Below are 143288 nucleotides of genomic sequence, written 5' to 3' on the forward strand. Positions count from 1 at the left end.
ACAATACTTAAGTAATGCTTACTACCTCAGAAAAAAGGTCAAATACAGCAGTACGAGTCAATTTCTCTTATTGTGACTCCGTTCAAGCGCCCAGGAGGTGTCTTCCAGTTTCAAACCGCTTCAAATTCCACGTCCCATGTTTTAAAGCTGCTTGTGTTGGTTCTGAAGTGACCCGGCTCCTCTTCATGATTCAGGGCCTGTCGCTGGGATGTCGGGGAGGGTGACGAGGACGGGAGCTAGACAGGGCAGACAGGCCCAATGTGGCTCCTGAGGAGTTCAAGCGCCAAGAAAATAAACAAGCCTTTTGATCACAAAGGGCCCATTCACTCTCTCTCTCTCTCTCTCTCTCTCACTCACTCTCTTTCTTTCTTTCTCTCCCCCTCCCCCTCTACTGATCCCCGGTAGATTCTCCTCAGCTCTCCTCTCCTGACCTCTGTCTTTCCCTTCTTTTAAAAAACCTCTCCACGTGTCTCTTCCCACCGTTTTTCCATCTTCTCTGTACGTGTCCCGCTGCTTTGTGTGTCAGACAAGAGCAGCAGCGAGACAGACAGACAGGCAGACATCATCTGACCAGCCAGCGGGCAGACAGACAGACACACACACACACAAGGGCCTCCTTATTCCACAAACATAAGCTCATGGTGCAGAGCAGAGGAACACAACATGGAAAATGTCTTCATCACTCCGAAACAGGCAGAAACTTTCCCCTCCGGCCACTCGAGCGCGTTCTGCTGTCATGAACACACGAGCGACCTCGTTTTGACTCAACTGCTGTGTGTGTGTGTGTGTGTGTGTGTGTGTGTGTGTGTGTGTGTGTGTGTGTGTGTGTGTGTGTGTGTGTGTGTGTGTGTGTGTGTGCGTGTGTGAGAGAGAGAGTGCTTTCTTATGCATACAGATGGGCTGGTGTGAAAAGGCCTCTCCCATTACAGTTTTGTTGTCGAGACCGAGCGCCGCTCGCTCTGAGGTGTGGCTCGGTTTGCACCATTTGCCCCCTCGGGCCTATTTTACCATTTTAAAAACACGGCAGATTTCCTCGGATAGAAAACACTTAACCTATAGAAGGAAAGAAAACAAAGACGTGACCGTAGCTCTATTTGGGACTTTGCTAATGGGACCGAACCCCAAAAAACAAAGTAAAGGTACATTTCAGTGTTTTTTCCCCAAACACACATAAAAAGCACAGGGTCAAAATCAACAGAATTTGGGTCAACGTAATAAGGCTTTACTTTACTTTACATGGTAGAAAAACACTCACAACTATGGGTTGTAGTTGGGGTTATGTTTTTATGTTACTGCTACTAAAATACGGTATGGTTATGAAACGTTATAATCCACTCAACCTCTTTTAAAAAGCATATGCAACTATTTTTGTTACTGATTGTAAATAATATGTGTACCAATTGCCGTTTAAAATGGTATGTACACATACTTTTGTCAAAAAAAACAACTATTTTTTCAAGTTTTAAGGTAAAACTTAGTTTGGGTAAATAACCCAACAGTGACATAAAAATAATAGTGAAACTGTGTCAAAGCAGCCCATTGACATTGGGTTAAGTTAATGATCCCATCTAATGAGCAACAGCACTGAAACCAAAATACGAGCATAATCACCAAAACACCACCGGTCACACGTCTTTAAGAACATCCTCATTCATGAAGTCCTGTTTGCTGATGAGGAGCATTACCACCTCAGTAATGAACCGATGGCCACTCTGGTGACGTGTTAGTCCCAATCAGCCCACCAATTCACACGTATGTGGCCGTCAGGTCTCCCGCTGAGCTTTTGTTGCCGTTGCTTTTGTTGCCGTTGCTTTTGTTGCCGTTGCTTTCGCATGCGGCCGGGTGTCTGCATCACAGTCTGCTCGGTGACCCTCCTGTTGCATCAACAAGCTATTATTTCCACTTTTCAACCGGCCAGCGAGGACACAGCTCGACTTCAAGTCGTCTTGTTGTGAGTGAAGGAATTGGCCTCAAAACATAGGGACTTGAACGGAAGTTATTTAGCACAATATTCCCATCATCACACTTAGGGTGACTTTGTTTTCCCTCCAAATCTGTGTTCTGTTGTTTTTGGAACTGATTTGTCTTGCAGGAATACTTTCTGCAACATTTTGTTATTTATTTTTTTAGATTTTTGAAACAAAAAGGCGGTAAACACAGTGGCTCATATCTTATACATAAGACAAATACAAAAGTGCAAAATACACAAAGCAAGATACTGGTTCTAGGCAAATATATTAATGAATATGAATGTTAATTACTCGTTCATGTCCAATCATTTTAAACCAGTCTGGAACTTCTTGCTGTAATGCAGAAAAGCAACGTTCAACCAGCCACTTTAGTACCGCATCAGACTAACTCTCCTATATCGCCCCAACGTGCTGCGAAGAGTCTTTAGACATAAAGCAGTGAACATTAAAGAATCAACACTTTTATTTTATTTTAATATAAACTACTGTTTTTTGAATGCAGGTTTGGTGGGAAGATGTATTTTGGTTTATATATAATTCTCGCCTACACGTATCTGTGTCTGCAGTAAACACTAAATCTCTCTAACGAAACCAGAAATTTGCATTATATCATTATTAACTAGGAATCTTTTCTGGTAAACTGGTTGCACTTTTGATAGTCTTTCAGTTGCAGAGCAGATTAGTGAGTACCTGCTCCTCTTTGGGTGCGTTGGACGTAGAAAAGGTTTCCTAAAGCCTGGTGGATGCAAGTTTGTTGGTGGAGTTGAAACAAACTGATGTCGTCATGCTGAGCGGCAGACCAGACACGACGGGATCGTTCACACTTCACTTCCTCGAGGTGTTTGTCCCGACGTGTCCTCGGGTGGAGCAAAAGGTCAGCAGCAGAGCAGAGAGAGGAGAAAAGTGACAACCTCACGCATGTAGAGCTGAATCAATTAGTTCCTTTTCACAGCAGACATTTTGAATGTTGTAATGTCCGAAAAAAACACGAGTTAATAACATTTAGAATAGCTCTGTTCTATTCAAGTGTCCCATTCTGCACAATACCCTGAAGCTGAAGCAGCTAAATGGAATTCAGCCATTATTAATGTGTTAGCTACATGTACTATTCATACTGTGATATGTCAATGTGTCTTCTGTGATTCATCTCTGAGTTGATTTTCATTTTCAAAAGGTAAAATTCCACTTCTCGGGTGTGAATATTTGCTTGTATTCTTAGTCTGATAGTGAACTGTTTGTCCGACAAAAAAACCCAAACATTTTTAAGATGCAATTTCTTCTTTAAACAATTAAAAGGGAAGTTTGACATTTTAGGAAATACATTTATTTGATTTCTTGCAGAGAGTTAGATGAGAAGATCGATACCACTCTCATATCTGTTTGTTCAATATGAAGCCAGAGCCAGCAGCCGGTTAGCTTAGCTTTAGCTTAGCTTAGCACAAAGACTGGAAATGGGGGGAAAACCACGACGTATTAGGAAATGACAAATAACTTGTTAAATTAGTGAGCTGGTCGGCGTATTTTATTACCCGTGGACAGAGCCAGGCTAGCTGTTTCCCTCTGCTTCCAGTCTTTATGCTAAGCTAAGCTAAGCTAAACAGACGCAGCAGCTGTCGCCTCAAATTGAGGAGACAGACAGACGAGGGGCATCAATCTTCTCATCTAACTCTTAGCAAAAATAAAGCAAAACATGTCAAATGTCAAAACTATTCTGTTAATTCAACAGATGGATCATCATAAACATAACACACACACACCTGTAGATTCTTTGTCAGAGGTTTTGTGGTGAAGGTGTTAACGAATCATCATGCGGGGCAAGCAGGAGGAGAACTGCTGAGGAGAGGAGGAAGTGAGGTAGAGGAGGAGAAGATGAGAGGTGTAGGCCAAAATGAAGTAGGAGGTGATGGTTACAAAACTGAGGAGGATGAAGGATCCACGCAGAGCAGAGGAGTGAAAGAGCAGTAGGAGTGTGATATACGGGGGCAAGGAGGAGAGGAAGTGGAGGAGAGGAGGAGGCAAAGGAGTGACAGCAGAAAGAGATGTTTTTTTCTGTTGTATTTTTATTGTACCACTCTGTGTGTGTGTGTGTGTGTGTGTGTGTGTGTGTGTGTGTGTGTGTGTGTGTGTGTGTGTGTGTCAATCGCATGAAATACTTCACCCACCGGCTGGCCTTCACCTCCCACACACTGCCACTCAAAGTAAATGAGCAGAGCAGAGGATGGAGGGAGGGAGGGATGGGTGGATGGACGGGAGACAGAAACAAGTGTGATGACTGATTGGGTAAGAAAGAAAGAGTAAGGGGAAAAAGGAGCTACCTTCAATCCACACTTATTCTTCTCCACTTCACTTCCTTCCCATGCGCACTTCGGCTCAGCCCGCTCCTCGCTCTCCACTTTACGCTCTTGAGTAATTACCGCTACTTTCTTTCAACTCCACTCTCTCTCTCTCGCCCTCTCTCTCTCTTTATCTGCTGCCTCCTCAGAGCTGATGCAAGTGCTGAAGGGCCCTTCATTAGAGAGGGAGAAGGGAGTGTGGGAGAAAAGAGATGTATGTGTGTGTGTGTGTGTGTGTGTGTGATGAGCCCATAATGCTAATAAGACCTCTCATAATTATAGTCTATGCACATGGCCACCGTCCGTTCCTGCGGGATAAAGGACACCTGTTGATTGGCCCTTTCCATTCCTTCCTTCCCCGTGTGTGCATGGCGGATGGCGGCGGCTCCCTGGCCGCTTCTCCGTCGCAATTTACAGGTAAACACGGCACCTCGCGGCTGCAGCGGGTCTCCACGGCAACGCCGTGACGCGCCAACCGGGAGCGAGCGGGGCGACAAACTGGAGGCAGCGGCGACGGTAACTCCGGGCAGCAGAGCAGCGACTGGTCCTCATCGAAGATCGTCTATCAAGATGATGAGCTACTCGGAATAAAATAAAAAAAGGGATTAGTGATTTTATTTAATTAACACGCAAACATAAACCAAACTGCAGCAGACACGTGTTTGTGTCTTTACATACACAGTGTGTTTTATTCATGTTATTTATATAATTAATTGAATTAGCTTTTTATTTATTGAACTGATTGGGTCGTTATTGGCAGCATCACTGTTTGCCACTTGTTCACGCACACGATAGGCTCCCTGAAACGTTTAGTCCACAGGTGTAGTTGACCATCCTACTTCAACTAAGTCAGAAACTAATTTGCTTATCCATTAATAATTTTGAAACCATATTACATCTTATCTGTTTTTTATGGCTGAAACTTTTTTTGCAACATATACTACCATAACTTTCTAAGATTAATTGTTGCACTTTTATCTACTCCCTGATCCCCCCCCCCCCCTCCCTCCCTCCAGAAAGGAAAACTGAATCCACCATGAACATTCACACTCCATAAACGATCTTTGGCAACAAGTGGGCGTTCAGTTCCTCACCCCTTCCCTCCCTCCGTGGGTCAGCGTGGGCGGCCCCGTGTGGCAGGAGGAGAGCGAAACACGACACCCGACAGAAGAAGGGGGGGTTGAGAGAACACGAAGTGAGTGCAGTGGAAAAAGAAAAAGTCTGCCGGAGAAAGAGAGGGGCAGAGAAAGAGCGGAGTTGGTTTGGTTTTTTTGTTCCTTTCAGAAGCGCCGCTGTTGTGACTGTCGGTGAGGATGGTGATGTGGAGGAGGAATCGACCATGCGACATCGTTTCAACAGACGGGATGAACGTTTAGACTCGTCGCATTCCGCTGCTCCAGTACGACCGACGGCAGCACGACTCCTCCAAACTTCGACCTGCGCCATTCAGACCCGGGCGACTGGATCCCCCCCCCCAGAGGCTCGGGGCAACTTTTGGCATCAGACGCTGCGTACAGATATTGCGAAACAAAACTTTTTCAACAAACGCTGATGTGTCGAGATAAAACGCAGAAGCGTATGTGAAGTTAGCTGGTTTCTTTTTCAACTTAAAAACGAGCACATTGTCGGGGCAGGTTATTTTCTAACGAGCCACTTGTGAGAACAACACCGGAGGAAGGAGTGGGGTGTCACTGCTAACTCGGCTAGCTCACTTGGCTAAACGCGAGCTAAAGTTACGAGTCGACGAGCAAAGTGACCGAAGCAACGCGCCGAAGACGACAGCGAAGATGAAGACCCCGGCAGACCCCGGTGAGTTGACGGTTCACGCTTCTTGGCTTCAACTTTTTAGACGCCGCCGTTGTTCTTCAAGTGAAAACAACAGCGCCTAGCTTCAGCGGCTAGCTGGTTAGCACGCCAACCAAACTCTCCGCTCCAGGGGAAAGTGTGACAAAATGATGGCGCTAGGGTGGATCCATCCGAGCCTCATGTTATTGTTTCAGCTAAAGTTAAAACAAAATAGAGTCCAGCTCACGGGCAAGTTTATTTCCAGATAAAGCGGATCGATACAACCGTAAATGCAATTTTTAAAAGTTATTTGCACGATATTTAAGTTGAAGCTACTATGCTGAGCTATTTACAGTGAGGACATGAGAGAGTTAGCAGCATGATGTTCCGGATCAGTGGGAAGCAGTCAGAGCCGGGGCCACACTGACCCTGACTGCGATAGTGGTGCAGTTAACATTTATTTCATGTCCCACTTCAGACGACTCAGCTTTAGTTTAGCTTTTAACCAACACCACATGGAACAACTATGAGTGACTGAAAGTTGATAGTGCACATGCACAATTTATTTGTACATCTACAGGAGACAGGGAAAGAAATGGATTAAAAGAGACATGACTATAACGGATTTTTTAAAATGTAAATGTATATTGCAGGAGAAATATAAATAGTTAACTGGAAGAGTTGATAGTTGCTTTGAGAAGAGAGATATTACTTCTGTGTATGAAGTGTGTTGGCTAAGCTAATTGTAAGATATTTATTTTAAGGAATTGACACACATGATTGGTGTTCACTGTGGCGTTTTTTTATTTAGTTTTTTGCATTTTCATTATTACAAGCTGGAAACCACACTTCCATGTCTCACTACATCACAGCCCACAGTAGAAAGTGACTGGTTGATTGGATGACCGCTGATAAGCTGAGGTTGACTCTGAGGTTATCTGAGATCCTGGATAACACGCTGCCTGCATCCTTGGTGTGAGACTCTAAAATTCAATCAGGGAACTTATTGCATCCCTTTGTTTACAAAAATTCTGTGTTTTATTTGCTTTGTGAGGCACTCTGCAAGTAATCCCCTTTGACCTTTGATAGCTGCAGGAATTGTGTCCAGGCTGATGGTTTCAGTAGTTTTAACAGATTTCGACTCCAAGCTATTTCAAATTCCGCTCTTTTTTTTTTTTTAAAGCTGTTTTCATTGTCATTTAATAAATTATTACGATTTTTCCATCCGCAGCTCGTGATGTCTCCTCGATTGTGCCTTTTAGGAGCTCTTAAACTCAGTTTAGTCAGAAGTCTTGTTCGGTAATCTTGTGCTGAAGGAGACCGAATGCCCATAATGGATGTTTACATCGTAATTAGAAACCTGTAGATCTGTGCACTGCTTCAGATAACTTTTTTATTTCACAAAAACAACTGACAAAACTTTTACTCAAGCAACTTTTTCCCCTGGCTACAGGGTCTGTAGCCATGTGTGTGTGTGTGGGGGGGGGGTAAAGTGGTGAAATAAGTTTAAATGGCCAAAGTCAGCTGTTTGCTGGTGTTTTTTTGTGAGTGCCTCATGGGTGGCAAATCCCCAAAAAGTTTGAGAGTAGAACTGAGCGTCATGACCCATGGAACTACTTTTTTTATTCTTGACCCATAAAGCTCACCATGCAGAAAACTTGCACCCAATACTAGACAAAAGACATTTCTTGTGTCATAAACAACATTTCAATGGTCTGAACATTGTATTCCCTCTTAGTGACTCCCATCATCCCGAGGATCAGAACAGCAACATTATGCTGCACTTCACTTAGTTTTAAAAGTAGACCGCTTTGTTTGAGCCATGTGCCATCTAGCAGAGTACAGCTCCCTTTTGACTATTTATAAATGCTTCTCTGGTTTGGTTACACTGTTAAGCAAAAAAAAAAAAAAAAAAAAAAAACGGAGTTCAAATTGTTGTTGGTTGTGTCTGTTCAATGAAAGCCAGCACGGCTTGTGAGTTCTTTCAGTAGTTCCCATTTTAGTTGTTTTGTGATTCATACCAACTTCCTTTGATTTCTGTGGACTGAAAAGCTCTAAATTAAGCTGTGTAACTTTTGAAGTGACATCACTGTGGTGTGTGTCATTTTACTTTGACAATTTTTGTAAGAAGGCCCATGTTATCAATATAATACCAAAGGATCCCATTGGGTAACTGTGATCGACATCCACATTACATTATGCTTGGAGCTACACAGACCCTTTGTCTGTATTTCCCTTGGTGGAGCAGCCTGTTGACTATTTTATGTATATATGGGTCAACCCTCCACTCCACTCTTCCTATCAGGAAGTCAGCAGTCTGGCCCCACCAGCACCAATTTTCCACTTGTGTTACTCCTTATATCAACACAGCGCCACATGTTCGACGTCACAGCTGTAGACGGCCGGCAAGCCAGCACGCTTTGTTGCACACTGTGTGTGTGTGTGTGTGTGGAGTGAAAGGAGCCATACATGAGCAATTAGCTGGTGTTAAGTCTGGTATGGGCTAGGCTTGTGTGTGTGTGTGTGTGTGTGTGTGTGTGTGTGTGTGTGTGTGTGTGTGTACGCCCCATATGTCTTGTCAATGTGCGGCTCCACCTGACATTGATGTGGTCCCAGCAAAGCGAGTGTTTGGCTTTTACCAGCGAGACCAAATTGCCCTTTGAGGAAGACCATTTGGTTGTGGGCAAGTTGAGTCAGCCCATTGTAATTACAGGAAGAACAACAAGACATCTTTTTTTTATGCAGATTCAAATAGCTCTAATAACACCGGTTAGACCAAAAGCTAATGAACCACAGCCGCGTTTAGTTAGAAGACTGACGCTGTTAGTTTCCTTTGGGAAGGACTCTGTTGTGTTACTGTCTCACCATTAAACCGAATTATGCCGTCGGCACCAGCAGCAGAGACGGCACAATTGCGCTACAAGTCGAGGCCAAGACGTTTTTCTCGGGGGGGGGGGGGGGGAGTTTGAGAAGACGTGCTGGCAGCTTAAGTGTTCAGTGATGTGGTTGTGCAGTCTCTCTGTTTCAGGACACTCTGTCTCCTCCGTGATTCAGTGACGACGAGTAGAAAACGAGCAGGGTGCCCGGCCTGTGGTGGTGCCGCTTGCAGCTTTCTCGAGGAACCGCTCATATGAACTACTTTAACACTCTGCACAGAGATGTCTTTGGTCCTCAGCAACACACCTGCCGTGACATAGTTGCGTCACACACCCAAGTCACAGCTTCTCACAATCAGAAACAGCGGTGGAAAAACTCCAGGGGCAGACTTTACCGTTAGGCAAGGTGGGCTCCAACTGAAAGGGCCCCAAAGAGCCATAGATTAAATATGTTTAGATACAAAAAATATTGATTTGTTACTATTCTAACTCATTGCACACCCGAAATACCTTGCAAAAAGCCCGGAAAGCACTTAAAAATATGTAACTCAACTTTATACTACTTACTATGTACTTCTACTTCAGTGGACAACATTGTACTACTTCGTTTACCTGACATAAACCCGGACAATACACACGCCAAGTGTGAAGTAGATCGGATGAGCGGTTTTGAGGTATGTGAAGGACAGACAGAGACGCTGTAGTGTCCTGTGCTGCGAGTCGGCAGACATCTGTGCAGCGGTTTACTGAATGTCACTCGACATGAAAGAAGAATGGATTGTGATTGTGATGAGTTACCTTGCACTGAATCTGCTGATGTGCTTTGGAATGAGTCAAATAGATTTTATGGTGTTCTATTCTAAATTTTACTCTATTTGTGGTAAAATAAAAATGTATATTTTAAATGGGAATAACTACAACCAGATCTTGGGTCTCACTTTTGTTTAGGCCCTAAATATGATGGTGCGGACCAGGTTTCAGGTCTCCACAGCCTAAAAAAGCCCCTAAATACCATTGTTCCTCACAGGATGTACCCTTTTCCCTGGCTTTCCTCCCATTATGTGGTTACTGTCAGTGATCAGGTCAAAGCAAAAGGTCGACTCACATTCCTAAATTACTACTGAGTCGAGCCCCGGGGCAAACAGACCCTGGAAAAAGTACGGCCGCAGAGTGACGTCAGCATTTCTCCGGTGTGTTGTCAAGCGGCGGCCCAGGTCAGCGTTGCCACTGGTCACCTCTCGACGTCACGGCGGGCCTCCTTTCCTGGAAGCGTGTGTGTGTACGGTGGCTTCAGTGACCCATACCAAGCTTAGAGCTCACACGAGCTGGGACATGCTGGCCAAACAAACACTCGGGCCTCAGCACAGGAAGGCCTGCCAGTCGGTCTGGGAGGTGAGCGGTGATAGACATCCAAGCCTGCAGTTCTATACTTTTATTCCGGTACAGAAGTGGTGTAGTTTATATCGACTGAGGAGTTGTCCTTCACAACGTGGATTCATTTTTGTGCTGTTCATCAGTTTGTGTGTTGTGGGTCTCACTGATGTATAAAACACTACAGTAAATGTGAGGTGTTTTTATTTAGCAATACAATGAAAATGTCTCAAAGATGCTCCATTTTGGGGCTTTATTATTATTTTTCCAACATTCTCTATCTGGTGGATACATTTTTCACCTTATTATTTTCACATGAAATTCATGCTTGCTGTATATCCGAGCAACCTGTTCACAGTGTTTGTCATCAAACACGAGGCTTTCTTTTAACGCATGTTTCAGCAGGCATGCTGGGAGGACAAGATTTGAAGTGCCTTGCCTAAGGGCACTACGGTAGTGGTTGTGTAGCAGCTCGGATATTAAAAGCATAATCCATCTTGTAGTTTGAAACCAGTAGGAATCATCAATTTGCAATGTTATACAGTTAAAGTGGTCTTTTTCTTTTTTTTGTACACACTTTAGCTACGTGTCTCTATTGGAGGGACTGCTGATGAAATATTGCTACACTGTAGCTAACTCTGGGACAGTCAATGACTGTCCTTTGGTCCCTGTTTAATAAACAAATACATAGTTGTGCATCTACATGTTGCCAGGATAACTTTGAACAAAACACAGACTGCTTGAGCTTGTACAGTTCAGCTGTGGGGCTGTTCTCTGGTGGAGAACAAATGGTTTGTTCCCCTGATTGCAGTAGATCTGTTCCTCTCTGGGCTGTCCTTCATCATGGTGCATTGAGTCTCCTGTGATGAGTTTCTCTCTGCATGGGTTGTTGAACATCTCTGTAAAGGTTTGAGGTTGGAAGAGAAGCTCTTGCTCTTTGATTTGAGAGGCTGACATCAAAACGTGACATTTCTGTTGTTGATACTTTAGTCAGCTGAATCCTACTTTATTGTGTGGCCACATTATCTACGTTTGGCCGGTTATTAGCAGGAATGATAAAATTGTTAGCGGTGACCCAGAATAGTGGACTATTTGACGGTTCGACACCACAGTTGGATTGTCACAGCGGTGGGAAATGTAGTTATGAAACAAAGGATAATTTTATTCTGGTTATATTGGGGGACTGAATGTCTGATTTTACACGGACTTGCTTGGTTTCTCCCAATAAATCATGTTATATAGCCTCTTTGTTTAAATACCAGACTAACAATACTGTTAAATATACGTGTGCTTATAATTAATCTCCTCTGTGATTTGCGGGACCATCGTACCATCACTAAAACAACAACGCTGTTTCTAAATCAAAGAATCCATTTATTCATCAGAGCACTCGCATAACAACGTAGCGCTATCGGAGCGCTAAATATATTTAGAATTTATGAACGATTCTCTTAAAGCTGCGTAGAAACGGCCCCGTTATTCTGAGACAACGGTCACAGTCACACGTATCTCAGCCAGTAGTTTTGTTGTTTTTCCTATTTCTTTATTTATTAAAGCTTAAACAGACAAACTGGATCAGTTGACCGTAGGCAAGACACTAGCAATCAGATTGGACTGTCAATTCTTAGTCTGAATAATCAAGGAGAGGGACACACTACCAATTATTGGTAACTTTTTCCTCTTGATAGAATCTTTTTGTGCAATTGTTGCTGTGTAATTCAGTTATGAAGCTCTGAAAAAGCCCAAATACCGACACGGCTCAAAGAAAGTGCTTTTTATTTATCTCAACACGGTCACAAGTACACGCAGCGACACCTTAAGTCCAAAGAATGTCCTCATCGTCTTAAATGACCGTCCTGCTCGCTTTGGTATCTGTAGGCATTCACTATTGAGTGAATCCGTTTTGCTCTATGAAAAGGACAGAGCAGGTCAAGTGGAACTGACAACTCGCTCCAGCAGATAAGGACGGCTTCTGCAGCGGGACAGATATCACTGAAACACCTGACAGGATACTGTGTTTTCCACTAACTTAAAAATCCCTTTTCAGTAAACTTGTCCGCTTTAATCTGCCGATTAATTGATATTTACAGCTAGAGGCTTAAAAAAAGCCAGATATATTTAGTGTGATAAAATGTGGAAAAAAGCTCTGTCCTCAACCATTTTCTCACGAAAGACTGAGTGAAGCTTGTAAAGCCAGTGTTCATCAAAAAATGCAGCCAGATTTTGTGTGCCCTTGGAGCTCTTTTTGAAGGTTTTTAAATCAAACCAAAGTTGAGACAGACCGAAGGTGTGGAGGTAGGGCTGTGCTCTGTCTGTGGCTGTTGTGACTGGAGTCATCCGAACCCAAAGAGGTGCTCTGTGTGTTATGGCTGTCACCTGTGGCTCGTGAAGAATGAGTGGGTCGGCGTGGGGTAGTCTTAGCGGCCGTAAGGATTGAGGTGAGTCTGCCGTTGACGCGCTGCAGAAAGGATAAAGGGGCAGACTAGGTGTGGTCCTGTATGGCTCTGCATAATACCGCCCACATTACTCCGGTCACTGCCAGCTTTTTAGGGAGTCTGTTTTAGCTCAAGAGGAGAGCGGTGAGATGGAGTCTGCCAGGTTGTGTCAGAGAGAGCTCCAGTAGGTGGCAACATCTAGGTTATAATGTGTTTAAAATGAAACGCGCACTAGAATCCAACTGTGGCTATCGTCGGCATTCATTGAGACACCAGTGGAAAGTCTTCAGGCAGAAACAAACCTGTTGATTTAGAAAGCAGTTGTAAAACGATGTAAAATACATTGATGTGTTTTCTCTAAAAAGGGACCACCTCAAGAGCTGCTGAGGGGAGAGAAACGCTGCCAACAGGTTGCAGGCAGGAAAACAGTTTGGGTGTTTTGTGGTTGTTTGGACGGAGTTGATCCAACCCAGACTTTTCCTGCCCAGTACACTTGTTGGCGTTGCACCTGCATTTTTAAGCCCACAGTGCTCGATTGAAAACGTGAGCTGTCCAGCTTTCAGAAATACCATTTTTTTATTCATATTCTCCTAAATATGAATCTCGGTGCTCCTCTAAATAGTATTTTCTACAAAGGACACTCCATTGGACATGTTGCCACTTAAACCTTCCCGAACAGACGGGGGTAAGCCGAGCTTAGAGCATCAGTGAGACCAGACATTCATTATCAAGTGTTTCACATGCTCTGTTCTGTGTGGCGCTTTGCTGGACACGGACACGCTTAAAGGAGTTTCTCAAGAATGCACGACGACAGAGACATGAAGTGTCAATGTGGTAGCAGTCTGCAGGCTGTGAGGAAAGATCATTCCTTGTTAAAGTGCCCTTCTATTCCAAAGTCATTAAATCCAAAAGCTGAGACACCAAGACACATCTGGGTGGGCTCGAGGCATAGTTCTTCCACATGATGCAGACACTTTCCTCCAGCTCAACTTGGCAGCACCAGGACCCTGAATCCCACTTTGTGCCCCATGACAAGAGGCAGCTGCCTGTTGCCTGTAAGTTGGCCTGGCATGTGATGACTTTTCATCCCACCAATCCCACGTGTTGGTGATAAAAAATAACTGTCGGCATTAATTCCTCCTCTGGGGTTTAAAGTATTATTGGATTTACAAAAAGGTGCCCAGAGCTCATTCATGCTTTTTAAATAAGTACATTAACGGCAGATTTATACACTCACTCACCATGAATAAATATATTCAGAGATATTTTGTGAGCTGTCTAGTCATTTTCCACATTACTCAACCTGTATTATGTAATCCAAAATTTGCTTTTACACTTTTTTCTTCCCCTTCTGTGGTGACATAAGTCTAGTGTGACATTGTAAAGCAGCATGGTGGCCTGTGCAGGGCTCGACATTAACGCTTGTTCGGGCAAGTGGAAGTGAAAAAATTGATGTGATCTTTATCAAGCAAGCCCTGATTGATCGGCCATTATGCAATAAGGAGATTGGTATCGGTGCTTTCTAGTCGCAGATACCCGATCATGCTACATTGTGAACAACAAATCGGTGTTGAGCTAGTTAACGTTAGCTGCTAGCCTGCGATGGGCGACTAAGTCTTACCTCGGGCGAAGGTCATTTATAACCTTTTTATCGAGAGGGCATTATGCCCTGTTAACTTGGAATATTACTCAGCTAATATGACATCGTTACAACTACTAATGCCAGGCTCCTGTAGAAAGCTACCACAGCAGGTGATTCCACTGAGTTTTATTGTGTTATTTCAGTTTGAATGAAGTGCGTTTTACAATGGTCGGCGGGTAAAGTAGCTGTTTCTGTTTGAGTCTGGTGGCTTTGAGGACAGCATATTCATTGTGTGCTTTGTATGTTAACAAATTACTATAATTGAAAATCCCTCTTGATTTTATTTATTTTTTGATAGGCCTACGTTTGGCTGTCAAGCTAGTAAAACATGTCAGCTACTTGCCCGAAGCCCTTCTGTGGATAAAAGACACTGCCTTGTAGCAGCCTGTTGCCAGATCATTCAGTGTTGAGCTGCATGCTTTCATTTCATGCTTTTTTTTTTGTGCAGTTTAAATGCCTCAAATGAAAACAATATAAAGACAAATCATGTGTTGTTTTGACTAGAATAAGTCAAAACGAGCTGAAGAAGGAATTTTCCTTGTGTGGGACCTTCAGAGTGGAGAGAATCTGTCAGTGTGTGTGGAGGGGAAACAGTGCTCTTATCTGGTGTGTGTGTGTGTGTGTGTGTGTGTGTGTGTGTTCCAGTCACTGGTCTTTTTGGGAACCCTGGGGGTCTTTTATGGCTGTCACAACTTGTCCTGAGACTCTGTGGTTATCTGCTGCGCTGTGTGTTTTGTATTTGAAGCTACTCCGGGCTTGAGAGCGGTTCACACCTAAACTAGAAGTGAAGTTAGCTCAAGGCTAAATTGCCCTGTAACCTTTTTTTCACACCCCAAACCACACGGGCAGCATACACACTCGCATCCTCTCCTTTTCTCACTCTTGCCTTCCTCTCCTCACACACCTATGTTCAGACGAGCACAAACCCTTTTCTGCCCATAACAAATATATATTTATTGTTTCAGGCTGCAGTATGATAACATAACGGCCAGTCATCGCTCACATAACATTGTTGAACATTGTTGGTTTTGTGTGAACCTAAACCAACTGCAGTGATTGAAGTCTTATCATTTTGCCAGTCCAAACGTGCCAAGTTACATTTTATTAATTCCCAGTCACATGTCTATCAACATGCAGACAAGCACGGAAACAGAATGGGGTGCTGATGATGTAGCTTTGGGGGTCTCTGATCAAATGGATTCACTCTTCCATCGTTGAGAATGAGATCAAACAGCTGCCCAAACCTTTGGCGGGAGAGCAGGGGTTGGGCTTGTTCTTGTAGCCGCTTCAAAGGTGGGCCATAAATTACATGAGTGATAAGAAACGGCACCATTTGATCAGCACCATCAGTCGGCCATGAAGTTTCTGTTTCTCCTGGTCTGTGCCTTTCTTTTATCACTCACAGCACAAAAAGCTCTGCTGGAGTTCTTCACTATAACATCAACCTAAAGCTGAATTCTTTAAAAAGCTTTAAATGCTGTCCGTATGCGTGAGTGATATGACGAGTTAGCTGATTGAATCAAATGATCCGAATGAGAGAGTGCTGGATGGTTAACCGTTGAACAGGAGGGTCACTTCACATGTTGACTTCATTAAGTTTAAAGCTCCGCCCTGGCTCATTAGTTAACCCCATGAGGAGTAGATCTGTGACCCGCTTGCTGTCCCCGTCGGCGGTTTAAAAACCCAGTGGCAGTGACGAATGAGCCGGGTCTCTGTTTTATTGAAACGTGAAAGTCAGTTAGTCCCTTCAGACACTCACTCACTCATCTCGCCCACTCGCAGCACGCACACTTTTTATTAGGGGGGCCCCGCGGACCCCCCACATGCCACGGAAAAAAGGGCCGACGTCTGTCTCGCATTAACGCGCACCCTTAGACACACTCTTTTAATTTTCCTCACTGCCGTTAGCGAGCGTGGCTTCGTTCATTTCGGGGCTGCCATCTCCCTGCGGTGACGCCGCCGTGCCTCCGCCTTTAATGTTTTAACGCGGGGAGCGAGCCGCTCAGTCTGGAGGCTGAACCATCCAGCTTTAATGCAATAGACGGAGGAAAGGCTGACTAACGCGCCCAGACATCGCACATGTAGACAGCCCCTCGCAGGCTGTTTTACATTTGACACAGTCATCCACAGCGCAATGCTGTCACTGCGATTGTACTAACGTCAACGACATTATGAGCAGCGGTAGCTCAGAACCACAGTGTTCTGGCAGAAATGACAAATATTCATGTTTGATTTCAGAAGAAGATGAAGAGAAGGTGCTTCTATTCAGTGATAGCACATGTTCAGCAGCAGTCTGAGGTAAAACAGCTTTGGGCTACTTCCAGTTTAAATGTCCATCTAATCAAAAACAATTCCCAGCAAAGTGGAAAAGAGGTTAACCTGACATGTTTTGAAAGGTATCACTAATTGACTGTCTCAATGAATGAAGTGCCCATAACTCACCTTCAGCATCGATCTACACTTCATGTTAGATGCATTCATTTGGTCAAAGCGGGCTGTTTACTCTGTTTATGTTAGCACAGCTATCCCTGACCCACCGTTACCGTACATTAAGTTGTACCAATGACTTCCATGCAGTGAGAAGTCTGTCCTCAATATTCCTCGTGTCATTCTGTTTCTCCGTTTCGTCGCTGAGCCTCGGTTAATTCTGTCTCGGGTCAAATGTTGTACAGATTGTGAAGCCCTCTGAGGTACAAACTCCACAGTATGAATACAAATGTTTATCAGTGCACAAATATGCGCATTCCTGTCTGATATTTGCTCTTGACATACTCGGCCGACTCCGCTGGCTATGACTGAAGTTTTCTTAACTTCGGGAGAATTTAGATCCAGTTTATTTTAAATGTTAATGCAAAAGAAACGGATTTGATTATTTTTTTCCTTCCCTGTTCTGTCACATCACGGTCACATCCCCCAACGCTAGCATTGTCATGCCGGTTGTCCCGACTAGTTGCAATCAGCAGTGGAGCCTCTTTGTCTGCGTGGAAAGATGCTGAAAGGGAAAGCGGCATTCTTGGGAGGGGGGGGGGGGGAGATGAAATTTGATTGGCAGGGAGCACGAGAATGAGTCACTCACCCAGCTCCCTGGATTTTGAGTGACGGGCCTATTCCGGGCTGCGGTGACGTCCGTGTGTTTGATTGTGGTCGTGTCCGCATACGGCGAGCAAACCAGCGCTCGCATGGCTCAACCCAACAGCTGAAGTCACCAAATTCTCGTCAGTGGTCACCACACTACGAAGATGAAGGAAAATGAAAGTCGTCTGGCAACCGAACTACAACACAGAAGCCAGATTTAACGGGAGATATTTATCTTCTCTCTCTGCTCTGAAGTCTCTCTACACCATACGTTTCATAATGGCCTCATAATGGCCTCCATCAGACAACTTCTAGTCAGAATAGTTTATCTATGGTTTGCTGAATTCAGAGTTTGTCTGTCAGAATGTTCTTTTCTCAGGACACCTCCTCTGATTGTTTAGTCTTCATGTAAATACTACAGCTTTAATCTATTTCTCTGAGGGAAAGAGTTTCACTTTGGGTCATAGTTCCTCTTCCCAGATATACTGGTCTTTCCCTTTCACACGAAACAAGAGCTGTTTCCACCAAGAAGTTCCCCGTAATTGTAGTCCAGGGACTACTAAAAAAACAAAACTAAAAGACTCCTTCACCTCGTTGTTGTCTGCGTTTCCATAGTGGAGACTGACCTAAAATGGTCCAAAATCGACACTACAAGGAAGCTGTGTGTTTGACCAATCGGTGACGGTCATCCCCGCTAACCCCCCCCCCCCCCCCCCTCCCCCGACAGCTCCTTTACTGTCTGAAAGTTCACTTTCTGTGGGAGAGATATCCTCTGAATGTAATTTAGACCCTGGCTGGTTTGTTGAGCTTAACATTGCTTGACTTTGCTCTGCAGGGTGTCAACACACCTTATTTCCTGCAGACAGACAATGTTTCACAAACATGTACAGGTTAGGTGCCATTGTGTCTGTGCACATGCTGTGTGACCGATAAACCGAATCGGCACTGCCCAAGTGCACCTCTGCACGGAGATAGTAGAGTCATGTCTCACTCTCTTTCTTGTCTTTATTTCTGTCAGTCGGACGTTTGTGTGCGCGCACACACACACACACACACACACACACACACACACACACACACAGTAGTGTCTTCCAGCCAAATTCTGCCCTTACTACAGGAGAAAGAAATCCCCAGTGAGGCTGTCTGGTAGCCAGGAGCTCATTACAGCTGAATGTTTTACGGGATTGTTATTTTCTGAAAAGGAAACATGCACAGACGAGTTTCAGAGCACGTGTACGTGCACGTATGTGTGCTCCTCCCTCTCTGGGAATATAGGCCTCCAACCTGGGCTCGGGTGCTGCGGATCAGCTCTGAGATCGTCACTGATTGTTTATTTAGTTTCTCCCTTACCACAGCGATGATCCTGCACACATTGGATTTACCGCTATGGCAAACGGTCAAACTCCGTACTTTCTCCCAGGGATCAACCGATTATCAACCACGATCGTTAATCGTTATGAGTTCACACACTTCACTGATAAACCAGACAAGTGTCCAGCATCCGTCTGATTCAGCAAAAGAAATCTCTTTTGTAGCATTTGATTAAACAAAATGTTATGTTTTGTGTTGGAGTTTGTGTTCATTTTGACCCAAAGATTGTCATTTTTACTGCAAATGTAGATCACTTAGGGGCCTCCTTGATTACTGATAATCGGTATACTTTGTCTGCAGCGGTGCAGCGTCCCGAATGGCGAGGCTATGTTTAGTTTGGATCGCTCGCAGCCGTTCCCAGTGCGAGCTATTTAGAAGATGGATCACCGAGACTTGAGGCCGCACATGCCGTTGCGTTGACGGCCCAACTTGAAGCTCTAGCGGCGTTAACCAATGCTGCCAGCAAACCCAACGTTACTCATTATCGGCACAAATTGAAGGCATTAATAACGAATCATCTCTTGGCAGCTCGGCTCATAGAAAAGACTCTCCACTAGAGCAAAGTTATGTATTCGACCGCTGTTAAAATGATCATATTCACGCTTGAGCTGTTGGTATTTGGGCAGCCTTTCTCCCTGTCTCTCTCCTCACACACTTTTCAGTTCCTCATTCACACGGACCTTTCTCTCGTTCGCTTCTCTGTGAAGCTTTCTCTTTATTACTTTGGCCTCGTAGTCCTCTGTCCAATGCAAACGCACATTTCAGCCTCACACCTCTAGCATTAGGATCTTTTCTTAGCAAGAAGCTTATTTCTGCCTGTGTTTGTGTCTTCATCTCTCACCCTGTCTGTCCGTCTCTCTGTGTGAGCCTTATGTAATGGAGGGGGGGTCATGTGAGTACCGAGGTCGGGGTTCACGCCGTGCACCTGCGGCCAGCCGTCCTCCTCTCCCTTTGATCTCTGTTGGAATTCTTTTTTCTCCTTCTTCTTTTCCACCTGACTTCCTCCTCGTCCCGTCTGTTTCTCCGGCCCCTCCCTGGCTTTAAGCCACTGGCTCCTCCAATCTGAACTCTATTCTTTTGAGTGTAATTATGAGATCAGCTCAATGAGGAGCAGAGGCTTTTTTAAACAGTAGTTTGAGGCTCAGGACTCCTCATTGAAGCCGTGTATGATTGTCTGTTGTAGGCACGACGAGACTGAAAACACAGACAGGCACGATCAATAGTTCATCTCAAACTTGAAATGGACCTTCCATTATATACAGATTGTGTAAAGTTCAGGATGTCGGCAGGAATTAATGACTAATTTAGTAAGTGAAGATTTTAATTTGGAGTTCTTAACCGACTTTTGTATGCAAACGTTCAGTGAGGTTGAAGCTTATTCTTTTAAAAAACTATTACGTTCCCTTTTACATCAAAATGTATTTTGATCAAGGTTAACAATTTCCTTTGCAAGGGATGACAGCACTTATACGGTCGACTGTATTGAAGGAATTCAGTGTGAATGTATATATAAAAAATAAATAAACTTAAAACTAAATAAAATCCCTCTGTAATCTCACCATATAATACATTTTTTTTCACTGTGTAAATACTTGGTCAGCATATGGGTGTGGATCCTTTTTACGCCGTCTTATTGTTATTTCTTTCTTTGCTGCTATGTTATATATATAATATATTAAGAGGTGCATCCTTTACTACAGTGAATTACATCAAGTTTGCCCTTTTGTCAATTCAACCTGTAACACTTGGTACCACACAACAGTTCAAATCCAAACGTCATGTAACGATTGGCATTGCCAACATATATACAGATGTGTAGCCATGCCCCCCCTCCCTCCCAACACCCACATGACTGAGTTGGATTCGGGTTGGAAACTTTTCCGATCATTTTTTCCATTTGTTTTTGTATTTGTGTTTTAGACTCTGCACACGCCCAGTGGAGATTCCCCTTTTTCCTGCTCTCTACCCATTTATTTCCTGCCTCTCTGTGTTATCCCGATCCCATCCCTGATAAACCCCTCTTCAGTGGGCAGACAGCCCCCGGCCATTTACCCTGTTGCCCCCGAATCATGACCACGCAGAAAGACACGCATCGACCTTTTGCAGCGGCTAAATATAGACCCACAGAAGAATAGGAGGAAGGGAGGTAAAAAATAAACGAGGTAGGTGGGGGGGGTTAAATGGAACAGCATGTTAAAGAAAGTTGTTGAGGGGAGAGCACGTAGAGTAGGAGGCCGTTTATGTTTAGTCTTCTGGACAATACCCCGATGATTGCTATCGGGTTATTAGGAGAGCTGTTACAACTGTGGTGACGTCAGCGCCCCGAAGAAAAGCAGACCTGTGGCCGCACAGATCCTGTGTTTCTCTTGGAAAGGAGAACGCAGGTGGCTTGGGACTGCAGACTAATAGTAAATGAGTTTTCCTACCCTGCTCTTGGCTATATATAGACTCCAATGAGGCCTGAAATGGTGTGTTTCGCCTCCGCCTGACAATCAGAAACTCTTCCTGTCTGGAACAGAGCTCGCCAGATAGTACAAAGGGCTTTGGGTTTGTTTGTCGACTTCAGTTTTCCCTGACTTGTAGCGCTGCATCCAGATCTCTTGTGCTATCGATGAGTGATTAGAATTAGCAGCGAAACGAGCATTGATCAGCACTAATGCTTTGCTGGCTGCTGATAAGGACCAAGTCATTTGCACTCTAGTGTGTCAAAGCGCTGCCAGTTTTACAGGTTGGCACTATGTTTGAAAAGGACCCCAAATCCTTTTCTCTTTAACCCTCTGAGCCCCAAAACCCTAACCAGCGGGATTGAAAACCATGTTTTCTTTTAAACAATCGCCAGAACTACACAGTTTATCATCGCGCGAAGCTGTAAAAACATCATTATCGTCAGATTTTCCTCTTTCCGACGTTCCTTGAACAGCTTAAAATTGTGATATTTTAGATTTTCCCCCGAATAAACGGTTTGTTTTAGCCAGATTCTTTAAAAAAACAATAAATTCTGCACTCCTCAGCGTAATTGGGAAGCCATGACTGATTTGCCTGAGACCAGCAGTCATGTGACACAAATTCTGTGAAACGTGGACTGAACTGCAGGCTGCTGAACACAGAGAGGAGAGGTTGTAAAAATTGAATTTGTTCGATATACATCGCACGTATAGGCTCCATTGTTCTCAACATTGGTAACACTTGTGGGCACTTGGAAAAGTGTTGGATATATAGATTCCATTAATTTCAACTTTTTGTAAAATATATTATCAAAGAAATTCAACTTGCGTTTTTTGTTTTCTATGACTGATGGCATAGTAACTGTGTTATACTGCACAAAAGACATTTTTGCGTTCTCTCCTCCAGGCATGGTTGTGTTGTTTCCATAGAGGAGCAGGACGTTTATATTGCAGTGAAAAACGAGGCCGCAGAGAGAAAAATGTGACGGGATAACAACCAAAAAAAAAAAAACTGCTTGGAGTTTAGAGGGTTAAAAGATTCTGTCGGACTAAATACATTCCTCAAGTGTAAATGAAAACCGCTCCAATGCCAGTGAAATCCCATAAAAAGTTAATATATTTGTATGCTATTTTTCATGCAGACATAATACAAGAAACTAGAAGTACTAGTTAAAGCGTTCCCTAATCTCAGATTTCCTTTTGAAGCTGCAGATTTAACACAGGAGCTTCACCGCGTTTGTAAAGAACAGTTAACAAATTGATCCGACTCATTTCTGTGTGGCCTTCGGTCTCACGACGTCAAATGTTATGCAAGCTGCAGAGAATCATCCGTGAGGGAGGCTAATGTATAGAAGCTAGTAGCTGCAGATGCCCAGAGATTTCATGACAGGAGGATTTCTGCCTGAAAGTGAATGAGGGCGACTTGTGTCTGTTTGTGCAAAATAAGAAATTAATAAGAAAAAGCCACAGGTAGTGAACTGCGGGCATCGTGACATTTAGGCTGGAGTGCTTTCCTCCTCGTCTGAGAACTGACATTGTCGGTTTCTTCTAGTTTTGATAGTTCGTACACAACAACATTTATTTCTGTCTTACTGCTGTTTTCTGTCCTCGTCCCTCTCCCACTCGCTCATTGCCTTCTGTCTCACACTCCTCCTTATTTGTTAAAATCTCACATTCTACCAGCCATTAACCGCCAGCTGCAGCAGATGCACCTCAGCTGTGCATCTGTCACACCATCGGTTGTGCCGTCTGATTTTGTGCATCTGTCCCCCGCCTCTGAACGACTTTAGGAGATTGTATGGACTCCAGACGCAAAATGTTATCAATGCACAGCCTTTTTAGGGTTAAATAAATCTGGATGGTTGAGGAAACGTGCTCCACCGGTGCTTACAGGGGGGGGGGCTGTTCCTGTTTTATGTTGTAATGTGTTTACAACATGTGTGACAGCGCTGGTCAGGCCGCCTCAGACGGATCACACACCCTCACACTGCGGCGCTCTGGACTGCCGCCCGAACCCTAAACTCCTGTAGTTGTCAAGTTCCTGTAATTGAATCATATTTTGTCTTGTCCATCGTGACTCGCCCATTTATTTTTAGAGCTGAAAGCTTTTGTTGCTAGGAGACGGCGTGTCTTAGGAGAGGCTGAGCGAGGGAGGGACGGAATGAAAGAGGAGAGAAAAGAAAGAGGTGGCAGTGGTGTTGAGGGGGAGAAAGGCGGAATCTGTGAAAGCTGAACGGCGAACGTACAAAGCGATGAGTCAGCAGGGACATCTGCAAAACGCACGCGTGCGGGCGGCATGGTTGCTTTTCCTGCGTTCTTTGTCTGTGTGCTGTGCGCACCCACGCATGAACCCACTTACCTGTACTGGTGTGTGTGTGTGTGTGTGAGAGAGACGGAGATATTAGCTCGCCCACTTAGATTTAATCCACTCCTGCTGTTGTGATGCGTCAGCCTGTGTGCGCAGATATGGAAGTGTGTTTTTCTCCGACAATCACCAGTGTGCACCCCACTGTACAGCAGCGTGTTGCGTCTGTGTCACAACGCCTAAACCCGTCCCCACCGACAACAGCCTCATTGTGTGCTTCATGAGTCACATGCTCGTACCCCATCAGCAATCTGCCTTCAAATGGCTATTATCAACTGTCACAGCCAGCTTGTCCGTCTTTTGGCTCACTCTCCGAGCACCACAGGAGATCAGATAGCAGCATGTGGTTTATTAGTCCTTTTTCAGGATGGGATTGTCTCCTCGAAGCTGCTATCAGCAACTTTCTTTTTCGTGTTGGTTTTGACCAGGCAGCAGCCACCGGTTCTAAAAAATGAAGCCGATGCAGAAGTGTCTCGAAGCTACATTCTCTCTACTCTCCATCAGGGGGCGACTCCTCTGGTTGTATAGAAGTCTATGAGAAAATGACTCTACTTCTCTCTTGATTTATTACCTCAGTAAACATTGGAAACATGAGTTTATGGTCTCAATCGCTAGTTTCAAGTCTTCTTCAATACAGCATGATGTTCATTTAGAGTCAAACAGACCATAAAGCAGGGTATGCTTTAGGGCGGGGCTACATGGTTATTACTACAGTTACCAGAGCTGTATACGGCGTCTCTACGTCACTCTCCCGCAGTCCAAATATGGTCACTTCCATTTACTGGTTGCAAAAAGCCAATATGGCGACGGCAAAATGAGGAACTCAAGGCTTCAAAACGGCAGTCCACAAACCAATGGGGGACGTCACGACGACTACGTCCAGTTCTTATATACAGCCTGTAGTTTGAACAGTCCCCGTGAACAAAAGTGTTAGTATTGTCAGGCTGTTTTTGGTGCCTGTTGGACGCTAAAACGTCACAGCTGGAATCTCTTAAATCTATCCTAAGGGGGAAAACAGATTGTAGTTACTTAACTTGTGTGTCTCCATTATTTAGCCAGATGGTGACCTCCATGCAGTGTCACTCACGCAATACTTGGAGTGAGGTTGCTTGCTAAGTTTAAACTCCTCTGACAATATGGGCAGTTTTTCATGCACTAAAAACTTCAAAAATCTGAGTTCTACTTGACTTTTGTGTGTGTGTGTGTGTGTGTGTGTGTGTGTGTGTGTGTGTGTGTGTGTGTGTGTGTGTGTGTGTGTGTGTGTGTGTGTGTGTGTGTGTGTGTGTGTGTGTGTGTGTGTGTGTGTGTGTGTGTGTGGCAACACTGCATTGTAGACGCAAGGTATTACATTTGGAAGTGTGTTTTGTGGCTTCCTCTCTCTCTCTGAGTAGTGTTCTCATAGACAGTTATGTATTACTACTACAATACCTACTGCTACCTCTGCCAGTACTTCCTCTAATACTACTAAGGATTAATGACATTTGCCGACACGCAGCTGCACTTTGCACACCTGATAGTGGACTTCGGTTTCCCCGCGTCCATCCTGGTTAGTTTTTCCATGACTCGCTCCATTTACACCTGCTATTAAAATGTCATCTGTATCTGGATAAGGGAGAACACGTGTAAAGGCCCGCTGCTGTAAGTGCACGGACCAGTGTGGTCACGATCTGAACATCAGCAGAGTCGGCCATTCGTAAATGTAGTTCACCAGAATTCACACAGTGTTACTCAATTTTCTTTTTTTCTTCGAGAAAGCACCACCCATGTCGGTAGGAATGTCGTGACTCACTCTGGAGTTTTGTCGTGTCGGCGTCACAGAAAGACTGATCGTAACCACCAGTTGTCTTTAACTGATCTGCTGTGAGGGAAGCATTCTAAGCAGCTACAAACACTGTAGCAGAGAAAATGACCTGGTGGCAGTCGTGTAAAAAGACAACATCACACCTACCATTTTTGTTTCATTTGTTATACTATTTCCCAACCTATTTCTATAAAGGCATGCAGTACAGACGTTGAGAGCAAATATTTTGTAAATAGAAAAGTCTTAATTGATTTAATTACCATCTGGGCAACATATTCAGATGCAGTTCACTGTCCTCTGGGAGTTAGTTGGCAGCTGTCTTTTTTTTTTCGACTCTTATTCTCCCGTTTTTATGCAGTCTTGAGTCGCTGGTCCTCGTTGCCTCCTTCTCACAATGTGTTACGTTTATTGCAGACGAACAAGATTGTTGGAAGTTAGGTTTCATGATTTCAACTCAGATGTGGATGTTTCCATAATGATGGCAGCCTTCTATGTATATTATCTCATATATTGTTACAATGTCATGATCCTGTCACGTTTTTTGATGGGAAAAGTAGAGATAACTTAAAAAAGTCTGTTGTGCAGTACAACACAATTACAATGCCATTAATCATAAAAAAGAAAAAAAACCAAGCTGAATTTCTTTCATACTTTTATTTTACAAAAATTAGCAAACAATGGATTCTATATATACAACATTTTTCCAAGTGTTACCACTATTGGAGGAAAAAATGCCTTTTTCTGACTGTAGCACACATGATGTTCAATGACCTGCGGAAACTTGAAAATCTGACGTTACGGGCGTTTTTTACAGCTTCAGGCTGTGATAATCGGTGTAGTTTTGGCCGGTTGTTTAATTAAAGAAAACATGCTTTTCAACCGTACCGGTGGAGTTTGGGGTTCAGGGGGTTAAAAATGTTGCTTTGCACGTTGCCGATATGAATGGAATGCAATTACAGTTCCGTCAGAGATTTAAATTTAGATGCGGTGTCGTAATTAAACGTAATGTCAACCTTAATATTGATATGGCACACCGATTTAAAAAGAGCATTTAATATGATATCATATACATAAGTTGGTGTTTTTAGACCCGGATCACATGCAGAATGATACAACTTCTGCTTTGCATCGGCAAGATTGTGTCGTGTGCAGTCACTGCAACTTGGATTGAAAGGCCTCGTCGCACCAGCGTGTCTTTGTTAAAAGTTCACCGTCACTGTTCTATGGACATGGCCGACTTTGTCGAGTGTTGGAAACTGATTGTAACCCTGGTATTTAGGATACTGTGTTTCTTTACACTTACATAAACACACGCACACACAGAATTCTGCATTGTTATATTGTGCCCACATGTTTCCCACCCTTTGCTTTCTCAGCCTGATTGCCAAGACACATCTGGTCCTAACGAGGTGTGTGTGTGTGTGTGTGTGTGTGTGTGTGTGTGTGTGTGTGTGTGTGTGTGTGTGTGTGTGTGTGTGTGTGTGTGTGTGTGTGTGTGTGTGTGTGTGTGTGTGTGTGTGTGTGTGTGTGTGTGTGTGTGTGTGTGTGTGTGTGTGTGTGTGTGTGTGTGTGTGTGAGAGACACACACTATGCATTCGCTATGCAGCCTTTCAGCCCGGCGTGGTGTTGAGTCTTTTACTGCCACCCACTGCTTTACAACTCAAAGCCTATACTTTTCCATGTTGGATAATAGTGTGTGAGCGTGCGCCCTGATAGTAGTTATAAAACCATAGCTTGTGTTTTGTCTGCACATATCTCAAGGCCTGTTAATCTGTTCTAACAGCGCTGATTTCCCAGCTTTGATGGCGATAGCAGTGTAGTTTTGATGTGACTGCGGTCTCTGGGAACAGATTGAGTCGAAATGCTCACGACCAGCGTTGCTGGAGGCACTGGTTCCACTCTGCAACGAAGCCACGGACTGAAATGTAACAAGGATTGCAACGTTCGCTTTTCATCCTTGAACCTGTGATTCCCAAAATTCTCGTGTCTTGTATCTTTTCACAAATGCTCAGCCAGTGTTTTCCTCTCTTACATCTGATTTAAGTGTCTGTGGAGTCAAACCAAATTACATTTGCCTATTTGTGTGCTCCCTGCTCTCCTTTACAAGATTTCAAATAGATGGAACACAATTTTTTACAATTTTGTTTGAAGGCAGGTAGTTTAACAAGGTGAAGAGATGCACTTAAAAAAAAAATTAGATTTGAGAAATATTTCTTTTTGTTTACATCCTGGCTCCAAGTGCTTCTACCATCAAATCACTGAAGGGTAACATTGTCTTTCGTCTTTCAGATCCAGGACTTTTTATGGCAAACACATAGTACCAAGCCCTGACTATAATCTGTTAACCAGGTTAGGTTTAGCTCCACTAGAGTCAATTCAACGTTTACGGGTTTAAAGCATATTTTGTTGATTATCGGGATAATGTCGTGAATCATATATATACCATGCCTAAAAAAGACAATGAACAACTTTAGAAGGATAAAGGACAATCATAAAGATGCTCGTCCTGAAATATATTTTCCACTGACCCGGAGTCAGTGGAAATCCTAAATGTTATCCTCCTACTTTGTTATTGTAGCAGCGTTCAGGTAGTGCAGATTCAGACCGATACTGAATGAAAGCATATGGTCCTATTGTTTTGAACCTGCTACAATGTGCCTTCTGCATGTATTTTGTTTTCCCTACGGTGCCGAACCGAAACCCAAACATCAAGGTACATATCGAACTGTGTGTAGCTTTACGTTGCTAGCAGTGTGCCAACAACAAATAAGACAAAGAAAAGATGAGACAGGGTTAAAGGGCTGGAATAAGCCAGCTCTTGTTGTGTCCATCCTGTCTTTCGCCTCTGTTGATGATCATCCAGCTCTGACACCCTCCTCTCTCCTCTCTCCTTTCTCCCTCCCCCAGGGTTTGCCTTTCCGGATTGGGCCTACAAGCCCGAATCAAGCCCGGGCTCCAGACAGATCCAGCTGTGGCACTTCATCCTGGAGCTGCTGAGGAAAGAAGAGTACCACGACGTCATCGCCTGGCAGGGAGACTACGGAGAGTTTGTGATCAAGGACCCAGACGAGGTGGCCCGCCTGTGGGGGGCCAGGAAGTGTAAACCGCAGATGAACTACGACAAGCTCAGCCGTGCTCTCAGGTGAGACTGAAGGATAAAAGGAGGTGATGGAGGAGGAGGACGACAGCGTCTCCACACTTAAGCACAAATTATATTTTTCAAAGTCACATGACCACAAGTTAGTTAAATTCTACCCATGTCTGTGAGAGTCCATGTGGGCTTTACATGCCAACAAACAACACCGGAAACTAAACTACCCAACACAGTTTACTTGCCCCAGGCAAGGGCGCAAGCTTTAATGTCGAGCCCTGCTACACTACAGAAACCAACCTTGAAACTAAATCTTTTAAAACCTGATTGAACTCACATCAGGAGCAGAGCTGCAGAGCCGGGTCTGCTGACACTTGTTGATATATTGACACCAATGACAAAAACAGTCTTTTCTCGGGTCCTTGCTTCAGTCTGAAAGGTATCAGCCATCCTTGGTTAGGCTTGTCTGGACTGATGCTAATATTTATCTTCATATTGAGGTCGTGTGTCCTTGATACCAGAGGAGTCTGATAATGGCAAAGAGCCCAGACGGGTCGATCTTAAGTTACACGAGCTGGAATCGTGTTCTTTTGCACTTCAGATGAACTGGGATGAAGTCAGTGAACCATTCAAGGCGGATGTTTTTTTCTTTAAAAATCTATTTTATTTTTTGTGTAAGATAACAGTTCAGCAGCGGTTAAGGATAACTAGTATGTCCATTCTCTCTCTCACTCACACACACACACACACACACACACACACACACACACACACCAGAACTGGAACAAAACTTTGTGCTTCAACATTCTACTTCAAAGGTCTACTTTATGTTCATCTTGTTTTTATTTTTTGCAAAATAAAGATTCACAGATCACATTTTTAGGAACATTTTAAGACACTTAATCTTCCAGGCATCATCTTGTGGTCGCCGAAACTGAAAGTATGGTTGTCATTTTTAGTCGTCTCCTTTATTTTGAGGAATGAAGACACTATGAATTATAACTTGGCTGCTTTTAAAGTCCGGCCTTGTTGTGTAATGTAGGAGATTTTGACGTTGAACTTGTTTTTCTTTTTTTAAAGCTCTTATTTCTCTGATACATTTGATCTTAAGTACAACAGTGTTAATGTGTAGGGTAAAGAAAAGGGTTGATGTTTAGTCGTGAATGAGCTCCTGCGCTTCGTGCTGAAACTCGAGCGTGACGGTAGATTTAGAAACACACACCTTCACCCTCTGCGGAGCACATGTGGGATGCTACGGAGCTTTATTTAGCTGCCAGCCTGTTCTCACACACACACACACACACACACACTGCTAGTCATCAATGTCGCCTCCTGTTTTGTAGGTTGGTGTGGGTTATAGTTTGCCATGGTGATGACTAGTTACACTGCCTCATCACCACACACACACACACCCACGTTCACACACAAAGAGTTAACACCTTGTTGTATGTCAGCCCTCCTCCAGCCCATCTGTGTCTTGTTTGTTGCTTGAACCTTGTTTTGTCTTTGCTGCTGTGTTGTTTATTTGTTTCAGTTCCTTTGTAAAAGGGACAATACATTCCGTATAAACACAGGGAGAAGCCATGCAACAGGTGTAACGTGTATATAATACAACGGTTCATATGATATCCTACGAAAAAATGACTCCCTCATTATCCGTGTGTTTTCCTACCAAAGCCACCAACGACTTCTCGTTCCTGGGTGAAAGATCTGCGTTTGTAGCGGTCTTTATACGTTCACGATTACGTGCAAAACATACCAAAGCATTTCGTGGGATACCTACAAACTATTATTTTCGTAGGTATAGCTAAGAATGCTGGATGAGACTAGCCTGATATTTGCTGATGGGATGAAATGGTTAATTTCCTTTTTTCTGTAGACCTACTTTACATTAGTGTCCTATCAAAAGTTGATACAATTAATATCATTTCCTAAGCACCTTTCAAAGTAAAACACAGATGTCAAATTGACAGATTTATAATGAGGGCTCAACAAGGGCTGCAGAGCCGGAGCCGGAGCGCAGAGACGGAGACTAGAAATCCAAGTTGAAAATGGCAGGCTGTACTTTTATTCATCTGCTTCCATACAGAACACTAACGCACATGCTGAGGAATGTATTGCTTCAATCCACTACGTTTACCATCAAAGCTGATTGGACCACCACATAAAAAGGTGGCAAATTGTTCCATTGAAGAGGGAATTAATCCCATAAAGTTTTCACAGTAAATACACAGTCCATGTATTAAAGGAGCCGCTACTTTCTTTTTGGTCTCAGTAGAGTGTTTTACATCAAGGAGCTACTTTGATGCGAAAGTCTTTTCTGTGGTTTGCGAACCTTTTTAATATGAACCGAGGGCTGTTAATCCATTCTGAGGTTCTCCCTGTTAGATGTGAAGTCTTTGATTGATGCTTCTCTCCGTCTTTGTAGTGCACATGTGTGTGTTTTCATTCACGCGTACACGTCACACGTGTGTAGAGACGTATGCGCTTCTGACTTTGGATCTCAAGCACACATTTACGCACGTACACAAAACATAGAGGCCGAGTCTATACAGTGAAAAGTGCTTTCTAGTTTCTGTTTTTTTTAAGGAAGTTCAAATGGTCTTCAAAGAGCAGGAGGCCTGCAGCGAGGCCTGGGCCCGGCATGTGAGACCGGCTGTCCCATATTGACTCAGGTGTGTGTGTGTGTGTGTGTGCGTGTGCGCGCGTGCGTGTTCACTCCTCTCACATGTACGTTCTTGGCCTCTTCCACCTGGACCCGTTCAAAGTGCCATCCATCCATCCACACGTCTGTGAACATGATGTCCTTCCAGCTCTTGTTTTACGGCACACAGGCCACGGTTGTTGTTAACACCCGCTCACAAATACTTCTGTTGACTTCCTAGAGCGTGTGTGTAGTAAACTCTTGGCTTTTTTTGTGTGTTTTTCCGTGTATGCCCGCTTGCAACTTCCGTGTTAATTTCCACCTGTACAAAGTCTGCCAGAACTGAACTCCAGCGCACATTTAAGGGCTTGCCATTTTTCTTCAGTTTTTTTGCCTTTTTGTGAGACTTACCTTACATTCTTCACGTCAACTGTTTTCTTTATTTATTTATTTATTTACTTATTTATTATCATCATATCTCACTAAGAGCCCGTCAAACATGTAATATAGTATATATTAATTTAAGAAAGTATTATATGTTTGCTCAACTTCCCTCAATGATTAGAAACCCTACCCCCAATACGTTTGAGTTAAATTATTGAAATGACTAATAGTCGCTCTGATTCATTCTGTGCATGCTCGGTAGTTTTTTATCATTACTTGTTTATGTATTTTCGTGCCTACTGCATAACCGCCTGCTCCTTTTGTGTGTCTCTGTGTGTGTGTGTGTGTGTGTGTGTCTGCGTTGAACGCGAGGGTGTGGGTGTGCGTAGTAGTCGTCTCTCTCAGAAGAGGCCCTTCACTCATTGAGTCATTGAGGAGCTGGATGAGCTCCTGGTCTACGTCAAACACACTTCACTTTGTTCTGCATTGTACCAAGCTCCAGTGACTAATACTCTGACCATAGTGGAGCAGGGAGTCAGCTGGGCACGGCTTCATCAGTGTGACAAATATGATGTCCTATATTATTACTGTCACTATGAGTGTGACTGATCGTAGGAAACTAATAATTTACTGTTCTGTAAGAATCTTATCTTGTATCTTGAATTAGTTTTATCACACAAAAGGTTTACATTTTGGATTATTGAGCTTGTATGAACATTAATCCGCCTCACAGATATGTAATTCTATTCTCCATATACCATCGTATTTTATTACTATAGTTTTACATTTGCAACACTTATTTTTATATTGTGTCTGTTATATATGTAGCCTAAATTAGGGGGATGGATTTATACAGAAACATGGAGAACAGCTCTTTTGTAACTAATTAACAACAAGAGACATGTTTACAACTTAATGTTCGAGCAAATTTAACCACTGAGCTCCTCGAGCCTGACTGGAAAGGATGCATAATGCATTACAGTTCCCAGAATGAAGTGACCAGTGTCAGCTGAATGAGAGACACTGATTTATTAGTCTTTATGTACAGAAATATGAATGCGGTTTTGTTCCCCGAGGGCCATCGGTGAGTCACACGGAGCCATTTTATCTTCTGGATGAGCTGTTAGCGGCTCGCTATTCACTCCTCTCCATCGCTCTGTGTATTGACGATGACTAATCCCTTACTAATGGAGCCGCCTGGGTTTGAGCAAATCTGTTAGATCACAGTGAGATTTTGAATCCAACCGCGTGTTCACATTATGAGTAGGGGTGGGGAAAAAATCGATACAGCATAGTATCGCGATATTTTGCGTGGCGATATTGTATCGATACACGGACGCCAAGTATCGATCTTTTATTATATAAACTATTAATAAAAAGAATCAATTGCTTTTTCAGTCCACTAGATGGTGCTGAGTTGTTTTCTGGTGAGATCAGGAAAGGTCCCGGGTCAGCGTGATTGGTAGGAAGTTGGTCAAAACAAAGATAGAGACATCTGGCCTCACAATGGGGTTAAATCTGCAAACAGTAGCCAGGCTCATGGGGAGAGTGCAGCACATAACTGTCTCTCTGCCCTTGACGTCCACGCATCGCAAGTTATACTGAGTTATATAACTCTTATATCCTACTTATATAAGTTATAGTTCATATACTGAGTCCACACGTTTGCAAGTCTATGAGAAAATGACTCTACTTCTCTCTTGATTTATTACCTCAGTAAACATTGGAAACATGAGTTTATGGTCTCAATCTCTAGTTTCAAGTCTTCTTCAATACAGCATGATGTTCATTTAGTAAATGATGGTCCATTTAGAGTCAAATAGACCATAAAGCAGGGGATGCTAACGTCTGCTACATTTAACTAACGTTAGCCAAAGCGTTTACTAGCTTTGTTGATGCTTTGCTGACAAAAATCCTAGAGGAAACACAGGCAATTTATTTCATAAATAAATAAGAAATATTACGTACCAGTCTAGGAGAAAGAGGGCCAATTCAGGATCAGTTTTGAATCTCTTTGAATCCAACGATTCTCTCCATCGGTTGAATGGCCGACCACGGTTGACGTGTTTTCGCCCCGTGCTACACCACTCTCCCTTTTTTAGTTTTTTGTCAATTCTTTTCTTTTTTCTCTTTGCTGATCCTGTCCCAGTATTAGCCATAACCGCAAACTATAATGTAAAAAGTCAAATCTCAGAAGAACAATCTCCACCTGCTTCCTTTTAACTGGCTAACGTATTAAATCTTGTGGAAATGTAAACATAGGCCCATCTGGTCTGCAGGCCGCAAATCGTTTTGTCTGTCATGGAATTTAAAAGAAGTTTTGGAAAAATAAATCACCCCAGAAAGTTTGTGGGAAGTCATGGAAATTTGCTTCACAAATACCTGTATTCAAAAGCATATGTGGGTCAGTTAAGTTCGACTGGGGAAAAATTGGTTTAAAAATACTTTAACGTTCGGGCAGATCAGTTATGTCTCTTGACGTTATGTTTTTCACTGTATGGGTTAACATCAGACTTCAACCTTTTTTACTCACATTTTTATATACAGTATACACTGGAAATCTTGGAGATGTATTGGTAAAAATGTAGAATGAATCCTGTATAGAAACCCACACGTCTCGCCGAGGGTCTTGATTGCTTATGTAGGTCACACAGAGGCGTTTAATACGTTAATACGTATTAAACGGACTGTTTCATAAGCTTTCACACCTGACCCCTTTGATTCGGTCATAACAAACTCTGGTCTGTTGGTTTGGGCTGGTGTGATAGCTGTCGAACAAACCATTGTGCGGACTACTAATATAACGTTACATCGAACGCGAGTACCTAAACGCTGTGTGGGCGCATTGCTTTTGAGATAAAACAGTTTATGTATCGAGTTCTTTCCCCACCAGAGGTGGTTGATGTTATTCATTGAAGTAAAAGTTTAATTTTAACAACTACAAACCCTCTAATGACTCTCAGTATCTTTTCATTCATTTATGTTCACAACCCGTAATTGGCTCACATCAGTAGGGATACCAGAAAACGTCGATGACTTGTGACCATAAAAGCTGTGGTCAAGATTACTAAATCTCCTCATACAGTTTATTCAGGTTTGGGATAAACATTGGACTTTGGTGATTTTGGTTGATGAGCTGTGAGCTGTTTTGTTCCATGCAGGACAAATGTTACTTCAGTCCATAGTCTCAGCTGGGAAAACGTGCATGATAAATGGACTTATCCATGCTGGTGAGAACCGTGTTTACAGCTGGTAACTCTCTGGGAGATAACACTCTTGTCTGTCCTTCACTCTTTAGATACTACTACAACAAGAGGATCCTCCACAAGACCAAAGGGAAGAGGTTCACCTACAAGTTCAACTTCAACAAACTGGTGCTGGTCAACTACCCCTTCATCGACATGGGCTCCGGTACGCGCACACTCACATTTCTGTACCCGATATCCCAGGTTGGCTCACCACTCAAGGACGTGTGTAGCATCACGGTGGAGATGTTACCTTGTGTTGTGTCTAACCGTTGTCTCTTTTTTCTGCCCTGATAACATCCCATGGGAACTAAAATTCCCGGTTATTTATAGTTTTGATGAAAAGAATGAAATTACACTTGACAGAATGGAGCTGTTCAAGGAGCGTAAGCTCTCGGGCAGACGCATTGTTTTTGGCCTTCAGGTGTCTGAATTTGAGGTCCCTGTGCTTGTGTTGCTGAACTTATCTTTGAGATTGAAGCGCTAAAACACCCGCTGAACACTTGATAGTAGTGGTGCAAGGGATCATAAAACTCACGGATCGGATCAAGGAGGAAATATAACTTTTAGAGATCTCTGATCACGTTTTTTCTGCCGCTGATACTAATTGCAGATCATTGATGATCCATATTGGCAGACACAGTTCCCTTTGTTGTTTGATTAAAGCAGCTGGTCTACAAGGATCCATCCGTCCCAAAAATCATTTCAACTGCTCTGAAGTCAATAACATCAAAGATTCTCCGTGTTATCCTTTTACTTTGGGAAAGTCATTTTTTATGGGGTTTTATCTTCATAAAGACACACAATTTAAATAAGGAAATAAAAGATTGTATTTTCATTGATTAAAACAAATCTTGTCATTAGTAGTTTTAATGATGTATTATAATCTGCTTAGAGCTAGTGTAAACAGCTCATAATTCATCTCTAATATCTATTTATGTTGCTCTGAAAACAACTGGATTTATTCAAGTTTCTCACCAAAACTACATTTTACAAGATTACATCATGATAACATTATAATTTACCTCCGCCCAGTACTCATTTTCACTGAGCAGAGCCTGAATGCATCATAACGTAACCAAATTAAACCTTTCTTCGTTAGCGATGCTGCTAACGTTACTAGCTCTGTTTCCATCAATTTCAACAGGGATTGGTTGTTTACGATGTAACATTATCGGAGATCGGCGACTAGAAAAGCATAAATGATGTCCTGATCACATATTATACTGAATATTGTCGGATAATGATCGTCAGTAAAACTACGTACGGCTCGACAGTGCTCCGTTGCACCACTGCTTGTTAGCCAAGAACAGAGTTTTTCACAGAGAGCCAATCATGATCTGATATTTTGCTGTGATTTTGTTTCAAGACATTCAAATGTTATATGTGAAATTTAGTGTAGCGGGGGACCAACCAGTTAACATGCCAAGGATAAATCTTATAAGTACAGACCTGGAGCAGCTTTCTGGCCAGCCCTGGTCACCATCTACACACTGCATTTAATATAATCCAATCATATCGAGAGCTTTTTGGAGGCCAACCCAGGAGGTTAGCATCTCACTGCTTTCCGCGACAAAAAGCCAATGGACGTTTTCTATTGGATTTATGATTACTGCAGAAAATAAGCTCTCTGGCAAACACACGCTTGTGATACTTGCACGTTATGTTCATTAACATACTGTTCACGAATGAACACCACTTTTATGATTTTTGAAATGTAAACAAAATTGGTAAAAGTAAAAAGCTATAAGCGTACTGCAGACATCTTACCAAAACTTCCCATTGACTTCGAGATGAGGGAACCAGAAGGGCAAACGTGCTTAAATCATTTCCTGGTTTTATATCTCTATTCATATCAAGTATGTTAACCCCTAAGATGGCTCAATCAGATACCATCCTATAGAAGTACAAATCCTATACACAAACCCATTTTGGGTGTAGTGTGTGTGTATGTATCTTCTCAGACGTCGGTGTGCCACGTCCCAGATTATCCCTCTCCTCTCCTCCTCTCCTCCTCTCCCTCCTCTGAAGTCGTCTCCCGTTCTGGTCCCGGCCACCCAGTGTAAACAAGGCCCATATGGGAGCGTTGGATACCGGGTGACATAAGTGCGGCACGAAACTTTAATTATAGCCTCTGTGTGATGTGGCCCACACACATGACATGTTGTGATATGATGGTTTCGTACGACGGTCACCCGCACGCACATGCCCACGTCAATCTGGATTGATGAGCGAGCGCAGACGCTCACAAACATACACATCAGATAAATACACATCTTCTCTGACACACATGGCTGTGAGACACACACACACACATTCACACACACACTCAGCAGTGCTGGAAAAAGCAGAGGAACCCAACCCATGTTTGTGATGGCAGTAAGAGCGACTTTTCCAATATTTTATTCTGGCACGTGCGCGGATGCCAAGAATTTATTGCCGTGCCACAGTCTCTCTGGCAGGAGAGAGGGAGGGGGGAGGGGTTGAAAGAGAAGGGAACTTGTGGCTTTGAGTAACCCAGTGTTTTCTTTCTGTGTGCCTGTGACCCTTTGGGTAAAATAGTTTGAGTTATGGGAGACATGTGACTCACTCTCATTTGCTACTTTTCTCCTCAGTTTAAAGGGCCGGTTCGCCTGCTTTCTTCTTCCATCCTCCTTTATCTTCTTTTTGTTTTTAGATCATTTACATTACATTGTGGATTTGAATTTAATCGCCCCTCCCCTCTTTTCCTCCTCACAGGTCGTGTCCCTCAGAGTGCTCCCCCGGTGCCGACCGGCAGCAGTCACTTCCGCTTCCCCCCCTCCACGCCGTCGGATGTCCTCTCCTCCAGCGAGGAGCTGCGCAGTCCGGGCATGTTCAGCAGCGTGGCCCGGCGCATGGCCCGCGGCTCCGTGAGCGACTGCAGCGACGGCACCTCCACCAACTCGGAGCTGGAGGAGGCCATGGGGGCCGACGAGCGAGGCGTGGGGCCCGACAGGGTCTACAGGGGCCTGCTCCCTCCACGTCTGCCGCACGAGTCTTTCTTCAGGATCTACCCGAACACCGGGCTGGCCAGACATGGCCCCAGGGTCCACCCGGATTCTCTGTCTCCATTCCCCGTCTCCCCGCTGCCTGGCCCAGGGGGTCTTCTGTCCCCGGCCCTGTCCATGACCCCCACCCCGCACCTGCCCTACACCCCCTCTCCCTCCATGTCCTCCCCCATGTTGGGTTCTCACTTCTCCTTCAACCCGGAGGACATGAAGCACTACCTGCAGGCCCACACCCAGTCCGTCTACAACTACCACCTCAGCCCCCGGGCCTTCCTCCACTACCCCAGCATCATCATCCCTCAGCCCCACCGCCCCACCCTCGAGAAGCCGGCCGCCCATCACCTCCACGGCCCGCCCATGCCGCTCTCTCATTCGCTCGGCCACCAGCCAGGAGGCGGGGAGGATGGGCCGCACCACCCGTCGCCGTTCAAGTTCAAGCTGCAGCCGCCGCCGCTCGGGCGCAAGCAGAGGGATTGTGGGAGCTCATTGGCCTCTGCTTCCTCCTCCTCCAGCCAGTCCTCCTCATTCACAGGGTCTAGTCAGATAATCAACTCTGCCTTGGCTGCAGGGCCTCCTAAGATCAAGGTGAGACTGCTAACACACACACACAGGATGTGATGGTTCCACTTAGGGATGGTTCAGGGGTTTCGGAAATGCCTCTCAATCATTTCAAACATGAATAACATCTGGCTTGAGTCATAAATGAAACGTCATCCTGTAAAATATTCTTCCTCTCCAGGTGGAGCCCATATCCGACATCGAGTCAGAAGAAGAGGTGGAGGTGACTGACATCAGTGAGGAAGATGAGCTCAATCAGAACGACCGGGATGACGACGGCGACATCTTCACCCCGACAGCTCGCCACCATCACCATCAGCTCAACAACCATCACCATCAGCTCAACAACCATCACCATCAGCTCAACAACCATCACCATCAGCTCAACAACCATCACCATCAGCTCAACAACCATCACCGAGCCAGCGGGAGCGGCCTCTCCGTCCCACCGCACGGTAACCCCGACGATGACCTTGATGACGACGAGGAGGTGTTCAAGACCCCCGCCACCCCTCCCGTTGGCGTCGGCAGCAGCAGCAGCAGCAGTGGCATCGGCAGCAGCAGCAGTGGCGTCGGCAGCGACAGCAGTGGCGTCGGCAGCAGTGGCGTCGGCTTCAGCAGCAGCAGCGGCGTCAGCAGCAGCGGCGTCGGCAGCAGCGGCGTCGGCAGCAGCAGCGGTGGCGGTGGCGGCGGCGGCGGCGGCATCAGTAGCAGCCCGGTCGTCCTCCACCCGGTCAACCTGAAGAGCGAGCCGGGTCAGGCGGCTCCCATCAGCCCCGGGGGCACTCGCTGCATCCCGCTCAAGCTGCGCTTCAAGCGCCGCTGGAGTGAGGACCAGAAGATGGAGGCGGACGGAGAGCGGGACGAGGCGGAGGACAAGAAAGTAAAGGCCGAGGGAGAGGAGGAGCGGGAGGGGAGGAGAGAGGGGGCGGGCGGAAGATCGGTGGGGGAGGTGGCGACCGGGGGTGGTGGAGGAGGGGTCATTTTGGGGTTGATGCTGCCACCGCCGCCCACCCAGCGCAGAGCGAGCTCTGAGCTGCAGAGGGCCACGGCACAGCTGTCTCTAGAAAACACTGGCTGCTGAGCATCATGTGCACACACACACACACACACACACACACACACACACACACCTTCTACTTGGATACAAAACACACACCTCTCTGAGTCTCGTCTTCAAATGTTATAGTTTTAGACCATAATGCCTTGTGGCTTCTTGATGGCACTAGTGAACGTGAGCAAAGTGGAGACAGTAACTGAAAGGTGATGACGTAAACACACTTTAATGTCTGAACATGTATCATTTGTAGGAAATAATGTTTTCTGTGCAACAATTAAAGGAGTCGGGCACTTTTTGCTGACCTCGCAGCCCTGCGAGCTCCTTAAATGACTCCACACAAAACCAAATATTTCCCCGCACATGTTACAATGTTCACAAGGTAGCGAAGAACAAGATGACGCCATTATCACCGCTCCGGGTCTGTCGCCGTTGCAGTGCTGCCCCCCTTCTTTCCCACCTTCGTGCACTCCTGTGGTCAGTTCTGTCAGCAGGCTGCTACAAGACGTCACGGCTGGCGTAGAACGACAACACAGATGTGCCTGTGTGGTCTCTGATGTGCTGCAAGGCTAGACCCTTTACTCCCCATCAAACACCAACACAGCAGTATTATTTTCAGATAACCAACCCCCCCCCCCCCCCCCATGAGAACACCTCAGAGCGCCAGTTAAATCCGCAAGGGGGTCACCTCGCATCACACCTGTGCCCTCCTCACATCATCACCGCTCCCCAACAACAGACAGACAGATCCTGATGTTACTAAAAAAACAAACACTTTTAACAGCCCTGATAGAGATTACAGAAGTGCCTCTCGGTCCACGCCCGTCACCAAGCCCCATGGCGTAGTGAGGGGGAGAAAAGAAAAGAAAAAAAGAACGGTGACCTCTCTCCGATGGATCTCTCAGACTGAAGAGGGAGATTAGGAAGAGCTCTCCAATCAGCGCCTTGTCTCCAGGAAGAGGGAGATTGACCTCTGACCCGCCATGCATTAGCATTTGTTAGCCAGCAGATGGACGTGGGATCCCACTGTACAGAAAATGCCCAGGTCTCTGCGGAAAAGAGCCGGATCTTTCTCTCCTTCTCTTCGCTTGTCGAGGAAGCAGCGACTAGAAAGGCTGTAATTACAGACACACTTAATTCTGTATGCGTGTGTTTGGTGGACAAAAACCCCTCTCAGGATACAGTTGGTCCTGCACGACTTCACACACTCTGAGGGGTTTTGGAGCTTTGAGGTAGTTTTTTTTACTCCCTCTAACGTACGGATCAACAGCTCTTCTGCTAGCCCCCCCCCCCTCATTTGTTTGTTTTATTTTTTTAACTGCATTCTTTCTGTCGGGACAGTATTTTAGGGCATTTGCAGTGATCTGAGGAAGTTTCGTGCGTCGCAGATAACAGCCGACGTTCGGAGCAAACAGATTTATCTCGGGGGGGGGGGGGGGGGCGGGGAACCGCGTAGTCATGAATGCGGAGCGTCGAGGTTAAATTCAGGCAAACGTTCACTGAGATATCGAGAAAAAACTTCTTTTTAATGGCGTTTTACTCAAAGTTCAAAAAGAGGGGGAGAAAGAACACTGCGCCCGTTGTAACGAACAAGTCCACATAAGATTGTGCCTTTTTATAAGCCAACAAGAGTTTTATCACATTACCCCCAGCATGTTGTATAACACACACACACAGACACACACGCAGTACCACCATGCCTTCTGTTTTTTGTAAAAGAGAGATACAGAATAAGTAAATCTACACATATATATTTTATTCAAATATATATTGAATTCAAATATTATATTTCAATATGGTCATTTGATACAAATCAGGAAAATCCTACTATTTTTAATGGTAAAGATATGTATATATTCAAACGGGCATATGATTACCTTTGCCTTCTCACCCTTGCCTTCTCTTGACCGTTGAGCTGCAGCGACAAAGGCCTCAGAGTTTTATATTTATATTGTTCAAATTATTGTTAGTTTTTGAACCAGTTATTGTGTATTCAGGGGACGGAGGAGAAATGAGTTAGCAGAGTCTTTTGGGGTAAAATCGGTGGGCGTGTTTTAACCTCCCTGGAGTAGGCGGGGTTTGACCACGTCAGGGTCTCCCCCTCACCTGTCCCCGTGTGGTAAACCCCGCCCTCCTGCAACTGAAACACCTGACGCATTTAGGCCCCCGATCTGCTGAAACGGGGAGCCTGCGACGGACCCGCGTGTTCCGGACGATTCTGATTGGACGACAGCGGGTCTTTCCTGCTCTGCGTCGCCTCACATAAGCCAGCTGCCGACACAAACGGACTTTGGTTCGAGCGCGGACTCTGGACTCAGACGGCTTTGTGTGATCAGAGTGTGTACGGGCTGGTCTGAACCCTACACACACACACACACACACACACACACCCTGTCCTGGTTACAGTGAGGCTTTACTGTGGCTAGAATAAAGGGAAGCATGACATCACATGTGACATCAGACGCCCCCACAGTCTCTCTGGAGTAGATGGTAAACCATAGAAACTGCACACACACACACACACACACATGCACACTCGCACGCTGAGGAAATTGCATCATAAAACCTCTGAGCGGAGTGGAGAGAGAGGGACTTCCCATAGCCTGACTTGCTCATTTTGCTCGGTGTGTGTTCGTGCACTTGTGTATGTGTGGTTTCCATGGTTATGCCGTCACACACACACACACACACACACACACACACAGCTGTTCAACATAAATTAAATCTCGGCTCCAGGTTATAAAGTTCCCTTTTTTTCTCGTCCAGCTAGCTCCAGACTCGTGTGTGTCTTATTTTTAAATACTTTTTCTTCACCAGACATTTACATCCATTGTTTTTAATTGGCTTGTTTTACATTCTCAGCATTAAAAAAGTGCCAGCAAAAAATAATTAAATCCAATTTTCGGGAACTTCAGAGGACCGATGTAGCCGTTTTGAAGTGTGTGGTAAAGAAGAATACAAACAGCGAGCTGTACCTGAACCGTTGAACCGCGCTGCCTTACACACAAAACAAGAGAATAACCGTTCCCCCGCCGGGTCCATATTTTCACCCCACCGCGCCCGATTTGTCGTTGTCATTTTCTTCTGTATTTTTTCCTGACGTATTACTGTTACTCTTGTAATTCTATTATTAATATGACTGTTTTTGATTATTCTGAACCCTGCTGCCCCGTCTCTCCTCTCCATGAATTTCCTGGTTTCCTGTGAGCTTTTGTTCCAGTTTTGCACTCTTTCCCATGAACTTCAACTAGTTTGCTTCAGTGCATTTTATTTTTAATTTTAATCTTATTTTTTACTTATGTTGACTTTATAACCACGTTACCATGGACAAGAGGGTCACATAATCCCCACATGATATAACGCAGGGGGAAGAAACACTTCTTTTTTTTCTTTTTTTTCTGATGTTGTACATATATATTTTTCTTCCCCTTTTGGCGGATTCTGTAAGAAAAAAAAAAGCTTTGTACTGTTTAACCATTGTATTATTTGAAATGTGTCCCCCCCGTCCCCTCTCTCTGGTCTCGTGTCCCCCTCCACGGGGAGCTGTCACTCCAGAGGAGAGACGGACCCTTTTTTGTTTTTATCATGGAGGAACCACCTGTACTAGAGTTTCTCTTCATTTGTAATTAAACAATAATCAGGGTTCATTAAAAAAAGGTTAAAAAAAATGGATGTCTACTTTTCTTTTATTTATTTTTATTTTATTTATTTTCTTCTACTTTGTTCATTTACTCAAGTACTGCACTCCAGTAAAAGTTATACTCTATTTATAGTAGTTTGGTGAATGGCTCAAATGTAGAATTATCCATTTGCTTTAATTGATATTCTTTCATATTTTCTACCAGATTTGAACGGTTTATCTGATGTTATCTGATGAGCGCAGCAGCAGAATAGAAATGCTTCTGTTTTTACGTCGTCTATCAGTCTCGACAAGATCCCTGAGAACTCCTCTGATGCTGATTGTGTCCCGGATGACACCTCGTGCTTTCACTTCAGCAGAAATGGAAGTATTAATGACAAGACTCTCAAATCTTTTCCGTACATTATGTGGGTTTATCTTCTGCTTGACCCCCGACCCCCTCTCTGGGTGCTTGTTGGAATTTGTTTGTTTTTTAAGGCTGGTATTTAGATCTTTTAATAAAAAAACAATAATAATCTTTTACCAAAAGTACTGATGATAGCTATGATTTGATTATTTTATATCTTAATTTTTTTTTTTATAGCAGTTGCAATAAAAGCTTCTTTTCATTATTGATAAAGGCAACAAATCATTTGGTCTATAAGATGCTTTGAAGTAGTGAAACATTCCCATCACAACTTCCCAGAAGGCAAGATGTCTGAAAATAGCTTGTTTATCCAACCAACAGTAAAACCTCCAAAGACCTTTAGTTGACCACCGCAGAGGGAAACCCTACAGCAGCTCTCCACATGTTGAGAGGCCGTCACCAGAGAGTTGTAGCTTAAACATGTCTTAAATATAGATGAATCTATTGTGACACAGTTGCCAGTTCTAGCTAAAACATCACACATTTATATATAGCATATAAATAGATCTACTCCCCTAATAACAGTTCAATAAGGTTATGTATTAAGTTTACTGTGTTCCCCACTTTTCTGAGCTTTTTTTTTACCCAAATCTCGTTCATACTTCTGCAGTCACAAGGATAGATTTTGGACCTTGTCTAACTAAAGAACTTGAATAAGGCGTCTTTAAGTTGCTCTCGGAGGATGTTTTGGTACCATTCTTTATTCATGGCTGTGTTCTCAGGCAGAATTGTGAGTGAGCCCACTCCCTTGGCTGAGAAGCACCCCCACGCATGAATGCTCTCAGGATGCTTTACTGTTGGCATGACACAGGACTGATGGAAGCGCTCACCCCAAACAATCGGAAAGGGGATTCATCAGAGAAAATGACTTGACCCAGGTCCTCAGTCCAATCCCTGCACCTTTTGCAGAACATCAGTCTGTCCCTGATGTTGTTCCTGGAGAGTGGCTTCTTTGCTGCCCTTCTTGACACCAGGCCATCCTCCAAAAGTCTTCGCCTCACTGTGCGTGCAGATGCACTCACACCTGCCTGCTGCCATTCCTGAGCAAGCTCTGCACTGGTGGTGCCCCGATGATCCTGCAGCTGAATCAGCTTTAGGAGACGGTCCTGGCGCTTTGCTGGACTTGTTGGGCGCCCTGAAGCCTTCTTCACAACAATTTGAACCTCTCTCCTTGAAGTTCTTGATGATCCGATAAATGGTTGATTTAGGTGCAATCTTACTAGCAAGTCATCTGATCACTCTTCATAACATTCTGGAGTATATGCAAATTGCCATCATAAGAACTGAGGCAGCAGACTTTGTGAAGATTCATATTTGTGTCATTCTCAAAACTTTTGGCTACATGTGTACAATAATCACTAGACTGCTGAACAAAAGGCCTCATGTTGATTTCTCTCCTGGTGTCTCGCTGAAACTCTGGCTCCCCCTGCTGTCAGTTTCTAGTAGTACATGATACATCCACTACTAGAAACTAGAAACGTTCTACCGCCTGCTCTGGGAAACTCTCGCGAGAGTTGAGAGGGAATCTTGGGGATAGCGTGTGAAACCCGTGAAACCATAATGGCTCAATAATTGAGTGTTTAACTAAAGTTTGTTGACATAAAAATGCAAACGCACATTTATTATTACTGATCTGTCCAGTCTGGGAACTTGCACAGAGTGACAGCTCTCCGTTGTGGAAGGTAATGAAATGGAAATATGCCAGTGTCGTGTCTTACACTGCTTGCACTTTAGCTTAGCTCTTCGATTACCATAATAACAGTTTGGCAGGTCAACTGAGAAGATATATGATTGAAGAAATAGCACTGCTACTTGACTATTTTTTTTTTACAAACGATATTATATATATATATATAAATAATATATTAGTCATTTCTTCTCATGCCACTTTCTACTTCACTACATTTCAGAAGGAAGTATTGTAATTCTTTACTCCACTACTTTTATTTGACAACTTTCGTTGCTAGTTATTTTAAAAACTTAGATGTACTTAAGTACCTGTGTAAAAGTACTTAGTTACATTCCATCACTGGCTAAGTATTCATGTAGCAGCTATTAGACTCGTGACTGACTGCAGTATCCTCTCTCTCTGTGCCTACACTGGTCATTCTACTTTACTTTCTTTACTTTCACAGTCTCACTGTGTTCTCAAAGTCCTGCTAATCATTCCAGTGTTTGTTTCATGTCTCTCCCCTCCACCCCTCTGTCTCACCCCCTCCACCCCTCTGTCTCACCCCTCCACCCCTCTGTCTCACCCCCTGCAATCTGATTTGAAGCATTCACCGGCTGCTGATCTCAACAGGGGATGGGCCGTATTAATAGGAGGCTGATTGACGGGCTGTTTGGCCTCCAGCCGAGAGGGATTGTTGTCTGGCTGTGGGACGAGGTCAGAGGTCACAGTCCAGAGAGGCCGAGACAGAAACCAGATCACAACAGAAGGCTAATTATCATGCATTGTTGCGGGGCTCCTGCTGGGAATCCGCCTTCACTTTCAGCAGCAGGTTACGGTGAAAACTGTGGACCTCCAACATTCAAACCGTGGTGAGACACATGATCAGTGTAACGTTTCTTATTATATACCCATATTATGTGGTTGTGTATGAGTGTGAAGGGAGGGGGGGGAGTAAACAATAGATTAGTCAACATCCACTTCGCTTATGACATTATAGTAACTGATTTAAAAAAAATACATCAGATTAAATAATCTAATGAAGTAATTATCATAATCTGGTATTACAAAATACATAATTTGCTGACATCTTGTTTTGATAAATCTATTGTCAATATATTAGTATTTGGTCTGAAAAAAGCATCTGTAGCACTTCTTTAGTCAAAAAGTTTGCCTCCTATGTAATATTTAGGTTCCTCTCATTATCGTCCACGTTGAAATATGGAAAAATTATATTTTAAATCATTTATATCTCTCTCCCCTCTGTTTTCTGTCGTATTTATGAATGTGATGGGATTCACATTTTATAGAACTATTTGTTTCCGTCCCATGTTTTACTCAGAGTTGCTTTCCCTCATTGATTAGACTTCACACTCTAGCACCCACAGCTGTAAAACATGGTAATGAACCCAGTGAGGACATAGTTAATGTGGAGCTGACAGTTGATAAAATATGTGTAAATCTAAACACATAAACGTTCCGGTCAACAGTCAATCTCAAAATCAACAAAGGAACATAATGGTCCCCTGTGTCCTTATTAGCCAACAAACAAACCTCACACTGTTATAGAATTCACATCTTGATTTATAGGATTCTAGAGATACTCTTCTGTGATCAAATATATCGTTATCATAAAAGCTCCTCGAAGTTACCTCCCATTTATTTATGAGGTGCAAATTGGCTGCAAATGTAAAACTGAGCTCCCAACTTACTTTTGTGCGAAGCTGATATATGCATGTGTCCGATATATCCATATGTAACTATGTCTAATAGCTATAAGCATGAGGTCAATGTCACACGACCAATAGAAATCAGGACCATTCAAGAGCATCGGCCTACAGGTCAGTGCAGTTTAGTTTGAGGATACAGTGCCATCTACTGAGCAACGCAGACTGTTGCAGATGTAGTAGAATGAATGAAACGGAGGAACAAGACATTTTTACACACTGACCTGGTGGCACTCTTTAAAAATAAACATTGTTTTAAATCTCACCATTAATGAACTAATCCGTCTGTTGTGTACGGGCGTCTTTATTGTGGAAGTAGTTTGGTTCAGTTGTGATAACCCATACTGAGAACTGGAGACGATTACAATTGATCAAACTTTATTAGTATAACACTTTTCATACAAGTACAATATTAAGTGTTTCACACTGACTGATAAAAAAAATGATGTGCAACAGGTAGAAAAGTTCATCTTCATAAGTACAAAAATAAAATGTGGTCTTATTCTGGCTTAGATGGGAAGCTAATTATTTCTACATAGGCACACTTTTTATTTTATTTTCAAGCTGTTAATTATTGAAAGTGTCTTTTACCCACAGAGTGTGAGAGAGTTGGTGATTTCCATCTCATTAGTATTCGACTGGCCAATAGTCAGCTATCAGATCTGCTTGGAGGCCAGAAGCAAAGGCAACTGAGGAATGAGACAACTGTAAAGTCATGGCATCAGGTTCCGATAAGTGTCCGGGTTACCTTCAGAGTCCAGTGGTTACAGAGGTGTACACGACCTAAACCAGGCTATGAAAAGTCCTGCACTGTAATTTAGATTGACTCTTTTTATGGCCGTCATCAAAAATATTCACACACTTGTTGGCAACAGTAGTGTCCTTTGCACCGCCATCCAGACAACCCGCTTTAAACGTTGAATTAAAACTTCTACCAGCATCAAAATGTCTGGTTGTTGCACGCTCAGTTGTCAGACTCATCATTTCAACTGTGACTCAAGTTCTACAGAATTCCAGCAGGATCAGGACCGTTTCAGAGCAGCATGTGTTTCAGTCTAACGGGTGACCGTGTTAACTGGTGACACTCAGCCGTATGCGTCCGTGGTTGCTCGTGGTAACTTGCTATATGTTCTGCATAGATAATAAACACAGATGAGTCTGTATTTGAAATTGATTGAAGGCTTTTTACGAGGACACCTTCATGTCCTGTTTGTGTTTTCAACAGCTGCCGTAACTACAAGAGTCACCACGGTTAACACGGCCACCCATCTATGGCTGCAGGCTATTAAAACGTGTTGACTACCACTGGACTGATCAAAAGTGCTTGTGATTGTAGCGCCCGTCGTAATCTCAAAAAAGTCAAACCTCTTGAGTCTACGTCACGGTGTTTGACGTTCTGTACATGACCACAGGGCATCCAGGGATTTCTCGCTGGTACAACGTTATACGTTTCTCCAGCAAACACATGTAAATATATCTGGCCACTAAATATCGATCCACTCACTAATGTATTCTACCCACTCACTAACAGCACGCGGATCTGGAAAGTCAATTTAATTTGGTTGCATCTGCAATCTTTGGTGGTTAATGCTTGCACAGCTTTATAAGCTCTTGCAGTCTGCCATGCTTCTGCAGGCTTACTTACATCATCATGGTTTACAAACAGTGAAAGGTTTATATAATCCACGTAATTGTGAGTTAGGACGTGCAGGGCTGTCTCTTAGCTAGTCAGGTAACGTAGTATAAAGATGTCCCCGTTTTGTGGAGGTCAGGGTGAATGGAGGGGTCAAATAAACACAGGACTTTACCCAGGAGGCCGCTGTTCGTGTCCTTTATAAGTTGACTTATATTCAGGCGGCAACCTCCAGTTCTGCTGACTGAAGCCAATGCGAAAGTGTCTTTCAACTTGCATTCTCTCTACTGACCATCAGGGGGCGACTCCTCTGGTTGTATAGAAGTCTATGAGAAAATGACTCTACTTCTCTCTTGATTTATTCCCTCAGTAAACATTGTAAACATGAGGTTATGGTCTCAATCTCTAGTTTCAAGTCTTCTTCCAATGATGGTCCATTTAGAGTCAAATAGACCATAAAGCAGGTTATGCTTTAGGGCGGGCTTACTGTAATTGACAGGTCGCTGCCGCTACCAGAGCCATATGCGGCGTCTCTATGTCACTCCTCCGCATTCCAAATATTGTAACTTCTGTTCATTGGTTGCGAAAAAACCAACATGGTGACGGCCGTAGTCCCAGATGCCGACGCCAAAATAGCTGAACTCGAGGCTTCATAACGTCAGTCCACAAACCAATGGGTGACGTCACGATGACTACGTCCACTTCCTGTATACAGTCTATGCTTATAATACTTTACTTTTGTCAGGTAACTTTCACACTTAACTAACGCCGCGTGCATACGTTACATAACAAAAGCACTTCTTTTAGTAACAAACCACGAGCCGAAACAGGTTCTGCACTGCAGGCGCACTCATCTCTCGTGTTAGAGAACACGTTGACCAAAACATATGCACATGGTTTGCAGGTGTTTGATGACATTTCTCATAAAAGGGGTCATTATAGTCAGAACTTTTGAAAAGCCTAACTTTGGTCCAATGAGTGCGAGGAACAAATTTAGGTTGAATCAACCCATGTCTGCCGCAGACAGATGAGGAACCTATCAATCTCGGAATCCATCACATATCGGTCGGATGACAGATAAGCCTTTAGAGGTGAGGGGCTATATTTCTGGGGTTCTGGTGTAGCCAGATGATATCCGGGCCAAGACTTCCTTGTCAGTGCGCTGCTCATTCTCAGCAGTCCGATGAGCAACTTGAGAAGCGAGGTTGGAGTTGAGAGACGACGTGTAAGTAGCCAGTTAACAAGCTCATTTTAAACCAATAAAAAAGCGAAATTATCGGCAGACGATAGCCGGTGGGTTCCCAGATTGCATTGCGGCCAATGTGTTCCTCCTCTTTTGACTGTTTTGACCTGCATTCAACCAAAGCCTGCTCCAACGTGTTTAGTCGATACTACTCGGACTACAAACCAGAATCCAGAACACTTTCAATGCCAAAATCTTGTTCTGTCGCCTACAGATGTATGTGAATACAGAATCTGTTTATAGACGTTATTACTACTTTTACTCGAGTATAAAATCTGAGTGAGTCTTCCACCACTGCCGTATTATTCTGGAGCTCTGGACCGTATCACTCTGTCCTCATCAGTAGATTACGTTTGCTCAGTTGCCATGAAAAATGTAGAGGTTCAGACTTCCCCTGATTCGTGAGCACTTTCAGGACCTTGACTTTGAAATGTTTAGCTCGACAGTTCATTCTTGACCAGGGAAACAGAAGGTGTCACCTCAAGGTCCCCTCCTGCCTGATTTATACCATTACGGCTGTTCTGTGCGGAACCCTCTCGTGCACACCAGGCATACATATGTACCGCGGTGAAATCTGGTAGCATGGAATCCCTTTTTTGATGTGGACCTGTGGTTTTCAAGGCGATCTTTGTTTTTTGGTTGGTTTTTTTCTGATAGGCGTAATTCAATAGTACCATATAAATTTGGCCCAATGCAACTCGGTGGCAGGAAAAAAGGTTATTGTTGCTGTAACGGATGTGAGGTACGGACACAGCCTACTCATCTAACACCACCAAGATATTACATTTTTAATTTTTAATTACTGGCTATTAGTGACTCATCTCAGATTTCATTTTTGGCCGCAGGTGCAGGCTGTTAAATCCACTGCACATACACTCAACCTCGAAATGTTGGCCGGGGTGGAGACGAGTAGAGCTGGGACTCATCTGGTCCATCTCTCACTCTCCATTTGTTCTTTTTCTCTCTCTCTTTTTTTTTAAACACACACTCTTGAATTAGAGAGCGTTAAGAGTGCTGGGTCAGGTACAGAGCAGGGGTCCCTGGAGCTGTTTAGCAGTTAAGTGGCCATAATGCATTGAGTGTAAAGTGACTGGGATTGAGGGGGGGTTTAGCCGCGGCTCTCCGCCTCGTTCTTAGAAAGTGCTCAGAGGTGCTAATCCCAGCCGGATTTGTGGCACTCATTCACAAACTGGTTGACTTCTGCAGCTCTCGGTCTACTTCTCTGGCCCATTTCTCTCTGTTTCTGTCTGTCTCTCTCCATCTACCTGTCTTTCAAATCTCTACTCACCGCCTGTCTCTCGTCTGCCTTTTACCACCAAAGTCTCCCTCGCACTTTCATGTCCCCGTCTCATCCTAAAGCTCGCCCGAGGACTTCGATCTCGGGTCTCTTTTGATGTCTCTCGGCGGGCGCCTCGCGAAACCAGCCACCCCTTGAAAGTTGTGTGCTCGCCACCCTCGCCCTACATTTTACCGAATGCACGCTCGTCTGCTGTGAGTGAGCACAGTCGGTTAGAGGGGAGACAGACACTGCAGTGCTTCACTATCGGGGGTGTGGGAGATGTCTGGAGATCCCACTCACTCTGCACTTACATGTCTGCTCGTGTTTGCGGTGCATTCTCACAGATGTGTGAATCACAAGTCGCTCGTGTTACAGCCGTGAAATGTGTACAGTAAATGCAGAAATGCTGTGTGTCTGTGCATTCATGTGCAAACTAAATACTAATAATAAACCCGTACTGTACTTTGTCGTATGTGCAGCAGTGCATGTCTGTATGTTTGCATACTCAAAGAGGTTGTACAGTCTGCACGATATACACAAAAATGTGTATATATATATATGTGTGTGTGATTGCACAGGGCTGGGCGCAGTGTGTGTGTGTGTTTGTGTGTGTGCGCTCCAGCACACGCACAGCTTATGTAACGCCAAGGCATGTTATAACTCCACTGCGCCTGCTATGTGTGTGTAGGTGCTGGCTTGTACGCGTTCGCCCCGTTGTGTGTAACTATGGCAAGTGTACCCACTCGCCTGTCTGTGCGTTTGCGTGTGTGTGCGCGTGCCAGGCAGACTGCATTGCCGCAACCAGCCAGCTCTGTATCATCATTGACCAAACTCGCCATCTGTGCCTGTAAGCTATAGAAACAGCGAGTCGCACTGCTACACAGCAATCCACACACACCATTAGTGTGTTATGGAATAACAGCGGATTGCCACTGTGTTGTGTGTGTGTGTGTGTGTGTGTGTGTGTCTGTGTTTGAGCACTCATGCGTGTCTAACTCAGCCTGTTTGCATGTTTGTCTCTTGTTCTTCGTCAGTGTGTAACAGCATGTAACAGCATGTACCTGCTTGTGCACGCGCGCAATGTGTGCACGCGCGCAATGTGTGCACGCGCGCAATGTGTGCACGCGCGCAATGTGTGCACGCGCGCAATGTGTGCACGCGCAGGGAAGGCCCACAGTGTAAGTGGGTCACTCTCTTGGGACCCATAATCCCATGTTTGGACCAAATTTACTCACTGGGGTTTCACTCTTCCTGTTTGGCCAAGCTGATGGCAACAAGCATTAATGACCTCACCGCAGCATTCGGTCATTGGCCTGCAGACCCCGGGCGTCTCGGCCAATCACATGCTGCTCCGGTGACGTATAGCCAGCCAGCGGCTGTCCTGATTGGCGGGGGAAGGCGGGACTAAGGGACGCCGTGTAGAAGGCGCTGTGTAGAGAGCCTTCTGATTAGCTGGGAGGGAGGGAGAGAGTTTGTGAGTTTGTGAGAGGGATGGAGAGGAAGAAAGCATGAGAATTTGGGAGTTGGTGTTCTCTGCGGTTCCCCTGAAACTACACTCAACCTGTGGCTCACATGGATCATAGTGGAGACGCCGCTGCCATGCATACAGATGAATAGATAGCTCACAGAGAGTTGTCTACTCTTATTAAAGCTGTGATATAAAAGTGTGAGCTGTAGTTATAATACGCGAGACAGCTTGGGACATGACATATTGATCTATATTAAATTTGATAATGTCACGTCAGTGTGTTTATTCTATCGAAACAAGTCTAACCCGTTTAAAAAAAGAAGAAGACAGACACCGTCTCCTCGGTCTACGCGCGTTTCCCGTGTTTGTAGACAAATGAAGAGGGGATGAAAAGAATGAAGAAAGAAAGAGAGAGAGAAATATCTCAATCCCGTCCTGCGTGCCCGACAAAGTCGCAGACATGCCCACATAGGAGCCCCATTGGCCGCTGCAGCCTCGCTCTCCCAACAGCTGTTCTGTGTTTTCCCACACTCAGATTGGCCGCGGCGCGCCGCCGATCAAATTTACTTTGACGCGGGGCTCCGCCCCTGCTCCCCTTGCGCGAGATCCCATTGGCTACTGTACGCGTTCGTGCCCCGCGATTGGCCGCGCGGGCTGGTTGTCAAGGCTTCGGGGCTTCATTCACCATTTTGCGACTGTAGTGTAGAATGTACAGGGGCAGTAGTTTTTTCCTCCTTTTAAGTTGCTTTGCCGGAGAAACATGAAGCGCCGCTAATTGGCAGCTGCGGACGACCGGCCGACCTGCCCTATTTTACCCGGCGGACTCACCAGAGAACCACACTGGGGTGCTACATTAGCTCGGGTGAGTATAAGCTGCCCACAAATCTGTCTCCTGCAGCACTGCAGTGGGGCTTGTTGTGCTCTCGCCGAGCCGCTATCGCTGTTCTTGTTTACCGTGGCCATAATCAGTATTAGCAGTTGAGCTGTTCAGCATATTTTTTCCTGATTATGTGGGTAAAGCCCACGGAGAGGAGTGGAGGGCGGATTGTGTGTCTTCTGCGAAAAAAAAAAGGGAGCGGTGCCGATAGACATAGTGAGCTTGAAACTTTTCCACTAGAAATAAATTAAACGCCATAACTGCCGTCGGACTTCCTAGAAACAACTGTTATTCCTCCTGCGTTGTATCGAAACCTCGAAAAGTCCCTTGTCATTCCCTCCTCCTCTGTCTGTGTTACATATTTTCTTCCTCTTTTTTTCCACGAATCAACGTGGCTGTTTGAATTAACGTGTTTTTGAAGCGGCTCGAGGGCCTTCTCCTTTGGACTAGTTCACACATTGACACTTTCCCCTTCTTTGTATCTCGGTCGCAATAACGCAAATAACGACAAGGGTCACCACAAAGTTATCCGGCTAGTTTTAGCTACCCTTTCAGACGACTGTCACTTTCGGATGGGCCAAAACGGCCGACTTGTGTCCGCTGTTTTGTCGTTGTGTTGTGACCGTGGAGCGGATCGACAAAGTTAACGCGTTCATCTGTTTGGCACCTTTCACGCTGTCACGCAACACGGGGAGTGCGGCCGTATTACACGGTATTAAGTGGTTAATATGCCCGTTAAACCGGTTATTTCCCGGTGACAGTGAGTTGAGGATTTCCAAGCGGCCTTGTGTCTCTCTCTCTGTGTGTGTGTGTGTGTGTGTGTGTGTGTAGTTGAGGCCTGGTCGCTGCACGCCACGGCCTGCTGTGTTGTGGAGTAAAAGCTGGTAGTACTCGCGGTACTACGAGGGCTTGACACATACACGGTACTATCCAGATAAAGCAGAGGTGACGACATCACCTCCTGTAGTTTTATAACTTGTGCTTTGCACCTTGTGTGGAGAAGTTAGAAGCTGTTCTGCTCTGGTGAATACATTTATACTGGCCTCTTCTTAATAAAGCACCATAGTGATCCTGTTATACACTTTTAAAGAGGGGCTCTGCAATTTACAAAACTTTTGAATATGCAGTTTGGCGCGGGGTCAGAAATGTACCATTAAAAAAAAAAGATTTAGCATCTCTACAGGAGGTCAAACCATACCGTAAAGGACCGAAAGGTCTGGCAAATTTTAGATAGTGAATTATAGTGAATGTATGGCAAGGTTGGCAAAAACAATGTGTGGAGGGCATATGCAGTTTTATATCATAAACATGATCAAGTTAACACACTTAATATCCAATATTATAATCTTTTGCATTTCGCCTCAGCTGTTATTAGTTTGTCGTAGCCCAGTTTTTGTCACCACGCATGTCTCGCGTCAGCTCGATGTCTACCATTTATTTGTGTATAAGAGAAGGTAAACACCGTTTCTGCAAATAAAATATGGCCAAACTCGCCAATCTGCAAGTCGTGTATACCCGATGAGCAGATAGCGCTCCGCTTTGATCGCTGCACATGAAACATAGGAGGCCTACTATAGCTCCCATATGGGCTTCCTTGGTCCTTGTTACACTGCGGGGCAAGTGAGTTGCGTCAGTTTGTCTTTAAGCTGTTATCACCAGGCCCATGACTCTGACACCAGCTGTTGTACACGGCGCACTACTGAGTAAACACACGTAGCATACCTCTATCGTGACCAAGTAAGGCCGGCTGCCAAATTATTTTATGGTGGCTGCTCTACGGCTGTCTGTCCTAAATAGGGATTTGCATAGAGCACAGTGACTGCTATTAGCTCCCTGGCTCTCTGTCTGCACTCCTAACTATCATCACATAGATGTTTGCTGTGTGTGTGTGTGTGTGTGTGTGTGTGTGTGTATGTGTGTGTGGCCTTGAGACAGGCGGCACTTATCTCTGAAAATGGATTTCTCTCTAGCCGATATGATGTGGCAGATATTAAGAGGACCTGAATGAATGCGCAGACAAACAGGGAGGCAACAGAAGGGAAAAGAGACGGAGGGGGAAGAGACTGGTTGGAGGATGGATGAAGAGACGGGGACAGACAGGCAGACATGGAAGTTAACAGACAGTCAAACAGCCACTGACAAGTAGACATAGCGGTGGATAATAGACATCAATCCAGAACATTTTCACAGTCAATATCGGAGTGAGAATTTTTCAGAGAAGCCGACAGAGCAGTTGGGGGGGGGTTTGATTCTCACTCGTTTACGCGTGTTGTTAACGTCTTTCTGGCACTCGCAGCTCTGTGGAGACTCTTGTGTTGGAAGAAACGAGGCAGAGCACACAGCACCTAGTACCCGAGGCAAGTCCCGCGCGTATCAGCCACACGGAAAACAAACCAGTTAAATGACAACAGTCTCCCGTTCAACAAGTCGGCAAAATCAATCTGTTTTACTTTCTAAACGGGGGCAGAGGTGTGAATGAGTTCGCTGTGGAATGGGAGATATTCTGAATGACTCTGGCATGGCTAGCAGCGATGCTGAACGACTTTTTCTGGGTGACTGCAGCACAAAATGAGGATAGAGACTTAAGTGGAAGGAGAGGAGAGAAAAGGAGAGATGAAGAGGTAGGAATCAATATCGAAGAGAGAAGACAGTCAGGGGATAAGAATGAAAGTGTAATAGTAGCAAAGAGAGAGAAGGAGGAATAAAGTAACGGGAAGTTAGGTAATGGTCTTCCACAGGAAATGGAGTTTGTAGGGGCGGATTGACTCTGCTTTGAAATACATAGATAAAGGTCGCCACAGAGAGAGAGAGAGAAAAGAAGGGTTTCAATATGCGAGCGAACAAGGAATTCCCCCGCCTCTACTGCCCCGGCCAAGAAGTAGTGTGTGTGTGTGTGTGTGTGTGTGTATGAGAGAGTGTGTGTGTGTGCAGAAAGGCTTGTCTGGGCAAATTGCAAAGTGCTCCTCACTATTTCCATACTGTGTTGTGAGCCTACTTAGTGTTTACCCTACAATATGGCCTCCTGTTTTCAATATGTACCTGGTATGGATGCAGGCCTTGTGTAATGTGAGTAGAACCTGTTATGTAATGAATTAATGTGTAATGAATTTGTAGATGAGTCATTTTCATTACTACTCTAGTACGATGGTGCATCTTTTAGCGCAGAATACTTTTTTTTAGAATTAATGTTCATATTTAACTGGTTATTACTGGTTATTTTTTATGATCATTTTTGTGTGATCATAAAGTCCCACTTTGCTTTGCTTTCATTTTGAATTACTTTGATGTCTCTTTAATGTCTTCACAGATGTTTGTTTTTGATTCAATCAGTCACTTTTGCACTCAAAGCCATGCAGTTGGTAGCTATCTGTCGTGGTGAATGGGCTTTTTGAATTTCTGAACGTGTTAGCCACATGAGTAACCTGCGCTCCCTGTTCCCTTTCTTTTAGAGTCTCTGGAATAAGGTGGGCAAATGCCGAAGTCGCGCAACAAAGACAAGACAGGATGAGAGAGAGAGGCCCCGGCAGAGGAGAAAAAATAGAGATAATATAAAAGGAGGGGGAAGAAGGAAGAAAAAAAAAGCAAGGCAAAACAAGAGAGGAACAGCAAAGAGAATCTCTGGGATAAATAAATAAAAAGACTTGTTTAGAGAAAAGGCAAGCTAGATGAAAAGATGAAGCCGATAAAAAAGCAGGGCCGGCGCTCTCCTCCCTCCACCCGGGCCAAAGGGGGGAAGCGTCACGGAGCGGGGGATGCCCCCGAAGGAGGGGAGAAGAGAGACTCAGATGAGAGCAGAGACAGAAGCAGATCCCCACAAAACCGAACACCCTCCTCCCCATTTTCTTCTAATTCACAGTCCGAGTCCTCCCAGACAGACCCAATCAGAGCACGGGACACTTCAGAGGGGCAGGGTCTTCACAGAGAAGCGCTGTCAGAAACGACAGTATCACTTGTGATGGATTCTGGGAAATTTTTGACATCCTCGGATGATAGACCAGGGAGGTCAGCTGTGAGCGGCAGTAGCCACAGTGACAGTGGTGGTAGTAGTTGTAGTAACAGTAGTACACCCAGCGCCAACAACAGCCCAAACCCCGCCTCCAGCCGGAAAACGGCCACCTTCAAGGCCCGTGTCCCCAAGAAGAAGTACACCTCTGAACACTGCTTGTCTGCTCTTGGTAACCATAGCAACCCTTCCTCCAGCACACCCCCGCCTCTTCCTCTTAGTGGTGGGGTTATTAACCACGGGTCAACAGGTTCAGGAAAAGACATCTGTGTCTCTCACCCTGATGGCAACAGTCAGAGCAGGAGCTTGATTGACAACTTTCACAGCAGGACCACTGACAGGGAGGGGCCTCAGGACGGCTCCCCAGGACCCCCTACGCTGACGCTGGCAGGGGACAGGGAAAGGCCCGGAGGAGTTGAAGGGGCAAGAGATGCGGAGCGAACGTCGCCCGTCCTCCTACCCCGTTGCTCCTCTACAGACACCGCCAGCGAGCACTCAGCTGACCTGGAGGTAGTCGGCGACACACACGCCCTCACACAGATGTCTACACATGCACTACCCAGTCTCCCTGATGCACTGTCTGACGCCCTAGCCAAAGGAATGAAGAATCAGCGTGTCCTCGCTCGACAGCTCAGGGGAAGAAGTGACGAAGAGGGAGAAGGCGAATGCAGGGACGAGGGGGGGATTTCAGACTTGGTGTTTCGGGCTGGAGTGGTGCGTAAGGTCAGCGGTGAATTTGGAAGCCTGGAGGTGCAACTGAATGGTGAGAAGACGCTGTGCCGTTATCCGTATCAACATGACGGCCCCCCAGGGGTGGTGGACATTATCCTAGATGCCCCACCGCCTGGTGTCCATCCAATAGCTATTGGCACCCGTGTCTGCGTACCATTTGGAAATGACGAAGGCAGCGAGGGTCAGTGGCAGTGGTACCGAGAAGGTGTGGTGACCCAGGTGGACACACACCCTGCGGTGGCCAACCGCTACCGAGTCCTGCTGTCTGAGGAAAGACCTGATTCCGTGAACGAGGAAGAGGATGGCAGAGGGACAGCTGTTGGGACCCAGGCAGTGTGGGTCTCCCGACAAACACTCCGGCTTCTGGTGCCACCATGGGACCTGGATCTGCCGTCTGGAGGGGGACGGGATGGAGAGGAGGGGGTCAGAGACAAGGAAATGGAACGGGAGGACAGGGAGGAGATAGATGTGGAGCAGGAGGTGTGTCGTTTGAGCCGGGGGATGACACCCGGCGTGGGGTCAGTGTTGGGGAGGGGAATACCCTACCCAGGTATGGTCCCGGTTTCCTCCACATCAGGCCACAGCATTACCTCCCCAGTCACCCCAGCCTCAGTCCTCAGCCTGGCTCCAGGCCGAGAGTGGGAAATTGAGAAAGACTTAGAGAGGGAGAGGGACCTCCAGAGAATACAGGAAAGAGAGATGGAAAGAGAGCAAGAAAGGGAGAACAATGCGAAGCAGCAACAGCACCAACAACAGCAGCAACACCACCCATACATGCCACTTACCCCCGAAGAAGACATGGAAGTGTCTCACTTTAACATGCTTCCAATGATCATACCTGGGGCCAAACAAATGGCACTTCCCCTGCACCGCCACATCATCTCTAAGCCCCCGCCTGGCTACCTCAATCCCCACCTTTCTGTGGTGCGGGGCATTGGGGTACCCTCTACTCACCTGGCCTTGAACCCCCACCCCCCTCCTTCACCTGTCCTATTAGGCCTTGACCCAGCAGCTGTCATTATCACCCCTCAGCTTCCCCCTCTCCCTCCCATCTCCTCTTCCACCGCATCCTCCTCCAGAGTAGAGAAGGCCCAAGGAGGATGTTCTTCCAGTGGAGGAGCTGGTGGTGGCGTTGGATCTGGATCAGGTTCATCCTCCTCCTCCTCCTCACGTTCCCGCACCCCACTGACAGCTGCCCAGCAAAAGTACAAGAAGGGAGATGTGGTGTGCACGCCAACAGGCATCCGTAAGAAGTTCAATGGGAAGCAGTGGAGGAGGTTGTGCTCCAGGGAAGGCTGCTCAAAAGAGTCCCAGCGCCGAGGATACTGCTCCAGACACCTCTCAATGAGGACCAAGGAGATGGAAGCCAGTGGAGGTAGCCGGGAACGGGGTGGAGCCAGCAGCACAGGGACCCTGACGCCGTCTGACCTCCGAATGAGTGGTGGAAGAGCTAGCTCAGAGTTTGACTGGGATGAGACATCGCGCGAAAGCAGCGAGGCCAGCAGCCGTGGAGGAGACTCCCGCCCTCGCCTGGTCCTTCCCTCTCTGCTCCCCCAGGATCTCTCTCGTTTTGACTTTGATGAGTGTGAGGCAGCGACCATGCTGGTCTCCCTGGGGGGCTCCCGCTCAGGCACACCCTCATACTCGCCTATCTCCAATCAGTCGCCCTTCTCACCCACCCCATCACCCTCACCCTCTCCGCTCTTTGGCTTTCGCCCTGCCAATTTCAGCCCCATCACTGCTCCTGCCTCACTTACTCCGCGCCGTCATCGCCAGCTTAGCGGCACTAAGATGGGTACACCAGGTGTTGACCGAGAGCGCCACCTGTCGGGGATTGTGCCCACTTTTCAGACCAATCTCACTTTCACAGTCCCCATGAGCCCTAGCAAAAGGAAGCTTGACACCTACCCGCCCCCTCCGCTGCCTGCAATCCAGGACTACCAGACCAAACCTGACCAACAACAGCTGGTGGGCATGATGGGAGACCCAACCCTGGGCCACAACCCTGCCGCCTTCAGGGTCCTCTCCCCCCATAGTCAGCCCACAACCCCCTCCTCACTTTCTTTTCCCCGGCCTCGTAGCGCCACCAGCAGGCCACCATCCTCCGCTGCCTCCACTCCTCCGCCCATGCTGGTCTCTCCCACCCCTCCCTCCCCGCTGCCCCTGGAACCATCCCCACGCCGCATTGTGCCGCTCCGTGATTCCCCAGTCATTGTCCGCAACCCAGATGTCCCCCTGGCTAAGTTCTCTGATGGCCCATTGGGGAGGAGAGAGAGGAGCAGGTCCAGAGAGCACAGCCAGCCCCAACACACAGCTCTCCCAGGCCTCCAGGTCCCCGTTCCTATCAACGGGGCCACCACCAACGGTGCAGTTCTCCTGCGCAACCCTACATCCACTCTTGTCCTGGTCACCTCCAGCTCGGTAAGCTAGTCATTTTGTTCTGTTTTTGTGTAATATGATCACATGCAGCATAGGGATCGGCCATGTGGATAAAGTCTTCATGGTATAAAAATATAATTATATATATAAATATATAATAATATAAGAAATGGTAGAGCAAAGTTGTATCTTTTTTTCATCATATAATGTCATATCAATCAACCTTACTACAAGTGGGTGGCTTTCATGAGCCTGAGGTCCTAAGAAATAAAGAACATCAATTCAATAGTATTATGTATTTTGAGTGGTTCCTAAAATTCCTAAAATGCTTTTTGTTGCGTAAGTTGCTGTTGGTAACAGGCACGGCTGTTGCTCAGAGGTTGTCTTCCAATCGGAAGCATCCAATTCATGTCAAAGTGTGCTTGGGCAAGACACTTAACCCCAAATTGCTCCCGAAGGCTGCACCATATGTCTATGAATAGGTGTGAATGTGAATTTGTTATGTCCTGATGGGCAGGTGGCACCTTGCATGGTAGTCCCTACCGTCAGTGTATGAATGGGTGAATGATGGCATGTAGTGTAAAGTGCTGCGAGTGGTCGGAAGACTAGAAAGGCGTTATACAAGTCCATTTACTATCGAAGTCCATTTGGTCAAATTATGCTGATCTTACAAAAGTGTCTATTTACACTGATTCAGAATGTAGTTTTGACATCCTAACCTGGACGATGTATAATCTCTATAAGATGGGTCACAAATAGGCGGACCATGGCGTTCTCGAAAAACAGAAACGTGGTCGGCGAGGCCAGAGCCTTTAACCAAGAATGGACAGACTCTTAAATGTTCATTCTTCCCACGGGCAGTTTAAAACCAGTGTGTCTCATATGTTCAGAGACCGTGGCGATTATTAAAAGCGGTAATGTGAAGCGCCACTACAAGACAAAGAACAAAGCTTTTGAGCAAACGTACCCACTCACATCCGAAATGAAGCCACAGAAAATAAACCTAAGAGCCCAATATGATCAGAATCCTAACACATGAATTCACTGTCCAACAATGATGTTAACAGAGAGGAATAGAGATGAAACAAGTGGTTTAATAACCACAGATAAAGCCCATGCTATGGAGCCAAATCCAGGCCAGTTCTGATCATTTGAAAAAACATTTGAACCTGAAGGTTTAAGTTGTGGTCTACCTCGAATATCAAAATATATATGAAAGTGAAAAATGAAAATAAATATTTTATTCAAAAAAATTCCAGAACTGAATCAAAATTATATTCAACACAAAAAACCTTTTCATTGACTTATTTGTATTTTGAATACATTGCTGTATTTTTCAAAGAACTTTCAGGTTTCAGGTTTTTTTCAAATGATCAAAACTATTGGCCTGGATTTGGCTCCATACCCTGCACACACATTTCTCTTATTAGAAGATGACAAGAATATAATATCGTGGCTTTTTTCGGTGACATCACTTCACACCTGAATGAACTGAATTTAAAGCTGCATGGCAAAGACGATTCAGTTGAATTTATTTGGTGGGTACTTTATTTTAGGATGCACATCTTTCAAAAGCTTTCTGTTGTGTAATTGAATCTTAAATGCATCCCTTATTTTACTTGAAACAAGAAAGAATATTTATTTATTATTAGATTATGTATTATTTATAATTCATCCAGTTCAGTTAAAAAACTGACAGTAAATATTGTTGGGATATTATTCAATTGAACTTTCTTTACTTGATCTGACAGTCAGTTGTTGACTACATACAGACAATAATACAACTGTTGGCTAATTCAATATATATGGGACTAAATCATAGCGCAAGTTACTCATTATTGTGATGTTTCAGACCTTTGCATGAGGAAACTCTCTAACCTCGTTGAATTTGGATTGAATACCCCTGCTCTATAATCTTGTCAGTGACTGAGAAACTCCACCTTGAAAGTGAATTCAAACGTCTCCTCTTTGATGTCTCCTCCCAGTCCTTGACTCCAGCCATGGGGGGTCACGCTGCCCTGTCCAGCCCCTCCGCGATGCCCACTTCGTCGGGCTCCATCCTGTCCTCCTCTGGCTCTGGAGGCCGGGAGAGGGAGAGGAAACCCGAGGGACACCAGGACGCCTCCGGAGGGGGGCTGCCACAGCCGGTAGCCTGTCACCCCACGCCGACCGCCCTGCTGCCGCTCATACTGCCAGCTGAGTCGCCTTACCCTGCTCCGCGCAAGCAAATCATCATGGGACGGCCGGGCACTGGTGAGTAAGGACGGGGAGAGGGAGCGAGGGATCATCCCGGCACTGTGGCTTCGACCTTTGTTCCCGTCAGATACAAAGTCTGCTGAGACACACTTAGTCCGTACTCTATAGTAGGAAGGGATGTGCATGCTGAAGCTTGTGTACTCCAGCCCAGATATTCTTGCTTTCATTATCTCTCTAGAGTTACAGGAGTGTCATCAAGAGTGTTATGGCTATGACTCATATACACTTTACTATGGTTTGCTAGCACTGAAGGAGGAAACCATATTCAAAGGATGTTTGATTTGCCTTCTCAGGACATGTTGACCTTTTTTTGGGAGCGTTTTTATTGACTTACTACTTCATATTTATTAGGCACGTATGTGGCAAATACTCTATTTTCACAAAGATGTTTTATTTTAAGTTATAATATACCATAATTGACAGAAATGTGCCGCTTTGGGCTGCTGTTGTTTTCTAAGAAATACTCTTTCTCCTTAAACAATTGCTTTATCAATGACTCCCTTATAATCGGCCACAGTGGACACAAGGACATTTAGCATTTTGTTTAAGGTAGGATGAAACGGGGCAGAAGTTACCCTTTTGCGTACCCTCTTTCAGAGTATGTATTTGGGCAACAATCTGTGTGAATATTTTTTCTCAGCTCTGTGTGCACTCTGCTGGATATAAGAAAATTGGCCACTGAGCAATAGAGGTGTTTGGGTTAATCATATACTGTGTGCTTGTTTCCATGCCAACCTTGCAATATTTCAGCCCAAAACTCGGAAATGTTACTAATATAGGAACGGGGAAGATGGTTTTCAATTGAAATGCAGGATTTCTCATTTTGTGTCCGTTTAGCACAACACTTTCTCAGTCTGAAAACGGGAAAGTGGAATAAATGTACAGGAGTTTGTTAGTGCAGAGAGATGTTGTCAATACTTTTTATCTTCAGTGTCACAGTTCATACTGGCATTTGACAAAACAAGAGGTTGTATTTATAAGTCATGTAGACATTTTTCAGTTAATATATTCATTCAGGACAAATTGCGTGGTTGCTCATATGGCATAATATATAATATATAAGGGTTGACTTTTCCTGGTTTTAAAGGCTGCATTACTGCAAAGTTTTCTGAACTTACCAGACTGATCTAGCTATTCCATCATTTGCCTTTACCTGCTTCATCATTTTATCCACATTACTGATGATTATTTGTCAAAACATCTCTTTTGTCGTCTCTATATCCTTCTCCACAAATGTCAAAAGTAGCAGATTTAATGCATAAGGATCTTTAAATTATTTAGCATTTCTTCACCCTTTTCTGACTGAACTGTGATTTCCTGACTCGGCTCAGGCGGTAAAGGTGACTTCAGAGTGAAACCATTTTTCCTCTCAGGCGTGAAGATCAGAAAAGGTTTTGATATAAATCAGCCGTGCAGGCAACCACCCAGACCCGCGGCTCAGTGTGTGTGTGTAATTCGTGACTCTGTGTGTGTAGTGTCACAGTTATTGAGTGTGCGTGTGCAGGGGGTGTCACCCTTTTCATATCCGTGTTTGTGAGAGAGAGACAGAAGGGGTGTTTCACTGAAACCTTTAAGAGGGCGAGAATATTGACATGTCTAGACATGCAAGACTGAGAGCAGGAGTGCAGAGAGCAACAAGGACATTCACACTCCTCCTCTACCACACACACACACACACACGCATGCATGCATTCATCTCGCTGTTCCAGACAATCAACAACCTCAGACAGGGCATCAAGGGCAGGTCTGCCGTGATGTGAATGTGTTTCATCACTTGCGGCAGAAAAAAAAGGAGTAATCGTATTTGCCGGCGCGTTGTCATGGATACACGCTTTCCACCGTTAGAATTAACGCAGTAAAGCGTCGAGGCCCGAGCTGATTACCGGAGCGTGCTTTTTATTCCTCAGGATAGCGTTACGTTTCCTCCGCCATACATTTTTAAAAACACCCCGAGCCTCAGCGAAGCCCAGAAACAAACGCAGGCAGAAGGCAGTGGAGGCCCCCAGCGGATGAGATGCTTCTAAATATAGCCCGGCTCAAGTGCAGCTGCATTAGCATCACAAGTTTCATTATTGCTCTCTATGAGTATGTCTGCAGCCTTCAGTGAAGAAGGGATAAGTGCTCGGCTGAGGTCTCATCTCGCTGCATGGCTCAGGAACTGCGTTATTGCTTTTTGCACACACGGGAGAAGTTATTTGGGAAACTCTCCAAGTGGCGGTAATGTTTGTAGTCACATGACAGGTGGATATCTACAGTCGAGTCGCATCATTTTTCCACCTTAAAGACGACATGAAGACGGCTCGTTCTGTGCAGTGTGTCTCTCTCTGATGTTTTTCACAACTCACCACCGTCGGTGCTTCCCTGGAATATTCACGGCTCGCCTCTTCAGGGTGTCAGCTGGTCCTTTTAAAAGTGTTCAGGATCTCAAGTCAGATTTGTTCAGCACCTTAAAGCAAAAGGCCATACATTCTGTGTTTTTCTCACTCTCATCAAATCTCAACAAATGTCTGTCTCTCTTTACTTCCACACTCTGTGGCACTCAGCCCTTATGTTCATTCTGAAGTTTAAAAAAAAAAAAAATATATAGTTTTATTTCTATAAAAGGTTCAGCAATTTCCTTAAACAGCTGGGCACTGTATTGTTCAGCCAATGTTACTCAGACAAGAGTTGCATTTGTTAGGGACTATTTTCAATGGTGGATTAATACACATTTGGTGTTCTGGTGGGTAATTACAGCAGTAGTGTGGTGAATGTCAGATTAATTTTAACTACAGTGCCCACTGTTCATTGCAAGAATGTCAAATGTCACTCTGTTGCCTCGGTGATATGTTTTTTTATATTTTTTGACAACAATGGTTCTCTATGGAGCACAGAGGGCTTTGGCAAAAACAGATAATACTTGTCTGAGTTCATTTCATTGTGAGTTTTGGTCTTTTTGTGGAGTTTTTTGACAATGAGAAAGATAGACTATTTAAAAGTGCAGAAATGTTACTGACTACAGATTTATTCCCATTGATTTGGGTTTGATTTCCACCCTTACACAGTGATGTTTGGTGCAGGCAGAGTTGGAAAGTAAGGCAGACCAAATAGAAACCACAGCTGTGGGTGGAGGAGTGTTGATTTTTCACTTCCACTGTTACATTAACACGCAGCAGGTTTACTACAGGCTTCTTGACCCTGTAAACATTTCCTATTGTCATTCAAATTAGTCACAGAGCTGTCATTTTCCACAGTCAGTTGAAAACGGTCTGTTTCTGCCAGTGTAGTTTCTTTATTTTTGTTATTAATTCAATCTTGAATACAGATTTGTCTGAAAAAAAGTCTTAAACTTAGCTTAAACCTTCCAATAACCTGCTATTGTATACTAAGTGACCAAACAGAAGTTTTACATCAGTTTTTGTCTCTGATAGTCGGACCTAGCCTCCTGATAACATTTAGGTTTCATGAGAATGGAGACAATCCTTTTAAGCAAAGCAAATGGGTTCAGTCCCTAAAGTTGGCTGGTATCCACACTGCTGATTGAACAGAGCTTGACCAATAAATTGGAAAGTATTAGCTGTTTTAGCGGATATATCCGTATCAATGAACATTATATGTCAGCCGATGAGTAACAACAAATTGCAGTACAGACATGGCAAACAAGGTTTGAGGCTATTTAGAAACAGCGTCTCCAGAGAGCACTGACAAGTTAATGTTTCACTTGCAAAATGTCTCACTGTAAGCAACAAAAGAAAATCTTAAGGGATTGTTTTGTCACGGTGACGGCCGTGGCCGGAGGCATTTATAATTATGGGTTGTCCGTACGTACTTTTATGTCCACACGTCCGGTCCCTTCTTGTGAAAGTGATATCGCAGGAACTCATTGAGGGAATTTCTTAAAATTTCACACAAAAGTTCCACCTGGACTCAAAGTACTGAAAGAAAGGGATTCGATTTTGGAGGTCAAAGGTCAAGGCCATTGTAGCCTCGTGTCCATCCCATTCCCGTGACATCTCAGGAGGGCCGTCAGCGAATTTAATTTAGAATTTGATGGTCAAAGGTCACTGTGACCGGACTAAACACATTTTTGGCCATAACTCAAGGATTCATATGTTAATCGTGACCATTTCACACAAATGTCTAATTGGATAAAACGATACAAAGTGATGACATTTTGGACGTACATGGATGTAAACTGTAACATGTCTGGTGGGAAGAAGCATTAAACTGGGAGGCGGTAATTATATGTTTATTTAAAATTATATATATATTGTTAGCTATATTGTATAATTTTTTAACTGCTAAATATCTGTATCAATATTGACCTTAAAAATCAGGTATCACTTTGGCTGTCTTTGAGTTGCAGCGGTATATCTGAATTCATCTAGGATATATATTCAGATATACAGCTGCACATGTGAAATAAACCGTATATTCTCACATATTATGCACAGTGAAATCTAGTCTCTGCATTTTACTAATCGTAGTATTAGGATAATATTGACTCTTGTATTCTGTTCAGTTCTCAACGTACATGCACAGAAAAAGACATATGGCTTAAAACGGGGACAACAAAACTGAAAGAGGTCAGCATAAACATTTGATTTGCACAGATATAAATATATATAAAACGTTTGAATAAGACTCACTTCCTCAGCTGAAGTTCCCCATGCAAACAGCAGCATAAGTGAAGTAGTATTGCAAAGTTCAGAGCACTTAGAGCAGTGATAATAGTCAGGTGACACCAGAATCTGCAAAAGAGAACTTCTTGAACAGCAGGTCCGGGGTCTGTTTACATTTTCTTCATTGTCTAGCTCAGCAGTATCTGGACCTCCATTTTAGATGAGCCATAAGCTGGCGAACGGTTAGCTATAAATAGACCATTTTAATACTTTATTATAAAATTATTAATGGAAACGAGAACTGGACATTGCAGTGCTGCAGCAGAGTTCAAAGCCAGTTTATTTCCAACAGGCTAGACCTGTATGTGGAATACCGCAGTCAGGGGAGGCTGAAATCTTTAATATGCAATACTTTATAATTATATAATATATATATATATGTATATATAGATAAATTAATGGATGGATGAACGGCTGCTGATAAAACTACAAAATATTGCATTTATTCCCAAAGTGGAAATATCCAAACATGCAGTAGCAGTAGTGGTGACATTAGCAGTAACAGTTGTGATTTTAGAAGTAGTAGCAGTGTTAGTGGTTGTAGTATTAGTATTGGCAGTAGAAGAATGGTAGAAATACAGTAATAGTGGTGGTAGTATTAGCAGAAGTAAAGCTTTCAGTGGTATCATGATGATGTGAACATATTGTGTTATCTGTCATAATTAATCACTCTATGGAAATATTCACTTTAAACTAACAAATTAAGCTATTGAGGGTTTTGTTTTGTGAACTTTTCATCAGCTTAGACAAATGGCCCGTTCTCTGCTTTGTGACAATGTTTTTAGTTTTTTCTTCTTCAAAAGATGTATGAAGCTTAAGGAGTAGGAGTATTTTCCTGTTATGTTAACGTTTAATAAGGTAATGTTTAGGTACAGTGATGCTTTGCGCTAAATGCTAGGATTAGCATGCTAACATGCACACAACGACAACGCTAACCTTTTGATGTTTAGCGGGTACAATAGCTGCCTGCCTTCCGTTCCACGGTGTACATTAACAGTTCTCCCTACACCCCCACAGTCCCGCCTCTCACCCCCCCCCCCCCCCCCCCCCCCACTGTAAACATCGTCGGTATAAAAACATGGTGGAAATAGCAAGCTAACATAGCTAGCTAGCTAGCTAGCCAGCCGCTTAATGGGAAGAAATAAGCAACATCCTGCTTTATCGACACACCCGTATCTCAGCGTAGGAAATCACATCGCTATTGCTAGATAATCAGTCTTTATCACTGATAGCTTAACTTTAAGTCCACAGACAGGAGAGAACAGGCTTGAGCTGTGCTGTGATTGTGCTACACTGTGATTACAGACAGTAAAAACGATAGACGCTGTGGGGAGAGGCCTGGAGGGGGTCTGATCAGAGAGCTGGAACATTCTTTTATTTCATGAAGTAGGTTAGTCCTACACGGTTGTCTGTATCTTAGAATTGGCCTTACATATTAGGGCTGATTTCAAACAGTAGATGGCATTTTGAGCCATTTCCAACCATGAAATGCCGATTTTTAAAATATATTTGGTAAAAAGCTGTCAGTACAGTAGGCCTACAGTCATTTCATTTAGTTTATAGATAAAAAAAACTTGGTTACGTTTAGAAAAAGATCATGGTTTGGGTTCAAACAAGTACGTTGCAGTATGACTGCAGATAGCCCTTTCTCACCCACGGAGAAAAATCACCAAATTTGGAGATACATGGTTTTCATTTCATTTTAAGTGGTTCTCAGTTTAACATCCGTTGAAGTATTTTACATGTGGTTGAGAATGCATTTTACGATTTATATCTATATTAAGAAAAACACTTTTATCAATATTGTAATATATTATTGTTGTAACCATACGACCCATCTCTAAAACAGTAGTTATAGAGATTTGTGTAATAAATTCAACTTGTGCTCTGTAGTCTTTCTTGACTTGAAATGGTTGAGAGTCTGAAGCTCGGCAGCAGTCTAGACAGCGACTGGTCTGGAGTCTCTGTGGATGAAATAACAGGTTCCCTCATCACATCACACCACATGACCCCTCAACTCTCATTATCCTGAGGGATGTTCTCTGTGCGAGTGTGTGTGTTGGAAGGGGGGGGGGGGGGGGGGCGCAGAGTAGGTGGCTGAACACACAACTCCATTCATGGTCTTCAGTTTCTATCAAAGTGTAGTTTTTAGTAGAGCTTTAGCTCGTCACCGGCTGGCGATCGTGGAGGATTTCACATGCTGCCAGAGGGCAGAGCGCTACCTTCTGTCTGCAGGCCATGATACTGAGATTGATAAACATGATGACATTTCATTTTTTTTTCCTTTCTCTCTCTCTCTCTCACTCTCCCCCTTTGCGTTCCCACAGTTTGGACCAACGTGGAGCCTCGGTCGGTGCCAGTGTTCCCTTGGCATTCGCTCGTCCCTTTCCTGGAGCCCAGCCAATCAGGAGCGGCTGCCCAGCCTGCCGATGGCCAACAGCTTGTCAATCAGAGCAAAGGTAGCCAATGACCCCACTCCTTTTTTTCTCTGAAACACCACTGCTTGTACCCACATGTATACGACTACATCTTACAAACAAGTATTTCCCTCAGTATAAATAGTGTTTGGTCGGACGTACCGGTAGCCAAGGCAGTGTTTCCCAAAACAGTCGCGACTGAATTGCAAATCAGCACAGTTGGTGCTCACACCAATATAGTTCCAGTAACATTGTTGATAACACTATTTATTGCCTGGATTGCTAAAATGTAGTCCGAGACTAATTGTGAGTGGTGGGGACGGTCCGTAGTCCTCCACAGAGCTTCATAAAGGCCTTATTTTAGCTCTTTTAAGTTTCTCAGAGACCAAGGTCACATCATCAATCTAAAAACACAAATATATTCAGTTTGTTAACATATTTGACAAAGAAAAGCAGCAAACCGGAACATGTCAGAGACCGGAACCAGCCAGTTTTCTTCATTTTGTTATGTAAAATGACTTAAGATAGTTGGGGATTCATTTTCTGTCAATTGACTGATCAGCTTACTCTTTGGGAAATTATAATACTTCATGGCATCCTATTCATGTCTGTGTCACATTATCAATCTCAGACAGTTTGCCTTTTTAGGATGCATGAGCATAAAAGATAAAACAAATTCATTCTGAGGGGGACACTGTAAACTGTCTTCTAAGCATTTTTCCATCTAACTAATGACTACATAAATTCTCGGACAAGTTATAATGGCTTCAAAAGTGGAGGCCAGTCCAAACATAGTAAAAGTAAGCAATCTCGCTAATGGGCTGCAATAAACGTTGTTAGCAAGACACCTGCAGTATAAAACAAACACTGATTATAACATAGTTGTAGTCAGAGCTTCTCACACCTCCCACCGCCAGAATAAAACTGCCCATCAGCTGCATGTAGGGCAGCCCTGCGTTAACACTCATGGCTCTGTTAATTCTTACCTCCGTGAAGCTCTTTCACCAACTAACTATTAAATGGCTTTTATTTTTCAGAGCCTCGTTGCGGCGTGGCCCTGGTGAGCGATGGACGGACCGGCCCCCCAGACATAGAGAGGGGATCGACGTCGTGCCCTCCCCCGACCAATGACAATCCTCCTACAGACAGGGGCGGGGCTGACAGCGAGACAGAGAGCGATACAGACGACCCGTAAGTACAAAGGGGCCGATTTCATCCACCTCCCTGGTATTAATCGTGGTGCTTGCTGTTCTGCATTGTGAGATGCTTTCTGCTTCTTCTTTTTTTGGCCACATAAAAGTAACATGGCAGAATACAACAATTGTGCTCAGCAGTGTCCAGCAATGGCCTACGGATGGCAAATGGAATCAAGAGAAGAGGAGGAAGAAGCACAAGAAACAAAAGATTGAATTGAAATTCAGTTGTAGAGTAGCGCTGTGGCACACTGACCACATTGTGAAATGAGGCCAGTCCTCCAGTCAGACACAGGAAACTGCCAGACAACCGTTGATCCGGTTTAGGTTTACATGCAAGTGTGGTGATTTAAATCTGCCTATTATTCACGTATAAACTCAGTGAAGTGGAATATCACTTTATTTTGTAGCATAGTAACTGGTTCATTATCATAATATTAAAAAATGTATTCTTGTGTAAATTATGATCTCTACTTTAACTACTACTACACTACAACGTCTTAATGTTCATTTCCAAAATTGTTATATGTATGTATCCATTTTGAAAAACAACAAACTCTGTAGCTAAATTTACTTTACAATTTACTTCAGAGTTGCTGTGAGGAACTTTAATTGGTTATGAAAGAGTTTTCATTTAATACGGATGCGTCTGTATGACCTACTTAAGTAAACAAGACCATCAGCGAGAGGATTGGCTGCTTCTATATAGTTATTCTTAATGCTTGTCAACGGTGCAACCTGGTCAGATTTTTAGGAAATCAGGAGCAGAGCTTGGCCTCGCTGCTCTGCCGACACCACGCTGCTGGAGGCCCAGGCTGTATTGCTTGGCCCGCTGGAGGGAGGAGAAGCACGGGAGAACCAGAACTAGGACTGCACGGGGCCGACTGTCAGACACCGTCGGCAGTGAATAGAGAGGTTTTCTGAAGGGAATCTGGTTCTCAGAAAACAATGCCTCTTTTGTCCACCAAAATCAACAAAAAAATCAAAGTTCCTTGTAGCAACTTTAAATATGGAGAGAAAAAAAATAAACCTTCTGACCTTTAAAAGGTTTTGGTGTTACATTTAAAGGTTGTCAACTCATTGTAAGCAAACACTGAATACATTGTTTCCTTTCCGCGACTCTGTGCATGACTCACAAGAAAACAGATAGTAACTGTAGATTAAATTAGACGCAGTTTGACCGCGTCGAAGACTTTAAAACTCTTAATGCCGCTATGCTCAGAACAGGTGGACCGAAATTCACCTCCGACAGCAGAATTTCGAAAGAAACAAACAACAACAAACAACTTTTCCTACCGGCTGTATCAGTGTGTGTGTGTATGTGTGCGTTTGTGTGATTGTGTGTGTATGTGTGTGTGTCTGGCAAAGAGTTGTACAGTCTGTGCTCCTCCATTCCTCTCAGGCTTGCGTCTCTGCGTCTGGCTGGGTTACTGCTCTTTCAGAGTGACTCAGACGGCTGCGTGGCTGTCTGGCTGGTAGTGCGGTTTTGAATGTTTCAGGGTCACCGTGCTCACAAAGGCCTGTCATCACCAAAAGAAGTACTTCAGCAATCTCTCGATGTTGCAGTGGCTACACCTGTAGTCTGGCTGCATCTCAATGAAGAGACTAACGGCATGAATAATAACAAAGCCGACTCTTTTAACAGGATTTTGAGCTCCAAATTATGCCCCCGGCTACACAAATACACCTCCCACTGTAGGGAGCATGATATACATTCTTTAGATGTATTTGTTTGCTTTTTATCTGCCACTTCTTATCTGTCAATTCTCGGTCTATCACCCCCTTTTTGCTTTCTTTTTTCTGTATTTCTTTTGTGCTTTCCCAGCCGAACTCCCTGACACCTCATGATTGCTCTGGCTTAGATTCTACCTTCACGGACCTTCTACGGTCACTCTTTTCCTCATTTCTGCTTATTTAATCTTTGTTGTATTTATGTGATTGCTGTATATCAGTTTTTTTTCTCTTTTTATTCTTTTTTTTTTTTTTATAAAGGCTTTAGTAACACTAGACAAGAGGGCAAAAAAAAGTGGCATCTTCATGTAGGACACTGAGTTCACTCACAGCTGAAAGGTTCAGACGTTCTGTCTGCTGGCTCACATTTTCAAAAGACTTCTCTAATGGTCACAATGATCACTATCCAGCTTTATTCACCACTGATTTATTGGTCTGCAGTTTTGTTTCATCACTGGTGTGTTTAATTTAAAAAAATGAACCAGTGAATTTCCTTTTTCCAGTATTTAGTTTTATTATTCATGTTCTCTTTTTTTGTCTTTCATCACTTATATCAACTGTTCGATATTTTAAAGTCATAATAAGAATTTGTGTACAAACTAACGTCTTTTTTGCTGCTCTGTTTCTCCGACACGATAGTAATCCAAACTTGACCCGGTCTGTGACAGCATTTGTGTTATTTACTGTGTCAGGGTGCTCTTTCCTTGAAACAATCCAGTGGTTCGCAGGAAGATTGCAATTTATTAGTGGTAGTAGAAACAGCCGTTTCTGTGGAATTAACCAAATAAATACTCAGTAGTTGGCATGCGTATGTGATGACAGCCAAGGCTGAACAGATAAAAGAAAAGTGTCCAGATTACGTCCACGGTAAATGAAAGGAAAAGGGGGGAGACACTGTTCTGGTTGTCTGACGTGTGATCTCTAGGCTGTGTGTTGTAGAGTCAATAATCAAACTGCAGATAAACGCTGTAATCAAAAAGGCAACATGGTTTATACTTTAACTATGTATGGACACCGTAGCATGTCATACTGTTCAAGTGCTAAAATGGAGCTTCACCACAAAGGTGTGAAATACATTAAAACTATTGAAAAACGGATCAAATAAAGAGTGGACTCCACACTCTGATACACAGTATCTTAATAAATGATGACTATTGTGTCTTCGATTCCTCCCTAAATCCTTCGCAGCCCTGTAGCCTTGTCATTTTCCTGAAAGTCCCTCACATTGAGGAATTTCCCTTAATCTCCCGTGTCTTTTGGACTCAACGGTTTTCCTTTTTTCCTCTGTGGTGTGAACGTAGGTTCTCCCCGGGAGTGGCCAACGACGCGGCGCCCTCCTCCGGCTCCATGAAGAGGCGCACGCAGTCCCTCAGCGCCCTGCCTAAGGACGGAGACAGGAAGGTCAGTCCACCATGCAGACGGACGGTCAAAAAACAGAGACAAATATATTCTCACCATGAAACTGAGATTTGTGTTCCCTTCCAAAACCTCAACCAGAGGGAGAAGGATCACATCCGCCGACCAATGAACGCATTCATGATCTTCAGCAAGCGCCACCGGGCCCTGGTGCACCAGCGACATCCCAACCAAGACAACCGAACAGTCAGCAAGATCCTGGGGGAGTGGTGGTACGCTCTGGGGCCCAACGAGAAGCAGCAGTACCACGATCTGGCCTTCCAGGTGAAGATAGAATTCCTTATTTGGCTCTTATTTTCGGATTGATTTGCAGTGTGCAGTTTATGAAGTAGCGACTCTTCAGCCGGTATATGAGAGCTTTTCATTTTGCGCTCTATACATCCAGAATCACCAACATTAATAGCAGCTTGTCTGGAATAAGTTGTTGAAAAACATTAAAGACCCTCTCCTCCTCCTCCTCCTCCTCCTCCTCCTCCTCCTCCTCCTCTTCCTCCAGGTGAAAGAGGCCCACTTTAGAGCCCACCCAGACTGGAAGTGGTGTAACAAGGACCGCAGGAAGTCGCTGTCGGAGGGCCGTGGGTTGCCAAAGGATTCACGGGAGAGGAGCATGTCAGAGAGCATAGGTGTGTGTGTGTGTGTGCGTGCGTGCGTGCGTGCGTGCGTGCGTGCGTGCGTGTGTGTTGAGCATTTCCAGACCATAACACAAAAAGGCTTTTACAAGGAAAACAGTCAGTGAATCATCTACTGCTTTGACTCTTTTTGTCTGGCGTAGATCCTTTAAAACATATTCAGCCATACTGAACCATCGTCTGACATGATGAACCGTCATTATAGAAAACATACAGATTTCTTATTGCACACCGCAGGCGTTTTTGCCGATGCTCTAAGACAGCGCGTTGGTGTGGATTTATGTGGAACTAGTTTTGTTGATCTACTCCATACATGACTCACTGTGGTAGTTTATCTTTGATCAGACTCCTCTCTCCTCCAGATCCCCATCCGGAGTCTCAGGTGCCGGAGGGGGGGAAGGGAGGAGGCTCGTGCTGGCCAATGGGATCGGAGCGCCGAGTGGGGCTGTTTGCAGGGCAGCACCCGCGTCCCCGAGCCTTTTCCCAGAGTGCCGTGCACACCCTGGAGCAGAGGGATAGAGACCTGGAGAAGGTAGGCGGTTGTTGATCTGTAGCTCGAAGGCAGCAAACAGACTCGGAAGATTAAAGAATGTGAAGCAAACTGTTCACGATCACCAGCTAGTTTAATCTTCAAGCTGGAGAGAATTAAAATCATGTGCTTTACAGTCAAGTCAGTATTCAAGCACTTTAACACTGTATTTGTTGCAGCCAAGAGAACAAAGACAGAACTAAATCAAGTAAAGAAATGCAGAGAATGAAAGCAGACTGAAGTAATTCTTCTAAAAAACAGAATCTGGGCTAATGCTTGTGTGTATGAGAGCGCCTACGCACTAACATACGTGTGTGTATTTATAGACAGCAGACGTGTGTCCTTCATGCTGCAAAACATTTCGGTTGAACTCCACGACTGAAAGCATGCCGTTCAAAAAGAACTGTTCAAATGGACTCTGTAGGTTCTTTGTGTGAGGGCTTGAGTTGTTGCCGCTGAAAGCCCACCGAAAGCTCCAGGGGGAGCTCAGCCCTCCAACTTCAAAGGTTTCACTGTCTACTGGTGTTTTAGTGCCTTTGAAGGCACCGTGGTGTTTGCTGCTACACTCCTAATCACAGTGGGATAGACCTGCATGGGAGCTCTTTTGTTTTAAAGGCTTTCATTTAATGCTGGCGGCAGAACCGTATCCATGCCTTGATAATAGCGTTATTACTTCTGTCTGAAGTGTTCTTCTGAAGTACTTAGGGTTTTACTTTCTTAGTTTTTAAGTTTACTAGTGCAGTCCCTGTTTGAGGGCGTGGCTGTTTTGGAGCGCTTGTTTGTTTCTATGGAAGTGAAGAAGAGTTCCGTTATAACGTTGGTGCATCCAGCAGCAAAAGTGAAGTGCAGTTGAGCCGCGGCCTTTAAAGGCCAGCTGTGTGGCGAACATGCTTGTCTGCAGTTTCCTGAAGCACCGCCCCCACTGCCCAAAGCTTGTTTATTCAAAGCATATTAATATTGACGTTGTCGCATGTCCAAATTACACCAATTTTAATACTGCACGTCCTTCGGTCCGCAGCAAAACACCCACCAAGTGTGAAGTAGATCGGATGGGTTCGCGAGATATGCGAAGGACACACAGACAGAGATTCATGCTTCATAGTTAGGTTGTAAAACTGTAAAATGTGCTTCTCCTTTTGCCTTTCCTGTCAGGAGGAGGGGGCGAGTCTGTTTCGCCGTCAGCCCCCGCCTCAGGCCCTGTACAAGGGTAGGCTCAGCGAGGACGTGACCAGCGACGAAGAGCGCATGGTCATCTGTGAGGAAGAGGGAGACGACGACGTCATGGGTGAGTTAGGTGATCAGCACGGCGGTCTAGTGGCTGTTGGGAGAGGCTGTTGTTGCACAACCACAAAAGTCATAGTTTCAGTTCCCACAACGATCAGTGTGTCTTCAAAAATAGACACTGACACTTCATAATCAGAATGACGGTTTTAGCAAAACACCTAAATGCTAAAAAAGAAAAAAAGAAGCTGTGTCATCTGGTAAGCCTCAGCCCCGGGACTGTTAGTTGCTAGTGCTAGAATTGAACAATAGCTCATAATTGGCCATTCGATGCTGATACTGGTGGTTTGAAGGCACTGATTGCAAACGGGGAGCAGTTAGAAGAATATTGTGCGTTAAGTCCCCTTTTGCTGAAATGTGCTAACTTCTCATATTTATGCCCCACCCTCAGAGGATTCCTGTCCTGAAGGCTCCATCGACCTCAAGTGTAAGGAGAGAGTGACGGACAGCGATGAAGATGAACCAGATGGACAGGTAGCTGCAGTCGTCATCATCAAGTCATTGGAATCACTTTCCACAGTAGACTTCACTTTGAGCTTGATTTTCTGGGCAACCGCGTGTCTCTCCTCCCTCATTTTGCACTGCATATATATTATAAAATATTATGGATTTTAGATTAGATTAGATAAGATTTTTTATTCAATACTTTTATTCCATATATAGTCTTTGCATCAAGGCATGGAGTATAAGGTACCACATTTAGTAAAAACTGAATCTGGGTCTTCATCACACGTATGAGTTAAGTATTGATGTAGGTGGATTATTTTTGTAGGTATCGAGCCTCTTACCAACAGTATAATTCTGCATTAAAGACCTCATATCGTTGGTGGTTCCTTCATCCCCATTGAACATTTAAAACTCACAGATTTTCTAGAGCTACTGTGAGCTCTTAAGTAAGTAGCTTCATGTGTTCATGAAGTAGAAGAGAACTTTACATAGTAACCTTCCCAGTTTTGATCCCTCCGTCTCTCTCTTTCTTCCCTCCAGCATGGCTTCCAGCCAGTGGCTCGCTCCGCTCTCCCTTCTTGCTCTCCCTCCACTCCTCACTCCGGTTCCACCTCCGCTAAAGGGAACGACGGAGGAGGAGGAGGAGGAGGACGGGGGTCCGAGAGGAAGAGAAAGAGAGAGGAGGGGAGCGAGGGAAGATCCAAGGGAGAAGAAGCAGCAGCAGATGGAGGAGAAGGAGGTGGTGGGGTCTTCTCTCATCCATCCAGCGGCCAGGCTCCCCTCGCTTTGGCCCAACAGGGTTTGACTCAGGTCCTTGGCACAATGGTGACCAATGTGGTGCGACCCATCGCCAGCACGCCAGAGGAAGGAGCCGTCACCGGCAACTCCCTGCCTCAGGACAAGAAAGCTGCTCTCCTGATTGGAGGAGGCGGACCTCAGCAGCTGCCAATCGCCGCGGGTGGTGGGTACCTGTCCTCATCCTCCTCCCCAGGTCCAGTCAGTGTAACTCCCGTGGGGGGCAGCGGCCTGGTCACTAGCCTAGTTCTGGGAGGGTCCTTTCCCGCCGCCCAGCCAGTGCCGCTCCTCAGCCCACAGCTGCACGCACAAACTCCCCTACCTGTCCTCCAGCCCCAGCTCCACCCCACCGGCGCCACCTCCACTCTCACACCTCCCGCCGGCCCCAAGCCGCTAGCGCAGGTCCAGTGCATCTTGCCCACCGAGGGCCCCTCCTCCCCTCAACTCACCCACCAGCAAATTCTCTCCCTGCCCGCCAATGCCGCCATGGCCAATGGCATGCACTCGGGGGCGGGCATCAGAGTTGCATCAGTCAGCCCCGGAACCAGAGGTGAGACAGAGAGCAGCGGTTGGCTGATAAAGAAAGAACAAATCAGAGTTTAGTCTCAGTGTTTTCAACGGTCTCCACTGAGACCTGGAAAAGAGTCTTTCTTAAATTCGTCTCTTTTTGCTGTAAGTCCCTTATTTTCTATTAATCATCTCCGCAGGAAGCTCTGAAAATAGATGTGATTGTCTTACATAAACGGGAGATGCATGATTGACAGGGGAAGCACTGTTGACACGAGTATGAGCGCCCGCCGCCCACCCATGCCTTAATCACTCTATTCAGAAGAGTCTGAAGCAACAGAACATTGTTCCACCTCGTTATCAGAGAGGAATTTCACTATTATCAGTAGCTGAAATGTCCTCTCATGTCTCAGTGTGTCTCCACCCACCCGTCGCTCCTGTGCCGTCCTCCCCTCCCGTCTTTTGGCTCGATTCATCTGTTTCTCACGCTGAGTGTTTTAACTCTCTCTCTCTCTCTCTCTCTCTCTCTCTCTCTCTGTCTCCCCGCTCTCTCCTTCTCACTCGTTAGTCCAAACCCAGTCGCCGGTCTTGCAGAGCAAGATGTTGGTTCCCATGGCAACAGTGAGAACAGGGTCTACTCCTCCTCATCCCTCCATTTCTCTGGTAGCTCCGCCTCTTCCTGTGCAGAATGGCTCCGTGACAGGAAACAAGGTAAGAATGTCAACGCGGTGACTGAAGCGAGTGCGAGCAGCTCCCGAGGTTAAATAGACGCCACCCTGTTTGCTGACAGGTGACAAGGTAGTCAAATCTGCATCAGCAGCATTCTAAGACACGTGACACATGTTCCTGATGGGAACGAGGTAGATTTTCGAAGGTCAGTTATGCTCATGTTTTACTGCTCTGTGTTGCAGTCTTTATCCGATTTTGACCGGTCGGATTCGGACAAAAGCTTTTTGAAGCTTTCCCTCTTTGAGTTTAGAAAGTACCATCACACACTTGCTGCTTTGCAGGGACAGAGAATCTATTTGATGAAGGAAAAATACAAAATATTAGCTGGTTCTAGCTTTTCAAATTGAATGAGTTAGCTCTTTTCTCTTTTATATGATTGTAAATTGATTATTTGTGGATTTTAGACTGATCTCCCGAGCTTACTGACCTTCTAACGGGCATTTTTTTTCTACTATTTTAACAGTTTTTCCCTTATAAACTTAATTATTAATCCAGACAATCAAATTAGGTGAGGAATGATGCTAGTAGGGTTAGGGTTAGTTGTAGCTCTACTACTGTGCTGCGTTTTATTCTGAAGGGACCAGTTGCTTTAACAAACTCCTAGAATTGTTCTTAGGACCACCCCCATGACCCTTTGCTGCATCTCGTCCTCTCTCTGTCTCATAATAAATTAAATTATATATACATACATATCAGATGTGTTTAGATAAGTTGGTGAGAAATTCCTTTTGTTTATGTGTGACCCCCCCCCATAAAGATCATCCAGATCGCTCCGATGCCTGTGGTCCAGACCAACGTTCACCCTTGCGGTGCAGCAGCAGTGCATCCTGGGAGTCCCTTTCCTGTTTCCGTGGCAACAGTGATGTCTCCCGGTGCCGCGCCCCCGCAGACCGTTCTTCTGACCTCTCCACCCACCAGGTCACTAACGCCTATTAGACGCTTTGATTTTCCTCAGTTATTTTGATTTCAGCTTGGCTCATAACTTATTTTGCAGTAAATGTAGATAAAGAAAGTATTTTTTGTTTTTATGACAGTAAACTGAATATCTTTATGTTTTGGATTGTTGGGACAAAACAAGCAATTTGAAGTCAGCTATGGCTTTGGAAAACTGTGGTCATTATTGCCTTTTTTATTTGTAATCCTCAGCTGTAATATCTGTCTTTGACGCTCAGACTCTTCTCTCCTTCAGGATCACCTATGTCCAGGCTGGCCCGGGAGTTACCGCGGCTACGCTCCAACAGGCCACGTCCGCTCCGAGCCCTGCGTATCTCCCATCGTCCCTGGCAACCCTGGGCTTCACCACCATCGCCCCGGTGGGGCGAACCCTGGTTCAGCCACTGTTGGCCCCGCCCCTGAGCTGTCAACCACAGACCCCTCCGGGTCAGGCCTCGGGAGCCGCCGGTCGTCAGGTAAAGAGGAACAGACAACTGTACAGCGTTAACACCGTAACACAGAGGTGTGCGGTCACGAGGAAAATATGAAAAATGAATTATAAAAGAAGTTGATAATGTTTAAGGAGTGAAAGAATTACTACTATTTTTACAGTAGTAATTATTTACTATATCTTTCTATATCTTTATAGTAGTAATTCTACATGTTGGAGGTTTTTCTTTTCAATACAAATACTGCAGATTTATTTCACAAAATGTCCATGTCTTACCAGTGGTGTATGAATTAATTAAACCGTATCAAATACCTCTTAAAACATTTAAAAAGAAAAAAGAAAAGGAAAGGAATTGTTCGACAGAAAAATCAGCTGTAGCACATGCAGCTCCAGAGGCAGCGGGATTAAAGGTGCAGCATTCTGGAATCAATTAATCGTGACTACATTACATTACATGTTACATCGTGTGGCAGCAGTTTCCAAATTATTCAATTATTCACATGAATACAGAAATTAAAATGCATGATTTCAATGACCAGTTACGTTTGAATATCACAGCACATCTTCAGGTTTTTGCTGCTAACGCTCCCTCAGACACAGTGATGCAAAATGGATCGTTTTTTTAAATGAAAGAGTGATGTGGGAGACAACCCTGCGCCAGTAAAAGCTCTAAAGCGTGTGGTGAGGAATTATGAACCGTAATACTTTAAAGTTGGATTCATAATGGCAGGCAGTGATGGGTGAGGGTAAGCAGAATATATACATATTGGTCATTACAGCTGACAGTGGCATAACACATATTTAAAACCCAGTTTGTTTGTTCTCCAGCAGTGGGCCTCATGCTACTAAAGGTTGAGAAACCCTGCTCTAGAAGTAATAGATTCATTGAATCCCACTTCCCCTTTTCTCACTTCTTCAGCTCGCTTCATGACATTGTCACTGTTCGGCTGTTAGCTTTCTTTTTCTTGCTCTACAAAGCAAACAGGGATACACCAGAAAAGCCACACTAATCTCTCGTTGCTGTCATTGCTGTCTTCTCCGTCAGGTGCTAACTGCCATCTACCCTGCACCGACCGTTGCTCTGCCCAGTGGCCTGGTCTCCGTTACAACCGCGCCGCCCGCAGTGGCCTCCCCGGCCCAGGACGTGACGAGCCTTTCGTCTCAGTCGGCGACAGGGGCGCAGGGCTCGGCGGCAGAGGAGATGGAGCTGAAGGTGGAGGTGAAGAGGGAGAACCTGTCGGATGAGTGGTCGAGCTGTGCTGCCAGCTCCTCTTTTGCCACCTGTCCGATTAATATCACAGCAGGTAACGCTCCACCGCTTTTGTGTGGTTTGGATTTAAATTTCACTTTTTTTTTGGTGTTGGTGAGGTTACTAAAAAAAAAGTTAGTTTCATTTAGTGTGGAGACATAAAAACATTGACATCTACGTGAACCCATCCTGTCATCCTACAGGGACACTTTGAAAGGTCTCTGGATTTTTAAGATTGAAAAACATGGTGTTGCAGAATCTTCAGATATTTTCTAAATTGCCCGCCATGGGCATTGGTTTCTCTTTACATTTAAAGCGATAGTTTGGATGTTTTGAAGTGGGGTTTGTATGAGGTTCTTATCCATAGTCAGTGTATTATCTACAGTAGATGGTGGTGGGCACGCCACCAGTTTGGAGAAAGTATCAGCACGGTAGTGGACGGGGGCAGCAGCAAAACCTGTTTCAGACACCTGATGAATCAGAATCAGTGTAAGTGTACGCTATATTCAGAACATTTTCACCGCTTTACCTTGCCGTCAGACAGCTCTTTCCAACAGGACCGTTATCTGTGCTCTCTTCAAAGCCGCGAGACTCATTTGGCAAAATGTTTCTTTTTTTAAAGTAATTCTACCTCACAGAACATGGAGGTTGCAGGCCTATCACTGTCTCAATTGATGAGTTTGTTTGTGTTATTGTGTGACTTTGGTGTTTTAAACCAAGCAGCAACCTCGAGTGCTGAGAAATAAAGCCAACGGGACAAAAAAAACTGAAGTTTTCGAATGGCCTCTTGAGGCTGGCTCCAAAAAAATCTCCATTGACCTCTATGTTAAAAATGCTCGGCTTTACAGCATAACTTAACATGTTTACAGCCTGGTTATGGTCTCTATAGCTAATATCCGTGTGAATTACAACATTACTAGGGGCTGACTTTTATAGAACTCACCTGTTTAAATTGTATTAAGGCTTAAAGTTAGGCATAAAGGAGCACGTGGCCGCTTTGAGTGACAGGTAGGTGCGGTTTCAGGTTGCTAGCTGCTAGCTGCGTCTGCAGCGTCACCCAGGGCTGCCTAAGCTCCACCCACGATCCACCTCTTTTCCCATTTTTGGATTAGCTACCGCTGATCGCTGTACTGATGTTCTACTGTCTATGGCTAAGAACATTCAACCCCACCTCAAAAAATCCGCACTGTCCCTTTAAGGCATTAAAAGGGGCCATGTTGTTGCAGAATCAGTCAGCTTTTCCTCCAGATTCAAATCTTTTTTTAGAAACTGAGCAAGCAGGATTAAGAACGTTAAGACCAGTGCGATAAATGAGGATGATGCAGAATTTTTTATTTATTATTTTTTTTTTTTGAATCAAAGTCTAAACTGATCTTTATCTGCTCCAGTTAAAAAAGAGGAGGACCTCGGCCTGCACATCAAAGAAGAAAACCTCGGAGATGGACACGGCGGAGAGAAACAAAGCGACGTGGACAGGGAGACAGAGAGAGGGGTGAAGGAGAGCAGGAACAAAAAGGGAGGCAGGGAGACGGACAGAGAGGACCACAGCATGGACGCCAGCAGCAAAGAGGTGAGAAAAGCTGCCCAGCTCATTCAGCTGATTCTCTCATCTCTCAAAGCTTTGGTGAAAGAGCTTTAGAAGCCTATTCAAACGGTTTTAGGTCTAATTGATACAAGAATACACCAGAATGTATTATTCCTCTTGTTACACACTTACATCAGGTGTTTATCAACAGTTTTTTTCCCCCTGCAGCAAGACAAACAATCTTTTCTGAGCTGGAAACAATAGTACAGAGACAAAGAGACATGCTAACAAAACAGTTCTCCATAAACGTAGATATTGTGCAGTGGAAAAAATGAAGGAATAATTAAGACAATTTCAAAGAGTCGTGAGGGAACGGTACACCTACTGTCTCGCTCTCTTCCCAGGCCGGACCTCGCACCCCTCCTCTGCCGCCCCCGGGTTTGGACCCCCCACCCCCTCCCCCTGCGGAAAGAGAGCCCCCCTCTGGCTCGAAGAAGACCAAGTTCAGACCCCCGCCGCTCAAAAAGACGCCCGACTCTCTCGAGAAGTAAGTGGGACGATGTAGGCACGAGACAGGCGCGAGTCACTAGCTGAGGGAACTTATCGTCAGTGCTTCCATATTTTTGTTTTGGAATCAAATATTTCCGAGTGGGTTTAGTGTCTAGAAGCTTCGGAATATGCGAGATGACATCAAATATGGAAGCACCCGTAAAACGAGGGAAATGCATGCGAGACGTTCAGCGCTTAGTCATAATTCGAGTCTCATCTTTGGCTGCGAGACAAGCTTTCGTTAAAGTCCAGAGCCCTTCTCGTGATCGGACTCATCAGAGTCACGGCTCTCGAAGAATCAGTGCCAAAGCAAAACAAAACAAGTCAGCCTGGTCCTTCTGGCTCTCCGGTCGTTGTCAGACAATGTTCTCTCTATTCTAACAGTTTACATTTTGTCAAGCTGAGAGCGCTCGTATAACAGGAGCTCATCTTCTGTAGTTACAGCGTGAAGCAGCTTGAAGATGAGATTCAGCGCCCTGGACGGGACTCCATTTGTCGACTTTATTTAACACTGATGTTCGCACATTGTGGCATCTAGTTCTGTTTTTAAAAAAAAATTATTTTACAACCAGACCTCCAACTTCATAAAATGATGATGGAAACTCTTTGTTTCCTGAATGTGAGTGGGCAGAGTGCTCTCCCCTTTCTGTTCTTTATTTAGACAGCCAGAGAGTGGTGGGGAAGCCACAGACAAGAGAAAGCCCTGACACAACTCAGCCCTAGGCCATGAGGAACGTGCGTCCAATCCCTTAACCGGCATGACCACGGTGTTCTCTGTGCGCAGGGTCCTGTCGGAGACGTACTTTGAGGAGCGTTTTGCTGAGCTTCCAGAGTTCAACCCAGAGGAGGTCCTGCCTTCGCCCACTCTGCAGAGTCTGGCCACCTCGCCAAGAGTCATCCTGGGAAGCTACCGCAGGAAGAGACGCAACTCCACCGGTGAGATGCTCAGAGAGAGATGTACTATTTTTCTTAAAAAGCAACATTGTGTTATTTGCATTTGGAATTAAGACGTTGTTGTGTCGTCACATTGTTTTTATTTCCCTGCTTTTTGTGCTTGATATGTCTAAAATCTACCCTGTCCTCTCTTCCTACGTGTCCCCTTTCCTCTTCATACTCTTGTTATCCCCCTTGTCCCTCCCCCTTTTCATCTCAGAGCTGGAGCCGACAGCCGAAGACCCCAGCTCCCCGAGGAGGAAGACCCGCCGTCTCTCCAGCTGCAGCTCGGAGCCCAACACCCCGAAGAGCGCCGCCAAGTGTGAGGGGGAGATCTTCACCTTCGACAGAGCGGGTACGACGGGTACATCGGGTGCAGCAGCAGGGAGCAGCTCCAAAAAGGTGCACTGAAAGTGACACGATGTTCTCCTCGTTCAACCAGGTACCGAGGGAGAGGATCTTCTTGGAGACTTGGATCGTGTCCCCTACTCATCTCTGCGCAGAACTCTGGATCAGCGCCGGGCCCTGGTCATGCAGCTGTTTCAGGAACATGGCTTCTTCCCCTCAGGTAAACCACAAGTAGATGGGACACAATGTTACGATAGGAATAACTACCTGAAATGGAGATTCAATATTTGACTTTTATTCAAATGTGCGGGCAAACCTCAGTTCAGCTCAAAACAGTCTGTTCCTTCATTGCAGCGCAAGCAGTAATACTCACATATTTGGAGGGGAGCTACCTCACATTTATAGAAGTCCTTATACTTTAAAAACACTTTGTATTTTACAGTATCAGAGAAATATGAGTGGAAAGTATACAGGGACTTTGGTTGGATTTACAGGGCTCTTTTGTTTCTGTTTTGTTCCTTCCTCAGTTGTGTCGTTAAACTTGGTAACCACTCACTCATTATCTCTATGTGATGCAAAATGCTCAATAAATACAAAGCAAACTAACACGGAATCAGTCGCAATTGCAGTCATAAAGAATACCACACAGGACATATGCTAATACTTGATATCGTACAGTGTTGATAACAAGCGCTCTATCTTCTTGCTCTCTGTTCGCCTCCTATTTCTCTCACCCTCTCCAGCTCAGGCCACCGCCGCCTTCCAGGCACGCTACTCGGACACCTTCCCCACCAAGGTGTGTCTGCAGCTGAAGATCCGCGAAGTCCGCCAGAAGATCATGCAGACGGCCGCGCCCGGAACCTTCGAGCTGGGAGTGTTGGCAGGGTTAGCCGAAGCCGGCCCCGCCCCGTCCCACAGCTCCTCTTTCAATCAATCAGCCCGGGAGGACGGAGGGGCGGAGCAGCAAGGAGACAAAGCCAGGAGCCCCGAGGAGCCGAAAACTGAAGGGTCCTAAGCTGGACGGGATGACAGAGTCGAAAAAATAAAGGAAGAGAGAGAAGAATGTTCTTGTGTGCGTTGAAGCAGTTGAAGCAATGGCTCCGTTGGGATCCGTTCTACTGGCACTAATCTCCACCAGACCTGGGCAAAATTACATCTGAATACAGTCGCAAATATTCAAACTACTTGAGGTGCGCTTGATTCGTCCAATCAGACTTTTAAAAAAAATAAGCCTCAAAAGTGGACAAATCACAAGTCCTGACGAGTCAAGTGCTTCTTGCAGTATTGCCCCCCCCCCCCCTCCCAAGTATCCAGAGTGTTTTCAGTTACCACTTTGCCAAGGTCTGCTCTCAGCACATTTGTACAGTAGTTTGTAGTTCGACACACAAACTATGTGGCGCACACTCACTATCTCTCCGGCACACACACACAAAACCTGGTGCATATGTAATCTCCAGCATGCACATGATCCCACATAAACACACACACACACACCCTTACCAAATCAGACTGTTACTCTTTGGCGGTCCCCGGGAGCAGCCACCAAGGATCATGACACACAAAGGCACTTTGTCACTTATTGTGCAGATGCAGTTTGCTGTTGCCAGCCAGCCAGCCAGCCCTCAGATGCCATTGACTTGACCTCCTTCTCACCCCTTCCACTCCTCAGCACAGTGGTCGGGACACAAACACAACCCCAACGACCTCCACTGATATTCCACGACCCCTCGATGCTGCAAGACAGACAGCACACGCACACATATACAGCACATGCGCACACACACACACACACAAACATAAACATGGACACATCTGTGCAGTGTGAACACTCGTACACAAACAAAGTCAAATCTGGTCTGACCAAGCCATTGGCCTGCACAGTTTTTAGTGATTGTAGTGAGAAGAGAGACTGAAAGCGTGAAATCAGTTCGCTCCTGGAAAAAAAGAAAAAGGAAGGCAGGAGTTGGGATGTAGTGTGACCAATCTTTGCACCTTCAGTTATTGCCATTATGAAAGACTGAGTCCTTATTGGCGGGAGCTGATTCTATATGTCTGTATGTCTGTTGGGGTCCCATCCCCGAAAAAAGCCCTGTGCGAACAGGCACCGTAAAGAGATTATGTAAAGAGACTATTGGTTGTGAGGCTTCGAAGAATCTACGTTTAAGTTCGACACTGACTGACTGGCTCCCGACGGAGCACAGAGAAAAAAGGCAGAAGAAGAACGGTGGACGATGCTTATCGGATGGAAGATTCATCTTCTAACTATAGGAAGACAAGATAATATTAGCGAATAAGGACAACAACACGATAGAGCTCACCAACAGAGAGAAAAAGTAGAATTTGAACCAAACTTCTCTGAATCTCCCAGTGGATATAATGTTGCTTTCTCTCGTTATCGTTGCCGTGGAAATAACCCGTTATACCGTGGCCTGTTTTTTCTCTTGTGGCTCTATTGTGTTTCTTCTCCAGCATAAAAAATATAAAATCACAACAACAAAAAAATTTAAACTCTGGACAAAAAAGGGGACAAAATCAGTCTGCGCCCCACCCTACTTTTAATTGTACCTGGGGCGGTTCTCTCTCCCCCCCCCCCCCCCTTACCCCCATTCCCTCCTCTTCAATTCTCACCAGACACAGAAGTGGGGGGAGCTGGGGCGGTTGTCGTTTTGTAAAAACGTTGAAATCAGGTGTTTGCACAATTTGTGCGGCCCGTCTCGCCGCAAGTTAAATCAGGAAAGTATTGTTTTTAGAGATTGTTTTAGTAGAAAAAAAAAGAATAACCTTGTTCCGTATGTTATCAACCAACTTATTCCTCTCCTTGACCTCCCTGCCCCCCCCCCCCCCCCCCTCCCCCTTTCTTTTAACTCTCCTCATTCCTCTTCTTTACCTCAACCCCTCAAGTGTTGTTAGAAAGTGCCCTTAAGCACTGGTCCCGGGTCAAGCGCGATGTAGCTCAGGATGGTTCTGGTTAGGGTTAGTTCAGGGAAAGCAGATCCTAGACCAGCCCTGGAGGGCAGTCTCTGGAGCCCTCCCCTCCTCCCTCTCTTATCGACACTTTATCCTTTCCCGTCAAATGGTGCAATAGGACATTTATTTTATTTTTATTTTGGGTTATTTTGTTTTCGGGGGGGAAGGCTCTGTGCCATAGATATTAAATCCAACGCAGTCAGTCAGTGAGAGGAATGAGCTGTTGTGATACTGTCTTTAACTATGGTATAAAACAAAAAAGAATCACACAATTATTGTTATTGTTGAAGAGATAGAGATTATAACTTACTAAAAGTCAAAGACAATTTTTGAATAGCACTTTTTGGCTCTTTGCTTCCTCGGCGGAGAGCGGGGGGTAGTTATTATTATGGGTATCTCTTTTATTTCTCTGTATACAGTTGGATGTGTGAAAAAAAAATATATATACCGGTATTTCCATATATGTGCATTTAGGTCTGCGTTCGGGTGTGTGTGTATGTTTTGGCACATGCAGTTAGCGTGTTAACACGACCAACCTCTTGCTCTTTCTCCATACAGCAACATTATCAATAGTATATTTTTCATCGTATTCTACATTCTATATTCTACTCTAGAGACAGTATTTTTATAGTCACCATGACTATTTTGCCCACCATCTTGACTGTTATCAAACCCAGTTGATTCAGGATATATATGAAATATATATTCAGGATATACAATATATAAATATATATGAATACACACAGGTAATAAATAGAGGACTATCAATTCTCATCTCTTTGGGGTTAGGGCTGTAAAGTGTCCGTCTGCATGCATGTGCAATCACGTGCACGCGTGCACACACACCCACACAGACATATGTGCATCCGCACACATGTATGTGTGTACACTGTATGATTGTGCTTAAAAATAAACTGTCCTTACTTTGGAGAAGGAATTTTAGGATGAGCGAGGTGAGTGTTATCTCATAAGCAGGCATGTTGACCATGTGCAATATTTCTAAACAAAAAAAACAACTAAATATTGAAAATATTAAAGTTCTAACACAATGTCCCATGTCCTTGAATTTATTTCACATGCTTGAATTTCTGGAAGTTTTTGGAAAGTTTCCAAAAAAATGTATGTCTTATTTATCAATCCACATACAGAAGGTGACAAATGACTCCCTGATTTATTGAAATCTCTACTTCCAGAATAACAGTGGTTAGCTGATGCAAATGAATCCTCAAATGACCAAATTTTACTATAGACAAATGAACATGATCTACAGATGCAGCCAACAGGCAAGTTCCCAAAACCTCCGGAAAAGTGTGCACTTTTCCAACTGGCCTTTATAAGAATCTCAGTGTTAAGTGTGCCTATTGGATTAGAGTAGCCTTCCACATTGAGGTCATATTGGGTGAGAGGTGGGTTAAGGTAAGGGGAGCTGGTCAGAGAGCCTTCCATATCTGCAAAAATAAAACACTGGGAAGCTAGAAGTTACGACACCCTGTCTACTTCAAAACAAATAAGCCCCTAGGCCTTCAAGATACTGAAGTATGTTGTTTTACCCACACAAGACATATCATATTATTATTACTTATATGGAAAACAATTACGAAGAAAAGCTTAATTTAAAGTAAATATAGTTGAAGATTTAAGCAATATCACAATGCTGAACCTTCCAAGTGGTCTTTTTACTTTATATTTGTTTCTTTTATTAATTATTATACTTCTACAAGCAGAAAAATACCAATTAGCAGATATCAAAATGAGGTTACAAATAATCACACGCACGCACTCACACGCGCACGCCTCACTGAATGCCATGGAAACGGACCCGACCGAGGTTACTTAAGGCCTCAGAACTTTCGGATCGCTCACTCTGCACTTGGACCTGAGCGGAACACTTCTTGAGCGGAACAACTCTTGAGCTGAACACCTCTTGGACATCCATACCGTGGAGAGCTGACTCTTTGAGTTTTTAACTTCTTGAGAAAAGCTACTTGATACGAAACTTGTTGGAGAAACTACTAGATCGCTACTATCGTGGACAACAGAAGCGCCTGAAGATCTTCGGCTGAAGGAGGAGCACCTGCGGGGAGTGTGCTGTGAGAGATGGCCCATACCTGTGCTGGTAAGACAACTTTTTACATTTATTTTAGCATTTTTCTTTTGATTCATCCCCTTCAAAGCATTTAAAGTATTCCCAGTTTAGAAAGCAGTGAAAGGTGAACAGTTGACACTATATTATCAGGCCTGTCGGAAACAGACACTCGTGTAAACTGATTATTTGAGTGACAGAATGTCTTAAATGTATCGGGACGTCTGTGGAATGTGTTCACAATAGTGTAGATGTTTAATTAAACACAGTTATTTTGGTTTGAAGGCATCAAATCTTCATATTTTAACATTAAAATGTATATTTCTGAAAATGGAACACTTTCATAAAAGGCTAAATAAATGCTGAAGTTGTGCACCATGGTAACCATATGGAACGATTAGAGGCGAGCGTCCGGACGTAGCTTGCGTAAGGACGTATCCTGCGTAAGGACGTATCCTGCGTAAGGACGTAGCTTACGCCATCAAACCAGGGCACGATGCGACCCTGAGTGGGTTTGACTGTTGAAACTTGAGTTATTGAACAAACATCTGATCCTTTTACGTCATCATATTACATAAACTATTTCTCTAACATTTAGCATTGAGATGCGCTTTGCTCGTTGTTGTGGTATTTGGTTTTCGAGGGACAAGAGAGCGATCCGTTAAGTAACTGTACGGGGCTGCAGGTGCGCGTGCTGCATCTCCTCCACGCGCTGTGATATGCAACTCATAAACCGGGAGAATAATGAATTATAAACTAAAGAGGTTAGTCATGTTGGATTAATGTAGACACGTTTCACTGTGTGTCGCTAGTTCAACAAATACGTTCACGCTGTTTATTGCAAGCCAGTGACCGTTTCGTCCACACAAATGCAAAATAAACGTCTTTGTCCAGAGCTCACGAGTACTCAACAGTCGGTTAATTGACCCGCTGACTGACTGATTAGCAACTGGAATCTGAATCCAGATCAGAAACGTGTGAAAAGCCCGTGGCCAGCTGCTCCTCTCACCCTACTCTGTTGTTTCGGACATATAATAATAACAGTAATAAGGATAATATCTATAACGACAATAATATTTATTGCTTTTATCATTATTAATATAGTTGTGTTCAAACTAACAGAGGCAGAGCTGCACTATGTTTGCTATAAATGTTTAAAGGTGAACCCTCTTGTGTGTTGGGGACTTTATGTGAGTTGTGTAGTGCTGTCCTAATTACTTTATGGCTCTGCTGTCGTCTTTTCTAATTTGAACTTTGATTATTGCTTCATGTAATCCAGAAATATTTCATGTTATGAGAAATCCTGACAGTTTAAATGTTTCCCTCTCAGCTGGTGTCGACTACGTCCTCGAACGTCCTGCACAAGACGGCCTCCCTGAAGTCATCAGGATCCTCGACGACGACCAAGGTAACCTCCCGATCCTTATCTCTTGCGTTGTGGGTGGAGGTCAGGTGGAGCCAGGCGTGGTGGGTGGAGGTCAGGTGGAGCCAGGCGTGGTGGGTGGAGGTCAGGTGGAGCCAGGCGTGGTGGGTGGAGGTCAGTTGGAGCCCGTCGTTGTGGGTGGAGGTCAGGCGGAGCTTGTCGTGGTTGGAGGTCAGGTGGAGCTCGGCTATTTGCGTGAGTTGCTTCAGTTGCTCTTCTCTGACGACGAGGAGGAGGAGGAGGAGGACGAGGACGAGTCCGACACGGAGAGAGAAGATTCCGGGTACTACTCCATGGATGACGTGCCGGAAGATCCACCCCCAGTCCCCCAGAGGTTAGAAGAGTCCACCAACAGGAGCAGGGAAGAGGACCTCACGGAGCAGGCGAGTGTGAAGAGGCAGAGGAACGGTGAGGACGACCACGAGGACGCGACGCCCTCCACTTCAGGCCTCGGATCCTCCATGAAGAGGACCAGAGAAGAGGACTGCAGGGAGTCGGCGCCCTCCACTTCAGGCCTCGGTCCCTCCACAAAGAAGAGCCGGGCAGATGACTACAGACAGTCTCCACCCTCCACTTCAGGCCTCAGCTTCCCCCCATGCAGAGAATACTGGCAGTCGGATGAAGACAGCGACTCGGATTGAGACCGACAGCATGTTTGCTGCAGGATTGTAAAACCTTTGCGTCTGGCAGGACTGATAAAGCACCAGACAGCCTTCCCTCGCGTCTGGCGGGGTTGGCGATAGGCAGCATCCTGCAGCAGAGCTTTTAAATATCTCTTCTTTGTTGATTTTCCGTTTGAAAAATGGTTGATGCTCGACGCAGAAACCAGAGGTAAGTTAGCAGTGAATGGTTGTTATTCTGTTGTGTATTTTTCTTTATAAAGTCTAGATGTCGTTACCAGACAAAGGTAACTCAACACAAGTTGCCTCAAAGTCTCACTTAACAGTTATTCAAAGATTCTGTCACGGGAGTTCAAGATCAGGACCCAATAGCAAGACCACAGGAGACAGAATCTGGTATAACAGATTTTATTTTACCAACATAAAGGACAGGAATGTGTGGAGCCCGTGGTCCGACACAGGGTGCAGGCCGGATCGACGGTGTGATGTCCCGTGGATCGACACCGGAGAGGAGAGCAGGTGAAACACGGGTCAGACAGGGATCCTGACAGGTTGTTCACTTTACTCACGACTCGGATTGAGACCGACAGCATGTTTGCTGCAGGATTGTAAAACCTTTGCGTCTGGCAGGACTGATAAAGCACCAGACAGCCTTCCCTCGCGTCTGGCGGGGTTGGCGATAGCAAGACCACAGGAGACAGAATCTGGTAAAACAGATTTTATTTTACCAACATAAAGGACAGGAATGTGTGGAGAGGAGATCAGGGGAAACACAGGTCCTGACAGATTGTTCATTTTACTCACTATCCGTTTTTCATAGTTAGGTGTAGGTGACTGTATCAGACATCATCATCATTTCCCTTTATGCCTCTTGGCATGTAGGGCAGCAACAAAAGTCTTCCACTCCTGTCTGTCCTGGGCGAGTCTCTGGATGGTGCTCCATGACTTAGGCTCTGCATCTCTTTCTCCACAGTTCTTCTCCATGTGTTTCTTGGTCGGCCTCTTTTTCTTTTCCCTTCTGGTGTCCAATATAAGGCTGTTCTTGTAATATCAGCAGGATCTTTTCTCAACACATGTCCTATCCATCCCCATCTTCTGCTCATTAGGATGGTCTCCATGCATTCTTGTTGGCATTTGTCATACAGTTCTTCATTTGAAATGGTGTTTGGCCAGAAAATGTGCAGTATTCGCCTTAAACTCTTGGTGTGGAAGGTTGATAGTCTGTTGAGATCTTCTTGTGTCATTCTCCAGCATTCAGAACCGTACAATAGGGTGGATAAAACACAGCTCTGATACAATTTAAGTATGGTCTTGATGGTGTACTGCTGTGACCTCCATCTGTTGGCTTGTATCAGACAGAGGTATGGTAAAAATTACTAACGTTAAGAAAAGTTTTCCAAGTCTCTTTTACTCAGGTATCGATGGCTGTAACACAGGAAGCAACATCCTGGATCTCCTAGACAACAGAGAAGATGTGTTCACTCTGGACCAGATGAGAAGGATGGAGGACCACAGGACCAGATGAGAAGGATGGAGGACCACAGGACCAGATGAGAAGGATGGAGGACCACAGGACCAGATGAGAAGGATGGAGGACTACAGGACCAGATGGAGAGCGGCGGTCGCCTTTCTTTCAGTGGGCTGAGTAAGTAATCCCTCACTAAGACTACAGAAGTATCAGTAATAAGATTCCATCATTGAACAATGTAGCGGTCGTATAGTTGAGTTAAAAGTATTCATCTCTTGTGTTTGTGTCTCACAGGGCAGGACTCCTCTGTGCTTTTTTCTCACTCCTGGGGCAACTGAGAGTGGACGTCAACCAAATCCATCATCCCAGGAAGACCCAGACCCACCACAGACCACTGAACCACTCTCAGCACCCCAGTGAGTCCGAGACCCAGTGAGTACGGTGACGTCCTCCCTGCCCCTCCCCCCTCCGACACCGCCCGCTCCACCCACCAGCCGAGAGGACGAGGAGCGTCCCGTCCCCAACCGCACAGAGGACGTAGTTTGTCTCCGTCTGCTTCTTCTGTGCTGGTGGGTTTGGGAAGCTCCTCACACACACACAGGAAGCCATCAGCAGCTCTTTGCATCTGCTCAGAAGTCAAGAAGGAGACAGATGCATTTGTCACATAGAACACAGTATGTTCATGTAAACTGTATGTATACTGTTTATTTACAGAGTAGCACAATAAAAATCAATGTATGACAAACTTTCTAAATATGTCTTTGTATTGGAAACAATATCATATTTCTGATATAATTCAAAAATCTGACAATGTACGACAATTAATATACAATAAATATTGTGTGATAATTTAATATCTTTTTAATTTTCATTTGACTCAAAGGCTGTTAGTACTGTTAAGTATTGATAAATATAATATTACATGTTGATATAAATAAAATGGTGAAAGCTTTAGATTACTGCCCCAACGTGCAGCATAATTCTTGTCAATTTAATTATCACTAAATCATAAATAATTGAAATCTTTACTGATTGTTAACTAGTACAGAACTGATGACACATACATGTAGGTACAAGGGAACAAGATGTGACGTTAATGAATAAGGGGGAAACAATGTGGGAACCATAAAACCATATATGTAACAAAATGCTTATTGTATTGATAAGTGTTGTTCACCTGCAGTGGAAATGCTGACTTAAACAAGTCTACTAAGATCAGGTTGTTAGTAAATTGTATTCCAATATTCAATAAAATTTATTTTGTATAGCTCAATATCACACGTACAGTATAGTACACGTGACATCCTCTGTCCCAGGACCCTCGAATCGGTACAGGAACCCCCCCAAAAAAAAAAAAACTTTAACGGAGAGAAAAAAGGAAGAAACCTTAGAGAGAGCAACAGAGGAGGGATCCCTCTACCAGGATGGACAGAAATGCGATAGATGTCATGTGTACAGAATGAACAACATAACAGAGTTACAACACATTCAATGCGGGGATGTACCCCGGGGATGTCCCCATGAGTCCAAAAGGAACTTCCTGAACATCACTTCCGGTTACTGTGAAACATCACGGAGCTGTCAATTTTTAAGTCCAAACAAGTGAGAAGGTCAGTGGGACTAAGCCTCGTGCACGAAACATATCGCGGTGGTTTACTTAAATTCTCTTCTGTAAAAAAAAAAGTAGTTTTTTTTAATTCAACGTGCAATCGCTCTTTCTTAATAAATCAGTACGGGTGCGTGGGTGGTTCACATGTCCAGTAATGTTATCAGCACAGCAGATAAAATCCCCAAATAGTAACGTTGGCTAGCTAATATAACTATTTACAATATTATTTGTAATTTGCACATATGATGAATGCGAGTTAGAGTAGTGTAAAGGGCTGATGTGAAATCATATAAATGGATAAATCTATATTAAAACTACTGTAGTAATTGAAAACAAAGTACAGTACTTATTATTGTTATTATATACACCATTTGTTTATTGAATGCGTATGTTTTATCAGCCAAAATGCTGGCTCCACAATGCATTCCTGCTCATGAAATGTTTCTGACACAGATGGGTGAGGTGCCCGCAGACGCCGTCATCCTGGACCTGCTGAGAGAAGCCAGGGAGACGGTGAGCAGCAGCCCCCTGGGTGTCATCAACACTCTCATGATCCCCTGGTGCCAGACGACCCTGCCTCTCGACATCCACTGCAACATCCACATCAAACTGGAGAACATGCAGATAACTGGTCGGACGAAAACACTTTGGTTCTTTCTCGCAGAAACAGCCGCGCATCGGCCCGTTGCTAAAGACATGTCTTACATTTGATTGACAGGCTCGTTCAAGATCAGAGGAGTGTCCAACCAGTTTGCCAGGAGACCAAATGGGGGTGATTTTGTCACCATGTCCGCCGGGAACTATGGGAAGTCTTTTGCGTACGCCTCGAAACACTATGGGTCAAAGGGCAAGGTAACCCGAAACGGCCCCCTTGTCCAGATCCACCCTGATACAGGTTAGAGGTTATCTGCCGACTGTCGGTCTACGCTGTGATTTGCTTTTTGCTGTTTGTAATTTGTTTTTTCTGCACCAATCTGAAAAAAGGACAAATTATTTTAGTTGCAGTTAAGCCGTGTTTTAAAAGTATCACTCTCGTCCTCAGAGTTTCGGGGTGGAGGTGGAGCGAGTTCCCACCTCCTGTCTGATGAATGTGGTGAACCGCTGCGTTCAGGAGGGCGACATGACCTTCCTGCACTCCTACGATGACCTGGATCTAATAGCAGGACACGCCAGGTACGCTCAACGGCTGACAGTGGAATAAGGAGGATTCAAACTTCTATTAGAGCAAAGCCTAAACCCGGGTTTGTGTGTGTCCAGTCTGAGTTTAGAGGTGCTGGAGGTGATCCCCGAGCCTGACGTGGTGGTGGTGTGCTGTGGTGGAGGGGGGCTTCTGGCCGGTGTGGCCGCTGCCATCAAACTGTCAGGCTGTGATAAGACCAGAATCTACGGTGTGGAACCAGATGGAGGTAAAACTAACACGCAACAGTTTTTAAAAAAGCATCACCTGCAGTTTTAGCTTCACACGCAGCAGCTTAGTGAACTTTGGGCCCGTTGTGTTTCTGTTTAAACCCAGCCTGCACCATGTACAGGAGTTTCATTGAGAAGAAGCCAGTGGGCATGGACACCAAGAGCATCGCCTCAGGACTTGCACCACCTTTTGCAGGTATCATGTGCAAGTCGTTTCTCTCAATCTTTCTCTCTGTGGCTTTAAATTATGAGATGCTTTAAGTTAGATTCAGGCTCATGGCTTTAGGGTGAAGTCCTTCTTAATTGTTACTGATACTAATTCGTGACGCTCTCCTTTTCTTTGCATCGCAGGCACACTGCCCTTCGAGTTGTGTCAGCGTTACGTGGAGGGGATTGTCCTCATAAACGATGAAGAGATCAAGGCGGCCGTGTCCACCCTCTACAGGTCCGGCCTTGTGGTCGAGCCGTCGGGCTGTGCCGCGTTCACCGCCATCGTTAGCGACAAGATACCCGAGCTGGAGGGGAAGAGCGTGGTGTGCATCCTCAGCGGAGGGAACATTGAAAAGGACGAGCTCGTTAACTTCCCAGGCTGACAAATGTACACTACTATAATGTGACTTTTCTTAGTGGGAAATACAAATAAAACACTATTCAGGTCTTCTGATGTGGAAAATCTAAATAATTTCAGTGCTCATGTCATTGAGGGAATGTGAATGTTTTATGCCAGTGAAGTGAAGAGACATTGCTTTATAGCTACACTACTCTAATGTAAAAATAATCTCTGTAGTATCAGGATAGTGGTGGGCAATTTGTCACGAACAGGCCAAAATCTGTGTTTTTTATCTGAATACTAAAATGTTTAGTCTTTTATTTTTATGGTATTGTACACTGTGGACGTTGCTCTTTCCTTGGCCTACATCCACTGTTAAGTCATTTTAACTTTGTAGTTGTTTTGATTTATGAAAGCCTGTGCAGCAAAGCTGAGCAACAGCTAGTTCGAACTTCGTCTCCCATGTGGCATTGCGAGCGGTCTGTTTCTAGGTGTCTAGCAACAGCTATCAGCCCAGACAGCCGGCGGCAACGGGAGCGATATTTCTCGGTGTGTCTTTCCACGATTATTCGCTGCTGGGTATTCATAATTAATAGTCAATTGGCTGAAAATAGTGAAAGAAACAACCCTGACCCCTGCACAGAGATATGAGCGGCAGCGGGCGGCCCAGGACCAGCTCGTTTGCTGAGCCGCCAGGTGTTCCAGGAACCGCCGCTGCGTCCACCGGATCAGCCGCTGCCGTGGGGAGCAGCACAGGAAAGTCCGGGGTCCCGCAGGCCTCCGGCAGCAGCTCGTCGGGATGCTCGAACCTTAAGCTTGCCAGTAAGTCATAATTAGCCTTCAGCGCTTTGTCGGAGTCTGTCTATCCCATAAATTATATTATGTGCTTTTACCTCAAAAATATCTGCCAGTGTTGTATGTTATAATCCGGAGGAAAGTCGTTATTGCTCCTGTGTAGTGCTAACCAACTTGCTAGCATGCTAACCAGCTAGCCTGCTAACGTTAGCCACTTGTTTTGTATGTTTCTAGTTCACCGTCCGGCGGATGGATGTAACGTTATTCAGCCCTACTGATGTCAAACTAAGCAGTTGGCTGGTTATCACTGTAACTCAGTATTACGTCAATCATATTGACGAATAATCTGATCCACTAATGTTAAATTACAATGTGAGGATCTATTTTATTTCACTGTGGTCAATGTGAGTGAGCAGTAAAACGGGACTCCGTTGTCCTTTGTGGCCAAGCTGGACCGCAAATACCCGAGCTCGAGTGCTGCATCCGAGGGTGTTATTTGAGGGTGCCGTTGAGAGTGCGGCATCAGCCATCAGCCTGGAGAAGGGTCAGGGCGGAAAGTTGCCTTTTCACCAAGGTCACCTGTGGGGCAAAGGCTTAGCAGCAGGTGGCCGACGCCTGGAGGATGCAAGTGATGCATATCCAGCACAAGAGCTGGGCTGTCTGCTGGGATGCCAAGGAGTAGGTTTCCTCTGTCTGAGATGGAGTTATAGTAGCCTCTTTATTACCATAGTGACAGGTGTAAGCAGAGATCTGTGTGTGTGCCTGCATGTGTTAATCCAAACCGTATCATCCATTAGCAGGCAATGGTGTGTGGCTTTGATATTAGAGCCCAACTGGGAGGTCACTTGTAGTTCAAAGCAGTGTGACCCATGTTTTCTTGCTTTCCCTCTCTCTGCAACACTGCTGGAGGCACTTAAAGCCCCAAATGTTGCCATCAACTGGTAAAGATGATTGATGAATACGCTGTCGGGTTTGGGAGATCTGGAGGCTATTTCAGGAGGCAGGATTAGCCCAGTTAGCCAGCTATTTGTGAGAGAGAATGATGTGATTTGACATTTAATATTACCGGTGAAATTAAACTTGGACATGGAGAACCAACCAGTGATCTGTTATTATGAATAACAGTAGAGGATGTTTGATGACACAATGTTGGGGGTTTCTATTAAGTACTCCAGTTTATATAAGATACTCAAGATACCACATTCTGGAGCAAAAGACTCCAGAATGTGGTACAATGTGAACCTAAACAAAGAGATAAACTACTGATCAAGAGTGGGAGGTAGATAATACGATTGTTGCCCTCCTGGTTAATGACCTATTTCAATGTGATGGCATTTTTCCCTATATGGTTAATTTTCTACTGATTTTATTCCACTGAAATATTTGCCAGAGTCTTAGAAAGTGGCATATCAACTAGAGAATTTATGATTTCATTGAGTTATACTTTTGGAGTTGGTCCACAAACAGTGAAATGATGTGTTGATTCTGTTTTTGTGGTAGACTGTCACATGATGAAATAATATATACAGTATACTTAATGGAAACCTCGCACTTACACCAGAGGTTCTCCCTATACAGCGGATGGCCTGGTTTGATTTTTGGAAGATCTTGCTGCATTAAACTACATATTAATAAGGTAAACTTAATTATCTTAAAGCTACTTAGCTTTAATATGATGAGTTTGTGTATTCACAGTGTTTTTGTGTATGAAGACAAGACATTGTTGGAAATCTGTAGGTAAATGTATTAATCAGAATAGTATGTATATTTAAAACATTGTATTGTGATTATAGTGGGGCCATGTTTAAGACACATATTTTGCAGTGTCAAATCTGGCTAAAAATGATCTGCCTTTTGAGTTAATAAAAATGCCAAATAAATAGGTATTGATGTGACAAAGTTTGAAAAATGGCGTGTTTTTCAGGGATTATTTCCTCCGAGAGACTAGAGTTTCCTTCCTTTCCTGAATGACAGGAAGCAGAGTTCAGACAAACACTGAGCTCAGACACAATGAAACAATGATAAAATCAGACACACTAACAAAGCCAGAGTACGGCAGCACCTTTATTATGGACCTCAGGGTAGTTTCAGTCCTGTGTCAGTTGTGTTTTTTCTACTGTAAGAAATGAATGGCAGCAGGAAAAAGAGCCCTGATATCTCCGGCTGTACTGACTGATGCATCAGCAAAAACAATGTAAGAGGAGGAACACCGTGGACGGTCGGCATACGCGTATCCTTTAACTATCTGTCCTACTTTTAACCTGGCGCCCAGTGTGAATGTGTATTCATGAACCGGGCCATTGAGTTAAGAGAACCCAGTTACCCGTTCTCTCTGCACGCCTCACAGTTTCAGCTGTAACAGATATCACCAGGGTGCCGGCCTATTCACCGTGTGTGCGTGGGGACGGACGTACGAGAACACCGGGACGTGCAGTTCTGGCTGTAAGAGGGCCATATCAATAAGTGCCTTGTCTTGTTTGGTAAACAAAGCATTGAGTATGTAGACACGGTCAGGGCGATGCAGCACAATGACAGCTAGATAGCAAAAGGCCGCTTTATTATTTAAGTAGCATAGATCAGCAGAGAAAAATTGAATCTCCTCTCAACTAGCTATAACTATAAATTATTTTCTATGTCGAAATTACTGAAATATATCCGCAAATTATAGTGTTTGATGTGTAAGGTGGCAAGTTAAGTAGCACAACTTGAATTAAGCAGAACGTCCGTGCTTTCTTTTAACTCGACTCATCTGTGGTCTCTTCAACTGACATTTCACCTTTCCATTTTTTTGCGCTTTGACACAAACCCTCAGGTCAGCAACAAAAAAACAACTTTTAGGCTCCTGATCCCCACAGTTTTCACTGTTCCTATAATTTACTCACACTTCTTTCAGAACTTCCATTTTAACTGCTAGTTCAACTCCTTTCAGTAATTATATTCTGTATTCTGTTTTAACAGCAAAAATATAAGCTGCTAACACGTGCATTTTCCTCAAAAAATGTTACCTTCTGGACTTTGTAAATTTACAGAAAGAATTTATTTTTCATGTATTTAACCAGCAGAAATGGCAGCACGGACTGACATGCAACTAAAGCCGAGGGCCAGACTCGAACCGGGGATGTTGCTGTTCACGCTCTGCCTTAAACTCTACTCCAATGACCTAAAATGTGATAGAGAGACTAAAAAAGTTTGGACATCTCATAAGGGTGAAGTAAATCATTGTTGCTGTGGGGATTCAGAGTGGTGGTACACGGTGATTTATCAGAATGATAGTGTTGACGGGTATTCATCCGCCTACGTGAGCTGTTGAAGCCCCTCTGACTACTATCCACAATGTTGTGCTGAGTGTCGTGCAGGCAGAGAATACTGGTGTAGCTTGTGCTTTTCCACTATGGGTGAGACGACAGCATGAGCAGTGAACACACTAGGGCTGCCCACTAAAAGTGGATGATTCAAGTCATCAGTCAAGAGGAACGACAAGTCGACTTCAATTCTGTCAATCGAATCACGTGACTCGTGTCTGTTCACTGCTTTTAGCACCAGTGTGCAAATGTTAGTAAAGTTGGCTAAACTACTTTTGATGTGAAAGCTTTAATGCTACTTTGTATTGAAATACTTTTCTCTGAGGTCTAAAAAAAAAGAGAACGGTGCCGACTTGGGGTAAACATTGAGGTGGGAGTAATTTTGGTAGTTATCGCTACATTGGCTTGCAGGTAGTGCTGGGCGGTATACCGGTTCAACCAAGTATATATATTCAGGAGTAACTCGCGTAATGTTCACTTCAGGTGGTTCACCTCAGTGTCTCCACCGCGGCCTCTCTGGTCTGCACGGAGAGGCCTCAGCGTGACAGTAAATGCTACGGTCTTTAGCCCCGGAGGCCGTTTAATACCGGGTTTTAATAACCATCTCGGAAAAAAATGATTCATTGCTTTTCAGGCAGTGATTTGCAATGTATTTGTAGCACATGTGCATAGTACGATGAATGAAAACACCGTTTATCTGGCAGCACTAGTTGACATCTAGAAGTATCCATGGGAAAAAATACTGAACCCCAAATTGCTCCTGAAGGCTTTGCCATTGGTGTGCGAGTGTTTGTGAATGAGCATTAGTTTGGATCCTGATTAGCAGGGTTGACACCTTGTATGCCAGCCTCTGCCATCAGTGTAGGATTTGTTGTGTGAATGAGTTAATATTAACAATGTAGTAAAATGAAGTGTACAGCATTTCCGTCCCAAGTCCCAGAAAACGGTGTCAGTGCATCATGACTGTAATCAAACCGGGTCAGTCGTGAACGGGATTGGCCATTATTGTATAATAATGCATTTTTTTCTATCCTCTCAATTATAGTGCGTCGCCACCGGACGGTGTAACAAACTAATCCTTGTATGAAAGGCTGTTACCACTTAAAACAGTTTATCAGGACAAAGAAAGCGCTTGGCCTATTTTTGGGTTCATTCCCAGTTTAATTAGTCAGTGTCTTGATTATGAACTCTGCCATTCCTCTCTACTTCCCTGGAGGCACCGTAAAGTTGACACCCCTTCACCAGGCTGCCGTTAACCTAAATATTCAGACGGTCCAAATGTTAAGGCAGCGAGTGTCCTGGGTTGGATGTTGGGGGCTATTGTGAAGCCGTTTCATAACTCCTCTGTAGGAAGGAGCCAGAAGTTTGTCTTTTAATCCTTTTTATAACTCCACAAGTTTTAGCCGAATAAAGCAATTGCCAGATTACCTGCTATGAATCACAACACTGTATTGTTATATTCCCATTGACCCTGTTGCTGCTTGTTTCCTTAGGAGACAGCGGGAAGGTGACGACAGTCGTGGCCACACCAGGTCAGGGACCGGACCGCCCACAGGAAGTCTCCTACACTGACATCAAGGTGAGCAAGGAAGCCCAACCAAGACCTCTGGGTGTCATCAGAAGAAGCTCTGTCCTTCTTATAAGTAGAAGTGCAACTTTATCACCTCGTCTGCTACTGTAACTAAGACTTTTATCACCTCATTACACCAAATGACTGCAATATATCTGGCTGAAGTTGATAAGGTTGTTGATCAATACCAGTGGCTCCATGATCACTTTGCCAGGTGCTGAGATTTATGGCTTTCAATGGTGACTTTATAGCCTACTTTCTGCTAGCCGTCTTGTCTCTGATCTGATCATGTGACATACTTGTGTGAGTGAGAGGCTAATGGAATCACATGGGTTGAGGCTGGTGTTGCTTTGAGTGGGCGTCGCTGTTCGTACCTTTGCAGGTTCTTCTGCTGTTTTCCTTTTATCACTTCTAAGAATACTTAATGTCTCTGTAATAGTTTGCTCGCATACATTTATTGCATTTTTATCTCAAAGTTGATAGTCTTATTATTGTGGCTTATCAGAAATATTGACACTTTTCCAATGTCTGCTGCAGTTGAAGGTTATCACGGTGTCATGTGAAACCACTGAACAGTGAACACGCGGGTCAAATTTATCATTATAAGCAGATGAAGTAGATTGATAACTACGGTTTTCTTTTTGTTTTTCTTTATTTGTTAAGCATTTTACTATCTAATTGACATAAGTATATATATTACGTGGATATAAGGTAATAAAAACGGACAGCTTTTGCCTTTTCACTCACCATGGTTTTGCTTGTGGTGAGGCTTTGCCATTTTTTCGGCTGGCTGTATCACCGCAGCACTGGCGGTGCATGCAGATGAACGGCGGCCCTTTTCCAGGCCTTCTTGCTCAGCCGGTGAGCGGCACGGAGAGAGGCCATTTGTCTACATGTGCTGCTAAGCCCAGAGCTGGATGAGGACCGGCAGAGTCTCACTTTGGAGGAATTATTCATCCACTTTATTTTGAGTAAATATCTTCCTTTCCCGTCATGATTTCAGTATGAACGCAGCACCGGCTAAATCAATGTTAGCCTACGAGTTTTTAAATGTTTTTCGATACGTTGTCATGTATGATAGTTGTATAGGAATGATTCTGTGAGCTTAAACCTGCCTGTGCTGTGAAGACGGACTCTTCCCCCAAAACTAATATCACAATTTGCAGCTGACCTACTTCAGACTGTTGCAACACTTTTTTTTTAACTGAAAATGAACATAAACTGAACAGTTGGGACAATGGTTGTTCTAAACTGTGAACTCCATTCCAACCCTCAAATTCTATATCAGCAGTCAGAATCAAGAGCCTTATAAAATCATGTCTGTAATTTGTGCTTGGTGCCGAGTGTCTGACTGTTTCCTCTTCTGTGAAAACCTCAGGTGATTGGCAATGGATCGTTTGGTGTGGTGTACCAAGCTCGCCTCATCGACAGCCAGGAGATGGTGGCCATTAAGAAGGTTCTGCAGGATAAGAGGTTCAAGGTAATAAACTCATTTCTCCACATGTTCTCTTGTTCTCTGTTTGATTTTGTTCCTAAATGATTAAGTTGGTTTGGGAATAAGCGTGTTTGTTCCCTGTCCTTGTTTAAAGTTCCTCTCATGTTGGTGTTCTTGATTTCTCACCTTTCCGCTCACGTGTTTGCAGAATCGGGAACTACAGATCATGAGGAAGCTGGACCACTGCAACATCGTCAGGCTACGTTACTTCTTCTACTCCAGTGGAGAGAAGGTACAGCTCATGTATTTGTTTTTTTCTTCTCATTTGTAAATCAAATTCTGTTCACCAAGTCCCCATATTCACACAACCTTATCTCACAGCACCATAGTTTCAGGAGATTGCAGTAAAACAGAGGAAATTATGTCATAATGCATATAAAATATAACTTTACAAGGATGCAGCATAAAAAGGGAAGCAGTCCCTTTCTTGGACTGACAGAGAAACACTTCTGATTTTAGATTTTGTTGAAGTAAATTCCTGGATTCTGTTTATGTGTTAATTTTTATTTTTAGATAAATGGATAAAAAAAATATTCATCTTGTAAATCAACAGCAGTTTGTGTTCCTGTAACATTGGTTTGTATAACAACGGGTAGGGCAAACGCGTATGTTAAATCATGCACATTTTAACCCAACGATCTCTCTCTGTCCCGTGCTGCACAGAAAGATGAAGTGTATCTCAACCTGGTGCTGGACTTTGTCCCTGAGACGGTCTACAGGGTTGCCAGGCATTTTAACAAGGCCAAGAGCATCATTCCTATCATATATGTGAAGGTAATTTTCAGTCTGTTCCTACCATGACGTTTCTGTGTTTTGTACTAATGCGTATTGTTTCTCTGGAATGGGTTGGGGGGGCATCTTTGAAACTCTAACACAGTAATACAAAGCACCATATTGTTGTTATTTTTGTTTGTTTCCATTTGAACACCTTGTTCTTATGTTGTGACCTCAGGTGTACATGTACCAGTTGTTTCGTAGTCTGGCATACATCCATTCCCAAGGCGTTTGTCACAGAGACATCAAGCCCCAAAACCTGCTTGTCGACCCAGAAACTGCCATCCTCAAGCTGTGTGACTTTGGCAGGTGAGCTGCATGAGCAGATGGAAGAATGGTTTTAACAACGGAGAAATCAAGAGGTGTAGCATGTTTGTATGTGCAGAGCGGACAGCACTACAGATAATATCCGAAGGTTTAGGCATGAACTAACCATTTCAAACAGCCCAGCGGCATCATGGGTCTGTATTCATTATGGCAGACCTACTTCTTTATGCTGACCACGCTTGTTTTGCGCAGTGTTCTCTAGGGTTGGGCACGTGTAAAACTGTGGCGAGGCTACTTTTTAATTTGCCACAATGTATCGTAATGTCAAGTAAAATCCGACTGAGATCGACTCGCGTCCAGTGGACCCTTTCACATTTGCAGGTTAAGAACCTCTGTAGTCTGTTGAAAGAGGAATAAAACAAGGAACTCTTGATAGCCATTTCCTGCACAATAGTTCACACCTTCCGTCCCCTTGGACCTCAGCCATTCTTTGCTGCCATCTTTATCGTTTTGATCTGATTTCTTGTATTTCCCCAGCGCCAAGCAGCTGGTCCGCGGGGAGCCCAACGTGTCGTATATCTGCTCTCGCTACTATCGCGCCCCTGAGCTCATTTTCGGTGCCACGGACTACACGGCAAACATTGACATCTGGTCAGCAGGCTGCGTACTGGCTGAGCTGCTGCTCGGACAACCCATATTCCCCGGTGACAGCGGGGTGGACCAGCTTGTCGAGATTATCAAGGTGAGTGCGTTTTATGAGGCGTCTTGTGTGCTGTGGAACCGATCGTAGGGTCACTTGTAATTCCTCTTTTCAGTGGAGATTATAGGAGTTTGATATATACTTGGTTCGTGCTTGTCGGTGTGTCTGTAGAATACTGCTCATACTCCTACATCTATTCTCAGGTGCTAGGAACCCCGACAAGGGAACAAATCCGAGAGATGAACCCAAACTACACAGAATTCAAGTTTCCTCAGATCAAAGCTCATCCATGGACCAAGGTAAGGAAACACCCGGGGAAAGACACTGCAGGCCAGTGAGTATTCTCAAGGCCTGTACTGTCCGACATGTAGACTGAATCCATGTGTCAATGACAACACTCTTCATAGGGTATAAGACCAATTTTGTACATTTTTTGTGTGGAGCAAACTCTGCAAATGTTTTACATTTGTACATGTACACAAAGGTATTTGTTCCAGAAAGTGACACTACACCAGTTTCTAGAGAATACCAGTGGACGTGCTGTTGCCCACACAGTCTATTTAAATCTACTAGTTGAAGCGCTTTAGTGCCCTTCTGCTGAATGTCGATTAACCCTGTGACACTTAAAGAGTACAGAAACTACGTAAAACCCAGAGAAGTGGCCCTTTCACATTTACTACAAAGCGGATAGCTTTTCTACTCCAATGCATGCAATTGATTTTTTTAGATTCAGAACTCTTCTCTAAGGGGGTTTCTTTGTGCATACTTGGACTCGCACTCTTCTCGTTCCTCAGGTGTTTAAACCTCGCACCCCTCCAGAGGCCATTACCCTTTGCTCCCGGCTGCTGGAGTACACACCGGCCTCGCGGTTCTCCCCACTAGAGGCCTGCTCGCACGGCTTCTTCGAAGAGCTGCGCCAGCCGAACACACGACTGCCCAGCGGCAGAGAACTGCCGATGCTCTTCAACTTCAGCACCACAGGTACATGCACGAGTAGACGCACGCTTTCCTTCTGCGTCTTGGTACGGTTGGTGGGTGTAGTTCGGTGTAGTTCGGTGGAGAGAAAAAACTTCCTGCATGAAATTACTCACAACAGGGTCTGTGGATTATCTTGAGTAACCGGGTCAGGATATCTGGAAAGAGACATTGCTGCTGAGTTTTTCCAAATTTTTGTTCTTTTATTTTTTCTTTGTGCACCACAAGCCGAGTGCCATCTAGTTCAGTTAAACTGGAGAGAACAGACATCTCTATGGTGGATAGCTCCAACTCTCTGCAACTCACTCCAAAACTATCTAGATTAATAAGCAGCCCTACAGATAGGAGGAAAAATATGTATTTTAGGTTTTGAGGTGAACTGTCCCATTTCCATCCGTTTTGGTTGACAGATTGTTAAACTGTGTTGTCGTTGTGCTCGATGGATTCATCACCATCTGTTTCGTTAAATACAATCCGGCGGTGTCTCTTGGTTTGTTTTCTGCCAGCGCTGTGACCTCAGAGGAGGTGCCGTTAATGCAGCGTACACTATCCTCTTGTTCTGTGACACTGTCCTCTTGATAAATGACTCATCGTTAAATAAGAACTCTGCTTTTATTTTCTGCAGAGCTGTCCATCCAGCCCCAGCTGAACTCAACCCTCATCCCTCCTCACGCCCGCTCTCACACAGCTGCTTCCGCCCACGGTGGGGAACTCTTCTGTTAATGTTGTTGTAATATTATTGTCAATATCATGGTGTTGTGGTGTTCAACATGAATACCATTATAAAGCAACAATTCAGACATCACAAGTCAAAATTTTGAATTAAATTGATTTAACACATTTGTATATATAGATGTTATTATGTACTGAATTTTAATTCGTTAAGGAGGCAAATTCGTCTATTTTATTTTGTTACAATGTGTCAAAGGGACTAGGTTTAGTTTTTCCTTCTGACCGTCCTGCAGGAATGTTCTAGGTTGGAACTGAATACTTTTATGCCTTTTATTTTAAATAGATTTTTTAAAAATAGTCAGCAGTTCTGTATTAAATATCAGAGATGCACCGATTGCAGTTTTCTTGGTCGATTGTCTGATTTTTTACAAATCAAACCTGCCCATTCAGGTTTTCTTTCTTAGAACTATTATTGATAGCAAGGCTCAAGACTTTTTTTCCCCACCGTCACGGAGAATCTAAATGTTAACCTTTTTTTAATCATCTATAGTGTTTATTTGCAGAAAACACGCAATTCAAACCAAAAGGAAAATCCATCCAAAATGATTGTATTTTTATTGAAATACCTGCTCTGATTAAAGACATATCTTGGCATTAGTACTTGTATTTATATATTGTAAGATGCTTTGAACTAGAGTTGGAAAGTTAAATAGGTCATAATTCCTTCTCTAATATATATATATATATATATATATATATATATACTGCTGTGAAAAGATTTTCTTCAAACAAGTGAGTTTATTCAGGTTTCTCACTGAAAACATTTGATAGGATTACATCTGAACACATGATAGCGTAATAATTTACGTTCAGTCAAAGCAACCTCCTTCAACGTTAGCCGTTACTTCTGTGTTGTCAACAGATGAGCCGGTCACTGTGATCAGCATTCATGGGAATGAATTCTAATATAGTAGGTGTGTTAGCAGAGTTAGTTGTTCCAAATGTTTTACGGTTGCTCCTCCACGACTTGCTGTTGTAACAGATTGAGAGCTCTCTGTCCTCTTCACTCAGAGACACATGTGATGTGTCTGTGCCGCTGTGTGGTGCGGTGGGTAAAGTCTGTAGCTGACCGGCCCCTCACCAAGCATCAACTGATTGATCGCTGCGTCTCTACTATATATTTTTGTTATATTCAGAGTAATGTTTTTTTGACACAAGATGGCAGTATTAGATATGAAATCAATAAAACTTTTCATGAACTAACTAGATTTGACGTACTGGGCACTTCTTGAGAATGCACATATCAAATAATGTTATGTTTTCAGTTACAGCCATGTCCATTCACTCTCCTCCACTCAATAGGAACATTTTCAAGTGGTTTGAAAACATTGTGTAGTCCTTATATATCCCCAAAAATCTGTATTTTATTTTTTTTTTTTTTTAAATTACGGCTCGTTATGTAAAATACTGCTGTCAGGTCCTTTGAGTCATGGACTGTGAATTTACCTCTGACTGTCTTTTGTTCCCCTCCTTCAGATGGTACCGGTTCCGATTCATCTCAACACAGTTCAGTACCCGGATCTCTTAACAGCATCTGAAGCAGCTTCTCACCTGCCTGCCTGCGAGCCTCACCCTTATCTCAACACACACACACACACATACGCACACACTCACTCTAGTGCTTTCCTCCATGCTGCTTGCTCTCCTCTTAGATGATCTGTTTTTGTACAGTAATGCATTGAACAAACAAACATTAGCTCTTTAGCTGCCAGGGGTCGTAACTACGGCAGGTGATTGTTAAACACACACACACACAAAGAGTAGTCATCTCGCTGCTGCTCAGGTGGTCTGTGAAGGTTCAATAGTGGGGGCTGGTCCTCTGTAATATAAAATTATTATTTTTTTTTTTTTTTACTTTTTAAATCAACTTTTTTTTTTTCTTCTCTATATTTGTGTTTAATTTATTTGCCTAACAGAACGCATCATGTGGTCGCAAAAATTTTTTCGGCAGAGTTTGATTTTATTTTTTTCCACCTAAGATTATTTTTTTATATTCTTCTGTGTTTATTTGCATCTGAACTGTACACTGCCTGAGCGAGGTCAGAAGTAGCCCCTCGTAGGTCATCAGGGTAAAAGTTTTATTCAACTCAGGGCGGGAGAGCGGATGCCGGGGATGATAGAGTCCTTAATGCTCCAGCCACGTTATTTGAACCAATCCAGCCTGATGTTACGGTTTAAATTGAACCTCCACGTCTTGATAATTCACACGCTTAAGTGGCAGGTAGAGTAGGAAACCTCATCAGTAGCAGTTATCAGTGTTTGGTCGGAGGTGCTTCGCCCCTTACGTGAATCAGGGTTCAGTGGCTCCGTTACTTTATACAGGCCGGTCACCTGTCCTTCTGTTTGTTTCCTGATCTACAGAGTGTTACCTGGTAAAAGCGTGAGATACTCCCTCATAGAAAACATAGGTAAGATCAATCATGGATTTTAGACTCCTTTTCAGCTTTTATCCGTGATTTCTGTTCGACTCATTCCCACATCCGGCAGGGCAGAGGTGTTAATTTGATTGGCCACCCAGAGGAATACCCCGCGACTCCTGCTCTTCTTCTAAACCTCAAAAAGTAGTTTCGACCTGTAGATGTTGGTTGTGGAGAAAGTGTGGGGCTCAGCGAAAAGCAGATCTAGAAAACGAGCCTTTTGAAATGGAGCAACCAAATTCAAATGGTAGTCGTGTAAATATTAGTACATCACTGGACGCCGCTCAGTGCGCTGCTTGCTCTCTGTCCTACAGCTCGTTAGTTGTGTTCACGATTAGATAAAAAACAGCTGTCATCGCAGCAATGGAAACGTAAACGCATTTTGAAGCTCGTCTAAGAAACTAGAGATTCTGTATCACGACCATCGATGCTTCTTGAAGGAATTGTTTCCAGAATTGACTTGCTGAAGAAAATAACCTATTTACGCCCCTTTAAACCAGAAGGACGGAAGAAAGGAAGCTGACAGCCTTCACTGGTTTCACTGGTGCTACCGTGCTAGAACTGAGTGAACCTAGAGGAAGCCGTTGTTTTCAGACGTGTCTTTGAAGTTCCACTCAAATTAGCCTGATTCTTTTTTTTTTTCATTTTGAGCTTTTAAAACGGAACTAACGTTCATTGTGGTCGTGGTGTGTTGAATGAAAAGAAGTGAAAACGTTTGAATCAGGGCAGTTGCCCGACTCAACAGTTGCTACTTTTAAAAAGTCTGAAATGGTTTTAAGATAATTGATTTGATTGATTGATTGATTTTAAAGCTGTGAGAAGTCTTGAAATGTGCTTAATATTGTTACTTAAAGGGTAACTTTGGTATTTTTTATTTTATCATGTTTTGGTGTGTTAATGGGGACAACATTTTTGAAGTTGGTCCAGTATTAAGTGAGAGCGCTCCGACCGGGAGACGCTTAAAGGGCTGCAAAGTAATCTCAAGGGCAATGTAAGCATTTTAGTTTTGAGGACGTGGATCAGGCCTGACCCTCTCGCCAACCCGTTTAGACACAAACGCAAACCGACCGAATCAAGCGCAAGTTAAAGAAAAAGTTTTTATTTCTCTCTTGAGTTTTTTTTTTTTTCATAATGTTGTCAGAGACTTATGATAACAATGCGAGCCTGTCGGTGCCAAAAACAATCACTTTTAGTGGACGTACATTGAGGAGTTGAGCCTAGCGATGACGTTGCAGCCCGTTTCAGGACTTCCACCTGCAGCGTTCTCCCTCAATACTGGACCGTCGGTTAGACAGAAAAACATGGGGAATCCAGAAGTTACCCTTTAATGGCTCCCCTATACTGTCTGTTGACATGTAGTCATACAGAAAACAAAAGGCTGGTTTCAAAATTAGTTTTAATTTCACAATGTTCTAAAGATGTCGTACTAAAACCCCTGTAAGATCCGCTGAAATACATCGGCAGATCAAACGCTATCGAATCAAAACGCCCCCCCCCCCCCCCCCCCCCAGCTGAAATATTATTGGTGTCCTGATGTTAGTGTAGAAAAAAATGCTTTTGTACTCCCAAGAGCTGAGTGAATGTCAGTCCTCCTGTTGATTAAATGCAGCAGAGAAACTTCAGAATGCCGGGGCAGGGATTAAATGTTCTCTTAAACTCGACGAGGGGGTGGGGGGTGCTAAACCTAAATGTATTTATTCCTTTGTTTTTGGAGACGAGAATCGGGTGGCTTTGAAATGTTGTTAGTGAACTGTAGTTCCATCAGTGGAAATGATTGAAAACAGGTTCTCTGTATAAAGACTAAAATAACTCTGAAGACGAATGGACATGTGCAGAGAAAGGAAGATGTGCTTAATGTGAATAGTAGTCCAACGTGAATCTCAAGCAGGGGACTTCCTGTTAGGTCACCGTGTTTGTGTGCTCCTTGGACCGATTTTAATTTTTACCCTAAAAAATCAAAGAGAGCTGTTTGAGGTCATGGGTGAGAGAATGTATTCTCTCAAGAATAGAAGACCATTCTCCAACCTGCGAGTCTGAACAGCCAGTGTTTTTGGGGGTTAGAGCAGTCAACAATACAGATTTTTAGTAAGCAGTATATTTGATACTATTGCTCCATGCCTCCACCTGCTGTTTTTACACTGCAGCCATGTTTGCGTTTTCCTTTTTTTAATTCCACCACATTGGGCACATTCACATTGATTTTATACGAGGAGAGTGGAGAGCATCTTTCATTCTCTTTCCCACCAACAGTTTTCCCCCAAAGCTCACCTGCCAGTCCTGCGGGGCTCATTTTGCTTCTTTTTTTTTGCTGTCCAGAGTCCAAAGCAGCCTGTTGGATTCCCTCTGCAGGGCGCGTTCACACTCAGAGCTGTCAGACCCTCTGTGGCCATGAAAAGGTGTGACCCTGCTGGGGTGGAATCAAAAACACCGGCCGATTGGTCTCATCCCTCTGATGTCAGAAGCCACCTCTCCCCTCACTCTCCCTCTTATCGCACGTGTAAATATCACTGATTTTTATTTTCATCTTTTTACTTTTTATGACAGAGTTGTTTATATCTTATCTCTCCTCATCCCGCCGATGAAACAGTCTTAGTTTGTGCATTTTTGTAAATAAGTTTCTTTTATTTTTCACAATTCAAAATGTAAATACTGCAAAGGAAAAAAAAAAAAATCAGCCTCATGTTTGTTGATGAACTTTCTCTCTCTCTCCCTCTAATTCTCCCTCTCTGTGCCCCCCCCCCCCCCTGCTCTCTCGTAGTCCAGTGAAAGATGTAAAGTAGCTGTTGACAACATTGTTACTCAGCTGTCCTCCCTGTCCGGCCCTCTGTGGGACCGTCTGACTGTTGAATGAATATTTCAAAGGTTCTGTTCCAAAATGCTTCTTTCTGTTCACTCTGGATGGAAAAATATACTCTCTTCAAACATTCTGTGACACCAAGGCATGTCATGTTAGCGTGACAGCGCTCTCTCCAACCTGCTCGTCTAATGTTGATCCACACAGTATAATAAATGCAAAATGTCTGAAACGATTGTTTGTTTTACTTTTCAATGATTTAATTTAAAAGAGCTTTTTTTTTTGTAAAGCACCTTTTTTTTAATAACCCTTTTAGATCACATCCCCACTCATATTTATCAATGTAGGCAAAACAATTTACAAAAAAGTCCATTTATTTGTATTTATACATCAAAATCCAATCAGCTTTTCTTCCTGTACAATAAAATATGACGTGTGCTTACGCAAAGTAGTACGTTTTCAACCAATGATGTAAAGCTAAAAGCTGCAGATTGATTAATGGATATCAATCTGGGACTTGACTTGCTGCAGATTCTTCACAAGAGGGAGCTGTTCAGTCATTATTAGAGAGTTCTGTACATGCCAGTTATAGTGAAACCTTCTCAAGACACATTATTCTCTTTTGCCATTGGTGACCCTTTATTGTACAGTTAAAGTACCTCCTTCCTTCTGTCCTTGGTAACCAGCAGAACACACAGTCACACGAAGAGCAATGTGAAAATATGTTCCAGTCTTCAATTTAGCAGATTTAAAATGATAAATGTAAGCAGCTAAAGTCTCCAGCCTCTGGCCTCAAGAAGAGATGAGGAGCAGACTATGAAGGTCTTTTCATTCAGACTCAGTCAGATTTAACGCAGCTTTATACAACTCCTCACGTTCAGTAGTTCTTCCCAAAACTTTTATTTTTAAATGTTTAAAAATCAGTTTTTGCTCCCTTTTTCTTTCTCGGTTCCTTTGACTCGTTTTGGAACAGAACTTCGTGTGTGGTGACAGATTGCAATATGTTCTTATAGTGTAGTATTAAGAAACACAGGTTTCAGCTACAGGTCACTGAGAAAGTGACGTCTCCTGTCTGACTTGATCTCAAAGTGTTTAGTCCGACTAGAAATCACAACACGATGTCCTGCTTGTACTCGACCTGTGCTGAATGGCATTCAAACTTGCTGCTACTACTGATCACAAAACAGACTTTTGTATTGTGACAGAGGCACCTGTCATGTGCGGTGCGTGTTAGTTGCCAGGCAACATGCAGAAATGTTTCAAGTGAACCAAATCTCAGAAATTGTACTTTTTGTTTGTGTTTTCAAAGTCTCTGAAACTCCAGCTGTAACTGAGGGAGATTCCTGCTTCTCTCTGATAAGTTGACATGTCCCATGTTATTCATTATTCTTTACTCCAATGCCGTTAGCTTTGGTGTCATCCTGCCCGGTGGACTGATGAGTGATGGAGGGATAGACGGAGAGAGAGAGAGAAACACAAACCTGTCTGTCTCTGTTCTGTGTATGTTCTGTATAATATGGACTCATTTACTGTAATAAAGTGATGAAACTGTGTTTGGGTCGTGTGCACCGTTTCTCCTCCGAAGTCTGTTATTATTTGAGAGGTTATGAACTGGATTTAAGTTTAGTTTCATGAAGACAAACAATTAACTCTTCACTCTGATGAGTTTCCTGCAAAGAAATCTGAGAACGTAGTGTTCGTTTGAAACTTGTATGCTGTGAGTTTGACCTCTCCAGCCTTAATCAAAGGCTGGCCAGTTAAAGCTGGGGTAGGCGCTTTCATTTTTGCTGTTATTGGGCTATAAATTATAATCTTTCAGCATATTGTAATTGCAGCATTGCCCCAGGGGAGGCAGTTTTCTAATAAAAAAAAAAGAAGTAATTTAGAATTTAAAAATGCAGCCGTCATCCTGCAGCTCTCCTCTCTGTCCTAAGCCCCTCCCACCAGATGAGCGCAGGCATTTGCACCCAAAATGTTGCTAATAGATTAGTCTTCTGCTAACGGTAGCCGGCTGTGACTTGCTCACGACAGCTCGCGGCTACAGTTAGCAGAGGGCTCATCTATTAGCAACATTTTCTCTCCATGAGAATCTTGGCCGATATTGTCAGATTCTCTTTTTTATTTATTTTGTCTTCCTTTTTTTTGGGATTGCTTTGCAGTGTACACAGCTGTTTGCCAATGCTGGAATAGCAACTTTTCCTGCAGGATGAATCCGGCTTTCACCATCTGAAAGGATGTGCGCGCTCATATGCGTTTGTGGAACAGCCAATAGGAACGCCCTCTCTCTGTCATGACCTGCGATTGGCCAAAGTCTCCTGTCACAGGCTAGATTTTTCTAAAGCCTGGAAACAGCCAAGAGGAGGTGCAGAAGTATCATTTTCTGTCAGATCACTTGAATTACAATATGCTGAATGCTTATTATGGAATTTTTGCCCAAGAATAAACTGCCTACCTCAGCATTATTTGTAAGTGCACTCGGAAAGATGGAATGCTTTAATTGTCTCGTATGTCCAGAACAATTTTACAGATTTTAAACCTTGCAACTCACTGTGCTGATTTGACTAAACAGACAAAAAAGTGCAAATTCTCTTTCAGGGTTAGTATCTTTATTTTTATCCCTACAAATGTGAACCAGAATGTATGTCTCTACGGCAACTTCCTCAGATACACCAAAGTATCTCATGTACCATATCCAATATGTCTTCAGTTGGTGAGGTTTGATCCTGAGAGCAGCCACCATGAAAGTGTGTGAATGGGTGAGTAAAAGGTAAGGTGAAGAGTTGTGAAACATCAGTTAAGGGGAGGTGTTCTGTATTTACCACAAGCCCCAGAACTAAGTGTTCCGAGGTAAGTTGAGGTAAGTAAAATGGACAAAATGGAAACGCTGTAATAAAAGGGTTTTAAAAAGTTACACTGACTGAACAAAACTGAAAAGCTGTAACTACATCACTACGTTACAGCTTTAAACTTGCATTCTCTCTACTGGCCAGCAGGGGGTGACTCCTGGTTCAATTCAATTCAATTTATTTCTGTATAGCCCAAAATCACAAATTACAAATTTGCCTCAGAGGGCTTTACAATCAGTACACATGCGACATCCTCTGTCCCGGAACCCTCACATCGGAACAGAAAAAACTCCCCAAAAAACCTTTTAACGGGGAGAAAAGAGGGAGAGACCTGTGGGAGAGCAACAGAGGAGGGATCCCTCTCCCATGATGGACAGAAGTGCAATAGATGTCATGTGAACAGAATGAACACCATTACAGAGTTACAACACATTCAATGGTTGCAGAAAGAAGTCTGGTTGTATAGAAGTCTATGAGAGAATGACTCTACTTCTCTCTTGATTTATTCCCTCAGTAAACATTGTAAACATGAGTTTATGGTCTCAATCTCTAGTTTCAAGTCTTCTTCAATACAGCATGATGTTCATTTAGTAAACTATGCTCCATTTACAGTCAAACAGAACATAAAGCAGGGTATGCTTTAGGGCGGGCTTAATGTGATTGACAGGTTGCTACTGCTACCAGAGCTCGCTATTCGGCGTCTCTACCAAGTTGTCACTCCTCCGCAGTCCAAATATGGTAACTTCCGTTCACTGGTTGCAAAAAAAGATGGCCAAAATATGGTAGTCTACAAACCAACAGGTGACATCACAACAAAAAAACATGAAAACGTGCACAGATCAGTTAGTAACACAGTAAACACAATACAGGCCGATGCCACAGGTGACGATTATAAGATGGTGTTATTTTGATCGGCTCTCTGAGTTTTAGCAGATTGGTTGAAATTGTTTCTTTTCTGTAAATTTAGATCGTATGGACACAGTAGTTGGAGGTGGAGTGCAGCTGTTGTGCAGTAAAAGTCTGCATTTCTGTGGAGAAAGCAGCTGTTATTGGGGCGATTAGCGAGCGCCGTGACCAGCGGCGTCATCAGCCCTATTATGCGGCCAAGCCAGTTAGCCGTAAATGCTATTCAGAGCTACGAGTTACAACAACAGTTAGTGCCTCGTTGTTTTTAGATTATAATGAGAAGACACGCTGCTTCGTTTTACTTCTTCCGTTTGGTAGCCTTGAGAGACCTTAGTCTGTAAGTATGTCTGTATGAAGCATGAAAAGATGTACGAAGATATATTATATTCGCTAATGCTAATCGCGGTTAGCATTTCCCCATTGGCGGTAATGTTAAAATTAGCTTAGAAGCTAGCTACTCGGACATGTTACATGATGTTCAGAGCTAGAGTTGTGCCTTAAAAGATGGAGCAATTCCCCCATGCCCTAAATAATTGATAGAGGGCGAAGATGCTGTCCCTGTTTTTATGCTGGGTGACCCAGCTTATCCCCTGATGTGAGAGAGAGAGAGAGATAGACCCGCAGCGCTGTAACTATGTCTGAAAAATAAAACTTTCCACGAACTGTGTCTGTTTGAGTTTATAGAGGAAGATCTTAAGTATCAAATACAACCTTTCATTATTAAAGACTACTTTATTACTCTGTCGTATTTTTTTTAAACTAAGCAAGCAATCCACTTCCTGTTTACACCGTCACGCGCATGCCCAGTGTACGTTAATGGTCACGTGCTGTCCGCCTTCGAAGGCTGCCGTGTGGATGCAGATCAACTCGAGAATGATGCTGAAACTCCTGTGTGGACGGAGATCGTTTCTATTTGACAAATCTGCTTCCAAGTAGAAACGGAGTAGTGTGGATGTAGCATGAGAGAGAGTCCGCCTGTGAGTGCTTTGGGGCGGCGGAGGTGCTCACAGCAACACCCGCTGCTCGTTCATGACAGTGCAGAGCGTACGTGCTTTAACGTCAAAACACCAGAAAATTCTCCAATAACACCAGAACAAGTCGCTAGATTTGTCGCTAGTAGCTTTTGACAAAAAAAGTCGCCAAGAGGGTTCAGAAAGTCGCCAGATTTAGCGAGAAAGTCGCTAAATTGGCAACACTGGCAACTGCTAAATATGTCCCCAGAGCAACATTGGACGTAACAATGGTTCCTATCACATATAAAACCAAACAAAAATCCATCTTCATAAAAACAAGTTGTACATATTGATATATAAACATATTAAAGCTACTGCAGATGGAAAAACAAACGCATTTAACTTACCAGAGCTGCTGTTCACTATTTAAAGACAAAGTGCATCCTCCTTTCTTTGTTAACAAAGAGTTTAATCTCACGGTTGTTCAGTACATTGTTCTGTTGTGAGTCTGCAGGCCTCGGGCCTCTCTTCTTACCCTTATTTGATCATTTATTATTTGGATTTAATAAACTCTGTTATATGTTAAAGAGCAGTCTTCTGTGATTACTTGTGCATATGTGTGTGATAACAGCTGGATGTAGTGGCCTGTGCTCGAATTCAACCTTCACTGTAGAACAGTACTTTGACTGTGAACATTCTGAGTGAACAATAATTTATGAGACTCAATTTATAGCTTGGTTATCGGTCCCTGTTTGCACGGTGGTGCCCCGTTATTATTAGTTATTACTAATTAACTTATTGATGTTAATAACTCCATCGATGTTGATAGTTTAGTTTCATATTTGCTGATAACCAAACACGCTCCATTTTCGTTCCCAACACCAGATTAAACTCATTTTATTGTTGAATGTTAGTCCATTGTGGTCCATTGACTTAGCTTCATTTCTTCACCTAACGAAATCAGCTCATCACATAGTCTGTTCATTTAAACTGTGTGGTATTGTTGTATTAGCTTTTTTGCAAAGACCTACACTGATATGTTAACACATGTGAGGCACATGCGAACCCACGGTTGCACACCCGAAGCTTCTTTTAAGTGTGGTTATCCTGGATGTCATAGAACTTTCCAGAAGTTCAGAACATTGTGTTTCTAAAGTTTTTATTTTGTTAGTTTTACAGTCACTCGTCATCAGAGATTGAGGAAACCAGCCAGACGCTGCAGTCAAGTCCTCTTTCAAGGTGTTCTCTCTCTTTATCGTTTTCATTCATGTGTGAGTTCATGCTGTTCAAATGAACTATAAATATGTATAAGACTTGTTAACAAGCTAGACTGTGATGCAGTTCTATTACACTGTTCTTAATACTATTTTAATTCAGTGTTATACTGTTGATGCTCATGAGTTCAGTTAAGCTGGTCATTAACGATTTTATTGGTTTATTAGTTTTCTTCTAAACATGCAGTATTGTGAGTTTTGTGATGTAATACAAATGTCTCTTTACTATTTGAGAACATGTAATAAACTGCAACAAGTATGTATTGAATGTCTATTGTTATTCTTTTATTTGTTGGGAATTAAATGCAAAAGTATTGGGTTGTATTACCCTTTGTAAATAAATGGTAACATTCTAGTATATACCGTAAAATCACGGTAAAACACAGTTATCCTACTATCACCTTCCGTAATCCAGTATACGGTAAGATACCGTAAAGATACCATAAATTACGGTAGTGCGTCGTAAAACACAGTAAATTACTGGCGTCCCTGCTGCCAGTAAGTTACCGTTAATTTACGGTGAAATAATTTAGAGTACTGAAACAAGAAGGAAATGAATGCTTATTTTTTTTTATATAATGTTCCAATCGTTCTAAAGTTCACATCATTTATGGACTGCGGTTGTCAATGAAGTTTTATCTCTTTGAACATTATACTGCTGACAGGCGTACTTTATAGATCAGCCCTAGAGTGATTACATTCAACAAAAATGATATGCAAGTGGAGACAAATTATGTGAAGTTAGCGTACCAATACTTTAGGATTATACAGTATATATCACTGGGATCAGGATGTAGTAGTTCCCAGTGTTAGTGGGTTGATCAGCGAGTCAGAATACCCACACCACCGGTAAATTCCTTCCTTACGTAAAAGTAGCAATGCAATATAAAATATTCTCTTTCAAGAAAGGTCATCTTTATACATTTTTTTTAATAAACAAGTATGAGAAGTATAAAAGCTCTTATTGCTTTGACTACTTAATACTTTGATGTGTTGTTTAAACCATATCTATTTTATTACTCAGTAAAGTATGTTGAGAAAAACGGGGCTGAAATATGCTGAGATTTCAGATTATATACACTTCAATCATTACTGATCCTAACAACCTCCCACACATGCATATGTTTACTTGTTGATTCAGTTAATTGTGGAAATGTAACATGCTAAAAGGTGAAGTGGCCCGCTGAGACTGAGACTGATTATACATCATTATATCCTATAAACCCTCTTAAGAGTTAATGGTCAGCTTCAACCATTACTAATGATAATTCAAATGTCCCATATCAGCTCCATTCACCTCCACGTAAATTGTGTTTCCGTTTGAAGACTTCTCTCTTAAAATGTAGAAGGACTCATTACAGTTTTAAGTAAAACAGCACCACTCTTTAATTTGACCCATTACACTTAACAAGAGTTGGTATCAAATGAAGCTGTAGCTTTATACATGAAGGGAAATTTCAAGAAAGGAAATGTATGTCATGTTAAACTATGTGGGAGTTACTTCATGTGACATATAAACAATCATCTCATGTTTCGTTGTTTCCCCATGAACATTTATTTTGCAAAAACAGCACTTTTTGGGATTTATTTTCCTCAGGTCAGGTCGTGTTTTTTTATTGCGGTCATAGAAATCAATCAAACTGGTGAGTTTGCAAATTAACTCTTCATATATAAGGGCTTCATATATAAGTTTGTGTGCTCTTGTGTTCTTGACTATTTGAAAGTAAAGTATTCGTTTTTAGGTGGATTTGTATAAATATATAGTGATGAGTTAACGGTTCAATAATGTGATCTATACGTTTTATTTTCATTTAGATTTAACGCATGTAGATTTCGTTTAATTTAGTATCACCAAGCTGTCACGCACACATTACCCATAGATTGTAAGCAACAGCGCTGGTACACTTTGGTGCCGGGCAGTATGCTGAGACGCTGCAATTTGGCTCCAGTCCTGCTGGTGGCGCTGCCTGTTTCTTTGGTACGTTTTAACTGGATGGCACGGTTAAAAGCCTTCTTTGAAATGTCTTCCGGATTTCAAAAAAAGAGGCCGACAATAAAGCAAAGAGAGAGTCTAATCTCGAAGGTAAATCCGCCTGAAAACGAATACTTGTATCAATATTCAGCAGTTGCGATTTGTTACGGGGTTATCTACCAGTGATTTGTATTCGAAACTGTTTCTGTATACTCTCACAACATTGTATTGCGTCATACCTCGGAGTCAGAAGCACTCTTAGCTTCTCTAGCTAGTTTAGCTAACCGTGTTAGCAAGGCGGTGCAGGTTGAGGAAAGGCCTGTTTGGACGATGCTAACAAGCTAGCTAGTCGTTTTAAACGAGTTATATTTAGTAAATTCGTCCTATAACACCTGAGTAATCAACGCTAACCCCTCCAAATAAGAGCAAATCACGTTGGTATGTTGCTGGGCCAATTCCATAATTAAAGGGAAACGCCATGTTAACGATGTTTAGCTTGATAGTCAACATGGACAACCGCTAGCTAGCGTAACAAGTTGAAGTCGCTGATGTTGTGAAGTCAAGAGTTAAACGATTCAACATGTAACGTTCAGTAAGTCGGCGGTAACAGCCTTTCAGCCAGACATCCCAAGTTAACTTTACTCTTAATTGTATTATGAATGAATAACGTAACTGATTAAGCTAGCTAAGCATTTCAAAGATAACGTTAGCTTGTTTGGTTTTTCTCTCTAGCTCACGTGTGCCCTGGCATTGGGTGAACAATATTACCATATGAAGGGAAATGAATACTCCATATAAGTGAAATGAAGATTATGTTATATCATAATTGGATTTAAACGATACGGGAAGGAGGCGCTTACATTGATACAGAAATGAATAAACAAGTTGAATATATACCAGCTAACAGCTGTATGTAATATCCTAATCTACAAACCTACAAATTGAGTTACGAAATGCACGTGTTGTCAGTTAAGTACACGTGGTTTAAACCACTACAGTTTGGTATAACAGTCCTGCTATAAATCCCACGCTCATGAATGTCATAATGTTTCAGTTTTGATGATAATTTGAGGATGTCAATCTGTTGAGCTGTACAGTGTTATACTAAGATACATGTTTTATATTTAGTTTACTCTCATTGATATATATATACGTTGTGGACAAATGATCAAAAACACATCAGTTTATTGCAAAAAAATATAATAAACAGCATGAGAACTGAAACTGGTAGACGGTTAATCCATTGACTGATGTAAAATGTATAAGCATCTATTTTGTGAATTAATAATTTGTTATTTTTCTAGCAAAAACCTAAAAAATTCTGAACTAAAAAATGTATACTTGTGAGGATTTGCTACTGTGAATCAATTCCTCTCTAAAACAGATTCAACCAATAAATGACTCGGCATGTATAGCCTTGAACAAGATATTATTTATCTGCATTATTCTAGTTAAGTGTACACGAAGGGACTATGCCTTCCGTTCATGATATTAGACTTAAATATAATCTGGAATTGCTGTTTTGTTTTCTTGATATGTTATATGATCTTCTGCACCATTTCAACTGCTTTGGTTTAATGAACAGTGAGTGTACTTAACCAAATCTAAATTGTATGGCTAGAAATATGTGGACATTACGTTATGTGACTGTTTTACATCTCATTCTAAAACCATGGGCAGTACTTGTTTTTTAAATTTTTTTATTTATTGTACTATATTGTTCCATTTAAGGGGGACCTTGCGGTTACCAGACAACCCTCTTAACCCAGTGAGCCACAGTCACCACGGTACAAGCGAATATATCAGCCTCCAGTCTTTGTTGAAGGCCCTCCGTCCACATTGTGTGCTACCATTCAGACACATGAGCATTAGTGAGGTCCAACACTGATGTTGGATTATCAGGCCTGACCTGAAGTCTGTGCAGGCCAGTCCAGTTCTTCCTCACCACACTGGCAAAGAGTCTTCCACAAAGACTAAATGTAATTGTCGGTGTGTGCACTAACATTATGATTTCCCTGTCTGGAACTAATGGGCATATCCAAAATAATGTAAAGCGGCTTCTGACTGAAAGCTGTGTCCACATCATTTTTCCCATTGATTGTATCTTCAGGGTTGAGTAATTAACACAAATGAGATTTCAGATGTAGTTTGACATTGCAGGGAAGTACCAATACTCATATTCAAATTAGTGTCTTTTGATATGTAGACGTTATAGTATCCATCTTGTATAACTGGTTGTGTCAGTTCACACTCGTTGGACCAGCTTATCACACCCTAAACGTACCTGCTGCTCGTGATTTTCCACCCTGCAGTTAGATATAACTGCATCTATAATAGTTAGATATCTATCAAGTTGTGATCTACGACCTTGGTCATAATAGTAATCTGTGGTCTCTTTATTTTGTTATTCCTGCAGGTCAAAGTTGAGGGCCATGGCTCGTGGGCATCAGAAGATTCAGTCTCAGCAGAAGAACGCAAAGAAGGCAGCCGAGAAGAAGAAAGGCATGGCCGCTGACCAGAAGACTGCAGCGAAGGCCGCACTGGTCCACACCTGCCCCGTCTGCCGGGTGAGAACAGTACCCGCTGAACTGATTTAGTTGTAGATGTAAAAACAAAATTTTTTTTGTGATTTGCCATGGTAATCAGATTATGTCAATGGTTAGATTTAACTATTGCCATAAGCAGAATTGTTGGGTCTATGCAGGAGAAGAACAATAAGCTTAATGAATGAATGAATGAAGAAAATCCCACAATAATCCTTCTGCAGTGCATTATAAGTGTGCTGTAAATGAAGCTCCCGATTATGTTGTCGATTACATCATGCAGTCATAATGTCCACACCTCCAAACTATGTACAGTTGTCTGTTTCGTCTCATGTCTTTATACTCAAACATAGAAACACAAAGATACTGTAATACTTAACCACAAAGATATTTATTTTTTTTTCCAAAGTACTGTATCCATCTCAACAGTCTGATGTGTAAAGTGTTCTACATACAAAGCAAACAATAGAAAAATGTACTGTATACAGTAAGAACTGGATGAGGCTGTTTGGGTCGAGCCACAGCGCCTCAACATCACCGGCATTGTTCCTAATGTCATACATATATGAAACATACTTCACCTTTACAGTACCACAGTCCACATTCAATACTGTATTGGTACCACAATAATGAGAGATTCCTTACCTTACCTACTGTGAACCTGCTCATTGTTAAACCAAAGTGACCCGAATGTCCTCAGAGATTATAGCTTTCCTATGTCCTTCCTCGCTCTTCTTCTTCCTTCTCGAGCTCACCCGGGGCCCTTTTATTGCTGAAGCTCTGGTTACTTAATGAACAATTGTTAAATATGTGTTTGCCCGTGTGAGGAGTCAGAGTGGACAGTTAGTGGTAGTTAGGTTTAGCTTTTTGAAAGGCATTGTTTTCTATGTAAAATGTTCTTTATGAAGATTGAGTCGAGAATTGTGTTTTGAAAAAAATGTGGTTCAGAACTACAATCTCAGTGTAAAGCAGGACATGTCATTGTATTTAAGCAGAGTTGGTTCATGACTTACAGGTTGTGGTCATTGTGTCTCATGTGTTAGTGTGTGAATAATTGAGAAAAACTGTGTTAAATTAATTAAAATTTCAGTTCTAATTTGTTGCCATAAAATAAATTGAAACCATGATTCTGTTGTTTTTTTCAGACCCAGATGCCCGACCCCAAGACCTTTAAGCAGCACTTTGAGAGCAAACACCCCAAGTCCCCCATGCCTCCTGAGCTGGTGGATGTTCAGGCATGAAGAACTGCTGACTGGACCTGAACCGGGTAAGACCAAGTAGTAACGGTTTTATGTCTTAAAGTCTTTTCAGACCAAACCCCAAATCCATTAATACATTTGAACACATCTATCTGTGAGCCGATCCACACCAAATCAGTAACTTTCTTATTAGCAGTGCGTTTTTTTCCCGCAGCACTTTTGATTTCTAGGAATTTCGAATGCTCATTAAAAACAATCACTTTTATTATGCACGGGGACTTACTTGAGTGTTGAGGAGTTGTAGCATTATTCGTGATAACTAAACTGTACACACACTGCGCTGCTACGTTCACAGCTGTAACATTACTGCTAATGACATACTCGCGTCACACACATGCTCTGTTTCTCTTGAACGTCCGCACATTTGATAACGTAATGTCACGAGCACTGCTTTTGATGTCACGGATGGAAATGATGAACAGACGTGCCACGGGGATTAGAAAATGGGGCAATCAATTGTAGAGAGGAAACTATTCATTTCCAAGTGAATTAGCTAACGTATAGTGAAACAACTTCTACTGCTCGTCTCTATAAAATGGCTTTAAACAACTTTTCTACATTTTGTACAATGAACAAAAAATCATTTACCATAATTATGCCATAATACAAAAAACTCTTGCTTACAGATACACAATGACCACGGACTAAACATTGAATCTCTACGCCTGAAGGATGTTGGTGACGAACACTCGGTATTCATGGGCAACCTGTTGGGATGGAGGGATGTGCTGTGTACCTACATGTGTAAGAGAAAACAATGACGGGTACACCAGCACCCCACTTTTATATTTATTGTGTACAACTACCTTGCTATCCACATGGGGGAGGGGGCCTGCCTGCTAACACTGAATAAAATGATCTTGCGAGTAATGACTGGGAGATGTGATGAGTCTGAAAAAATGGGAAGGGAAAAAAAACTATTTTTGAATATGTTAGCTAGCTAGGAATCGATTTCACATTTAAGACCCCAACTTTATACAAATTACTATGATGACGTACGAAAGTGCACGCACGCAGTTTGGCATCGGAAGTATGGAGGAGTGCACGAGCTTGTAGAGCTGTGTCAAGGCTTCAACCACCAAACATCACGCATGCAACCGAAACAATTGACTTTTCAGGTGAGCACACAAGTGGCCCAATATTTAACAGTTTTAAATCGATGTTTGAAGCTTGCGAACTCGTCTGGGGCAAGATGCCACTTCCATTGCCAAAATGCGCACGCATATTTTTGCCGACGTCGGCTGTAAAAGGGTCCATTTAATCACTCCTCTACAATGGCTGTGGCACTGCTGTGGAGTTCCTTGTAACTTTAAACATTTTATTTTCACTTGTAGAGGTAATTGCATGTCTCCTCAGCCATCAGTGCACCCTCTATAGAAGATTACATTTACCATGAATATTGGCCTATTAAAATGCTAAAATCTAATTTTGTATATTTGTTGATGGAGAAATGTAGACTAGTGTCTCAAACTATTTCTGGAGATTCAGTTATTGTCCAACAAGACTCGACCGCTTTGCCTCTGTGCTGCTGCTCCACAGGTGTCCACACTCGGTAACACTCAACAGTACCTCACGTCAAACCACCCAGCAAGTCTCCCCACTTTATGTTCTCTTCCGGTATGTTTCCCAACATAATCTTGGCAATAAAACATCCATGTCCCTCTTGAGTTAAACCAGGACATTTTCTGTTTATTTACACTATCAGCTGTTTGCAGTCTGGTTGTTCATAGTTTGAAGAAACTGTAATTGGCCCAAATGATTGAGTTAAAGAAATGTTCATTAACTGCCAAAAAACAGCAGAAACACAAATTTCCTTTCACTGTACATTTTTTTTTTTTTTTTACCCTTTTCAATAAATTGAACAATGTAAATAATGTTACTGGTTTTCTCAGCGGATTGTGTACATGTTGAGATGAAAGATGTAATTATTAAATGTGTGTCCACCAGGACTCCCAGTCTGCAGCAACACATTAACCATTGAGCTCAGACCTCGCCTCGTTTATTACGACTGTCTGTTTTTTTTGCCGTATCACATTCATACAACAGATACACAATGACCACGTCATAAAATGATTTACTAGAGCACAATGTAAAAATAGTTACAATTTAAAGTCCTGCATTCAAAAACAAATATTGGCATCAAAATATACTTAGCGCTCTGCAGAATGTCCATCATTGGATTATAATTACTGACTGATATGTTCATCTCTTTACTGTTGCAGCTGTTAGAGGTGGAACTAGGGCTGGGCGGTATACCGGTTCAACCGGTATACCGGTTTTAATTTCCCCTATGATAAGAATTTTTCATATACCGTCATCGGTCGGTGCACAGCCGAAACAACTTGTCGCTCTTCAACAGGCAGCAAAATATACTGTTCTCCGCTGAGCGCGCTACGGTCGGATCTAGTTGACTTAAGTGTATTGAGAGGGACCCCTAGTCATGGTTGTAACTTTATAACAATTAACCCACAACTAACGCTATTTGACAGTAAAACACGACAACAGTTTGTGACACTAATAATTGTACATTTATAAGATTTCTCCACCAAACTGCATGCTGGGTAAAGCTCGCTAACAGCTGGGAGAGGCTCTGTCGCTCCAGTAACGTTACAGAAAGGAGCGATGCAGGATGAACAAAGACTGAACAAAAGGTATTTTGGTCAGACACACATGCAACGCTGATTACCGTAATATGTGTGGTATTTGTTATAAATGTACGTTGGTACATAGACTGATAAGAAGCTGTACCTGGAGGTACTTAGGACCCAGGGGAATATAGGTGAAGGAAACAGGAAGTGACAGAATGGAAGACACGCCACAGAAACAGCTGTTCACCGCTCGCTGGCCGGTTCTTTTCGGCGTTAATTAATGCTTTAACGCAGAAAAAAATACCGTGATATCGCCAGAATCTTACAAAACACCGTGATATGCATTTTTGGTCATACCGCCCAGCCCTAGGTGGAACTACTTTAAGTATAATACTTAATAAAATGCTGACTAGTACAAGCTTAGTCAATACTCTTGAGACCTTAGGAGACATTTTCAAATGTTTTGATAGAGTCCACTTAACTAACCTGCAATTGTATTGCAGTATTTACAGTGAGCTATTAGGGTTTTAGTCCTTTAAAAACTATGACCATAAGTCAAGATAATGTTAATATCGTTTTATTAATTCAATACAATTTTCTCTTCATATAGACATTGTGTTACAGTAAAAACAACCAGCACCATTAATGGCATGTTTCACCATCCAATCTACAGTTCTATGGAGACTACAGCTGCATAAGAAAGGCATGTACGGTAGTTTGGGGAAAAGTTGTTAAAAACAAATACCTCAGATATTCAGTGAAAAGGCCCAGCTGACAATGTGGACATAAACACCCAAGACACAGACAATAACGTTAAATTAGATTTCTAGTGCCGTCGTTCATCTTGTTAGCAGAAACCTTTTACGTTGGCAGAGTTAATGTCTGTGTAGAAAACCCCATCATGTACATTTTGTTTGGTTTAGGACTCTTCAGTGTCAAAGTGGAACCTGTGTGGCCCTCATAGACAGCCACATGTCTTAACCACCATGTTGCGGTGTTTTTTGAGGATGACGTTGTTGTTGTCGTCGTAGAACAGGACGGAGATGGGGCTGAGCTTGGTAGGGGCGCAACATGCCTTCGGAACCTCGTCAGGCTTCAGGAGGTGGACCTGCAGCGTGAACAGTTCATAATTAATATTCACGAGGTCTGAACTCATTTAGGAACTAGATTACGTCTCAAAGTGAAATCATATCCATATGCTTAAATTGAAGTGAATGAGCTGTGCGCATTTATCCATTATGAACGTTGATTGCATTATGGGATATTGATGCTGGCGTAGTGTCCAGTGTTAATGTTAGTAAAATATCACAGTTAATAGTAGGAAATCCACGTACTAAGGTTTCGGACATACTAAATAGCATGTTGGTATGGAAGTCCAGACAGTCATAAAAGGAGTTTACTTATCGTAGAGTTCAGGATGTGATAAGTGTTGTGGGATGAGAGTCATGACCGTACTGACCACTTGCTGGATGAGGGCGTGGTTTGTGGCGTTCATGCAGGAGCCCAGAGGATAGAAACACTCTCCATCACAGTAGTAAGCTGAATATCCAGTGGGGGCCAAAACCCAGTCCTGAGTACAACCACAGAAATATAGTTACAGGCAGGAAAATCATCAAAACGTATTAAGAAATATCACTACAATATATATATATATATATATATATATAATATATATATATTATATATATATATATATATATATATAATATATATATATTATATATATATATATATATATATATATATATAATATATATATATTATATATATATATTATATATATATAATATATATATATATATATATATATATAATATATATATATATATATATATATATATATATAATATATATATAATATATATATATATATTATATATATATTATATATATATATATATATATATTATATATATATATATATATATATATATTATATATATATAATATATATATATATATAATATATATATATATTATAAATATATATATATATATATATATATATATATTATATATATATATATATATATATATATATTATATATATATATATATATATATTATATATATATATATATATATATATATATATTATATATATATATATATTATATATATATATATATATATATATATTATATATATATATATATATATATATATATTATATATATATAATATATATATATTATATATATATTATATATATATATATATATATATATTATGTGGGCCATAATCTACTATGCACACTAATAATTAATACGAGACTCTCAGTTGCTTTGGTACAAAACTACTTGTCTTCAACATCTGGTTACATTTAATCGATCAAGTTCGACATTTCTGCTGTGAAATAGCTTCAGATCTGAAGCTATTTGGTAAATGGACTGTACTTGTATAGCGCGTTCACATCATTTCATCATTCACCCATTCATACACACTATCCTATGGCTAAAATGGATTTTGACATACTGTGCATTTTTACGACATACTGTTTTCTACATGCTATAGCATTATCTTTTTTAACGACTTTTGCAGGTAATCCATTAAGCGGTGCTGTTTGAACGAATTGTTATAAGAAATGCAATTACTGTTTGAAAAATGTTCAGGATGAAGCGAAGAAATGCATCGAAGCGACAGAATAACTAGTTACAGCCCAAGTATGACACGGTGATATAATGGACTTCTTTCAGCCCACTAAACGATCCTGCTTTCTGCTTGAACAATCATACTGTCTTTGTATGCAAGAAGTAAAGTAAATAGATTAATGAAACTGGAGGAAGAAATTAAAGGACTAAATACTCCTGAAGCCAAAACAAGAATCAAAGAAGTTAAATTCACAGCTGACCTTCCATCCCAGGTCACTGAAGCTGACGTAGAGTTCATGTTTTTTACAGGCCTGACCTCCGCTGTTTACAGGACTCCGATCTGAACAAGAAGAAAAGAACATTTAGTTCAAAACAAGACTTTATCTCTATCATTTATATATTTTAAGGTTTTAAAATGACCTCCGCAATCAGTACATCGAGTCACCGAGGTTGGGTTCCCTTTGATTACATTTTACGTAATTCAAAGTAATTTATTAATATCTGCATAACAACAAATTGATGTCATTTCTTCATAGATTGTATAAGCTGAACTAATGATTCACATTTAGGAATCGGTCTTTTAATGAAGGATGATTTCCTCATATTCAATCTTGAATATTTGCCAGATAAATATCTTTTTAAAATCCCGGGACCTTGTGAGACTCAAATAACATTAGAGCATCAAATGCATATCTGTGGGTGCCGGGACCCTCACTATGGATGCTGGGGACTGGGAGGTCGTATTTGGGTTTCTTCTTGCGGGGATGTGGCTTCACAGCTCGCGGCGGCCGACACGGGACCTGATTCTCCCTGAAGAAGGTCACCATGAAGGGCTGTTTGGAGCGAGGGCCCCTGCGGCCCACCAGCCCGATCCAGCCTGCAGACAGGGAGCGGTCTGGGAGAGGACACAGTAATATGAGTAGAATTCATACAGTAGTACTGGCAGCAGTACTACTGTACTGTACTTCAAATAAACCAATCAATTCATTTGGATGTAAATTACACCAATTAAAAGGGGATTATGATGGTCCTCTGGTGTACCCACCCTCCTCTGTCTCCACATAGAGACGTATGCCCAGGTTGCTGCGGGGGTGGAGGAGCCAATGGTTGGAGGCCGAGGTGACGTCAAAGGCCAGCCAGCCCTCCTGTCCTGCAGGCACTGACTGCATGTCCAGCAGCACCAGCTCTGGTTCTCTGAACAAAAGGTAGAACATAATGTCAACTTGATCAAACAGCGAAAAGAAGAAGGCTGAGAGAGATAAAGGTAAACATTGAACTTTCACTCCTACAATCAAGCAAACGATTACATCTTTATACTAAATGATGAATAATACGTTAACTGATTTGAACATTTGGCAGGATGTTACACTCCTTCAAAATAAAAGCAGGCATTTGTATAATTTGCAGCGGTCAGGCTCAAGATCTTTTGCGTTAGAGTTAGGGTTTGTACACTCAAACCCTTTAAGTCTGTTTGAAGGATGTATTCTTGATTACACCCGAACCCATTTATCAAAATCAATAAAGAGGAAGATGGATTTCCCTAATTTTGCAATCAACACCACTGACAAAAGTTAACTTGAAAAAAATGTCTTGCTTTCGGATGAGTAGACTTCAGTTAAATGAATCACCAGTCAATGGGAGGATTACGACAGAGCTACGGTTTGTTTGCAAGTGAGCCAGATCGTCAGAAAGACTAGAAGTGGCCCCACAACATGAGAAACAGCGTGTTGCTTATCTTGTGGCTCCACACAGCTCTGGACAAGTATGTCAATCGTAACCTGTGTCTGCTCTCTCGCTGGATCTCGTAGACGGAGATGTGCAGTGTTCGGTTGGCCCTCTGGCCCATCGTCAGAGTCTTGTAAATGCGAAACTCTGCCGCCGTCACCGTCTCACCCTGAGGGAGGGGAGTCAGATCGAAACGAAACTCCTTCCAGTACGGACGAGGCTGCAACAGGTCACGCTCCTGCTCCACTGCAGAGAGAGAGAGAGAGATATGTGCTTCAAGTCTTAGGCTAATAGATTGAGATGTTTTGATGTTTGATAAAAAGCTCTATCATCAAAAAGGCGGTGGTGTGAGATTCGGATGTGAAACAGTTTTAGAGGAGAAACAGTGTGAAGGTGTGCGGATGGGATCACTGGGAGATGAGTTAATGACGCAAGAAGAATTCAGTCCTTCACTTCAGTAAAACTAGCAATACAACAAGTAGAGTAAGAGTCATCAGATCAAAGTCATCTAGAAGAGTTATTATGTGGTTATAGTTTTAACTGTACTTCAATCTATAACAACATGTCATACTCTATGAGCTGATTCATCAAACTAACTAGTTAATAGCTTCCTGTTAAATGTAATGGAGTAAGTAGTACAAAGTATTATTGTATGCAGTAGCATGAAATGGAAACATTTAAAAGTTCATGATTTTGAGTTTATACACTTTCGTGCCTGAAAGATATTTCAGATCATCTTTACAGTAAATATTAAGCTGCAGCCAGTTAGCTTAGCATAAAGACTGGTAACAGCTAGCCTGCCAAGAAATAATGAATCAGTCCTCGTAAAGCCATGCAGGACTTTTACGTGAAAGAGAGTATTTCTACACAGTAGTACTGCTAGTTTTACTAGAAGTAAAGAAGTATATTTGTCAGCATAGTTGTAACAAAGTCAGTACAAACTGGAATGTTTAAGTTCATTCTCATAGAAGAGAGAAGGAATATATATATATATATATATATATATATATATATATATATATATATATATATATATATCCCCACCCAGTTTCTTTCTGCGCCACTCCTGAGATTTATTTACGTAAAGAAGATTTATGATGCGTGTTCGCTCTTTTTCGCCAGCATCCTGCATCTCACTCCACTGAACAGGATGTAGTGCCTTGCTAAAGGGCACCTCAAGTGCTGACAGAGAAGAGAACATGTGATGTATCGCTTCACTCTGCCAAACTTCACTGAAACACGTCCCCATGTGGACTTCCTGTTAAAGAACAATACGTAGATGAAGAGGTGAGCGGGCCAACGCACAAACACCGGCGCAGTGTGTGTGTGTGTCCTTGTGGGGAACCTCTCAGGGACACACACACACACACACACACTGCAGTAATTAGAGACACGTTGTGCCTTGAACCACAGCAGCTGCTCAGCACAAACACCACTAATTGCAGCTCTGCTGGTATTTTTAGAGTCGCTCCCTCCACAGCAGTATTTTCATCTCTCTTCGAACCGTTTGCCTCTTTTATTTCTTTCTCTCGGCGTGTTTCAGTGGGGCCGTTAATTCTAACCAGCTGCGTCTTTCTATTACATATGCGTAGGAACACACACCCATGCTGGTTTGATTCAACTTACATGAACTACACACATTGATTAGATTAGTCACAAAACAGAAACTTGATGAAGCGTTCAGTAGCTGCAGAGGATCAGCTTTATGGAACAAGACATTCAAGCAAGTGGTGTAAAGTAACTAAGTACATTTACTCAAGTACAATCTTGAGGAACTTGTACTTTACTCGTGTGTTTCAACTTTATACTTCTACTCCACTGCATTCTGGAATCCAGTATTGTACTTTTTGCTAAACTATATTTATCTGACTGCTTTTGTTACTTTGCAGATGCAAAATATTAATAGAAAATACAAATCATCCAATTAAGTGTGATATATTATAACAGATTAAGCTACCCACCAGTATATATAAAGTAATTTAAATAAGCTCCACCTTTACCAACTGCAACATTCAAGTTATGTGCACATTAACGCATCAATAATTATAACCCAGGGATATTAAATATATATATAAATCATAAATTGGCCATTCTGCATGAGGAGTACTTTTTCTCTTTGATACTTCAGACTAAAATCATATTTTTATTTGACTAAGGTTTTGAATGGAGGACTTGTAACAGAGTATCTTTACATTGTGGTATTGCTACTTTTACTTTATTTAGTAAAATATCTGCATAACCGCTGCATGCGAGTGAGAAAACTGCAATATATTGAATGACGATAATTCTATATGCAAATATAAAACCAAAGCTTCATCATATGAAGGGAAACACTGGCGAGCGCTGCAGGTCTCCATTAAAGGCATCAGTAGAGTCACCTTTGTTTACAACATGGTGGCGGTTTGGATAATGAAACGCTGAGGTTTTTTGCAGTGCTGACTGATAAATTTAAGGGTGCATTTTCTTCTCCAAAACAGAGAATTTCATATAAAGAAACCCTTCATTTGACCCAGAGCACAGAGAGGAGACGCTTCCCACGGTGAACTGGGTGCAGATCAGCGATTCCATCCCAGAGGAGCTGGAGGAAGGAAGCCATGGAGAAGAGGATGTTTAGTTGTTGCTTTGACAGATAGGCATCAGGGAAGCACAAACACTCACACAGGGTCTGGGTGGGAATGTTTAACAGTATTATTTACAGAAGCAAATCATTATATTCACTGTCAATCTGCTGTTGAATGATTGTCGAAAAAATATTAACTTCACTTTCATATACGACCAGAAAAAGGGAAATTCTTACATTTTAGAAGCTGGCACCAGATCAAATGTGGCGTTTTGGGTTTTCTTGCTTGAAAAATTATTTTAAACAATTAAATCAGTCAAAATGGTTGTCGAGGACAAACTGATTAATCAACTAATAGATTTGTGTCTGTATGAGCGTATGAAGAGGTAATTCATTCAGAGTTGAATCGATTCCCTGCTTGGAAGTATTACTCACTGAATGTGGACAATTTAACCAAATGTAGACTCAGTTACTCACTCTTAATAAGCACTGTTATGCAATGTGAAATGGTTAAGGACCATTATGTTGTAATCTTTAGTCATGTTTCTGAGAGAGCTTGTACCTTCCCATTTGACTGGTAAACAGGAAGAACCCTCTCCAGGAGGAGATCTCATTTGTTTCCGGTTATGTTTACTAATCAGATTTTGTACTTTTATCGTCCTCCATCAATCATCGTACCGGAGGTCTTCTCAGTCCTGGAGCAATTTACGGACACTCAGCCCAGTTGGGCTGCAGCAGCAGTGGAGCGAGGCTGGTGGATTTAGGAATACTGGGTTGAAATGGAAACCTACCAATATAGATCAGCCATACTGACTTTGGTTTTAATCCTCTCTGTGGGGGAGAAACTAAAACGGCAGCGGTGACACGTTAGTGTCATCAGGTTCATGCATCCTCTCAGCGTTTACATCTTATATTCAAAAACTGCTCGATCATTCAATACTGATGATAAAGATGTTTCACATTTGTGGAAATACATTCATCCACTTACCTGCTGCAAATGAAGAAGGTTGATACCACTCCGTCTGTCCGTTAAATATAAAGCCACAGCCAGCAGCTTAGCTTAGCATAAAGAATGAAAACAGGGGGAAACAGCTAGCCTGGCTCTGTCCAATGACAACTAAATCTGCCTACCAGCATTGCTAAAGCAAGATAATTAGTGAATAGACTTTTTATATCTGCTCCGTTTAATCTGTGCAGAAACAAATCCAGCATACCCCCTCTAAAATACAAAGTGTTATTTTTGTACTAATTAATCCAATGAGATATAATGTTCATTAGAGAGATGCCATTGGGTTACCTCTAAACAAAGCCAGGCTAGCCGTTTCCAGTATTTATGCTAAGCTAAGCTAGCCGCCTGCTGGCTCCAGCTTCATATTGAACGTACAGATATGAGAGCGCAATGTTTTCATCTCAAGTCCGCCGCAAGAAAATATAAAGTCAAACTTTGCCTTGAGGACATCCCTGCATATTGGAGCTAATTTTAACAACCAAACTTGATAGATGTTACTAGTATATCATTTTAGAAACTCATCATTTCTGTGTTAAATCCTAATCTGAAAGAAACTAGTAAATACAGCTGTCAGACAAATGTAGTGGGATAAAAAGTACATTTAGTGGAGTAGAAGCATAGTAGCTCAATATGGAAGTACTTAAGTAATGTACAAGTACCTGTACATTACTTGAGAAAATGCACTTAGTTACTGTCCATCACCATTGATATTTAGACAGACCGTCATCAGGTTAATGACTGAACTAAAATAATATTTCCCATTGTAAGTCTATGGGAAAAGTTTTTTGGGCCCCATGGCATCACATGACAGACCCTGAAATTGTAATTCCATAGTTTGGCCACTATGTGCTATCTGCTTCAAAGCCTGTATACAGTCTATGTTCAGAGCCCAGTGCGCTTCCTGAAATCTCGGTTCAAACTGCATCACTTCCTGTGTTTCTCTTTCCCCAGGGGTCATATACCCGACCACAGGTGTAAAGCAGTTCACTCACCCAGGTTGACGAAGCTCATCACTGTGTCGGCCTCGCTGACCACCGTGCCCAGCGGTGGAGTGTACGTGCCGAGCGTGGGCAGGACCGCGTGGCTGACCTGAGCCAACCTCTCCGCCCCTCCAAACTTTCCCATCCCGGGCCCGTTTACAATGATCTCATTCCCTTCCTCCTCCCCCCCGTCAGCAGCCATGGCGTGGTACAGGTCCAGCATGAAGAGCGGTGCGGAGGAGGGCGGCCGTAGCGGTTGGTGGGGTCTGGGTCGCCCCGGCAGGCCCAAGATGGACAGGATCTCCTTCTGCATCTCCTTCTTCTCGCGGCCGCTGAGCCGTCTGAAACTGGAGGGGACCAGGGCCTCGGCCTGCTGGCTCCACAGGGAGAGACAGAGGAGCAGCAGCAGGGGCAGCAGGAGCAGGGTCCTGGGGTGGAGGAGAGGCCCGTGGGGCCTGGAGGTGGATGTAGTGCGGAGGACTCTGCTCCTGCTTTTGCTTGTGTGCTGCTGTTTCATCTCGCTGCAGAGACAAGAGAAGCTGTGGGACGCGTCCATGGCTGAGGTTTGCCTCGTTTCTTCTTCTCTGCTGGCAAATCAAGATTTGTCTAATCTCACAAATAATCAGCTTTTTTCTCGACAGTTTATCTTCGCTCCAGTGTTTCCAGACTGACAACCACAGTGTTCTCTACTCACTCCAGTTGGTCCTGTCTGTGTCAGACAGATGCTGATCTATGCCTGGTGTGTTTAGAGGAGAGCTGGCTCTGGAACGGGACGTGTTTACCGCCTTAAACTGCCTCTGTTTATCTCTCCCTCCCCTCTTTGCCTTCCTCTCTCCCTCCTCTACCTTCTCTAATCTTGACGAAAAAAAAAAAACACTCCTCAACCTCTGATCCTCTTCTCCCTTCACCTCTCAGTCGTGCAGCAGAAGAAACAGAGATAATGAGAGTGAGGGCATAATTACAAGCCTTTCCAATGTGTTTTGAATACAGACAAACTATGCCCCTGTGGAAGATCCGTCTGAGCTTTTGAAGTTGTGAACTCGGGGGATGGAAAGCAATTTGGGTGATGAGCAGGTGCCCCAGATTGGAGTGAAATCGGAGAGCCGTGTCATCGGGTTTCCTCCCGATCCTCCATGGCCTCACAAGGAAAATGAAGTTCACACCTGCAGTGAGTCAATGCTCAACGAGATACCCCGTGAGAACCCGCCCCTGTGGAGCAGTCACTGCTGGAAGCTTTTATCCAGTCATCTTTGAGTGCTTAATCATCCATTCCAGAGACCGCACCCCACCCACACATCTCTGAGGCTCCAGATGTCTTTCCTAATCCAATTTAAGAAAACGGTAACTCCAGAAAATTGTTCCCCGATTGTAAGTCCTTGGGTTTTTTCAAACGTGTGGCAGAGCTGTGCAGCAGTGAGAGTGTCCTGTGTGGAGCTCAGAGAGGGTAACAGTTGTTCATAACCGGGAGGGAGTTTCCCTCCCAGCCTCCGCCTCTCGCCCTCTTTCAAGTCTTTAAACTTGCATCCCATCATCACCCCTCCCAGTGGTCTCTTTGGGAGACCTCATATATCTCTCTCTCTCTCTCTCGCCTTCTCACCTCTTTTTCATCTTCTTATGACTGCTTCCTTTCATAGCTACTCAACATCGAGTCTCAGGCGGCTCGGCGGGATGTATGTCAAGTGGCCCGATGCCCCGTTAGAATAGCAGCGATTCTCTGCTGCTGACAACTAAGCTCAACGGATTCAAAGCCAAAAGTGGATTCAGTTTCTCGGATATCAAACTCTGTGGCACCAAAACAAAAGGCAGTAACAAGTTCAGACAAGTCAAAAATAGAACTGATTGCATTAATAAATAATACTGTTAAATCATTTAAATGAGTCTAAAAATAAACAAATAATTACTTATTTCCTGTAACCTGCAGTAAGTTAGTAAAAAAAAAGTTGTTTCATTTGTATTTTACTTCTCATCTTATTTTTCCAACTCCCTTTCTTCCTATATTTGGTACCTTGGGACACTTAATGCTCATTGATAATACTTAAAAGGTTGTTTTTTACATTGTGATCAAGAAGACATTAAATAATTAGATCTAAAAAAAATGTTGAAGTTGACACCATGAAGCCAAAACCTATTTCAAAACAAACACGTGAACATTTGGATGTTAGGAATATATTAGCATAGCGCCAGGTACGCTGTAATTAGCATTAACCAGCTAACATTTTTTTGTGTAAGTTTGCCAACTAAAACCTCCATTGTCAGTCAAATTTTGTTATCATTGACGTATTTACTTAGATTTAGTAATAGTGACTTGTCTGATAAACTACCTTTTCTATGTTTGTACAATAGTACAATTTAGGCTACTTTCTTTACTTGAGTATTTTTCATTTAATGCTACTTACTCTACTATATATATAATAGTTGTATAAATATAAATATATATATATATATATATATATATATAGCAGTGGTGGGCCGTCAGGGCCAGCAAAGCCTTCTCTGCTGGCCTAAACAGAATCACAAAGTTATAGCTATTTTATAATTTAATTATTTTTCATAAATACACTACATGTATTATACATTTTTTCCCCATAAGCTTATTTTCTCATTGCACAGCTACTGTCTTCCTCTGTTGCCCTTCTTCCAGCTCAGCTTGTTTTAAGTTGAGCTTTTATCCAATCAGATTCCGCCCCTATGCTGTCGCTAGGTAAATAAATATGCTCGAGGCCTGCAGACTCACAAGTGAATCCCTTTGCAGTTTAAGTGAATGGGGACAATATTGTTGATTATCATAGTGTTCAACCAATCAGATCTTTAGTTCGACATGTTGGGCGTATTCTTTGACGCGTCAGAGCCTGCTAGCTGGCCTAGCCGAGGACGTCATTATCAACGTGCGGTTTGATTGGTCAGTGTCACTGTTGTGAAACTAGCTAACAGAACTTTGTAGTAGTAGTTCAAGTTTAAAGATATGCAAGACGTTTTTACGTGACATTACATTTTTAGCGTTTTGGCATGTTGGGTGGTGACAATCCCAATATCTGCTGCCTCTGTCGAGCGGACATTTTCAGCCCTCAAACGCATTAAAACGTATTCAAGAAATACAACTGGGGAGGCTCGACTGTCTTCACTGGCGTCCATGAATCAAGGAGGACTATTTACTGGAACTAAAACGATGTTCTGTACAACCGTGGTGTTAAACTCTTTGTAATGAAAGAAAGGTTTTAGCAGCTTTGGTAAGTGAACCGCTTTTGTTGTTTTTACATCTGCAGTAGCGTTACTACTGTGTTAATGTGTCTATGGTGTTGTTTTTATGATATGGTTAATATTGTTCCCTCTGATGTGAATAACATGTGAACGGCTCGTGCTCTTCAGTGTGCAGTGGAATGCGTGTTTTAGCGCCGTAGTTTTGCTGGATTGATTTTGACTATATGCATCGTCTGTTGATGACGAAGCATCCAGTCATGCGCGTATTCATGCATATTGTAATAAGTTTACTTAAGTATAAGATCTGATCACCTCTTCTACCACTAGTTCAAGCTTTACAATCTCAAACATAACTGTCACAGGGACAAAAAATGCCACTTGCCAAATTTGGACCAACATGAAACACTTGTGGAAACCTTTGAACACTGAAGGCTTCACCGGGTAACACCATTTCCTGTTGAGCTGTTCATTAGTGTACCGAGCTCATTTGCTGCATGTGTGTTTAAAGCAGAAGGACTTGGAGGGAAGAAATGACTCAAATATAGTAGTGAGGCTCAGCCCTGTGCCAGCCCGTGTTTGTGTACTCTATTCTTCAAAAGCTGCCTGCTACTTGTGGTCACTTTGAAAGGCATGAATAACACTGACCAAACCAAAGTGACCGCGGTTCATTTTGTCCTGGCCGAAAGGGCGAGTCCCCAATGCCAGGAATTAACGCGCTGCCCGTTTTGTTTTCCTTTCCTTTGCACGTCCACAACTTTGGGAGGTTTCATCTGATCATGGTGAGGAGTGAGTGAGGATGGAGGAGGAGGAGGTGGAGGAGGTGAAAGAACAGAGAGGGAGTGAGTTCAAGACGAATGAACGGAAAGGGGAGCCGAGTGCCCTTGAAAACATATAAACCCAGCTGACAAATGACATTACGAGCAATGACGGTCATCAGAGAGGGCAGTCTGGGAGGACCGATGGGCTGCCGGGAGGACGGGTCCAGATGGATGCAGTGTGGACAGAAAATGAGTGTGTACACACAGCTGCAGAGGGTGGACTCAGACCTCATCATCTCCGGTGGAACCACCGAATAAACAGGCCCGAAGTTATTTTCAAACACTCCCTCTCTGTCTCACACGGACACGTAAACTGGGACTGTGAGACAGAGCTGGAGGGGAACTCGACATTAGAGATTTCTAATTATTAAAATTGATTTCAACCACCACCACCTCCCCTGTGTTGCAGTGTCCTGATCCGTTACAGGATAATTACCGAGAAATGTCCTCCGAGTCTGTGGCCTGCTGTCAACCAAGAGCGACTGAAGGCTGTAAACAAAGAATTAAAACCATTTAGCTCATTGGAATCTATTCAGAAATGATAAACATACTCGCATAAACACGCCCTACGTAAAGAAAAAAGTCCAATATTAAAATGATGTAGATACTATTTTGCCTCAAAGATAAAATTGACAAAAAATGAATTAAAGTCACACTAATGGAATCATGCAAAAATATTTAGGTAAAAAGACAATTACCAAGTCCTGAGGGCAGCGATGCACACAAACACAGTAATCACAAACAAAGCAATCATGCTGAAAATAAGACATAAAACATTAAAATATATGAACAATTTTGAAAGCATCCGGAAAACTACACAAAACTACAGTAATATCAGCACTAATATCAGCACTACTGCTTAAACTGTGCTGTGAAACTAAATAAATATTCTGTCAAAACTAAAAACAACAAGACAGACACTTGGCTCACATTCACTCCATCGATTAATCTCACAATTTTGTCAAATCATCGATTAATAACTTAGTCTACAAAATGTCAGAAAATTGGGAGAATCACAAGTTCCCAGAACCACGTTGATGCATTTAAATAAATTGTTTTTGTCCGAGAAACAAACAACCAAATGATTCGACTTATTATCACGGGAAGAAAATCAGTGTCAGCTTCTGAGAAGCATTAATTATTTTAACTTAAACTACTTCAACAATTAATCAATTATGAAAATAACTTTTACAAACAGCATTCATACGTTCACACAAACAGTTTTCATATTTGCACAGGTCCATAGATTAAATAAAATCAAAAACAAGAGGGTTTTACTGCAAGCATATTTTTTAATACAAAAACAGAACAAAAAATGTTTATAATTTTAGTTTTTTGTTTTACTTTTACACCATTGACTCCTAGTAACACCCTCCCTCCATGGTCTCGTCATCACACAGAGGAGCACAGCATCAAGAGGAGGAGGACTCGTCTCCTGCACACAGAATCCCCCCCCCCCCCTCAGAGACAATAAATAAATACAAATCAAAGAAAGATGTCTTCTTTCTTACTGTAATTTCATTCGTTTTTCATAAACTTCATCTCTCAGACTGAGATAACACAGAGACGACTCGGTCCCGTCAATGACGGGCATTTGAAAAAAAGAAGAGATGCTGGGGAGGGACATGAGGGAGGAAACCTGCTCTCATTGGTCCAATCCGCCCAGGCTTCCCTGTCATTCATATTTGTAGTTCTCTCTAGACATGAAGGGAAAACCCCTTTGGTCATGGTCTGGGAATTGTAGTCATTGGCAAAAAAAAGAAAGAAAGAAAACAGAACAAACAAGGCTGCCACCAGAATCAGAGACCGAGTGAATAAAGTTACAATGAAGTAGAAACACACACACGTAATGTTAAAGAGCCGAGCGGACATTTATCCTTGGTACAAAAAAACTCAATTTCTTTAACCATAATACTAAATCACTCTCCGCACAAGGTGATATGACATGACACTGAAAAATAAATAGATTTTTCTTTCAAGCTAAATAACAAAAGTACAACTGGATTATAAATTAACCAGAAAACAACCAGAAGAAAAACAAAAATGACATTCGCAAATTAATTTTTTTGCATACAGTGACTCAAGTCAACGACCTCTATCATTTCCTGTAACAATGACACACACCACCGTGTGTGTTTGAGAGAGAGTGTGTGTGTTTGTGTGTGTGTGTGTGTGTGCTGCTGAGGGCAACGCAGCGTAGACATTAAGGTGGAACTGCAGAGGAAGAGACAGTTAGTGCATGCTGGTTGTCGAACATCGGGTTAGGTTTCACATGTCGTATATTGTCAGTAATGTGCTGTTAGCTGAGTGTGTCACCAGAAGAACAGTCCTTTCTATTGCCAGTTTGTGATTTCCGTGTGTTGGATTGTTACGACAAAACCGCACCGCCCTCTGCTGAAATGCACACACAACGTTCCAGCGGTCGGGAGGAGTCTCCTCTGCGGTGTTTGAGTGTGTGAGTGTTTGTCCTCAGCAGCAGCAGCACCACCACCGCCACAGTCACCACCACCGACCCTCCGAGTCTGAGGTTAGCCGACGTGTGTGTGTGTGTGTGTGTGTGTGTGTGTGTGTGTGTCGGGCATCGTTTCCTGCCTCCTGAGCTCACCACAGCAGGTGGCTGCTTTTTGCAGATCTGCTGAGGTGACCGCTTTTCTCGCCAACCAGTCCGGAGGAAGCGACATGGCGGTCGTTGCATATTTTCTTTTTAAACTCATCGCTGAGGCATTTGGCCCTCAGGCAAAAATAATGACCCGCAATTCTTTCTTCTTCTTTATTTTCTTGAATGTCTTTTTGTTTGTTCTCGTATCCGTGGTGGTGGTGGTGTGTCCCACTCCCTGTGTGTATTTGCGTGTCAGTGTATAAAGCGGTTGCTCTGTCCGACGTGGACAGCAGCGTACGAGTAAGGCAGCGTCACGTCAGGTCAGTTTGGTGTTCGGTTCCACGCGGGGGAACGTTTAAAAGACGAAGCAGGAGACTGGAAGGCAAAATGGGGTCGCGTCTTAAAGGG

General features: G+C 43.4%; 7 protein-coding genes and 1 long non-coding RNA gene across 37 annotated transcripts in view; 5 read left to right on the forward strand and 3 right to left on the reverse strand.

Moving 5' to 3' along the window:
- Positions 1-1212: 1212 nt before the first annotated feature.
- Positions 1213-6498, reverse strand: LOC142965513 (uncharacterized). The gene is made up of 2 exons (XR_012957684.1): positions 5398-6498; positions 1213-4881 (listed from the first exon to the last, which is right to left on the reverse strand). It is a non-coding gene; the product is annotated as an uncharacterized LOC142965513 (long non-coding RNA).
- Positions 5365-40442, forward strand: LOC142965512 (ETS domain-containing transcription factor ERF-like). The gene is made up of 5 exons (XM_076106486.1): positions 5365-6112; positions 28376-28610; positions 34886-34998; positions 37572-38446; positions 38601-40442. Exons 1-5 carry the CDS (start codon positions 6091-6093, stop codon positions 39501-39503), a joined length of 2148 nt encoding a protein of 715 aa, XP_075962601.1. The 5' UTR covers positions 5365-6090; the 3' UTR covers positions 39504-40442.
- Positions 40443-53211: 12769 nt separating this feature from the next.
- On the forward strand, positions 53212-89129 carry cica (capicua transcriptional repressor a). Of its 3 annotated transcripts, none has more exons than XM_076106335.1 (22): positions 53212-53403; positions 56868-60574; positions 62518-62785; positions 69777-69908; positions 70904-71057; positions 74092-74191; positions 74288-74470; positions 74703-74829; positions 75198-75367; positions 76517-76649; positions 77037-77119; positions 77633-78437; positions 78963-79105; positions 79881-80041; positions 80313-80532; positions 81553-81811; positions 83145-83326; positions 83686-83828; positions 84615-84766; positions 84984-85118; positions 85206-85331; positions 85855-89129. In XM_076106335.1, the coding sequence occupies exons 2-22, from the start codon at positions 57092-57094 to the stop codon at positions 86124-86126; spliced, it is 7431 nt and encodes a 2476-aa protein (XP_075962450.1). In that variant the 5' UTR covers positions 53212-53403; positions 56868-57091; the 3' UTR covers positions 86127-89129. The 3 variants fall into 3 exon arrangements, 2 of the variants coding, with proteins under 2 accessions (XP_075962450.1, XP_075962451.1); XM_076106336.1 differs by having other exon boundaries at positions 77633-78053; XR_012957662.1 differs by lacking the exons at positions 83686-83828; positions 84615-84766; positions 84984-85118; positions 85206-85331; positions 85855-89129 and adding an exon at positions 82142-82245 and having other exon boundaries at positions 83145-83283.
- Positions 89130-92722: 3593 nt separating this feature from the next.
- LOC142965255 (L-threonine ammonia-lyase-like) lies at positions 92723-97281 on the forward strand. Its single transcript, XM_076106065.1, is given in 9 exon segments — positions 92723-93849; positions 93967-94346; positions 95735-95912; positions 96000-96135; positions 96137-96176; positions 96324-96454; positions 96539-96687; positions 96795-96884; positions 97040-97281. Coding segments are annotated over 7 exon segments (966 nt in total). The 5' UTR covers positions 92723-93849; positions 93967-94346.
- Positions 97282-97726: 445 nt separating this feature from the next.
- On the forward strand, positions 97727-114611 carry gsk3aa (glycogen synthase kinase 3 alpha a). Of its 3 annotated transcripts, none has more exons than XM_076105515.1 (12): positions 97727-98060; positions 101093-101239; positions 102829-102914; positions 104284-104385; positions 104549-104632; positions 105064-105174; positions 105353-105483; positions 105979-106183; positions 106345-106440; positions 106936-107122; positions 107742-107819; positions 109325-114611. In XM_076105515.1, exons 1-12 carry the CDS (start codon positions 97886-97888, stop codon positions 109384-109386), a joined length of 1464 nt encoding a protein of 487 aa, XP_075961630.1. In that variant the 5' UTR covers positions 97727-97885; the 3' UTR covers positions 109387-114611. The 3 variants fall into 3 exon arrangements, with proteins under 3 accessions (XP_075961630.1, XP_075961631.1, XP_075961632.1); XM_076105516.1 differs by having other exon boundaries at positions 101096-101239; XM_076105517.1 differs by lacking the exon at positions 101093-101239 and having other exon boundaries at positions 97729-98060.
- Positions 114612-121033: 6422 nt separating this feature from the next.
- LOC142965106 (zinc finger protein 706) lies at positions 121034-126761 on the forward strand. 5 transcript variants are annotated; one of them, XM_076105841.1, is made up of 5 exons: positions 121097-121121; positions 122742-122797; positions 123427-123577; positions 124699-124820; positions 125439-126761. In XM_076105841.1, the coding sequence occupies exons 3-4, from the start codon at positions 123443-123445 to the stop codon at positions 124792-124794; spliced, it is 231 nt and encodes a 76-aa protein (XP_075961956.1). In that variant the 5' UTR covers positions 121097-121121; positions 122742-122797; positions 123427-123442; the 3' UTR covers positions 124795-124820; positions 125439-126761. The 5 variants fall into 5 exon arrangements, 3 of the variants coding, with proteins under 3 accessions (XP_075961955.1, XP_075961956.1, XP_075961954.1); XR_012957636.1 differs by lacking the exons at positions 121097-121121; positions 122742-122797 and adding an exon at positions 122813-122989 and having other exon boundaries at positions 125439-125504; positions 126352-126761; XR_012957635.1 differs by lacking the exons at positions 121097-121121; positions 122742-122797 and adding an exon at positions 122814-122989 and having other exon boundaries at positions 125439-125556; positions 126352-126761.
- A 1172-nt stretch (positions 126762-127933) lies between these two features.
- On the reverse strand, positions 127934-138641 carry bmp8a (bone morphogenetic protein 8a). Its single transcript, XM_076105563.1, has 7 exons — positions 136278-138641; positions 131770-131962; positions 131037-131185; positions 130707-130886; positions 130252-130331; positions 128860-128970; positions 127934-128508 (listed from the first exon to the last, which is right to left on the reverse strand). Exons 1-7 carry the CDS (start codon positions 136819-136821, stop codon positions 128359-128361), a joined length of 1407 nt encoding a protein of 468 aa, XP_075961678.1. The 5' UTR covers positions 136822-138641; the 3' UTR covers positions 127934-128358.
- A 2912-nt stretch (positions 138642-141553) lies between these two features.
- Positions 141554-143288, reverse strand: part of macf1a (microtubule actin crosslinking factor 1a) — a 187635-nt gene continuing 185900 nt past the window's right edge. For all 22 annotated transcript variants that reach the window (XM_076105551.1, XM_076105550.1, XM_076105553.1 and 19 more), the window contains one exon: positions 141554-143288. This exon is cut by the window's right edge and continues 543 nt beyond it. The gene's annotated coding sequence lies outside the window, so the exon portion shown is untranslated.

The sequence above is a fragment of the Anarhichas minor genome, unplaced genomic scaffold (assembly GCF_050575085.1).
Source record: "Anarhichas minor isolate MPS153535 unplaced genomic scaffold, ASM5057508v1 ptg000033l, whole genome shotgun sequence".
Classification (NCBI taxonomy): Eukaryota; Metazoa; Chordata; class Actinopteri; order Perciformes; family Anarhichadidae; genus Anarhichas; species Anarhichas minor.

Coding starts and splice junctions, on each gene's coding strand:
- bmp8a (XM_076105563.1), bottom strand. CDS start 136,821: ATGGACGCGTCCCACAGCTTCTCTTGTCTCTGCAGCGAGATGAAACAG. Junction 131,963..136,277: donor GATGAGCTTCGTCAACCTGG/GTGAGTGAACTG, acceptor CTCTCTCTGCAG/TGGAGCAGGAGCGTGACCTG. Junction 128,971..130,251: donor TCAGTGACCTGGGATGGAAG/GTCAGCTGTGAA, acceptor GGTTGTACTCAG/GACTGGGTTTTGGCCCCCAC.
- LOC142965512 (XM_076106486.1), top strand. CDS start 6,091: ATGAAGACCCCGGCAGACCCCG. Junction 6,113..28,375: donor GAAGACCCCGGCAGACCCCG/GTGAGTTGACGG, acceptor TCCCTCCCCCAG/GGTTTGCCTTTCCGGATTGG. Junction 28,611..34,885: donor AAGCTCAGCCGTGCTCTCAG/GTGAGACTGAAG, acceptor TTCACTCTTTAG/ATACTACTACAACAAGAGGA.
- gsk3aa (XM_076105515.1), top strand. CDS start 97,886: ATGAGCGGCAGCGGGCGGCCCAGGACCAGCTCGTTTGCTGAGCCGCCA. Junction 104,633..105,063: donor TCTACTCCAGTGGAGAGAAG/GTACAGCTCATG, acceptor CGTGCTGCACAG/AAAGATGAAGTGTATCTCAA. Junction 105,175..105,352: donor TTCCTATCATATATGTGAAG/GTAATTTTCAGT, acceptor TTGTGACCTCAG/GTGTACATGTACCAGTTGTT.
- cica (XM_076106335.1), top strand. CDS start 57,092: ATGAAGCCGATAAAAAAGCAGGGCCGGCGCTCTCCTCCCTCCACCCGG. Junction 74,192..74,287: donor CTAAGGACGGAGACAGGAAG/GTCAGTCCACCA, acceptor AACCTCAACCAG/AGGGAGAAGGATCACATCCG. Junction 78,438..78,962: donor AGTCAGCCCCGGAACCAGAG/GTGAGACAGAGA, acceptor CTCACTCGTTAG/TCCAAACCCAGTCGCCGGTC.
- LOC142965106 (XM_076105839.1), top strand. Junction 123,578..124,698: donor ACACCTGCCCCGTCTGCCGG/GTGAGAACAGTA, acceptor TGTTTTTTTCAG/ACCCAGATGCCCGACCCCAA.